This window comes from Schistocerca piceifrons, chromosome 11 (genome assembly GCF_021461385.2).
Source record: "Schistocerca piceifrons isolate TAMUIC-IGC-003096 chromosome 11, iqSchPice1.1, whole genome shotgun sequence".
NCBI lineage: Eukaryota > Metazoa > Arthropoda > Insecta > Orthoptera > Acrididae > Schistocerca > Schistocerca piceifrons.
Window position 1 is genome coordinate 4271119 of NC_060148.1, and position 121896 is coordinate 4393014.

Genomic DNA, 121896 nt, shown 5'->3' on the forward strand with positions numbered 1-121896 from the left:
CAGTCTCTGACTGCACTTTACCTTATCCTTCATTAATACCGTGCTCTTTATATCGCTCCGTGTGTTTCCCCCTGACGAAAGGCAAAGCACCCAACAAAACTTCTACAAGCTACATGCTTTATGTCAACTGCACTAAGATCACAAGTGCTGCCGATCTCTGCGATATAGCAGCTGTAGCACTGCATTAGAGTGATGGCCCTTTTGTTTCGTACTGAGTGTCAACTCAACAGAGAAAAAACATGAGTGAAGGAGCCACCCTTGATCTCTTCAACCCAATTTCAGCCTTGTTATTCCAATGTCCAGTTTATACCATAACTGCTGCACTTCATCAGCAAGCATGCACACCTAACGTAGCAACATTGCGTAGCTGAACGGTGAACATTTCCCCTCTCACATCCCTATTCCTCACGACCACCTTCTTCTTCCTCTTGCTCTTCCTGTTTTCCCCATGCTTCTAAGACTCTGAAGCTCGATGTAACATCGACAAATAATATATTGGCCAAATTTTTATGTGAATTATTTTTTACGTATGAAAGTAATTTTTCAGATAACAAGACGCTAAAGAAAGAAATTTTTTGACAATATTACGCAAAATTTCGGACATACTTGCAGGTTACATTAACATTACATATTTTCAGATCAAATCTTGCTAGAACACAATACCCGTGGTAAGACAGTAGTAGTGCTTACAGACAACACTGCAATTACGAAAAATCTTTCTAAATTTTAAGGATTCGACATTCACCCTGTTTTTCCCACTGCATCAACTTAAATGTAGAGTTCTATGTACTGACTTGACAGAAAATCCTTACTTCAAAGAGGTAGGAAGATCAAAACAAAATGTCCAGCCACTCTGTGACCAAAATGGTACTGAAACAGAGGATGACAGACTAAAGGCCGAAGTACTAAATGTCTTTTTCCAAAGCTGTTTCTCAGAGAAAGACTGCATCATAGTTCCTTCTCTAGATTGTCCCACAGATGACAAATGGTAGATATCGAAATAGATGACAGAGGGATAGAAAAACAATTAAAATCGCTCAAAAGAGGAAAGGCTGCTGGACCTGACGGGATACCAGTTCGATTTTACACAGAGTACACCAAGGAACATGCCCCCCTTCTTGCAGCAGTGTACCGTAGGTCACTAGAAGAGCGTAGTGTTCCAAAAGATTGGAAAAAGCCACAGGTCATCCCCGTTTCCAAGAAGGGACGTCGAACAGATGTGCAGAACTATAGACCTGTATCTCTAACGTCGATCAGTTGTAGAATTTTGGGACACGTATTATGTTCGAGTATAATGACTTTTATGGAGACTAGAAATCTACGCTGTAGCATGGGTTTCGAAAAAAACTATCATGTCAAACCGAGCTCGCGCTATTCGTCCACGAGACTCAGAGATCCATAGACACGAGTTCCCAGGTAAATGCTGCGTTCCTTGATTTCCGCAAGGAGTTTGATATAGTTCCCCACAGACGTTAAATGAACAAAGTAAGAGCACATGGACTATCAGACCAATTGTGTGATTGGATTGAAGAGTTCCTAGATGACAGAACGCAGCATGTCATTCTCAATGAAGAGAAGTCTTCCGAAGTAAGAGTGATTTCCGTTGTGCCGCAGGGGAGTGTTGTAGGACCGTTGCTGTTCACAGTATATGTAAGTGGCCTTGTGGATAACATCGGGAGTTCACTGAGGCTTTTTGCGGATGATGCTGTAGTATATTGAGAGATTGTAACAATGGAAAATTGTACTGAAATGCAGGAGGATCTGTAACGAATTGAGGCATCGTGCAGGGAATAGCAACTGAACCTCAATGTAGGCATGTGTAATGTGCTGCGAATACATAGAAAGAAAGATCCTCCATCATTTAGCTACAATATAACAGATCAGCAACTGGAAGCAGTTAATTCCATAAATTATCTGGAAGTAGGCATTAGGAGTGATTTAAAATAGAATGACCATATAGAATTAATCGTCGGTAAAGCAGATGCCAGACTGAGATTCCTTGAAAGAATCCTAAGGAATTGCAGTCCGAAAACAAAGTAAGTAGGTTACAGTACGATTGTTCGCCAACTGCTCGAATACTGCTCACCGATGTGGGATCCATACCAGATAGGCTTGACAGAAGAGAGAGAGAAGATCCGACAGAAAGCAGCACACTTCTTTACAGGATCATTCAGTAATCGCGAAAGCGTTACGGAGATGATAGATAAACTCCATTGGAAGACTCTGCAAGAGAGACGCTCAGTAGCTCGGTACGGACTTTTTCTGAAGTTTTGAGAACATACTTTCACTGAGGAGTCAAGCAGTATATTGCTCCCTCCCATGTGTATCTCGCGAAGAGATGATGAGGATAAAATCAGAGAGATTAGAGCCCTCACAGAGGCATACCGATATTCCTTCTTTCCACGAACAATACGAGACTGGAATAGAAGGGAGAACCTATAGGTGTACTCAAGGTACCCTCCGTCAGGTGGCTTGCGGGGTATGGAGGTAGATGTTGATGTAGATGTAACAGTCAAGATTGTTTCTAAGCAGAAACATTTTCCAAAACTTTATTGAAAATAAAGGCTATTGTGACTTTCCTTCATAGCTCTAAACTAGCCGGTGACAAACTGTGCAACGTTCAAAAAAGAGCTAACAAAAAAGAAGCGAGACTGATGCAAGAGGTGCTGATTTGATGGAACAGCTCATGCCACATGCTCAAAAGAATTTTGGAAGTACGAAGTGAGCTTGGCATTGTGAGCAATGAAAGTTCAAAAGCACTGCCCTCACAGCAGAAAATTACCTAGCTATACAAAAGATAATAGATCTTTTTGAACCTTTTGAAATAGCAGCAACAACAATCTCGGGGGAGTCATACATCACTGCTTCTTTAATTTTACCTCTTATATGAGGTGTCGCTGCAAAATTTTCGGACTTGTAAAGCAACTTGACAAGTAATGAAGGAAAAAGTGTTCTGGATTCCTTGATTAGGCAGTGAAAGAGTGAAATCATTTAACACATTGACTGTTAATATGCTGGTGACGTTATTAGACCGTAGGCTTAAAAACTTGTTTCAGGTCATTTCAAGAGGCAGAGAACGCTGCACAAGTACTTCAGAACGAGTATGCTATCATTGCATCAACTACAAGATACCTGTAACAGAAGCATCCATGGCCAGTGTTAATACGTCCACTGATACGTCTAACAGTTTGAAAGTGGATGATGTACTTTTTTTCCAATTAGGAACAGTGTTACATCGATGTCACTACACTAGTCAGTGATTTGATAATTGAACTAAATCAATATTTTGAAAACCTTGTTAGACAAGCGTGCCTGTGTGTTGATGACAAAGCTATCTGAAAAATGTTCTGTGGACATGTTTCCCAAACTATTCTCTTCAGTTAATATACAGTGTAGTCTACATGTTGCCTAATTAAAACAGAATATTTGTAGTTCATAAAAGAGCAGTGAGGCAATTGTAAAGAATATGGCACAGATGGTCATGTACAGAAGGCTTTGTGCAGCATAATACACTGCCAGAAAACAAAATCCGACACTCTCAAGGAGTGTGTTCAGACACACAGCGTATAAGATGCGCATACTGAGGGGCTGTAGTGTTAGAGATTCTTGAAGCTCAGTAGGGCTATTTGAGGACCCTAGGTTCTGACTAAGCATGCAATAAATGTGTCGAGTTTAGAGGTGAAAAGTGTTTGAAACATTCATTCTGGCGTACAACCGTACCTCACCAAAGAGGGCATACTCTTGCTGAACAGCTACAGCCAGCAGGAAGATGGATGGACAGATTGCTACACATGTTGGACACAATGTATTGGTAATGCGTCGCTGCTTTCATCAGTGGGCTGTGGAACATTTCCACGTCTGTAGACCATGTTCTGGACTTTGACTTAGTACAGATGAATGTCAATGTCGACCCATTGTGTGAAGAGTGGTGGCCAGCCGAACATCATGAAGGATCGAAATCAGGGCTCATGTTGCATTTGCTGTATCGTCAGGGATAATTGGGAACCATCAGCTTGCAGCAGGATTAAGGTCACATGCATCTTTGGCCAGGATACCACAGCCTCCATGACACCACTAACCATGGCTACCAGCACTCTGGTGTCGTTAAAGTGTTGACTGTAGAGTGGAATGGAGCTGTTGTCTTCAGTGATTAGAGAGTAGGTTCTGTCTACATGCACGCGATGGACATACTTCTGCTGTACACCTGATGAACTGCCTATTCTAGAGTGCATTCACCTATGACACATACGTCTCATTCCAGAGTTGATGGTAGTGGTGGGAAAGAGGCAATCACTTAAGTTAGTGGTCATATCTGGTGTTTCTGCAAGATAAAGTAACCAGTGCCCAATACATTGCACAGCCACAGACAATTTCTTTGACAGGAAGGTGATGTGCTTTTTTAGCAGGATAATGTATGGGTGCTTTGATGCAATGTGCTCTTCGTCATGTGCATCAACTGCCCTCATCTCTAGTCAATTGCAATAACTTACTCATTCTCCAGAGCCTGGAAGAACCATTGCCAGATTACAACAAAAGGCAAAAGATGCTCAGCACAGTTTATCACAGGACATCGCTTGGCACCTTTATGATAGTTTGGACTCAAGAGTACACGTCTGTGCAATCACCAGGTAGGGGTACAGTACACCATTTGATCAAAAGTATCTGGGCACCCCCAAAAACATACGATTTTTATATTAGGTGCATTGTGCTGCCAACTACTGCCAGGTACTCCATATCAGCGACCTCAGTAGTCATTAGACATCATGAGAGAGCAGAATGGGGCTCTCTGTAGAACTCATGGACTTCGAACGTGGTCAGGCGATTGGGTGTCACCAGTGTCATATGTCTGTACGCGAGATTTCCACACTCCGAAGCATCCCTAGGTCCTCTGTTTCCAATGTGATAGTGAAATGGAAACGTGAAGGGACACGTACAGTACAAAAGCGTACAGGCAGACCTCGTCTGTTGACTGACAGAGACTGCCGACAGTTGAAGAGGGTCGTGATGTGTAATAGGCAGACATCTATCCAGACCATCACACAGGAATTACAAACTGCATCAGGATCCACTGCAAGTACTATGACAGTTAAGTAGGAGGTGAGAAAACTTGGGTTTCATGGCCTAGCGGCTGCTCATAAGCCACACATTAAACGGGCAAATGCCAAATGACGCCTTGCTTGGTGTAAGGAGCATAAACATTGGACGACTGAACAGTGAAAAAATGTTGAGTGGAGTGACAAATCACGGTACACAATGGGGCGATCTGATGGCAGGGTGTGGGTATGGCGAATGCCCAGTGAACATCATCTGCCAGCGTGTGTAGTGCCAACAGCAAATTTTGGAGGCGGTGGTGTAGTGGTGTGGTCATGTTTTTCAAAGAGGGGGCTTGCACTCCTTGTTATATTGCGTGGCACTATCACAGCACTGGCCTATACTGATGTTTTAAGCACCTTCTTGCTTCCCACTGTTGAAGATCAATTCTGGGATGGCAATTGCATCTTTCAACACAATAAAGTAACTGTTCATAAGCACGACCTGTGACGGAGTGCTTACATGACGATAACAGCCCTGTAATGGACTGGCCTGCATAGACTCCTGACGTGAATCCTATAGACACTTTTCGGATGTGTTGGAAAGCCGCCTTTGTGCCAGACCTCATCCACCAACATCTATACCTCTTCTCAGTGGAGCAGTCCATGAAGAATAAGCTGCCATTCCCCAAGAAGCCTTCCAGCACCTGACTGAACGTATGACTGCGAGAGTAGAAGCTCTCATCAAGGCTACGAGTGGGCCAACACCATACTGAATTCCAGCATTGCCGATTGAGGGCGCCAGGTGTCCGGATACTTTTGATCACATAGTGTATGTATTGATGCGACTGTTTGGGCACATTTTACTGTGATATTTGTGTTTTATTCGGTCAGAAGTTGTTGTCATATACTGCTACAGTGATGAATTATCTATCATCTCACTTATCATTAAAAAGACCTTGTCACTGAGGGTGCCGCAGTCTTGTTCCAGCACCGTATTTTGACAACGTACACACTATGTGTTACTGGCATAAGCTGTCGCCAGCACACCGATCGGCAAAGAGTTTGCAAGAAGATCGATAATAGGCGATGAATCAAGCGCACTTATCAGAAGAGAGGGGAAAAACAGACTCGCCAGCAACGCCTCCTCCCATCAGTATTTAGATCGCCGCCGCGCCCAGTCAGTCACAGACGGTCAACCAAGTCAGTCAGTCACAGTCGCCTCAGTTACTAGCTCAGTCACTATCCTGGTTCGCGTCTGCCATTTTCATTACCATTTATAGTGGGACTTCTACTACACCAACAGTGAGGCTAATGTGGATTATTACAGAAGAGCTTGAACCACAACAACTTGGTTAAAGATAAGTAGCTTCTTGTTCTTATGAATAAAGAACCTTGTTAAAATATGTGTGCAGTTGTGTTATAGAAAGAGGACACCAGCTACCAAGCAACATCCTCTCCTTGCTTCCCATGGTACAAGACTCTACAGTGGCAAATATGACACAAAAATATGTATTCATGTAAAACGCGTCTAAACATAAATATACGTAGATACCGCAAGAAAAAGACTTTCTAACTTCTAAGATAAATAAGTATATGTTTGTTGTGGATTATAGACACACCAACAAATTTGTTTTCCAGCCAAAAATCTGGATTTTCTCTGCCCTCGTTATACGTTAGGGGAACACTCACTTCACTCAGTGTGATCAGATGACAGGAGACGTAGATATCGGCTGGAAATACGTACAACTGTAAGCAGTAATTCATTAATGTAAAAATTGTGTTGCATACTATTTTCTGATGAACCAGCATCGTGTATAAAAGCAAAACTGTGTAGTTCCAGAATAAATCCACTGAAGATTCCTTAAAAGGCGAAACTGTAGTGGAGTATAGGCAAATAATGATTGCAGCAAGAAAAATACGTTTCAATTTATAAATCGGATATCTCAGTCCTATGGCTCCTAATAAAGAAATTATTGCACTAGACAGATGAATGTGAAACCAACGATGAGTGTACCTGGTGAAGCAGTCAAAATACTCTTTAATAAGCAACTGAAATCAGTTATGAAAAAAATGTGAAATGTCTATAACATGTGGAAGTAGCTGAAATGGAACTAAATCTTCGAGGCTATATTGTAACTGAAAGTATTTAATAACCTGTTATGTGCCTGTTAAGTGTTGTTCTGTTTTCTATGATTGTACATTTCCCCTGATATATATATATATATATATATATATATATATATATATATATATATATATATATATATATATATATATATATATGTCTTGATTTAATATTGCAGGGTAAATACTGTCAGGAGACATGTATTACAGCTGTCTGAAGGATTTTTCTCTGATGCGAGAACTTACTTCAGTATTCTGCATGAAATACATTATAGATTCGTCCGCTGCAAGATTATGGTACATTAACGAGACAGTGTGTTCGCGCTTTGTAGCTCATAGTAGTTACTATAGATGATGTGATGTATGTCAGCTCAAGGAAGTTGTTCGTCCTGATAGTAGGATACGGAAAAGGTAATATTGATGCAATTTTTTTTAGGTAACAATAGTTATTTTTTTGGCCTTCCTTGCAAACTTGTAATCGGTAGCATTAATTTTGCACCCAAGTGATTTCGAACAGCATGTGGTCTTCGAATTCGCGTAAGCAGAGATGAGGTTGACTATGTGAACTAGGCGGATTTTCGTAGAGATTAAGAATTCATTTATTCGTGTACAGAATGAAGTTAGCTGTAATGCGTTTACAGTAAGGCATTGCTTTCATAAATAGTTTTGGTTTCATAAAACAGACAATAATAGTAAATGTTATGTAATGGACTCCCTTGAATTTTTGTAGTTTGTGCAGTGTGTGTACGTGTTATACATAAAAATATTCGTCATGCCGTATCCAGTGTTTAATATGGGTTTTCTGAATTTACAATTTACTCATCTGTAATGAAAAAAGTGTTAAATATGGCACGAAGAAAAACATTGGCTAGACTACAGATTAGTCTGTTACTACTATTACTACCACGAATGTTTCTGGGTGCGGTGTTGCTTGATTTGGGGGGGGGGGGGGGGGGGGGGCAGGAGGCGGCAGTGTCACACTGTAGCTCACATGCTGAAAGCTCTGCATCATTATTTGCAGACTGTATTGAAGCAGCTGACACATGATGGCATTGTATAATTGGATACAGTTTGCAACGATGCATCTGTATTCTCTCGTAATTCAGAAGCAGTTTGACAAATCACCCATGTGTGCTAGGTTTTGTTTCAGTATGGTTACTTGCAGTGAGAACTTTGTTGAAATTCGTAGTTATTCAGGTAGTATAAAAATGGTACATATTCTACAGGTAGGCTACAGTCTACTCGAATCCCTTTTCGCCTGATATAATCTCACTCTACTACGATTCACAACTCTTGTGGGAACCAAATGTCCCTGCTATGTTCTGCTATTGATATAGTAACATATGAGGTAACAGATTGGAAAGTGCAAATGTAAGTAGGTCCTACGTGAAGTTAAGCAGGAATTGTAATGTAACAAGAATTGAGGAAACAAATATGTTAAATATTTGGAATTAATCAAAAAGGTATTTCCTAATTTTGCCAATATTTAGTTAGCAGGATCTGTGTCTCAGAATGATATTAGTAAATTTCACCCTTTTGTCATTGTTTGATATCCATAGATCAATTGCCGTTGCCCCTATTGGTCAATGTAGCTGTTCACTGTAGACCTCGATGTAATGGTGTTGGTAGAAATACTTATTGAAATTGGTTGGTAAATGGCTCATTTGTTGGAGCTGAGACATTGACAGATTGCAGGTGATACCAGCTGCTAGCATTGTGTTGCTGGTATGAGGCTGTTATGTGATTGTCTGCAGCCAGTTTGTTGTTATCTGGGGAAGAGTTACAGTGCGTTTAAAATGAGTTGCAGCTTTTAACAGTTCAGTACAGAGTGAGTGGAGGGAGGCACATTTGCCAGCATGTGCGGGGCACATCGACAGGTGACGACAGTATATTGTCAGGCCTTCTCAGTGTGGAACCTGGCAGACTCGCTTGACTGTGTGAACAGCAAACCGATGGATCTGCGATTTTTCTAAAATTACTTTAAAGAAACTATTCTGTAACAAAAAACTGATTCTCGCATATCTTGTAGTTTAATTCGTCGGCTTCATGGTGAACCCCCTATCATTTTGTTGGTGGCATAATTATTGTGATATATCCATAGTAGGTAAACTCCTGAGAGAAATCCTTAGTTTGCAGCGAAAAATAGGTGCCGCAATGAAATTTTTTTTTGTGTGTGTGTGTTAAGTTGCGTGTTGCTACGTATTAAATGTTGACAATATATTGAATTATGTCTTAAATTTTGAAGGGAAGCTGTCTGGAAATGCAATGTATGTAAAGTACTCAGTCACGAACTCGGGGTGTCGGTGGAAAAAAGTAGAATGAAATATTCACAAATTCCTCGTATCTCATAAATAGTTTGAGATATCGAAACAAGATTTTGGCAAATGACAGCACGCAAAGATGAGTGTTTTGCCATATGATTAATATGCGAAACATCCATATCTACCACGATATTAAAGCGACTACAGGTTTTTCGGTGATTGATAGCTGGTGAAACAAGAACTGCTGTGGTTTTTGCAACAGTATAGCTGAAGAGGTTACTGTTTATTTTTATACTGAGGATGGGCTGTTTCATTAACTATTGACCTGAGGCGCACTCAGTTGTTAGTTTAATAATCCACTACCTCAGGATACTGTCAAAATTTCAAATGCATTTGAAAGTTAGTGACATGAATATTTCTACACTCTGGTATGTTTTGACAAAAGAAGCAGATTTTAACAGGGCAAAAAGGGAAGTTACATATTCCTCGAAGCTTGCCACAGTCCTTCATGAATCAGTGTTCCCTCAACTACCTTCTTGGTATGACTCACATATCAAGACCAGTCCCGTTGTGTAACATTTGCAGAGGCTTCTTTTGTCAGCATTTCAATCTCAGTGAGCGTACCCTTCCTGTTCCTTTTTGCCAGTGTACTTTTCACCTACGCCCATATACTCTGTCGGATTTAAATGGGCACGATACGGAGGGTGCCCGATTAAACTACGCCCTTCACGTTTAGCCAGTTCATCGACACTGGGTATGCATCGCAACAGTGTGTTATGGCATTCTGTCCATTACTATTTTCAAATTCTGAGGAATGTTTTACAGCACAATGTTTCCTAGCTGGTGAACAGTGACCCTGGACGACACTTTTATTGCGAATCTCTTATTCAGATGTACTGCACTGTTGCTGTTAATACAACACGAATACAAAACATATATATGATGCTAGTATCTGTTCCCAAAAGAACAGTTACCGTTGATGACCTTGCAGCTTTGCTAGAATGAAATGATAATTAAATGGACACCCTAGCTGCAAAGAGGTGTTCATATACTTCATTGGGGACATGTTGAAAAATGTGTGCCCCGACCGGAACTCGAACCCGGGATCTCCCGCTTACATGGCAGACGCTGTATCCACCTGAGCCGCCGAGGGCACAGAGGATAGTGCACCTGCAGGGGCTTATCCCTTGCACGCCCCCATGAGACCCACATTCCCAACATGTCCACACCAGTGGGTCTGCCATGTAAGCGGGAGATCCCGAGTTCGAGTCCCGGTCGGGGCACACATTTTTCAACATGTCCCCAATGAAATATATCAATGTCTCTTTGCAGCTAGGGTGTCCATTTATCAATCATTTAAATACAAAACACTTCTTCAGAATACATGACTACAGAACATTTCAGTGCCATAAAATAAGACTTAACAAGAGCTGACACTGATGCATCTACTGTGTAATGCCATGCGCTACTTTTTACTTATGCTTTGGCAACAGCGGCACTTTACCAGCCGGACTGCTGTCGCCACGGCAGGGAAAGCCGCCTCACCATTGGTGTTACCTGGACAACGGTGTCGTGTCCCCCTCTGGTCAGCCAAATGTTTAGCTGCAACTAATTTTAAATGCACTATAGTGCAGGATATGGTATAACATTCCTTGTCCACCGTTACGTCTACTTGTTAGACGATTTAAATTTTTGGTGATTGTAGTAAATTGTGCTATTGGAGATAGGGAACGGGGGTTGGATTTATGGTGATTGTGCCAAAGTGTAGCAGATATGTTGCGAAGTTCTCGATTCGAGAATTATAGTCGAATATGTGATGTGCTGGTACTGCGAACGGCCGAAAGTAAGGGGAAACTACAGCCGTAATTTTTCCCGAGGACATGAGCTTTACTGTATGATTAAATGATGATGGCGTCCTCTTGGGTAAAATATTCCGGAGGTAAAATAGTCCCCCATTCGGATCTCCGGGCGGGGACTACTCTAGAGGACGTCGTTATCAGGAGAAAGAAAACTGGCATTCTACGGATCGGAGCGTGGAATGTCAGATCCCTTAATCGGGCAGGTAGGTTAGAAAATTTAAAAAGGGAAATGGATAGGTTAAAGTTAGATATAGTGGGAATTAGTGAAGTTCAGTGGCAGGAGGAACAAGCCTGCTGGTCAGATGACTACAGGGTTATAAATGCAAAATCAAATAGGGGTAATGCAGGAGTAGCTTTAATAATGAATTTAAAAAAAACTAGGAGTGCGGGTAAGCTACTACAAACAGCATAGTGAACGCATTATTGTGGCCAAGATAGACACGAAGCCCACGCCTACTACAGTAGTACAAGTTTATATGCCAACTTGCTCTGCAGATGATGAAGAAATAGATGAAATGTATGAAGAGATAAAAGAAATTATTCAGGTAGTGAAGGGAGACGAAAATTTAATAGTCATGGGTGACTGGAATTCGTCAGTAGGAAAAGGTAGAGAAGGAAACATAGTGGGTGAATATGGATTGGGGCTAAGAAATGAAAGAGGAAGCCGCCTTGTAGAGTTTTGCACAGAGCATAACTTAATCATAGCTAACACTTGGTTCAAGAATCATAAAAGAAGGTTGTATACCTGGAAGAATCCTGGAGATACTAAAAGGTATCAGATAGATTATATAATGGTAAGACAGAGATTTAGGAACCAGGTATTAAATTGTAAGACATTTCCAGGGGCAGATGTGGATTCTGACCACAATCTATTGGTTATGAACTGCAGATTGAAACTGAAGAAACTGCAAAAAGGTGGGAATTTAAGGAGATGGGACCTGGATAAACTGAAAGAACCAGAGGTTGTAGAGAGTTTCAGGGAGAGCATAAGGGAACAATTGACAGGAATGGGGGAAAGAAATACAGTAGAAGAAGAATGGGTAGTTCTGAGGGATGAAGTAGTGAAGGCAGCAGACGATCAAGTAGGTAAAAAGACGAGGGCTAATAGAAATCCTTGGGTAACAGAAGAAATATTGAATTTAATTGATGAAAGGAGAAAATATAAAAATGCAGTAAATGAAGCAGGCAAAAAGGAATACAAACGTCTCAAAAATGAGATCGACAGGAAGTGCAAAATGGCTAAGCAGGGATGGCTAGAGGACAAATGTAAGGATGTAGAGGCTTGTCTCACTAGGGGTAAGATAGATACTGCCTACAGGAAAATTAGAGACCTTTGGAGAGAAGAGAACCACGTGTATGAATATCAAGAGCTCAGATGGCAACCCAGTTCTAAGCAAAGAAGGGAAGGCAGAAAGGTGGAAGGAGTATATAGAGGGTTTATACAAGGGTGATGTACTTGAGGACAATATTATGGAAATGGAAGAGGATGTAGATGAAGACGAAATGGGAGATAAGATACTGCGTGAAGAGTTTGACAGAGCACTGAAAGACCTGAGTCGAAACAAGGCCCCGGGAGTAGACAACATTCCATTAGAACTACTGATGGCCGTGGGAGAGTCAGTCATGACAAAACTCTACCATCTGGTGAGCAAGATGTATGAGACAGGCGAAATACCCTCAGACTTCAAGAAGAATATAATAATTCCAATCCCAAAGAAAGCAAGTGTTGACAGATGTGAAAATTACCGAACAATCAGTTTAATAAGTCACAGCTGCAAAATACTAACGCGAATTCTTTACAGACGATTGGAAAAATTGGTAGAAGCAGACCTCGGGGAAGATCAGTTTGGATTCCGTAGAAATGTTGGAACACGTGAGGCAATACTAACCTTACGACTTATCTTAGAAGAAAGATTAAGAAAAGGCAAACCTACGTTTCTAGCATTTGCAGACTTAGAGAAAGCTTTTGACAATGTTTCAAATTCTGAAGGTGGCAGGGGTAAAATACAGGGAGCGAAAGGCTATTCACAATTTGTACAGAAACCAGATAGCAGTTATGAGTCGAGTGGCATGAAAGGGAAGCAGTGGTTGGGAAAGGAGTGAGACAGGGTTGTAGCCTCTCCCCGATGTTATTCAATCTGTATATTGAGCAAGCAGTAAAGGAAACAAAAGAAAAATTCGGAGTAGGTATTAAAATCCATGGAGAAGAAGTAAAAACTTTGAGGTTTGCCGATGACATTGTAATTCTGTCAGAGACAGCAAAGGACTTGGAAGAGCAGTTGAACGGAATGGACAGTGTCTTGAAAGGAGGATATAAGATGAACATCAACAAAAGCAAAATGAGGATAATGGAATGTAGTCAAATTAAGTCGGGTGATGGTGAGGGAATTAGATTAGGAAATGAGACACTTAAAGTAGTAAAGGAGTTTTGCTATTTGGGGAGTAAAATAACTGATGATGGTCGAAGTAGAGAGGATATAAAATGTAGACTGGCAATGGCAAGGAAATCGTTTCTGAAGAAGAGAAATTTGTTAACATCGAGTATAGATTTAAGTGTCAGGAAGTCGTTTCTGAAAGTATTTGTAAGGAGTGTAGCCATGTATGGAAGTGAAACATGGACGATAACTAGTTTGGACAAGAAGAGAATAGAAGCTTTCGAAATGTGGTGCTACAGAAGAATGCTGAAGATAAGGTGGGTAGATCACATAACTAATGAGGAGGTATTGAATAGGATTGGGGAGAAGAGAAGTTTGTGGCACAACTTGACTAGAAGAAGGGATCGGTTGGTAGGACATGTTTTGAGGCATCAAGGGATCACAAATTTAGCATTGGAGGGCAGCGTGGAGGGTAAAAATCGTAGAGGGAGACCAAATGATGAATACACTAAGCAGATTCAGAGGGATGTAGGTTGCAGTAGGTACTGGGAGATGAAGAAGCTTGCACAGGATAGAGTAGCATGGAGAGCTGCATCAAACCAGTCTCAGGACTGATGCCACAACAACAACAACAACATGTGATGTGTGTCAGTTCAGCAAGTGTTATCCCATAGCTATGGCAGTCTGTGATGATGTAAAATCTGCTGCATTAACTGCTGGAGCGAGATGTATGTCTTCAGATCCATAGACTGGTTTGATGCAACTCTCCGTGCTAGTCTATCCTAACATCCCATATCCTGTGTCAGCTAACACCAAACAAATGTTTAAATGTAACAAGCACTTCACCAATATCGTACATCTGAAAGGACGTAAGGCTGCTACTGGCCAGTAATGTAATTTACGTACATCGAGGCCTAAGAGAAAGACAGGCTGTGGCGCATACATTTTGTACAGTGCAATTCTAGTTTGTATTTACGTGCCTAGTTAAGAGTTAACAGATGAAGAATTGCAGTTTGTCTGCTGAGTTGCGTGAGCAGGTGAGCTCGGGCCTACCTTGATTTTGTGATGTTGCTGTTTTCTGTTTTTATTTTCTGTAGAGCTTCACTTCAAATGAAAACAATGGTCTTCTGTGACTGGGCAATTGTGCTTGACTACTAGTTTGTTTTGTGGTTTTATTTTATTTCCACCATATTTGCAAATCAAACATTAATCATCTTGCAAAAAATTGAAGTTAATTTTGTCTGTCTGCTAAAGAAATTCGGATTTTATTAATCAAGTAAAATGAACTGTTCTTTAGTGTGAATCTAGAAATAAGAATGTCCATGTCAGGCTGAATGGATTTTTAGTGTGGTTTATAAAATTGATGCTTTCAGTGTTCTGTGACGTCTCATTTGTTTTTATGGAAATACGGAAGCGTCCGATCCCGCCCATCTGCTTTGACCCATGACGTCACAAATATGGCGGAAACAAAAACAAACACACACACTTTCCACAAGAAGCCTAATGACACTAATGGGACAAGCGCGGGAAATGGGGTGTTTCGGGTGGGGCAAACTAAATATAAACAAATTTAGACGCATTGCGTAGCTACAACGTGTAAGTGAAGACAGCCATGCATGAATACCCTTCCACCTCCCCAGGGGTCGTAACCCCTGCAACCCATAGAAGATAGATGCTTCAGTAGCTGATTAGTGTTTTTTGTCTTTTTTAAAAAAAAAAAAAATCTCACGGGATAGAACGAACAGATCAGAAAGATAAATATAATAAACTAAAACAGAAATTGGAGGAAACGGATAATTAAAATAAGTAATAAGTGTTTTTAAATTAAAAAAAAAAAGTCTCAAGAGATAGAACGAACAGATCAGAAAAGTAAATAAAATAAGATAAAACAGAACTGGAGACAGCCACACTCAAACCAAACTCCGCGCCGTCATGACGTCACACACGACAACACCCTTACGTCACAGGTCAAAGCCGACGCGTCGGATCGGACGCTTCTGTCGACACGTTTTTATTGTGCATTGTAAGACCGTGTAATACTAAACATATGAACATATGTTAGTGTCCATTTGAGGATGAGTAAACAGTTGAATGTGATCAGAAGTGCAAAACTACGTATATTTTTTCTTCAAATTTGTTGACAGCTTTAGCAGAATAAATGGTTCTTTTACTGACCTGCTTTCTGTGAAAAACAATGTTTTTCTCTGACAAGACACTTCCACACCTATCTGGCACCTTCTCTAGGCTTCATGCTATTTCTAGGGTTGTTTTTGTATTATATTTGCCGAATAGTGTTTGTTGGTTATTTATAGATTGGCAGTGGTTTATCACATGACTTAGTATTCTTCTCCAGAAATAAATTTAAATTGCCAGTTGTGCAGTTTCTTGGCTTCGCAGATCCTTACCAGTATTTTTTATAAATTTTGAAATTGTTGTGAAATAACTTGTCTAGTTCTGGTGCATATAAATAATTGTATTTTATTATTTTTGCAAGAAATTTGTGATCTTTCTTAGTGTATTTGTTGTATTGATGCTGTGAATATGTAAACCCGATTCAAAATATTACACTGTTGCCAACTGAAATCATATGGATCGATATTAAACTTACAGTGCATGTTATGACATTATAGTTGTGACAATTTATGGTAAATACATGGAAGACAAACCCAAGTGTTAGATGCAGTAAGTCGGGAGCCCCAAACATATTTTTTATAAAAGGAATAATGCTCGAAAATTAGAATTCTGTCTGCTGTGGCAACATAGTGAACAGCTGGTATGTAAATATCATCTGCAGACATTAGCACTCTTCCAAGAGGTTAGGATCTCATTTCATTTGTTGATGTGAGCATTTAAAGTAATTAATCTTTAGTTTAACAGCAGCTATTTCACACAAATAATCCACAACTTAGCCAGTGGCTGGTCTCAGTTTATATGGCTCACTTTTTTGGCTAAAAATTAACTTTATTTATCCACCCAACATCTCTGAAGATTGTGGGATAGGCCTACGTTATTGGTTTGCAAATATTGCAGATTGCCCCCGTTCCCCTGTTCACATGCCCACACACACAGTTCTGTCCTGCTGTTCTTGTTCCAGAAGCTGTGAAAGTGTACCTACTGGCCACTGTTGTCTAACATTTTTTTTCAGTAATAAAATGGGAACATATTGAAGTCAAATGACGTACAGTAGAGCGTCGATTATCCGAAGTAATTGGGGGACGTGGGTGTTCGCAAAACTGGTTTGTTCGGATAATCGAACTGTACATGTTTATTTGCCAATAGCACTGTACAGTAAATTTATTCATAAAAACAGGAATCGCTTTTAGTATTACAAAGTAACATACGAAGGCAGCTTCAGTAGGAATATATAGTATGTGGCACAGTTTATTGAACAAAATTATATACATATTACATATGCATCTTGCATGAACAATGCACACTGTATACAAAATTAACGTTTAAAAAAATCGCATATTTTGGTCTGTCTAAGCAAGCCTACACGCTTACGAGCAGCTAAGTCATGTACTTTTTTCATTACAGATATCTGAAACTGGTCACTTTCATCTCGGACTTCAAACCATCGCAAGGCAGTATCTAAACAAGTGAATGCCTCAGAAGCTGTTGATATACTTTCATCTTCACTTTCTGGAGCACTGATTGACGAGATGCTGGTGGCGTCATCTTTATCAGTGACGACATTTACAATCTCGCTGTCCTGCATGATTTGGTGTCCTGGATCCGCATCATCGATATTCATCCATTCATGAACGTCTTCATCACATTCGTGGCAATCTATTTCTTTTAGCATACCAAGAATTTCGGACATATCATTCTGTTCGTCATTTTCAATCGTACCTTGTGAATTTTCTTCTGTGTCCAAAATTTTATTCCAGGTTTTCTTCAAATTCTCTTCCTTTACACTATTCCATGCTTCGCTGATCGTGTAGGACGCGTCTTTCACATCAATATTCTTATGATTTCTTAAGAGACTCTCTTCTCCATCCTATTCTCTTTCTAAACAATAACTTACGCAACAATTCTTTCCTGTAATATCGTTTGAAAGTCTCAATAACTCCTTGATCCATGGGCTGTAATAAGGAGGTTACGTTAGGTGGAAGAAATATTACCTTTATGAACTCATCTTTTTCGTTTAAAATGTCACATGACGGATGAGCTGGTGCAGTGTCAAGGAGAAGTAGTGTTTTCTCCGTCTTCCCATTCTTTAGCTGATGAGCTTTTACAGAGAGTATGAAAACGTCCAGAAACCACTTCATAAAAACCGTACTATCCATCCAGGCACTCTTTTGTGAGGTGTACACAACAGGCAAGGCTGACATATTAACGTGCTCGAAACAACGCGGTTTTTTACTTTTACCAATGACGAACATAGGCAGTCGGTGACTACCAGTAGCATTAGCAAAAGCCAAAGCTGTAATACGGTCCTTGCTTGTTTTGGGACCAGGTGCTGCTAATTCATGACGTGAAACAAGAGTTTTTCTCGGTAAAGCTTTCCAGTTAAGTCCAGTTTCGTCAGCATTGTGAACCTTTTCGAGAGCATAAATCTTCTTCCCTTAATACGTCCCTTAGTTTGACTTTGAAAGAATCAGCAGACAGTTTTTCTCCCTGTATTGTAAGCTCACGAATGCCGTGTCTTGACTTGAAGCGTTTTAACCAGCCTGTGCTCGCTTTAAAATTCGAAGGCCCTCCAAGTTTTTCGTCGAACTGCATTGCCTTCTCACACAGACTGGAACCTGAGATAGGTTCTCCTTCCGATCTCTTTTGTGTAAACCACACATCATCTAGATCTGTGTTAGTGGCGAGCTTCATAGTTTTACGGCTTGTTGATCCATCAGAATCGAGCATAGCTATAAAATTTGCTATGCTCGTCTTTTGTTTTTTTTATATCCATAATTGTCGACTTCCCCACCTTGTACTCATTGGATAAAGTGGTTGCAGATTCACCTTCTTCTAACCTTTTAATAATCTCGTACTTGTCCCTCATAGAATGGACAACACGTTTACGTTTAAGCATTTTGTATCGTCAAGTTCACTTCTTCACGCAGCAGCACACGAGTGGTCGTAACAGAGAACAGAAGGTGACCGTTTGCACCGTGAGAAGCTCTTCTCCGGGGCCCGCCACCCTTCAAACTGCGCGGAGCGGCACGCCTGCGTTCACACTGCCGGCCGGGCCGAGCCGAGCCTGGCCGGGCCGCCGCCCGCTTTGATATCAAACACATCGTTTTGAATTGCGGTGTTCACACTGGCGGCCGGGCCGCGCCGACACGGCGTACGCCTCCCGGAGCCGAGCCGGCGACATCTCGAATGTTTAATATTGCCGGCGCGAGCCGACCGCAGGCGCGAGCCTGTGGCGCAGCACTTCTGCTCCTGCAGTACACGCATCACACGTCTCCCTTCTGCTTTCATCACAAGTGTGACTGCACACGTCTTTTATTTTAAGATGTTACCTCACATTTCACAATCAGTGAGGAAAAATTACGTTTATTATAATGATACATGAGAAATTACTTTTATTTCATTTATTTAATCTACCGTATTTACATTCAAATTTGTGTCCTGTTTCGAAATTTTGTCTTGAATGTTCTGCAGCACATACTAAAATGTATTATGATTCATTCTGTAATATGAATAAAATTTTTCAGGATAGTTTTTAAGTTCTTCATGTAAACAAAAAAAATTCTCCTAAATGTCTGTCGCTATTTATGGGATGAATCCATAACCTCCTAGTTCTTCTGTACTTCAAAACTCGACGAGTTACAGCAGATTCAAAACAATACGAATAAAAGAGTGAAGACATTGTTCTACACGACAGCACAGACTAGCTAAAGGCGAGCAGCTGTTGGCTGCAGCTGCGTTTTCTACTGACTTGCTTGTCAGCTGTCGACGGGTGGGGATTTTTTAAAATTTATTTATTTGGCCTCCGGCAGCTGACATCCATTTAGCCAAAGAGTGGTGATTACCTTGACAGTGCAGCGCAGCCCGCTAAGGAAGAAAAAAAAACAATGAAGAACAATGAAACGCACATCTGTGTCGATGTACAGTAGTTTCATTAACTCTCCATTATTTTTTCTGTCAAAGTAGACAATGAGACTACAGAATTGCGCTCCAGTTTCTGCAGTAAACGTATCACAAATCTCCAGTTTGTTTTTGTGATTAGTTTTACACCACTGATCACTAGTAATTAGTTTTTTTCTGTCCTGCATTATATGACTACATTAAACCAAGCTGTAACCGCTCGAACTCCGTGGCTTGCGGACGCGGCACTGACGCCACTGAATATCTCGCATTCCTTGTGACCAGAGACAGATATCAGTGTCATTATCATTTCAAAAACTTTTTGGTACTTTTAGCTACATTTCATTCGCAACAATGTATGGTCTAAAACGGATCTAACAGTAAGCTACCCGCTACATAACTTTTTCACTACAAGATTTGTAAATCAAGTGCACAACGTTGACAAATAGCATCATTTCACAATGACTGTTAAGAAATATGAAAAGATAAATGATTCAATACGAAGCTAAGATGTTACACTAGCACGTGTACAAAAATAAGATTTTTTAGCCGCATACTTTCTTCAAAATCGGTTGGGAAGCGTTACGAAACTAAGAAATCAGGCGAAACGAAAAGTAGACTTTTTCTTTTTTCACGACGTAAGTAACGCTTTTAAGGAAAAAATGAGTTCATAAAACGATGTGGCGCAGTCTTATATACCGCTAAGTATTTTTAGAACATGAAAATCGGAGAAGTGGATTTTCCCCCATTTCGCCGTCCCGGCTCGGCGCGGCGCGCAATGTGAATGCACTACTCGTCGGCCTGAGCTGGCTAGGCACGAGCCGAGCCAGCACGCGTCAGCCCGGCCCGGCCCGGCAGGCAGTGTGAACGCAGTGCTGACTGGCCGGTCAGCAGCGCCTTGTGAAGGCCCCGTTAGAAGCAGCGGTGGCGCAGTGCGGCGACTACTGTGGGAAACTTGGGTTTTGAGTGAGGGGGATGATGGAGAGTGACAGGTGCGAGCGAGTACACGGTCCGGTTAAGCGGTCGTTCGGTTGACCGACGTTCTGATAATCGACGCTCTACTGTACTTCATAATTGCTCCATGAAAACCGTGACAAAGCTTGTGTTTCGAAGTACAGCCTCCAGGGAGAAGTGGTAGAAGGAAGTTGGGATAACAATGTACAACCAAGTTGATCTTTTGTGGCACAAGAAAACTTACACCACAGAAAGTGGGAGTTTCCACTTGCAACTGCAGTATGCCAGTAGCTGTCTCAACACTTGTGTTGCATGTGAATCCAGCTTTACTGTCAAGAACCCAGGCACTGTTAACAGTGTTATAGGGTGAATGTGTGAAAGTTGCAATGTTGTTCCTATTGCCTACTGATGCATAGTTTTTTTTATACATACTACTATGTGTGTACGCATATTGTTGTTTGACACAATTACATTAAATATCTAATGATTATGAAAATCTGCCGATAGCAGAGGAACTAGTAGCAGTTATTTTTGTTGCTTAGTGCTCCATTTCTGCCCATTTGAGGACAAAAATCTGCTAAGTCACCACATAGAAGAATATAATGATACTTTGAGGTGTAAATCTTCAGTTATTAGCCACCCACCTCCCTTTTCGGTAGTTCTGCAAAAATAATTAACACAGCGGCAGGCTGGAAGGGAAAAGTAGGCAACTTCATCTGTGAACTAGTGGTCTGCTACACAGAGAAATTTTACATTTTCTGAATAGTTTTCTGAGAATATTTGAAGTTCTAAACTTTCTTTCATGTTTTTCAGCTTTTGGGAGAAAGCACAAAATTATAGTATTTTGTGTATATGGAAGAGGAATAGTTTTGTGCTCTAATGCTAAAGTGACTTTGTTCAGTAAAACGCACATGGACCCAAAAAGATGAAGTAATTTTTGACCTAAATTTTCAGGGATATTAAAATCTAAACACCGCAGTAGTAGAAAAATGACTAACTTTGGAAACAGTGCTTAATTAACCAGTCCTAAAATGAGAATATTGATTCCTCAGCCCACTGCATATCCGTGCTGTGGGGACAGTGAAGACATCTAATTGCAGCACACGCAGTCATTTATACAGCCATTGTTCCCTGGGCACTGGGAGGAGACAAAATTCCGTTAGAACTATTGATAGCCTTGGGAGAGCCAACCATGACCAAACTCTTCCATGTGGTGGGCAAGATGTACGAGACAGACGAAATACCCTCAGACTTCAAGAAAACTATAATAATTCAAATTCTAAAGAAAGCAGGTGCTGAAAGGTTTGAAAAGTAATGAATTATCAGTTTAATAAGTCACAGTTGGAAAATACTAACACGAATTCTTTACAGACAAATGGAAAAACTGGTAGACGCTGACCTAGGCGAAGATCAGTTTGGATTCCGTAGAAATGTAGGAACATGTGAGGCAATACTGACCCCACGACTTACTGTAGAAGCTAGGTTAAGGGAAGGCAAACCTATGTCTATAGCATTTGCAGACTTAGAGGAAGCTTTTGGCAATGCTGACTGGAATACTCTCTTTAAAATTTTGAAGGTGGCAAGGGTAAAATACAAGGAGCAAAAGGTATGAAAGGGAAGCAGTGGTTGAGAAGGGAGTCAGATAGGCTTGTAGCCTATCCCCAACGTTATTCAGTCTGTACATTAGGAAAGCAGTAAAGGAACAAAAAAATTGGAGTAGGAATGAAAATCCAGGGAAAGAAATAAAAACCTTGAGGTTTGCCAATGACATTGTAATTCTGTCAGGGACAGCAAAGGACTTGGAAGAGCAGTTGAACGGAATGGACAGAGGCTTGAAAGCAAAATGAGGATAATGGAATGTAGTTCAATTAAATCAGTTGATACTGAGGGAATTAGATTAGGAAATGATTTGGGCAGTAAAATAACTGATGTTTGAAGTAGAGAGGATTTAAAATGTTGACTGGTGATAGCAAGGAAAGCGTTTCTGAAGAATCGAAATTTGTTAACGAGTTTAGATTTGTCAGCAACTGCTCTCTGAAAGTATTTGTATGGACTGTAGCCATGTATGGATGTGAAACATTGACGATAAACAGTTTAGACAAGAAGAGAAAGCAGCTTTCGAAATGTTATGCTACAGAAGAATGTTGAAGATTACATGATTAGATCACATAACTAATGAGGTGGTACTGAATAGAATTGGCGAGAAGAGGAATTTGTGGCACAAATTGACTAGAAGAAGGGATAAGTTGGTAGAACATTCTGAGGCATCAAGGGATCACCAATTTAGTACTGAAGGGAAGCATGGAGGGTAAAAATTGTAGAGGGAGACAGTGACAAATACATTAAGCAGATTGAGAATAATGTAGGTTGTAGTAATTACTCAGAGATGGGGAGGCTTGCACAGGATAGTGTAGCATGGAGAGCTGCATCAGACCAATCTTTGGACTGAAGAAAACAACAATGGGATGTAACAACTGACAGCAGTTTCAATTATGATAATATGGTAATTTAGGGATCTTAATGTATCAATTAATGAAGTATGTGATCTGGTGCATAAAATTCTGGCCTAAAGAAATGACAGATTGCAGTTTTATAAGCCCCGAGGCAATGTCTGCAAGTGAAGATGCAGCTATTTCTGAGATAGAATATCTTGTGAATTAACGAGTCTAACAGAATATGGAAAACATTATTTAGAAGTTGAACCACTAGTCCTTATACCTAATGTTATCACCGTGCCCAGGAATACGTTAGTTTGTTTTTCTTATGTTGTGTATTAGAATTTTCATCTTGGTTTAACTGAGGTCTCAGTAAAGCCACGACCAGTATTAGAATAAGCACATTGAAAATATTATCTTGAACAATGAATCAGAGGTAAATTATTTGATGTTTTGGAGAATCCGAACACCTCCCACATATATACTATTTAGAGAAAGTACAAAATTTGAGAAATACCCAAATGAGGAAAAAATCCAGATATTCTCAGGAGCTGAAGTCATAACAGATTGAATTGTTCCAGCTTGTTAGCCGGCCGCTGTGGCCAAGCGGTTCAATACGCTTCAGTCCGAAACCACGCTGCTGCTACGGTCGCAGGTTCGAATCCTGCCTCGGGCACGGATGTGTGTGATGTCCTTAGGTTAGTTAGCTTTAAGTAGTTCTATGTTGTAGGGGACTGATGACCTCAGAAGTTAAGTCCCATAGTGCTGAGAGACATATGAACCATATTTGTTGCAGTTTACTATCTCTCACTGGTTTTCCTAAGGCTGCCAGTAATTCAGAGGGGACGTCATCTACTCCAGTGCACTTACTTCAGCCTAGGTCTTCCAGTGCTCTGTGAAATTCTTGAGGTATCAAGGTTCCTCCTTCATGCTTACTTACTTCCTCTTTTGGGTTAACAATATTATCTTGTAGTTTTGTCTCCTGACATATACTGTGTATATATGCCCTGCACTGACCAGTCTTCCCCTCTTTGGCCGGTAATGGTTTGCCATCTGAGCTATTAATATTTATACAGATGCTTCTCTGTTCACAATTTTGGGATCTTTAAGATTTCTGTAGGTGTAATTTATCATTTCCCTAGACAAGCATGTTTCTACACAATTGCATCTGTCCTCTAGCCATTCCTTCTTAGTTGTTTTGCATTTTCTATCTTTTTTCCCCTTTCATGTGCTTTATTTCTGTGTTTTTCCTTTCGTGAATTAAATTCAGTACCCCCTGTGTTCAGTTATCCACTGTGTACTGCAAACACAAACCAGGTAGTCTCTGGCGCAGGCTCCTTTCTGTCTGTGGAGGTCATTCCCACTTTTTGCAGGCAATGTTTCTTCACATCTCCCTGTTTGCTACTGGTCTATACAAATACAATTTGTCACAGTCTACTGTAGTACATCGCATCACTTTGGTTACACGAGTATTGAGAGGTTTTACTGGGTCCGAGGTACAAGAGGACATTTTATTGACTTTATGTTCACTTTGTTAGAACAATTTATGTGCTTGCTGGTTGAGAATATGGCTCTCTTAAATATGTTGGTTGTGCTCCTTTTATAATATTCGGGATATATCAGTCGAATCTGATACAATTAAATTACCTGTAACTGTTAAAATTTCATTCCATTCTGAGTTGTTATTCAAGATTGACAGACCGGATGTTAAGTTTTACTACCGACTAGTTTGTGTGAGGTGAGATACAGTATTCTCCTCTCCAGTACCAGTTAGGCGTAGAGCTTTGTAGACATCTCAAGTATGTTGTATAGTTCGTTGTTGAGCTGTGTGTGTTTGACAGGAATCAAAATATTCTACAGGGACTTGTCTTATATCTAATATAATTTACTTGTATTGTGCAGTTTATTTGTAATGCAAATTGTATTATAAATGGAATTCATGCATGTGTGGTTTGAATAATTTACCAAGATGGAAAACTTTGGGAGATGTAACAATAGTGAAAGCATATACGGAGGCCGGTCGTGGGAGACCTCCTAATATCGTGTCGGACCTTTTGCCGAGCACAGTTGTAGCAACTCGAAGTGGCGTTGTCTCGACAAGTTGTTCAAAGTCCCCTGTGGAAATATTGAACCGTGCTGCCTCTATTGCTGTCCATTATTGTGAAAGTGTTTTTGTTGCTGGATTGTGCACGAACTGACCTCTCGATTAGATTCCATAAATCTCTGATGGGATTCCTACTGGACAGTTTGAATGGTCAAATTATTTCCTCGGATTGTCCATAACAATTGTAGCCTGATGACGTGATGCATTGTCATCCATAAAAATTCCACCATTGTTTGGGACTGTGAACAGGGTTACCACAAGTTCTGGAAATCAGGGAATTTCAAATGTCAGGAAAATGAGTTAAATCTGAAAAAAAATGGAAAATTTAGTTTTTTTCTCAGTAGATGAAATGATTTGTTTACTGAGATATCAAGCATTGTCACTGGCTGGGTGCCACTTCCCTTCTCCCAAGTTCTTACGGCTTCTCCCCTTCTTATCGCTCCCCTTGGCTTGCAATCAGTGCAGGCAGGGAAGCGTGAGGAGTGCTTCGTTTGGATCTGATTCTCAGAGACTGTTGACGCGGCAGCCAGAGATGGCGGTCGTGCGTGCACGACTTGTCTGAATGTGTGTGTGCTCTCGTTCCTGACAAAGTATATAGTCAAAAATTTAGTTGAGAGAGTGGGGTTGTCTTTTCTACTCGCCTCTCTGCAGCTCGGCAATCGTCTTTACGGTGAGTTCCCCCTATCCTCATTAGTACTGATTCTGAGTATTTGTGCAAGTTCTGCTGCACGGGTTGATCACTGCAGTCTCACTTCAACACGGTGTCTGTGACGTGTGAATAGTTGGTCACACGGGTGGACTTTGACGACGGGCCAAAACTGCAGGCCGTTTCTGCGGGTATCTCTAACGGATCGGGGCTGCCGCTCTGAAGCCCACCGTTTCCCCGTAATGTGCGAGCCCTGGCTGTCGGATCTGGTCTCACCGAACTACGCACAGGCTGGGTCTGTTCGTGTGTGGCATAATGTGGTGGATTTTCGCGGTTCATCCGTGGACCTAGAACTGCGGTGCTCCTCGGCAGGCCGGAGGCCGCGGGCGGTGGAGTTCGGGAATTGAGGCTCTCTCACCCCGAGTGCATTGTACAGTGCAGTGTTTCGTAGATATTTTATTTATTATAGTACATTTTGGCACCTCAAAAGTAGTTTAAATATTAGAAAATATGGATGGTAAGAAAAAGAAAATGTGGCAGTGACTGGAAGTTTGTATGCTATTTACTCATTTATTTCTCGAAAAAATCGCACAATCCCTGTAAAATAAGACATAACAGTGTGTAATAACTGACAATTGTTGGTTTACACAACTCTTCCCCATGTTACACACTTCTTTAGACACGTGAGGTTCTTTCTGAAATCAGTGAAGGTATTTTAAATCTATCTTGCAATTCCGAGGAAATGCGTATTTTTCTCACCAAATGTATTTCATGTTATTGAAATAAAATAAGTGGTCTTAATGAAACACACATACCATTTGGCTTGCTTTCTGCATCTAAAAGTAGTTCATTACAAAAGATTTTTATGTTAGTACTTAAGATTTTTGCAGGAGACATACAGAAGTCCTTAAACTTTTTGTCAACTTAGGTCTTTACTTACCATTGAGATCTCAGAATTTGTCAGGGGTAAATGCTAAAACTTGTGTGGAAGTCGGGGAAATATCAGGGAATTTCACTTGCGGCAACTCTGAAGTCCACAAATGGCTGCAATGATCTAAGTAGCCAAACATGAGTATTTTTAATGATCGGTTTCCATCTTATGAAAATACAGCCCACACCACTATGCAGCCACCACCAGGTTGCTCGGGTCCACGGCTTTGTGGGGTGTGTGCCACATTCGAAACCTACCATCAGCTTTTACCAACAGAAAGCTGGACCCATCTGACCAGGCTAGTCCGCCAGTCTAGGGTCCAACCGATACGGTCACAAGCCCAGCAGAAGTGCTGCAGGTGATGTCACGCTGTCAGCAAAGGAACTCGTGAGTACATAATTAGCATTTGCGTGCATACTGGTAGCATCACAAGCTTTTCTGAAGCCAATATCTGACAGTCCTTGCTGGAAACGGAAAGTTCCTGTAATTGTTGTGCCCTGCTCATTCGACTTTATAGCATCAAACTTTATTTCGTTCCGGATCCGAACACTAGGCTATATTTTGGATTCAGTGTTACTGCCTGACCTTTTGGCAAGTTGTAAGCACGTTTTCCACAGTAGTCGTGGTTGCTGAAACATTATTCGTGATAAATAATTGTAGGTAATCTTGAAGACAATTTTTAATAGGCCTACTTACTGTGGGGTAGAAGGGATACGGTAGTTTTCTTGTTATATTATATTTGGTCATTATTACAGTAGCCTACATTTAACATTACCTGATTTTTGTAATCTTTTTCGTTTGTTATCTGAGAGAGGTATTCCAGTTGTTCACTTGTGACATGCAAAAAGTTTGAAGACGTGACAAGAAGTACTAATACGACTTGCACTTTTTGCATGTCACAAGTAAACAACTGCTTAAGACTTTCATTCATCTCCCATAATACAGGTAAGTTAAATCGTTAGCATTATGCACTTCCAATACAAAACAAATGCTATACACTATATTTTTTTATTTACGTTACTTTCATTGCAATATGTCCAGTAAACGAATTTTAAAGGAGATAAATGCAAGTAACAAATAATTTTTACAGCCACTGTATCAAATTTTCCTGTGCTGTATGTAGTTGGCTACTACGAGTACATTATAGCTGTAAAGAAAGTCATTTAATGAATGATTTCGCCATATTGCCTTTGTCTTGTGTTTTTGATTCGGTGAGCGTGTACTCCACTATTCCACTACTGGCCATTCAAAAGTTCCGCGCGCAGTTTGGCAGAAACATGGCCGCCGTATCGTCCGGTTGGCCACTCTCTCCCTATAGAGACAGGCTCTCTAGCTCTGACTACCCCTCCACATTCAAAGTCTGTCAATTCCCATTGTATACAGTAATAAGACAATCAAATCATAGAAAGTTGACTGTGTACTGCATTAATAACACTCACTATTCGCAGTCTTTCTTCTTTCTTTCTCTACCGCCTTTATCCTGAATTGTGCGCAGGGTCGGCAGGGTTAAGTACGGATTTGGCACGGTTAAGGGGTGGCCGGATGCCCGCCCCCCCATCCCCTGCCGCCACCCCGTACCGCCCGGGACGGAATTAGTGGACCCCTGCTGTCTGGTTCTAGTGTAAATCGTGAAATAGTGTGAATGTTTCAAATGTCTGTGGGTCGTGTAACTGAGGTGGGACGTGGGGACTGGCCCGCTATTCACCTAGGAGGATGTGGAAAACCGCCTAAAAACCACATCCGGGCTGGCCGGCACACCGGCCGTGGTCATTAATCTGCAAGGCGGAGTCAATCCGGGGCCGGCGTGCCTACTCGAGCCCGGGAAGCAGCGAGTTAGCGCTCTCTGCTATCCTGGCGGGTAACACTCACTATTCGCAGTATGCCGACTAAATTTGAATGAGTGAACTGGACAGAAAGCTGCTACTGTTGTCTGCTCACTTCCGTTAAATAGCAGCCGTTTATGTGCTGTTGGCGGCTTAGTATTTACTTCATTACAGTGGTATTCATTGAAGTAAGTATGTACCTGTATCAGTAAACGGTCCTTTCCACAATACGTTGTTTCTGGTTGAGAAGGTTTACAGTGAACACTGCTACTTGCCGTGCAGCTAACAGAACTTTCCAGTCCCTGACTCTAGATATTTGGGTAATTTGTGTGAAGAGTGACGAGGCACGTATCTGGTGTTCGTCCGAACCGGTAGGTATTCCAAATTGCTTGCTTTGTGTGTGATGGGAGTGTGTCTGAGGTCTTTCTGCACAGTACATAACTGCACTGTGAACATTAGAAACAGGCACAGCCTCCGTGGAAATTGTCTTGCACTGTGATTTCGACCATCATTGTTAAGCAGAAACTTACTGTCAGTGGTACAGCATTATGGAGTAAACGTGATGGGAACAGAGATGTATCTAAGTTTGGAACAGCCTGTACAAAAGTGCTTGGTAAGGTTGTGCAGACTCCAGATCAGTGTAGACCTGCAATGCTGACCCATAAAATAGACTTGCTTAGCTCACAAGGAATGTTTCTGATTCTTAATTTCTTGACATATTGATTTACACGAAATACGATAAGCTGTTAATGTAACATTTATTTTCCGTGTCGACCCATTACGAATGGATGTGAAGAATGCTGTACGAGAGCCAGACAGTTAAGTTTCTACTCGGCGAATGAGTGTATGTTCTATGACAGGCCGTTCTTAAAGAATCTTTTCAAAAGATTTATAGGTGGATGTCATTACAGGATACTAAGGCCTGTGAGTTATGCCTACAGTCACACTGGAGACACCGTAACATTAGTCCTAGCAACCTCCACAACATTTTAAATTTGCTACGAACCCCATTACGACCGTCAGAGTTGCAATACTTTAGTTGCTCAATGTCATTTTGAGATTAACTGTTGACAGTGCATGCCCTGTGTCAAAAGTAAAACTAATGCATCAACACATCTGCAACTGTCAGTTTATTACTGGGTCCATTGCTTGCCACCATGTTGAAGTAATCGTGTCTTTTTTGGCCAGTCGTTTGAATTTTCACTGTTTTTGGCCGAGCTATTTTCTTTGTGTCAGTTTTATTTGCTTTGCTGTTTCCATTTCTTGTTTAATAACGTTCTGAACTGCTTGTGCCTTAAGCCGGAGAGTTATAAATGTTGAATATGGGGTGTACATTTACCTTTCTTGTACAACTGGAGGATTTTTAGATTTGTGGTGACAGTGGACTTTACAGTGGATTGTCATCTAGCTCCAGAATCATCAGGACCTGTGTAATTTGCTTTGTGACTTTAATTTTACTCGTACGAAGAATATCATATGTGGTGCAGGTAAAATTGAAGTGTAATCATCGTAAATAAAGTCGGTGGCTGTACCGAGTAGTGTGAAGTGACTGTATCGGAAGTTGGGCAGCTTTTAATGTGTCTTTTTCTTTTCCCATTCTAATTTCAGGTGCCAGAGTGTGGCAGAGAGGAAAGGGAACTCGATCGGTGCGGTGTCGGAGCTCCTCGTGTGGGGCACAGGTGCCGATGTTAGTGCTGTGTACCGGAGGCGGTAAAATAGAGGCACACGGTGTAATACTGGCTGCCAGAAACCCTGTTGTCACAGCTGTGCTGGTGTGGCATGACACAGCAGAAACTGCCAGTGACTGTGTCCACATACTGGACATAGAGACCACCGTTGTGAACCACCTTGTCCGTTACGTGTCTGTGGTACAACTATTGGCAGCTGCAGACAAATATGACCCCCATCTCCTAAAGGAGCCTCGTAAAGACAGGTTGGTACAGGAACTGACACTGGAGGAGTTAAGATTGAAACAAACCTTCAGTTTGATAAAGAAATCAAACGGCATAATCCTGGCACATTGGATCAGTGAACACAGCTGTCTGTTAAAAATTTACAGCGATTGGCAGAAATTTTATTTCCACCCGATTTCGTCTCGGTAAATATGAAATGCCAACTACCTTTAGTGCATCATAATATTTGAGGGCTTAGAAGTAAAATTAATGAACTACTTATGTGCATTTATGAATTAGTCATCAAACCCAGTTTTTTATTTATTTGTTCATTTTCTGTCCATATAACAGTTTTCGGACATTGTCAAGAAAATTTAGATTACATTACACATATACAGTAAAATATTTACATTCTTTCATAACAACATATCGATCAGACACATGTCTGTACACATTATTTTTCAAAAGGGCGTGACAAGTAGATTCTTCTATAGTGTAACACAATTTAGCTTATATTTATAATAGTACAGTACACATAATACAGTGTATAATCACATTCTTTCATACCACTGATAGATCGGATACATTTTCCATATACACTGTTTTCCAAGATGGCACTACAACTTAGTCCTCTATCGAGTAAAAACACTTCATAATTGCTTCAGTCTACTCTTTAGCGTATTTAGATTTACTTTCTTGAGTTCACAGGGTAGTACATTGTAGAAAATTGCTCCCATTCTGTGTGGGCTGTGGTCAGTTGCCCTTTTTTTGGTCACAATTCTATGAAAATTTTCCCTTTCCTGTGTATCATAGTTGTGTACATTACTGTTTCTCATATTAAATTCGGGATTTTGTTTCACGAACATGACTGACTGCAGTATATACATATAGTACACCGTAAGAATTTTATATTTTCTAAAGATGTCTCTACAAGGCTCTCTCTTCTTTACCTTGGCTACCATTCTTACTTCCTTTTTTGTAATCTAAAAAGTCTATCTATATGGACTGCTGATGCCCCACCCCATATCTCAATACCATACTGAAGGTGCGGATGAATTAACCCAAAATATATTTGCCTTAAGGTATCATGGTCCAAGAAGGCTGAGACCCGTTTCAGTAGATACGTTTCTACTGATTTTCTTGCAAATATTATCTACATGGTCTTTCCATGATAAGTGTTCATCAACAACGATGCCCAAAAATTTATGTGAATTTGCATATGCAAGACCCAATGGGGATGTAAATACAATATCAGTTATGGCAGCATTATAACTGTGGATGAACTTCATTATTACTGTTTTGTCTTTATTTACAAGAAGCTCTTTTGCTGTAAGGTATGTGGACAGAGTATTGAAACTGATCTCGCTACTGTTAGCTGCAGACTGCATATCACTGCCCCAGCTGATAAAGGATACGGCATCGGCATAGCTTACAATCGTGCAATTTTGGGGTTCAAATAATTTATTTACATATACGAGGACCAGAAAAGGCCCTCGTATGCTTCCTCGAGGCACGCCACATTGAAGTGAAGTGTCCCGAAGTTTGATTTGGTTGTTGGGAGCTGATCATTATTTTGATAAGTTAGCTTTACACACTGTTGCCTGTCTTTCATATAGGAGGTAAGTAGTTTCAAGGCTAGTCCTCTCAACCCGTACTCTTCTAGTTTACACAGAAGAACGGTATGATTCACAGTATCAAAGGCTTTACTCATATTTAGGAAAGTGCCTATCGCCTTGTTGATATAATCTGCCTCTCTGAACATCGTGTGACCACTGGTATAGATATGTTAAACCTTACAGAATTTAAGTTAGCCTCCTACTTCTGTAGACAAAAGATGGAGAAAGGGGGAGTTGCCACATTTGTTAAAAAGTTTTAAATTTAAGAATATTGATGTTAATAAATTTTGCTTAGAGCAGCACTTAGAAGCATGTGCAACAGAGATAGAATTTCATAATATGTCCTTTATAATAGTAGCCATATACAGAGTACCTTCATGGAATTCAACCTGTTTATAGATGGTCTTAAAGATTTATTATCTCATCTAAAATTGAAAAGCAAAGAACTTGTGGTTGCTGGTGATTTTAATATAGGTGTTCTGAAAAACACTGTCAGTGAACAGTTACCGAAATCAGTTACATTGTAATTCATTTTAATTTCTACTGTAAATTTCCCAACTAGGGTATACAAATGTTCTAAGACTGCCATTGATAATATATTTATAGACAATTCTAGCCAACTAAGCCACATTACAAAACCTGTAGTAAATGGGATATCTGACCATGACATACTACATATAACATTAAATTTTGAAAATTGTCAGGGTAAAACATCTATCAGAACTGAGTACAGAAGGCCAATAAAACAGTCAAAAACTGAGAAATTTAAGAGATTGCTCAAAGAAATTAATTTGATGGATGGGAAATACAAAACATTCATTAATAAAGTTAGCACCTTATTTGAAAATTTTCTCCTGAAGGTAACTCAAATTAAGCAGAAGTCTACTGTGGATCACACAAGGATAAAGATATGAGAGACAAAAAGCAAACTCTGATACGTAGGGACATCTTTGATACTAGCATTATAGCTTATTACAAAAATTACTGCAAAATACTGAAGGTTATCCCGAAATCTAAACACCTGCATTATGAGAAGAAGATAAATATATCCAGCAATAAAATAAAAACAATATGGGATATATTTAAGTCAGAGACAGGTAGAACCAGAAATGAGGAGGAACAAATAGCCCTAAAAACAAATGAAACTCTGGTAACAAACGCATGTTGTGTTGCAAACCATCTATACAAGTATTTTGTCTCTGTTACTGATAGCATGGGGTTGTCAGGTTCAGTAAATAATGCAAAGGAATACGAGACCAGTGCACACAAGCAATCTCAGTAAAATGGAATTGACACTTACTTCACCCAAAGAAATAGAATCCATCAGAAAGTCTTTGAAATCAGAGCATTCTAGTGGTTATGATAACATATTAACAAAGTTAATAAGTGCATTCATGTGAGCTTAGTCGTATCTTAAGTTATTTGTGTAATCAATCACTTATCACAGGAACATTCCAGAATGGCTTAAATATGCTGAAGTTATACCTCTCCACAAGAAAGTGGACAAAGAAATGCCGTCAAATGACTGACTGATCTCACTTTTGCCAGCTTTTTCAAAAGACTTTGAAAAGGTTATGTTAAAGTGTCTACTTAAGCACCTTAGAGAAAATAACACACTGTCAGCCACAGTTTGGGTTTCTTAAGGGTTCTGATATTGAGAAAGCTATTTACACTTACAACAAAAATGTCCTTAGTTCATTGGACAACAAATTAGAGGCAACTGGCATATTCTGTGACCTGTCAAAGGCATTTGACTGTGTGAATCGCAGCATTCTCTTAAGTAAATTAAAATATTATGGCGTCACTGGTAGTGCTGCAAAGTGGTTTCAGTCATATCTTACTAATAGAAAACAAAGGGTGTCATTACTTCAGCAGTAGGCAATCAGACATCATCTGACTGGTAAGAAATTACATGTGGTGTTCTGCAAGGTTCCATACTAGGTCCACTACTGTTCTTGTGTATATCAATGACCTGTCATCTGTTACATTACCAGATGCCAAGTTTGTCTTATTTGCAGATGATACAAACATTGCAATAAATAGTAAATCAAATATAAATTTAGAAAGGGCAGCTAATCAAAATTTTACTGACGTTAATAAGTGGTTCATAGCCAGTTCACTGTCATTAAACTTCGAAAAGACCCCCTATATGCAGTTAAGAACTTGCAAGAGATTTCCTTCTGGTGTGTGTGTAAAATATGACGACATGGAAATAGAAGTTGAGAGTGTGAAATTCTTGGGATTACAACTTGATAATAAATTCAGTTGGTAGCAACATACTAACGAACTGCTAAAGCGCCTAAACAAGTCTGTGTTTGCAATGTGAATGATGTCAGACATAAGAGTTATAAATATAAAAAATTGGCATATTTTGCTTATTTTCGCTCCATTATGTCATATGTTATCAAATTCTGGGGTAACTCCACAAACAGAGAAAAAATTTTTAGAGTACAGGAGTGTATAATAAGAGTAATTAGTTGTGTAAATACAAGAGCATCATGTTGAAACCTATTCAAAGAATTGGGCATATTAACCACAGCTTCTCAGTATATTTATACCTTAATGAAGTTTGTTGTAAATAATATATCACTTTTTCCAACCAACTGCTCAGTTCACAGCATAAATACGATGAATAAGAACAATATACACAAAGATTTAAAATCACTTACTCTTGCCCAGAAAGGAGTCCAGTATTCAGCAACGCGTATTTTCAGTAAGTTACCAGCAACCATAAAGAGTTTAGTTTCAGACAAGGCACCACGTAAACATAATTTAAAAGAACTTTTGGTGGCCAACTCCTCCTCATCTACCCACAAGTTTCTCAACAAGTGCAGTAGACCATTTTAATGAAAATCTATTATACTTTAATTTTGGACAATACTTGTTTGTAGTAGCCAAGTAACTATCTACTGTGTGAATGATGGATGTATGGAAAGCAGATGTAAGTCTTAAGTCTGTAAATAGTGGAAGTTTAATTTTAAATCTTGTACATAATCTGACTGTTCTTAACTGAGGATCACTGAAATGAATAATTTATTTAAATTTTTGACTGTACGTATTAAACCTGCAAATATGAGAAGTTTAAATTTAATTCATGTACATAACTTTACTGTTTATTGACTGAGGATCATTAAAATTAATGAAACTCAAGTTTTTCTAATTACACTTTTGTAATGTGTTTATCTGACATGTTCCACACCCAGGAGGATTCCCTCTTTTATGGGTCTACGGAATGAACAATTAATGTAATCTGATCTGATCTCGCAGGACTCTCTGGATGCGTGGAGGATGAAAGACTGGTCAGAAGGGGTGGCTAGCTGCCCACAGATTGTGGCAGAGGTGTTACAGTTAGTGGAAACAAAAATCAGGTTAGCATAAAGTTCTACTTTCCTGTCTCCTTGTAAGTAGCACCTCTCTAACACTTCTGTTAAGTAATAGTTTGATACAAGATTGAGGCTTCCTTCCATCGATATTTTACTAATGTAAATCTCACACGTCTCGCACGATCCATAAATTCCCTCTATAATGGACCTCTTTCTCTGGGGGACAAATATTAATTATTATCAGTAGTAGTATATTAAGCTACAAATTATAATTTTAAACCTTTGTGGTCTCCCTGGTGTGCCTAGTCAACCACAAGTCCCCGTCAAGGTGTTCACTCTAACAGAGTACATACAGGGTTGAAGACATGGAGAAAGATACGTATCATCACAATTTGAATTTAGAGTAATATAACTTTCTTACCTTTATTGGTCGGTGTTGCACGTCGTCCAGTGACGAATCTCGCCATCCGCTGTTTGTCAAATCAATTTGAGGTCCAGGGTGTGTATTCTGCTACGTAAGAACTGACACATAGTTAAACTTCCAACTTTTATTTTATAAATGCTGATCGTGACGATATTCAATAATTTTCAGTGTAACAGCTTTTCCAATACATCATTTTGTTCCCTCTATCCTTGACATTCTCAAAGTAAGTGTATTAAGACGTCTCGACACCAACTACCCATTGTCTCTACACCTGTCAACCACCGGCTCCCGTTCAGAGCTTACAAACTGTGCAGTACTGCCAGCCTCAGTTGTATATCGATATTTTACACATTGCACGTATACATATATGAAAAACATAGTATGAAAAATTAAGAGTTTATAATATAGTTCTGTGGCAATATACCTTATTATTGTCCTCATATTAACAGTTTTGTCACTGGACTCGCATTCGGGAAGACGACGGTTCAATCCCATGTCCGGCCATCCTGATTTAGGTTTTCTGTGATTTCCCTAAATCACTCCAGGTAAATGCTGTAATGGTTCCTCTAAAAGGGCACGGCTGACTTCCTTCCCCATCCTTCCTTAATCCGATAAGACCGATGACCTCGCTGTCTGGTCTCCTTCCCCCCCCAAAAAAAACAACAACAGTTTTGTAACAAAATATTATTTCACTTTATGTTTACATAATCAAAGTACACTTGCTCCTTCAAGTTGATTGACAGCACCACACATCTCGCCAGCCGGTGGTATCGGTAGTTTCAGTAGTCCGTTACGTTACACCTCGTGGAGCTCGCCACTCTTTAGCGGGTTCGTGCTTGGTTACCAGTGGGCCCCAGCCTTTGCAGCATCTTTTCCCTTCCATTCTGCATGTCTGTCCTCTTGTTGTTCCTTGTCCCCTCCTTTGGGGAACATGTCTGGGGTGTTTATGAGAATGTTCCTCATTGTCCGTACCTGACATAAGCGCAGTCTCACCACTGTTTTTCGTTCCCTTTTCCTTTCTTCGTTCACCTTCTATCCTTCCTCCGCTTCAGTGTTTGAGGCTCCGCTTTTTCTTCTTCCTCCCTGTGCAATCCTGAAGTCTGACACGTAACAGGTGATCGCATAATGTGTAATTCCAAATCCTGGGTTGACTGGTGGGGTTCACATGTAGCAGGGTGTATACGACCCGGGAGATCCGGGCTAAACCCGGGAAATTTTTCATCTGGGAAAAACCCGGGAATTTTTTGTTCTTTCAGTTTTCAGTTAAATTTTTGTAATTTTGGCTGGTATGAATCGATACTCTAACAAAGGATATTGCTGTATCCCGCTACTCCAGAATAATACTGCAACAATAAACGTGAATGAGAAAAAAAGGGAAATGAAACATAAATTGCAAAGGAAACGTGCCATATACAACAAAACACAGTGCTCATATGAGCGTTTGCCAACAGCAAAATGTGTCAAAGGCTTTAGGAAGTTTATGCAATGCTTCATAACAAATTGCCTCCGACGAGGTGACGTCACGACTGTTTACATTAGATTCGTTTTAGCAGTTAAGAGTGGGCTCCGTGCGCACCTGCAGTTGAGTGGCGTACGAGTAGCACCTTCTCCCGTTTCTGGCTACAGAAATGTGGCTGTCAGCTGTGTAAGCAGTTGCAGCGAGCAGCTAGATGCTACTGGCAAAAATTTTACTGCCGCGCCCAACCTGCCAGATTCACGCACGCGCAGCGGGCCCAGCTCTGTGGGAGGGAGGGGGTGGGGGACGCCAAATTCATATTGTGGAGGAGAACAACTTGTTTCACAAAGCGCCTAGCATCCAGCACACGTTGGTCTATCGATTTACTCGTTTGATTTTGAAGCGCATCCCTGTCGGTTTTTGAATACTCTGTAAGTTGATTTCTGACTGAATCGTATGCCGCGTGGGGTAGCCTTGCGGTCTCAGGCGATATGTCGAGGTTTGCACGGAAAACGCGTGGTACGAACACGTAATTACACCTAACCCAAGAATAATCGGGGATAACTAAACTGGTGATTCTGGTAGGCTTAGTGAAGTTCACCGGCGAATAAGTTTTGACAATGACAGGAATAGTTCCAGAATTAGTGATGACAAGATTGTTTGTTAGAACGAGGGAGGAGAAGAAACGGGGACACCACACAAATTAGGAAAGAATATGGCAATTCCAAATTCGTATAAAAATCTCTTACTACTACTTTTCGATCTCGCGCTCGAGAAACTGGAGCGTATAAATGAAATACGAAACTATTTTTTGCTTGTCGTAGGCGTAATAGGCATTTTATGTCGGTCTTCGTGAATTATATTCTGCGTATTTTATGTCGGTCTTCGTGAATTATATTCTGCGTATTTTATGTCGGTCTTCGTGAATTATATTCTGCTGTGTTATAAAAATTACCATTTGTGCCAAAACAGTCTTGTTTGTTTGGTGTGTGTTACAATTTCTGCAGTGTTAGAAAGGCCTATTTTGTTTTACGTAGCAGACTGTGACAAAAGAGATGTAATCAGATCGAGAAACCACACCAGTCTCGGGTACTATTTGTGTTAACAGGTTACGCAATATTAGACGACGATATTTTGATTTTTCATGTAGCAAAGCGTTTGACGAACTTTGATGGGGTAATAGATTCTGTCACACAAAGGAAAGCACGGCGTGTAAAGCTGTAGCAAGATTAGAGAGGAAAAAATGCTAGGAGCTCCCACACTCCTTTCAGGCTCCACGCACACCTATTCCCATTTGGATCTCTCCTCCTGCACGGCCCAGCTTGCCCGTCATCACGAGTGGTCCATTCGCTCTGACAGGTACTCGAACAACACATTTCTCGTGTGCTACCCATTTGCTGACTCCTACCCCACCTACGCGCACACCCAAATGGCAGCTTTCTGAGGCCAACTGGAGACTTTATTCCTCGCTGGCGACATTCGACAAACCACATTTCTCCAGTTGTGATGACCAGGTAGAATATTGTGCAAACGTTATCCTTACCACTGCAGAATGTTCCATTCCTCACACTTTTTCTTTACTGCTCCGTGTCCCAGTGCCTCAGTGGACTGAGGCATGTCGCATTGTAATTCGTGCGCGAAGACGTGCTCTCCTCATTTTTAACCTTTTAAGTGGGCATGACAGATATATCTGTCCGTACTCTGCTATTGCACAGTGGGTTCGACAGATACATCGGTCCACTGCGTTCTGTGGCTAGTAGCTAGTGGGCATGACGAGTTATTGGCTTGCTGTTGTCACCGTGGTATTAGTTGAGCTTCGTCCACTAGATGGCAGCTCTTGTCATGCAACGCAGCGTGTTCTAGGCTAGTTATAACATTGTCCACCCGAGCACCCGTCGAGAAAATGCGTCCTGTGAAGCAGCCGCAAAAGCGTGCCTTTTTCGCCAGTGTTTACCGCAGCGTTAGTGAGTGATCTTTTGCAATGGTGGAAAGAAGTCGTTTATCAGATTCTAGTGAAAGTACTTCAATTCAGAAATATCTGACGACGAGACACTATTGCAGCAGACAGTACGTAGTGAATTTGTGCGTGCTACTTCAGTTTGTATTCAATATTTGTTCAGTGGTAATAGTGGTGCAGTTGTGCCTCTAAAACAAAACGATGTGATGAGTTGTTCTATGTGTTTTGTGGATGATGCTTTGTGCACAATGATAGCTGAACAGACAGACTTGTATGCAGAACAGTTCATAGCTTCTCATCCCAATATTGGCAGAATACTACACGCGATGAGGTAAAAACATTTATGGGAATGCTTGCAGTTCAAGGAATTCTTCACAAACCAGACCACAAAATGTACTTTTCAAAGAGGGAATCAGTTGACACACCTTTCTTCAGGAAAGTGATGAGTTAAAAGTGGTTTCATATTCTATTGAAATTCCTCCACTTTGCTGACAATACCTCATATGATCCACTAGGCACTATCAGCAGAAAAGTATTCAAAATTCACCCCAATATGGAGCATCTCTGGCGTAAATTCAGATCAGTTTACATGCCAGAAAGGAACTTAGCCGTTGGCGAATCGTTGATGCTCTGGAATGGACGGCTCGGATGGAAGCAATATATTCCTTCAAAGAGTAGCAGATTTGGCATCAAATTGTACGAACTCTGTAAAAGCATTTCTGGGTATTGTACTGGTTGTTACCTATCTCGTTTCTAGATAACTGAATGATGTGGAATCTTATGCGGTATATTGTGGTAGGACCACATTCGCACCACGTGTTTGTAATTGATAATAATACGAGTAGTTCCAGCACAATTTCAGCAAGGCTTATTTATTAGTAGCTGCTGAAAGATTACACACTGCAGATCTCGTTTGTCTAGGGGTTTTGTCTGCAAAACATTACTCTAACAAGCATGGCCTGGGTTTTCTTCTTGTTTGAAATAAACACTACCAGATTCGAATTACTTTCGGCTAAAATAATATTTATTCGTACTCTTTGTTTAGTAACTACAATATTTTCACTTCGAACATTGATACCCTAAAAATGCATTATACTGTACTGGTCACGTAAACACGTCCATCGCCCGCCAATACCAACAAAGAAGTGCCGGGCAAGCCAACATGTGCCCGGAAGTTGCAGACATTCCTGCATTCCAGATTCTTTGGTCTTCTGACCTTAATAAACTCCAAAGACACACATAAATAAATACATATAAATATACAACATTTAACATCACAAACAAATCCATTATTTATCATAAAAGAAAATATTAATAAATAAATAAATTAAACTCATTGTATGGTAACATAATGAAGTTATCTTAACTCTCTACTGTGGGCATCGTACTTTTTGCATGAGATAAACTTTATCTCTGACAGTTAATTACATTACAATAGCCCACCAGGACTTACAAGTGTACCTTGGTCCACTTGTCAGTCCGATACAGAAATTGCATCATTGTCTTGTATACAACTTTTTATCACAACTGTAGTAAACTGATTATTCTTTCATCAACCCTTGACTTCCTCCTTTGTCTCACAACATATATTACATACATACATATGTCAATTTGTTGCCCAGAAATTTACTATAAAATAATACTAAAGTTAAAACATTTTCTCATATTAGAACAAACATAGTACCAACTCCTATATCATCAGTGAGGTTGCAAAAGTATTTCAATTCAACAACACTATTCTCTCATGAGCCTTGTAAATTATGTGATATCAAAATTAAGAGACAAAATAAGCCAACAAATTATCTGTGTTGTGTTATAAACAGAGCTGAATAAAAACAGTTATGGTGAGCACGATGTAAAACAAAAGCACACTTGCATATACAAGAAAATATATTCTATTAACTATACAATTTTTTTAAGCATTATGGTCTATTTAAGTGAATGAACAAGATTTCAAAATTTATGAGATTTGCTATTCTCAAACTGTGAGGGTTGGTGACATGTCTTGTCTCCTAGCGTCAGTAAAATAAAATCCCTTATTTATCAAGTTTACATATTTTTCAATTCATTAAATACTGTAAAAATTACTTTAAAAAACACATAGGAATCATGAAATCTAATCTTTTTTTTTTTTACTTCCAGTAAAATTCTTTCCAGCTAAAGGCATGTTTTTTAGGCTCAGTTTGCTCTTTTCTCAATATACGGCTTCAAAGAAACAACATTCCTAAGACCAAACAGCTTTCTTGACTTGGGATATACTAATCGGTACGCATTTGGATGGGGGTTCTCAATAATCTCAAATGGCCCAATGTAAATGTCAAAGAACTTCCTGAGTTCTGCTGTTAGTAACTTTGATCGTTCGTGGGATTTCACTAAGACATGGTCACCTACTCTGAATGTGGTAGCCTTTATTTTCCTATTATGTCTGTTTTTCCTAGCTGCACCTAGTTTCTTCATGGTTTTCTTTACAATCTCTTCACGTTCTTTCATTGATATTAAGCTACATTGTGGAAAGTCTATTAATTCAGAAATAAGATTTGCTGGTCTGAGATGAAACATAATTTCATATGGTGAAAACCCAGTAGAGCTATGCTGCAAGCTGTTCATGATATCCTCGAAGTTGTTTACATGGTTGGACCAACTAGGGTGTTTGTGACTACAATACGTCCTACAAAGTCTCCCTATTTCTCTCATGTACCTTTCTGCAGGGTTTGAAGATGGGTTGTACACGGGTATCAAGATATGTTTTGTGTTAGTTTTTTCCATGAATGCTTTCCAGTTTTTTGAAAGAAATTGTGAACCATTATCCGATAGTATAGCTTTAGGTTTCCCTACACTCTTGAAGTAATCTCTCTCAATTTTTGTAATGATCTCTTTACTTGTAGCTTTTCGCACAGAATAAAGTTTAATTAGTTTGGAAAATACATCAACCATGACGAATATAAAACAATGGCCACCTTTGCTTTTAGGTAAAGGTCCATAAAAGTCTACAGCTACTAAATCTAATGGCTTATCTGGAATGATGTTCTGCATTTCTCCCTGACATGTTCTGTTGCTTACTTTTACTCTTTGACATTTGTCACATGTTGATATTTCATTCCTCACCTTCTTTACCATGTTATAAAAGTAGATATTTTCTTGTAACTTTTTTACACATTTCTGTATTCCACAGTGACCATAACTCTCATGGGTGTACTTTATTAATTTGTCTGCCTCACACTCTGGCCAACATAGCTTCCAATTGTCAGAGCCCACATCTGTTCTTCTAAAGAGTGTTCCCTTAAAGACCTTATAGTACTTGTCAAGTTTATCATACCCTCTTTTGCCTAAACAGTCCTTAACCAATTTCCAATTAGGATCGTTATTCTGTCCCCTCCTGATGTTATTGCAAAGTGTCTTTATGAGCTTTTCATCTTGGATTCCCTTCATGTATCTTATTTTAAATTCCTTTTCTTCCTCTTGATCAAACATTTCCTGATCTCCTCCTACTGGTAACCTGGATAAAGCATCAGCTACTGCATTTTCTGATCCCTTAATATACACAATTTCATAATCAAACTGTTGCATGAACATTGCCCACCTGGTTAATCTACTGTGATATAGTCTACACTCCTGCAAGTAACTTAAAGCTTTGTGGTCTGAATAGACTTTTATCTTGTGTCCTAACAGGTATGTTTTAAATTTTGTAAACGCCCAGTGTACTGCGAGTAATTCTTTTTCTGTGACAGTGTATGTTCTCTCATGTTTAAGTAACATTCTGATGGCAAATGCAATGGTGCAATGAAGATTTTTTCCATTCACAACTTTCTCCTGAAATAGTTCTGCTCCTAGTCCATAATCACTACTGTCAGTGTGAAGACAAAATGGCAAACTAAAATCTGGTCTGTTAAAAGACTGTTCTTACAAAGTTCATTCTTAATTTTATCGAATGCTTTCTGGCACTCTTCAGACCAATTCCATGGAGTATTTTTTCTAAGTAAGTTGCTTAAACATGTTACATTAAGGCATTGTCCATTTACATATTTTTGATAGAATCCACAGAGTCCATAGAAAGACTTTAATTGTTTCCGGTTTCTAGGTGATGGAAAGTTTACGATAGATTTTATTTTCTCCGGATCTGCACTTATCCCTTCCTTAGTAATGACATGACCTAAAAATTTGAGTTCTGACACACCAAATTTACATTTTTTTCAGTTTTAATGTCATACCACCTCTTCTGAGTTTCTCACACACCTTTTTCAATAACTTCACATGATCCTCCCAACTTTGATTTGAAACTAATATATCGTCTACATAAATTGTTAATTCTGACACAACTTCTTGGCCAAGAACATAGTCTAGTGCCCTTATAAATTCGGCGACTGACGAGTTTAATCCGAAAGGCACTACACAATACTGGTAACATCTCCCATTGTATAAGAAAGCAGTGTACTTTCTAGAACTAATTGCAAGAGGTACTGGATGAAAACCTGATGTTAGGTCAAGGCTTGACATAATTTGGATATTTTTAAATTTATATAACAACTCATCGATGTTCTCTGGGTGGTCAGTTTCTCTGTATAAACATTTGTTTAACTGTCTGGAATCTAGTACTAATCTGACTTGTCCATTAGGTTTATTTACAGTGACTAAGGGATTATTATAAGGGCTTATACTCCTCTCAATGATTTCACACACTTCCATCTTTTGCAATTCTTTCTCCACTGCTACCCTTTTCGAGATTGGAATACTGTATGGTTTTGTAAAGAAAGGTTCATGTGGCTTCAACTGTAAAGTACATTGGTATCCAATTACTTTACCTGGTATATTGCTAAATACATCACTATGTTCCCACAAACATAATTTCAAATCTTGTTTTTGGTTCTCAGTTAGTTCTCTAGCCTCGGCTACTTTTTCATTTACCAACTTTTCAAACTCTATCTCGTCTGTATCAAAATCTGTGAGATGGCTTTCAATGTACTTACCTTCTTTTGTAACTTCAATACTGTTCACAGTCTTATTCATACAAAACACATTTGATTGAAGAAGTTTCGTAGTGATGACTTCACCACTTGGTAGAGTCATCATTAATTTCTGTCCTGCCCAATCAAATGCTGCACTTACTTTTGTTATCCAAGACATGCCTAGGATAAAATCCTCTGTGAGATCAGGAATGACGAGACACCCATGTGACCATGATACTCCTTCAATTTCAAAAGTAATAAAAGCCTGACTCCTGATTGATTTACTGTACTTCCCGGTAGCACCTCTTATTTTAATTCCTACCACAGGTAACTCGACATAATCCTTATTAGTTTTCAGTTTTTTACTTAATGATTCTGATATCCCAGATACTTGACTTCCTGTGTCCACTAAACACTTTCCTTCCCATGATCCTATCTGCACATCAATAAACGGACTGCTTACATCAAAGTCAAATTTTTTGTTAATATTCTCATGTAATAAGTCATCTTCAATTTCACTGAATCCATATCCCTTTCCAGTATCCTTACCTGTATCATTACTACCAGAGTTATATGCTGTTATTACCGTAATTGCATTTTCTTTGGCCTGATTACTATTCCTGAATATTTCATTGATCCAACTACATTCATTTGTGCTATTGTGTGTCTCTCCTTTATATTTCTCTCTTAACATTTGTGCAATGTGATACTTAATTCTATGCCACCAGTCTGGATACAAAGTTTCACATATATCAAGTGTTACCTTTCTGAAATTTTCATCATCCTTAATGGCACTACTGTTAATCCATAAGTTAAACAAAAATTGCTCACTATCTGACATTTCATCATTTACTCCCCTAATGCTGTTAAGATTACCTGCTGTCAATTCCTTCTCATTTTTCTTCCATGTATTAAGATCAAATAACTCATTGGCTGAAATTCTGGCATCCTTATCATTGAAATTGTCAACTGTGTTCATGTGTACCTCGCTAATTTCATTACTATCCTCTTTTATATTAGTAATCCCTAAAGCTTCCAACTCCTCACTTACACCAATAAAACATCTATCTTCACTACTGTCCTCAATCTCCTTTTCTTCCCAATCAACATCACAAAAATTATCATCTTTATCCTCTGCACTCTTACCTTCAGTATGCAGATACACATTTAAATCATCCTTACTAGGTGCTCTTTTCATTCCTAGTCCACCAGACTCTTTCATAAGTTCTCTAATTCCTAATACACTTTGATCATTTGAACAACTATTTTCCAGCAAGGTGCTCCTCTCAGCCCACTCATAGAATGAATCTAAGTTTAATTCTTCACAGTTTTCTAAGCAATCAGTGTCTTTAAATAACTTACCTTTTGTTTCTGGTTTATTTGTATGACATATATTATTTGTAACAGACACTACATTAATGGAATAACACTTCTCTTTAAAATAATTACTCATTATGTATCTTTCTGTTTAGTTAGACATTTTGGGTTGGCCCTTTCCATTTGTGTATAAGTAGCTCCTACCTTGCGGACCGCCAATGGAGCCTCATTCAGTTCTTTAACTCCTGTTCAGTTCTCCCCATACCATTATGACTATTCCACTCCTTTGGTTTATTTCCAAAGTGTCTGTTACCAAATTGGTTATGATTATTTCCATACTGACCTTTGTAATTGAAATTGTGTCCTTGTGATCCCTTGAAGTTGTACTGGTGATTTCTCTGATGAGAATCACTACTTCCAAAATTGTGTGTTTCCTTTTTATCATGTTGTATGTTTCCCCAATTTGTATGCCCTGTCTTTTGAAAATGGTTTTGACTATGGTGTGGTGGTTTACCCGTTTTCTCAATAATTCTGTCTAGTTTGTCAACATATTTCAAAAACTGATCTATTGCGTCATCTGGACCATAAGCTAACTCCCACTGTAGTTCACATGGTAGCCTCCTTTCGAGTGCATCAATTTGAGTGAGTTCATCAAAAGGTTTGCTTAGGTGAGTGAGTTTCCTTAACTGATTTCTGCAAAATTGCTTCATGCTACCAAATTCACGTTTATAAACAGGTCCATTCAAGAATTCGCTTTTTATTCTTGCTTGTTCTGTCTCTGACCAGAATTTACTTAAGAACCTCTCCTCGAACTCTGCAAAAGACATTCCCTCCGTACAATAATGATTAGTCCATGACAATGCTTCACCTTTTAGAAATCTTTTCACAAATTTAATTTTCAAATTATCATTCATATTTGGAAAAAAGTTATCTTTGCAATGCTGCAGGAAATCTACCGGATGCATACTGCTCTCATCTGAAAAGTTTACTGGAATATTGTACCACAAAGTGCCTATATTGTTCGGGAAACTATTGGTGACCATATTGCTACTAACACTTTCCAGTTTCTTAGTGATGTCATTAATACTACTTTCTAAACTCTTGACTTCATTTTTATTTATCTGATTATTTACCTCTATTTTTCAGTAATAATTCCTATCTTTTGTTCAAATTTGCTTTCTACTTTAACAATTTTATCGTCTACAAGAGAAATATGATCAGATACTGTTTCTTCTACATGTTTGATATCTGAATGCACAACTTTAAACGCATTATGGATTTTCTCTCTACCTGTACTAACTTCAGTTTTCAGATTTTCTACTCTTGCATCTACATTTTTAACTTTTCTCCCGACATAATTGACCTTACCCGTGATCTTAACCATATTACAACTCAAACTGGAAATTTTTGCTTCTACTTTATGAAACTGATCGTCATTTTTCTTTTCATATTCTTTGAACTGTTTTTCAAATTTATCACTCATGAGCTTAAGAGTCTGGTCTAACTGAGCAGCGTTGTTTTGCTCCATTTGATCCAAACGAATCTCATTAGCATCGAGTCTGTCTTTAATATTTCCTAACCACTGTCTGTTTTGTCTGTTAGTGTCATCAATTGCCTTAAATTTTCCCTCCATATAATTCATTATTTTTGGTAGCATGTCTTTAACTTCATTCTGTCTTTCTGTATGAGTTTCAACTCTGTCTACAGGATTCGGACTATTACTGTTGCATTCACTTTCGTATGATAAATTTACATCTGTACTAGCGTTGGCGACACCGTCGTCAATACTTTCCTCTTTTACAATAGTCATCTTTTTACACAGGAATAAACAAAACACAACAAATTTATCTTTTCTAAAGGATACTAAACTATCTTACTCACAGTTTACTGGTTTTCTTATCTTATAACGTCTTCTTTGTTGATTGGTGCGTGATGGAATTCACAACACAAACACTACACTTATATGAATATTGCTTTTTTGTTGCACAACACTTTACACTTTTTTCTTCTTTCATGACTTATTGCGCCGTTATTATTGCTCCAGTAACTGCATTCCGATGTCTTGAAGGTACCAGCATACGACTTCCTTTGTCTTCAAGGTATCAGCATACGACTTCCTTGAACATTTTCATCCAGGATGTACGAATTCTGTTGTTTTCTTTGCAATCTCGGTGGTAGTTTATTTCGGTAACATTTTCAATAATCCCGGACGACGCCACCATATTGTACTGGTTGTTACCTATCTCGTTTCTTGATAACTGAATGATGTGGAATCTTACGCGGTATATTGTGGTAGACCCACATTCGCACCACGTGTTTGTAATTGATAATAATACGAGTAGTTCCAGCACAATTTCAGCAAGGCTTATTTATTAGTAGCTGCTGAAACATTACACACTGCAGATCTCGTTTGTCTAGGGGTTTTGTCTGCAAAACATTACTCTAACAAGCATGGCCTGGGTTTTCTTCTTGTTTGAAATAAACACTACCGGATTCGAATTACTTTTGGCTAAAATAATATTTATTCGTACTCTTTGTTTAGTAACTACAATATTTTCACGTCAAACATTGATACCCTAAAAATGCATTATACTGTACTGGTCACGTAAACATGTCCATCGCCCGCCAATACCGACAAAGAAGTGCCGGGCAAGCCAACATGTGCCCGGAAGTTGCAGACATTCCTGCATTCCAGATTCTTTGGTCTTCTGACCTTAATAAACTCCAAAGACACACATAAATAAATACATATAAATATACAACATTTAACAATCACAAACAAATCCATTATTTATCATAAAAGAAAATATTCATAAATAAATAAATTAAACTCATTGTATGGTAACATAATGAAGTTACCTTAACTCTCTACTGTGGGCATCGTACTTTTCGCATGAGATAAACTTTATCTCTGACAGTTAATTACATTACAGTATGTATGGGACTTTATTGTTTACACTGGAAAGGACACTAATTGTGGTAGCCACTATCCAGACGAAAAAATAACCTCTTGAATTGTTTTGGAGCTTCCACACGATCTACTCGGGAAAGGCCACTGTATTTGTCTCGACAACTCGTACACCAGTACAGATTTGGTGGACAAACTAACCAGCAATAACACTGATGTTGTGGGCACAATGCAGTGAGACAGGAAGGGGTTCCCTGACTTTGTAAAAAAGGAAAAACTGAAGAAAGGGGAGTACATAACAGGGTACAAAGGCAAGCAGATGGTAATGAAATGGAAAGACAGCTGACGTTGTTATGATCAGCACCTTCCACGACTATACGTTTGTAAATGTAAACTCGAAGAAGGGAATCGCTCAAAAGTCACAATTTGTCGTTGACTACAACAAGAATATGGGGGGCGTGGATAGGTGCAATTCTCAGTTACAAAGCTACCAGATGGCCAGAAGCAGGCTGAAAAAATACTATCAGAAGCTCTTCCGCCACTTGTTGGACACTGCGTGCTACAATGCATACCTTCTGTACAAGAAGCACAGTGGCGAACAAAGTAGAATGAGCTTCGTGATTAGTCTCGGTGAACACTATACCGTATCTTCACCACATCGAGGGACATTAGTAGGACACCCACCTCGAACACCAAAAGCAACACGCCTTACAGCCAGGCATTTTCCGGACCTTCTGCCACCCACAATGAAGAAAAGACCAACAAGGGCGTTTGTGGTGTGTACGAGAAAAGGCCTTCGCAAAGAGACTTCATACTGATGCGCAGAATGCGAAGTTTCCTTGTCTGCATCACCTTGTTTTAAAATGTTTCACACTGAAAACGATATGTAATATTGTGAAAATACTGTTCTGTTAACTTCTGCAATTTATTTTATTCATTTCCACCCAATATCAATTTAAATTCGACAGTGAAAACGCGAAGGAAAACGTGAGAACAGTGCTCAGCACCACTGCGAACTGGCGCGCTGGTGTATATTACCCACTGTGGGAGAGGCGCGTGTGCACGCGCAAACTACCCACTTGAGAGGTTAACTGTCATCCTACGATGGCAAACTGCATTCATTATATACAAATGCACGCACAGTATTGTCGCGTTCTTCAGAATAGCAGAAAAGATAGCAGTGTTTCATTCACTAGTTCTTTTAACATTTCCACCCCCCTCCTACCACCCGCTCCTGTCGTGTAAGCCAACCTCTCTGGGACCGAGATCCGTTTCCCAATTTCTGACATGACAGTAGCAGACAGTGTCATCATGGACCCTATTGCTGTCTCCGGCACCTCGGGCCGCCATTTTGTGGAAATTTTGAGCTCTTCCCTTTCGTCACCCTGTCTTTCTCCATCGGAAACGAGCAGAGGCGGCAGCTCGAGTGATACCCTTCTCTCCTCAGAATCGTGAGTGTTAAAATGCCGCCTTACTCTGTGAGAGCTAGATAATTCTCCCACTTCGTCCCGATCCTCTGCCCGAGGACCAGACACTGTTAACATTCAGATGTGGGAGCAGCTTTCTGTTGCGGCAAGTACTTTCTGCTTAGTACGTACAACTGCATCTGGGCAGATGGCACGTTTCCCAGTCACCGGTGTGAAGGCACTATCGTACCCATACCAGAGACCGGTGAGGACAAACGCTGTCCTTCTAGCTACTGCCCCATTTCTTTCACCAGCTGTATTTGCGAGGTGACGAAACGTACGTTTCGTGCGCGGATGGTACAGTGGCTCGAGTCTCGCAATTTACCAACCTCTCACCGTGTGGATTTTGAGTGCGTTGTTCTGCAGTTGACTGTCTCATCACTTTGTCCACCCGTGTCGTGAATGATATACTGTGCAAATCCGAGACACCGGTTTGGAGAAGGCGTAAGACACCTGCCGGAGCGCTGGTATCCTCCATTCACTCTACAAATGGGGCTTCTGTGCTCGCGTGCCACATTTCCTTCAGGAATTTTTAAGACAGTTTTCGAGGTACGTGTGGGTTTTGCCTTGTCAGACACCTTTACTCAGGAAAACGTTATGCCTCAGGGGTCTGATCTGAGCCTCTCTCTCTTTGCTGTTTCCCATTACCCCTATTGTGAGCTGTCTCCCACTGGGTGTCTGTCGCAGTTCTCCATGGACTTTTCTTCTCGAGCAGCGTCTCGTGCGACATCTCGTTGGTCTCGACTTGTGGAGTGTCGATAATGTCTTTCGCTTTTCCGCTGAAAAACCGGTTCGTATAAATTTCTGACAGCGCAATTGGTTTCTTCCTCCGTCTTTACGTCTCGGGCCTGTCGCTCTTCCGTTCATCGGAACTATGAAATTCCCGGGGCTCGAGCTAGATAGGAAACCTCGTGGGACCTGCTGCGTGCCTTACCTGGGCCCTCAGTGCCCTCGATGGTACTTCCCGAGGAACGGATCGAACTGCCCTCCTCCATTTGTACAGCTTCCTTGTCCGTTCGAAACTAGACTGAAAATGTCTCATTTATGCATCTGCATGTCTGTTCATCTTAAGTCGTCTCAATACAATCCGCCATTGTGGCGTCCGTTTGTCCACTGGCATCTTTTACACTAGTCCAGGTGAGAGTCTGTAAGCTGCCAAACTACTGCCGTGACTTCCTCCTCGGCAGATAGGCGTGCCGTTTGTCTGCCATTCGTAGCGACCTGTCCTTTGCTGCCTTCTTTGGTGACTCCTTTGATCGCCAGTATGGGGCACGTCCCTCTTCTGTTACCTCCTGGAGTTCACTTTTGACTCTTGCTCCGGCAACTTAACTACACGCTACCCGCAACTTTCCCGGTGGGTGTAAACCGTTAACCACCTCGGCTTCGTGGGGTGGCTCGTGTTCGTTCGCTTCCTAAAGGTACTACTCCGGCCTTGCTCTTTCACCTCCAGGTTCACGGCCTTTGCGAGTAACTTCTCAATAGTACCTTTGCGTACACTGATGGCTCTGACTGGTGTCGGATGTGCCTTCGTCATTGGCACAGACGTTTCTCAGTATCAGTGTCTGAAACACTGCCCTGTATATACAGCAGAGCTCTTTGCCCTGTTTCGGGCCACGCAGTACATCTAAAGACGAGCTTTTCAATTGCGTCTTTTGCTCCGACACTCTGCCCTTCGGAGCCTCAGTGTGCCGTACACCGTCCGTCCCTCGTCGTAACGGGTCGGGGAAAGCTGTCGCTCGCTCGGTCTCGGTGGAGCCACGGCGGTGTCTGTGGGTTTCCGGTCGTGTCGGTCTGACGGGAAACGAGGCTGCTGACGACGCTGCTGCAGTCGTCGTACCTCGGCCCGCCAGTTCTTACGTTCCCTCAGATGTCTGTGTTGCCGTGTCGCGGCAGGTGACGTCACTTCAACGTCACCACTGGTCTCCCCTTCGTGGGGACGAGCTCTAGGAAATTAAGCCTCTGGCAGCAGCTCGAGGCCCTCTTGCTGTGAGGTCATCATTTTAGCTAGGTTGTGTATCGAGCACGGTGTTTTTAGCCATCGCTGTTTAAGTGGTACTTACACACCACTGTGCTTTCGATGCCCTCAACCTTTGACGGTCCGCTATTTCCTGACGGAATGCCCTTTTTTAACCACTTTCGTTCCAATTTATTTTTACCACCTGAGTTATCGGCTGTTTCAGCGAACGACGCGTGGGCTGTAGATTGCTTTTTACTTCTTATCTGTCATAGCAATTTGATGAGGGATGTTTAATCTTTAGTTCAAGACCTCTGTTTCTCTATGGTTCATTTCATTTTATGGACCTTTCTCCAAGTACATGTTTTTAGTTCTTTTTTTTCTATTGCTTAGGCTTAATGTGTAGTTGCTTATAACTCTCTCTCTCTCTCTCTCTCTCTCTCTCTCTCTCTCTCTCTCTCTCTCTCTCACCCCCCCCCCCCCACCCCCACCCCTCCGTGTTCTCCGCTTCTGACATGGGCGCATATGGCCCTTGTTGTTTTTGCACCCTAAAACAACACATTTTCAGTAAGGAAACACTTTATCAGCATTTCTCTGCTTTGAAGATACAGTGAAACTTTCATATCCTTTTGCTGTATTTTAGAAGGCAGTCCTGTGATCTACAGTCAGTTATGGAGACAGTTTAATATAGATATGGGATATAAATTGTGCTTCCAGGAGAGAGAGAGTCCTACCTACCAGGTTCTTTGTAAATTATAGATGGACAGGTACCATTAGGTACTGAGGAGTGCTCTTGCTCTTTCTAGGTCACTAATTGGGACACCATCCTTATTGTTACCCGTATTGTTGTCTACTCAGGAAGAGTGGTCAGCATAAACTGAAGCTGCTGATAATAGGAAAGTATGCTGAGTGTAGAGCTTTAAAAAATATAACTACTCCTGCACAGCCTGTTACATATGTCCACCAAAAATCTGCTTAGGTGCACAAAAATATTTTTAAGAAGTGGTTTCTTGAAGATTTTGTTCCAGAGACCAAAAGATACCTGAAGGAAAAAGTGCTCGCCTTCCAACACAGTCTTAAGCCTTAACGCTGGATCACACCCTGATGAGGAAGAATTACAGTGTGGCCGTATTTGTGCATTGTTCTTACCCCCTGAAATAATGAGCTTAATACAGCCTATGGATGGAGACATTTTACGACACTTGGAAAAAGAGGCATTGATGTTGTTTGCTTCAGACACTTCTACAATCAACAGGTGAAGGAACCATCAAAGAAATAAAAAAAAAGTATATTAAAAGACATAATTTATTGATAGCCAAATCATGGCCTGAAATAAAGGAGACACTAAAATTCTTGGTGCCAGATTTTACGGAATGAAATAGATTCCTCCAGTACTGGTGGTGGTGGTGGTGGTGGTGGTGGTGGTGGTCGTCTGTCATGGGAAGAACTGATGAAAGTGTGCTGGATGTGAAAATGCAAATACAAGCGTTGTTTCAGAATGGATGAACATTTCTAAATGACTGATCTTGCAGTTGAAATGATTAGTGGCTCCAGTGCAGACACTGACAAGGAAATGCCTGAAGAAATTGTACCACTGATCACTCACACCAAGGATTTGGCAACGCTAGATGCTACATTGTTATATCATACAGCAGGTGGAAGCTTCTCCAACTGACACGGTGCTTCTTAGATGATGGCGCAACATTGCCGGTAAGAAGAGGTTCTATTTTAAAATAAAGGACTATGGATAGTTTCTTTAAAATGTAACTTGGAAATCCATGCCCATATATGTACATGACAGATATGTACTTATACACCACCGCCCATTAAAATTGCTACACCAAGAAGAAATGCAGATGATAAAAGGGTATTCATTGGACAAATATATCATACTAGAACTGACATGTGATCACATTTTCACGCAATTTGGGTGCATAGATCCTGAGAAATCGGTACCCAGAACAACCACCTCTGGCCGTAATAAAGGCCTCGATAGGCCTGGGTATTGAGTCAAACAGAGCTCGGATGGCGTGTACAGGTACAGCTGCCCGTGCAGCTTCAACACGATACCACAGTTCATCAAGAGTACTGACAGGCATATTGTGACGAGCCAGTTGCTCGGCCACCATTGACCAAGCGTTTTCAATTGGTGAGAGATCTGGAGAATGTGCTCGACAGGGCAGCAGTTGAACATTTTCTGTATCCAGAAAGGCCCGTACAGGACCTGCAACGTGCTGTCACGCATTATCCTGCTGAAATGTAGGGTTTCACAGGGATCGAATGAAGGGTAGAGCCACGGGTCATAACACATCTGAAATGTAATGTCCACTGTTCAAAGTGCCGTCAATGCAGACAAGAGATGAGACATGTAACCAATGGCACCCCATACCATCACGCAGGATGATACGCCAGTATGACGATGACGAATACATGCTTCCAATGTGCGTTCACCGTGATGTCACCAAACACGGATGTGACCATCATGATGCTGTAAACAGAATGTGGATTCATCCGAAAAATGACGTTTTGCCATTCGTGCACCCACATTCGTCGTCGAGTACACCATCACAGGCGCTCCTGCCTGTGATGCAGTGTCAAGGGTAAACCGCAGCCGTGGTCTCCGAGCTGATAGTCCGTGCTGCTGCAAACATCGTCGAACTGTTCGTGCAGATGGTTGTCGTCTTGCAAACATTCTAATCTGTTGACTCAGGGATCGAGACATGGCTGCACAATCCATTACAGCCGTGCGGATAAGATGCCTGTCATCTTGACTGCTAGTGATACGAGGCCGTTGGGATCCAGCACGGCGTTCTGTGCTACCCTCCTGAACCCACCGATTCCATATTCTGCCAACAGTCATCGGATCTCGACCAACGTGAGCAGCAATGTCCGATACGATAAACCGCAATCGCTATTAGCTACAATCTGACCTTTATCAAAATCGGAAACATGATGCTACGCATTTCTCCTCCTTACACGAGGCATCACGACAATGTTTGAGGAGGCAACGCCGGTCAGCTGCTGTTTGTGTATGAGAAATCGATTGGGAACTTTCCTCACGTCAGCACGTTGTAGGTGTCGCCACCGGTGCCAACCTTGTGTGAATGCTCTGAAAAGCTAATCATTTGCATATCACAGCATCTTCTTCCTGTTGGGTAAATTTCACGTCTCTAGCACGTCATCTTTGTGGTGTAGCAATTTTAATGGCCAGTAGTGTATTTTATTTATTTTTAACAATTATTGTTCTCGTTAAACATTTATTCATGATTTACCCGTTGTATTTAGTGGAATTTCCATACTATCTGAGATTTTTGTAATTCAAGGTAGGCTAAGCCCCAATTAGCTCAAATTATTTGGGCTCTACTGTAGCCTTAATCTGACTGCTATGGGTGGTAATTTATCTTGCACATTCATTGTTTTTTCATTTCTGTATATTAACTGAATGTAGCAATTAAAATGGTTTAACATTTTTCATAGAAAACATTGTATAAAAGTTCACTGTGTTTGTGGCTAAGATTTAATTTTGGTTAATGTTAGCCCAAATTAGTAGTGGTCTATAAAGGTTATAAAGGTTACAAAGGTTTGGCTATTTAAAGAATGCCTCCATATAAAATCAACCTGAGAGAATGACTTGTTCCCTTTCACAATTCCTGTTGCTTTATGCAGGCTGGTTACCTTTGATGTCTGTAGTTAGAAGATTGCCCAGTACAATCGGATACACCAAATGGTACACTGATTCTCTTCATTTTTCAGCCTTTTCAAGAAATAGTTTGAAAGTTTCATGAGGAGCAGTATTAGCACAAGTAGAGAAGGTGGCAGCCGACAAGCCTGACATTTTTTATTTTTTTCTGAGCTTTCATGAATGTCTTGCATTACTACGATTCACATTTCTTTGGAAAGGAACAAACATGGTACTTACAATCATTGTGGTATGTTGGGGGGAGATGTACGAATATTTGTTTATCTATACATTATATAGTCAGGTATAACTTCACTGCGATATGCTCAAGGGTGTATTGAGAGAGAAACGATAATTTTGTCACAATGCCTTTTTAGATCTTGATTGTACCTTTCCACATATGTACCTTGACGACGACAGTGTCATTGTTATTAGTATTATTTTTACACCCTACTTTGGGGTATATAAAGTCAGTCACTTTTTAATGTTCTGTGCCATTCTATTAGCCCAGTATTGTTTCATTCTTTCTGATCTTGCTTTACTTTCTTCTTCAGAGATTTGGATTGATTGTTTTGGTTTTTATTTTGACTTGGAACTTCTTTCTTGTGTTTGATTACTTTTTTGCAATTTGTGATTTAGATGTCTTTTAAGACCTCCTTCATTTCCTTAAACCAATTTGGTTGTTTTTTTTTCCTGCAGTAGTAGTCAAAAAAATTCTATTTTAATCTGTTTGGTTTCATTGTGAGGATGTGTCCATAAACATTGATTTCTTCTTCTTCTTCTTCTTCTTCTTTTTTTTAATTGTGTGAGACTTCTCCCTTTCTTTGATCTCCAGACTTTCAGCTGGGCATGGTTAGTGTTGGACAATGTTTGGCTCCACAAAGGGCTTTTCATTTGATTATTGTATTGTAATGTCTTACATTTGGATTCCATGAGAGAGATTAAACCTTTGAAAGTTAGCACAATGGTGATATAAAAAAAAAAATTAAATCTGCACTCCGAATTTAAGTTACACTTCCTTTTTATTGCCTTTGTTGCAGTATTGCGTAACACACAAAACATCACTTCACAATACAAAACATACTTGAAAACATCTTCCTCACTGTTAAAGTTCACATTTTATAAGCTGACTATGTTATGCGTCTTTCCCGCATGACGTTAAAGACTTGACTTTTTCAAGGACCGACTCTAACTAACAATCACTTATGCGCCCAAAAATCAGAGTTACAAGTACGTCAAAGATCATAACAACAAAAGAAAGAATATACATAAGAATAATATCATTGCAATATAAACATATCGATGAATCAAAGTACCTCTACATTAATCAAATCAAATCTGAATGTTGTCTCCGAAATATGTTAACTACTTTACAGAAACACAGTAAAATATTGCTGGTATAGAGAGGTTCCAGTGAGCTGCCGTAATGGCTACGTAATTAAAGTACCATTACAGGTCGTAGACATACTGAGAGGAATTTGTCCCATGTAACGTGGGCCTGTCATACAAAAATAAACCGATATAAAATCCTGGTATACCTCAAAACAAGTGCCAGCAAATTACTCAACTATTTACTCCCTCCATGTTCCTTCTCCTCATAATATTGGTCTCCCTTCTGCTTGTCAGACAACTGCCTTCAACTTTGTTCACAAGTTCTTTGACCTTTGCAATAGTAGTTTGTGTTCACACTGTACGTCCGGTGATTGGCTGGCAGAGGAGTGCAGAACTTTATTGAAAGCACTGTCGTCGTCCTCATTTCCTCATTCGTTCTTACGTAGTTGAAAGTTCAGACAGCTGTCTCCATCCACAGCGATCTTTAGCCTTTCTTAATATGGTGTGAAGAGGCAGGCTGGCAATCTTCTCTTAATCCAACCATGTGTTTGCTGCTCTCCGACTTCGTTTTCTGCCCTCAATTTTTCCCTTTGCGATGGTCTTCTCTAAATTATCCCCTTTCCCTCTCGAGACATGCCCGAGGAACTGAAGGTATCTTTGGCTGACACGAAAAGATAACCTTCTTGTGATTTTAAGTTACTCTGTTATTGAAATATTTGTTCTTTTTGTGTCCACGGTACACGTGGCATCCTCCACCGACACCACGTCTTGAAAGCATCGGTGCGGCTCTTACCGTTACCATTCACGGTTCAGATCTCGCATCCGTATAAGAATACAGGATGCTTCTAACGGGTGCATCTTCATTGTCTCCGATATTGCCCGATTTTGCATACCTTAGTGACTTTGACCATTGCGGCTCAGCCGAGAATAATTTGTCGTCTTATCTCTTTATCACATTTTCCTGTGATATTGATCAGAGAGCCTAGATATACATAATCACTATCTCCAGATTCCTTAAGCACCCTGTAAGCTGGTTTTGATGGATGCCTTGGCAATTTATAACCATTAGTTTGGTTTTTTTCATGTTTATCTCTAGGCCAAAGTTTAGACTAATATCTTCTACTCTTGAGAACAGGTTTGATTGATTGATTGATTTCTTTATTAATCCATGTAACAATTTACATTGTGTGGATTTCGTCAGCAAAATCATATACAATACAATATACCTACAATTATACACATAAAATTAGTATTTACACACATTTTTGAGGTATCTTAAATTAGTTTTATATCCTTGTGTAATTTGTAATTTTCTTATAGTACTGTACAATTTTTGATTACATATCATAATTATTTCCTCATGTATTACAATGCAGGCTACTTTAATTACACTACATGTTTTAATTCAGATAGTCCGTTACTGCGTAATAACTTTTATTTAATAAAAAAAATTTTAGTTTTGTTTTGAACTGTCCGATTGTGTCAATATCTCTTATTTTTTGGGGTAATTTATTATATAATTTAACAGCATTGTACAACAAGCTCTGCTGAGTTTTAACTTTATTTTTCCTCTCTAGATGCAGATTGAATTGGTTTCTAGTTTCATAGCTGTGTACTAATGAATTTTTCATATAGCAGTCAATATTTTTTTTTACATACATAACACTTTGAAAAATGTATTCACAGGGGACAGTTAGGATTTCCAGCTTTTGGAAATGTTCAAGGCAGTGAGCCCTACTGCCACTCTTGGTTATTATACGAATTGCTCTTTTTTGTAATTTGAAAACTATTTGAATATTTTTACTGTTGACTCCCCAAAATATTATTCCATAGGTAATAACAGAGTGGATATAAGAAAAATATACAGATCTGACACATGTAGTATCACAAACTGCAGTCAGAATTCTCAGAGCATAGCATGCTGTAGCGATTCTGTTACTAAGTATTTTAATATGTTCTTCCCACTTTAACTGACTGTCAACATGCATACCAAGAAATTTTGTGTAGTCTACACATTCTATAGTTTCATTGTTTAACTTAAAGTTGTTAAAGTGTGGTTTTTTGCAGACATAGAAGTTAACAGCATTTGTTTTTTTGAGATTTAGTGTTAGTTTATTATTGGATGCCCACTCACGTACACTGTTTAGTGTTTGTTCGGCTTTTTCTTTTAGTGCATCTGGTGATTTGTCACTGATTAGAACATTTGAGTCATCTGCAAACAATATTGTTTGTCCATGCTTGATGCTCTGTGGGAAGTCGTTTATGTAAATGAGGAATAGTACTGGGCCAAGGACACTACCCTGTGGGACGCCTATATTTACATAATTTGGGTCTGAAGTATACTTTACAATATAGTTTGAGCAACTTGAAATATGTGAGATTTCAGTTATCTGTCTTCTATTTTTTAGATATGACTGGAACCACTTTTTCACAAGTCCCCTAATTCCAAGTTCATCTAACTTATTTAACAATATGTTGTGGTCTACTGTATCAAACGCTTTAGTTAGATCAAGAAATATACCTGTTGTGTGGTTCCCTTTATCTAATGCTTCTAGAATGTGTTTTGTGAGGTGTGCTGTTGCTGATTCTGTGCTTTTCCCTGATCGAAATCCAAACTGGTCAACAGACAGTAAGTTGTATTTATTTAAATAATTGATTAGCCTATCTTTCATAATAGTTTCTAATATTTTTGCAAAGCATGATAGTAGAGAAATTGGCCTATAATTTTCAATTATTCCTGCATGACCTTTTTTGAAGAGAGGTAGTAATTTCGCATATTTTAAATAGTCTGGAAAGTAGCCCTGCTTGAAAGATTGATTTATAATATCAACTAAAAGTGGAAGTAGGCTCTTGATACAGTCCTTAATTATAAAAATGGGGACTTCATCCAGACCAGCTGAGTTTTTGTTTTTCAGTTTGCTGACTGCTTGATAGACTTCTTCCTGTGTTGTAGGGAATAACACCATTGAGTGTGATACACCATTATTTGACTTTTTGACCTGAGGGGCTGCTAGAAAATTTTCCTGTAATTTTATTCCTATGCTACTAAAATAATCATTTATATAGTTTGCCAAATATATTGGGTCTTTTATTAAAGTCCCTTCCTCTTTGATTTTCAAGTTTGACAGATTCGTTTTCCTGGTACCAGTTTCCTGCTTCACAATCTTCCATACTGCCTTATTTTTGTTTTCAGCAGAGTGCACTATTTTGGAGTTATGAGCTCTCTTTGCTGCAAACAATATTTTCCTATATGTTTTCCTATATCTTTTATAAAAGAGTGAGAAAGCAGGATTAGTTTGGCTGTGTTTAATGGAGCTCAGGTACTTTAGTGTTTCAGATGATTTTTTGATTCCTTTTGTGACCCACTTGCTTTTTCCTGCTGTTGGTAATGGACATAATACTTTAGGAAATGTTTCTTCAAAATTTAATTTAAACAATGTCATGAAATTTTTGAATTTTTCATTTGCATCTACCTCTGAGTATACTGAGTCCCATGTTTGTCCTGCTATCTGTTTGGCAAACTCATGTCTATTTTTTTTAGAAAAAATTCGTCTGTAAATATGCATTTTCTTTGTTTCTTTTGGAGCCACTTTTATATTAATGATTTGAGCTGAGTGATCAGATAATCCTAGCTCTGCTACCACCACCTCACAGTTTTCTTTGCCTAAATCTGTTAATACCTGATCAACAGCTGTCTTTGAGTATTTAGTTATTCTGGTTGCACTGTTAACCATTGGAACTAAATTGAAACTTTGAGCAAGACTTTGTAATGAGTCCCATGTAGAGTCAGGATTCAGTTTATCCACATTTAGGTCTCCACATATGAGAATGTGGTTCTTTGGAGTGGATATCTTGTCAAGAACATGATTAAGTTTGGAGAAGAAGATATTGAAGTCTCCACTAGGAGATCTGTATATACATAAGATAATCAAATTCCTACACCTGTATTGGTCCCTGATTTCAACTGCTGCCAGTTCAAAATGTTGCTCTTCACTGATTACACATAAATCGCTTCTGGTCTTATACTGATAATTTTGTTTTACATAAATACAACACCCTCCACACTTCATAGAAGTCCTACAGTATGCACACGCTAAATTATAAGACTGCAAGACTAACTGATTAATTTCAGCCTCATTGCACCAATGCTCAGTGAGACAAACAACTGAGCACTCTGTAGACTCCAGCTCCACTTCTAGCTGTTTGGTCTTATTTGCTAGGGAACATATATTTTGGTGAACAACTGTTAAGTAATTTTTTCCACCGCTATTTGCATTCCCACTTTTTTTCGTTTTAATGTCGTTCTGTTTTGGTTCAACTGCTTCCTTATTACGATTACACTCACGTTTTTTGTTTGCATATGTTATTCTTGGATAGTCACCCCCTGCAGACCGTATTAGTTTCCCTTATTTTTTATAATTCTACATAAATCCAGGAGCATTTTACTGAAAGTCATTGCACCTAGTCTGTTTAGGTGCAGGCCATCCCTACCCAGACATTTGTCGTCGAGAAATTTATTTGGGTCAACAAACACAACACCAAGTTCGTCGCACTGTTCCCTAATGCCGGTGTTTATTTTGTTTGTATACGCGTTACTCACCGATCTTCTTTGTAGAATTCCGTTGATAACAATTCTGGAGCTTGTAAACAAACCTTTGGCTGACCGAATTACATTACGAATATCATTTATGATTTCTTCTTGTCTGCTGTTTCTAATAGAGTTTGTCCCTACGTGAATTATCACGCCTTTAAAATTTGTGTTGGAATCATTGTTGTTTTGGTTGGATTTTTCCGTGTTCCTAATGTTGTTGAAATGTTTCACAATCTGCTGTGGTCGGATTCCAGGGCGAACATCGACTTTACAGTTCGGAACCACTACATTTTTTAACATGGAATCGCCGATAACAAAGAAATCACTTTTGTCGATCTGTTTTGCTGGATTTCTTTCACATTTATCTTTTTTCTTATACGTCACAGTTTTCCACTTATATTTGCTTACAGATTTACCGCACGAATCGTTTTCCGCCACTGTTTTCACTGGGATTTGCATATGCGAGTTTACACAGGTTTGTTTACTTCCCAATAACGGAGTTTGCACGCGCGAGTTTATTGAATTTCCACATGTTTCGCTTTCTGCCATTGTTTTTGCGGGAATATGCACATGTAAGTTTTCAAGGTTTTGTTTTTTGCTCGCGAACGGAGTTTGCACAAAAGAGTCCTCACATTTGTTTGTTTTGTTCTGTAATGGGTTTCCACATACGCAGCTTGCCGATTCACTTTTTAGCTTTACGTTTTCTTCTTTCAGAGACTGAATCTCTTTTTTGAGAGTTCCGATATCACTTTGTAACACTTTAATTATTTCTTCTTTTGACTTTATGGTACTTACAAGTTCTGATGTTTCCCACTGCAAACAGTCGGTGCATGTCCACGGAACTTCGTCACTAATGAATTTCAGGTTCACTTTTGCGCACTTCTCATGAAGCCAAAAATTGCACTTTACGCATAAGATTCCTTTTATCACACGTTTTCTGCATTGCTTACATGTAGAACCGCTGATTTTTTCCTTTTTTGTAGAGACAGACGTGTCGTTACACTTTTCATTCGGCGCCATCTTCTTCCTTACTTCCTTCTATGACTGACTGTAGTATCATCTGCGAAGCATAAATTGTCGATTTTCCTGCCACCGATAGAAATACCACCGTCCCAGCCATCCAGCACTTTCCTGATTACACACTCTGCATAGATATTGTAGAGCTGAGGTTACAGTACACAACCTCGTCTGACGCCATTTGTTACGTCGAAAAATTCCGAGTATTCGCCGTCTACTTTTATGGTTTCAGTATGGCTATTACAAAGATCTTTTAGTAAGGATACCAGGTGTTTTGGAACCACAGACTGGCTGAGCACATGCCACAACTTGTCCCACATGACACAATCAAAGGCCTTTTTATAATCTAGGAAGCAGATGTAGGCAGGGACACAGAACTCGTAACAATTTTCAATTATCTGCCTTAAATTAAAGACTGCCTCTCGAGTACATTTACCTGACAAGAAATCTGCTTGTTCTCCAGAAATCTGAGACTGCAGAAAATTTTTTAGGTTTTGATTTAATGCTACGGTACTATACTTGGAGCTGTCCCTAACTGATTCGTATTTGTGCAGAGGAGTTAGGACAGATGTAGTCCAGTCTCAAGGCCATTCACCCGTTTTCCACACCTTATTACATATTAAGTGTAGGGCATGCATGCCTTCCTCTCCCACCGCAGTCATCATTTCTCTGGAAGTACCATCTATACCTGGGGATTTGTTGTGTTTTAGGTGCTTGATGGCATTTTAGGTTTGACTGTATAGAATATCAGGTTCTTTATTTGATTCCGTACAAATGTTCTCTTCTTCGATGTTGTTTCCGTTGCAATATAGTGTTTCACAGTGTTGTTTCCATCTAGCTGTTGCTAATTCCTTGTCACTAACAGTAGTGCCATCTATATTTTCTACCATCCACGTGCGTGACTTGAACTCTCGGGTGATGCTGTTTATCTTCTTGAATAGGTCATGCGTTTCATTTAATTTTTGATGTTGTTCTACGTCATCACAAATACTGGTGAGATACTGTGTCTCGTCAGTTTGGCAGCTGCGCTGTATTTTGCGGCAAAGTTCTTTGTATGCTTATTCATATTCAGCGGTTTGTATGCCACATTCTAGTGTGCTCCGTTCTCCAATGAGCAGTAGAGTATTGTTCGAAATCCAGGGATTCTTTGCTTGAGGGGTCTTTGTAACCTGTTCAGGGAGAGATGAACTGATGATTTCTTTCATTTTGTCCCATATTTTGGGAGCTATTGCTCTGTTAGTTTTTGGAATTTGGGTCTTATTCTTTCTCAATTCTTTGAGACTAGTTTTATATGTGAGATGAATCTGCCTTACTCTTTTCTTTTTGGTCACTTTCAGTTTTATCTTCATTTTCATATACAGCATGATATGGTCACTGCCAAAGTCTGCTCCAGTATAGGTCTTGCAAACTAGTGCTGTAGAGTAGCAATAATTAACATTTGAAGTCATTTTAAAAAGTACTACACCACATTCTCCTCCCCAAAAATGTCAGAGAAATCTGTCAGCATGGCTTTCACATTTGACCTGACGTGACAAGCTCTTTTTGATCTCGGAGAAAATTTCCCAATCCACTGTGAAGATTGAATATCCACATCATAACTGTAGACCTATGGATAAATGATGGCGTCCTCTTGGGTAAAATATTCCGGAGGTAAAATAGTCTCCCATTCGGATCTCCGGGCGGGGACTACTCAAAAGGACGTCGTTATCAGGAAAAAGAAAACTGGCATTCTACGGATCGGAGTGTGGATTGTCAGATCCCTTAACCGGGCAGGTAGATTAGAAAATTTGTAAAGGGAAGTGGATAGGTTAAAGTTAGATATAGTGGGAATTAGTGAAGTTAGGTGGCAGGAGGAACAAGACTTTTGGTCAGGTGAATACAGGGTTATAAATACAAAATCAATTAGGGGTAATGCAGGAGTAGGTTTAATAATGAATACGAAAATAGGAATGCGGGTATGCTACTACAAACAGCATAGTGAACGCATTATTGTGGCCAAGATACACACGAAGCCCACACCTACTACAGTAGTACAAGTTTATATGCCAACTAGCTCTGCAGATGATGAAGAAACCAATGAAATGTATGATGAGATAAAAGAAATTATTCAGGTAGTGAAGGGAGACGAAAATTTAATAGTCATGGGTGACTGGAATTCAAGCATAGGAAAAGGGAGAGAAGGAAACATAGTAGGTGAATATGGATTGGGGCTAAGAATTGAAAGAGGAAGCCGCCTTGTAGAATTTTGCACTGAGCATAACTTAATCATAGCTAACACTTGGTTCAAGAATCATAAAAGAAGGTTGTATACCTGGAAGAATCCTGCAGATACTAAAAGGTATCAGATAGATTATATAATGGTAAGACAGAGATTTAGGAACCAGGTTTTAAATTGTAAGACATTTCCAGGGGCAGATGTGGATTCTGACCACAATCTATTGGTTATGAACTGTAGATTAAAACTGAAGAAATAGCAAAAAGGTGGGAATTTAAGGAGATGGGACCTGGATAAACTGAAAGAACCGGAGGTCGTGCAGAGTTTCAGGGAGAGCATAAGGGAACAATTGACAGGAATGGGGGAAAGAAGTACAGTAGAAGAAGAATGGGTAGCTCTGAGGGATGAAGTAGTGAAGGCAGCGGAGGATCAACTAGGTAAAAAGACGAGGGCTGGTAGAAATCCTTGGTTAACAGAAGAAATATTGGATTTAACTGAGGAAAGGAGAAAATATAAAAATGCAGTAAATCAAGCAGGGAAAAAGGAATACAGACGTCTCAAAAATGAGATCGACAGGAAGTGCAAAATGGCTAAGCAGGGATGGCTAGAGGACAAATGTAAGGATATAGAGGCTTATCTCACTAGGGGTAAGATAGATACTACCTACAGGAAAATTAAAAAGACCTTCGGAGAAAAGAGAATCACTTGTATGAATATTAAGAGCTCAAATGGAAATCCAGTTCTAAGCAAAGAAGGGAAAGCAGAAAGGCGGAAGGAGTATATAGAGGGTCTATACAAGGGCGATGTACTTGAGGACAATATTATGGAAATGGAAGAGGATGTAGATGAAGACGAAATGGGAGATAAGATACTGCGTGAAGAGTTTGACAGAGCACTGAAAGACCTGAGTCGAAACAAGGCCCCGGGAGTAGACAACATTCCATTAGAACTACTGATGGCCATGGGAGAGTCAGTCATGACAAAACTCTACCATCTGGTGAGCAAGATGTATGAGACAGGCGAAATACCCTCAGACTTCAAGAAGAATATAATAATTCCAATCCCAAAGAAAGCAAGTGTTGACAGATGTGAAAATTACCGAACAATCAGTTTAATAAGTCACAGCTGCAAAATACTAACGCGAATTCCTTACAGACGATTGGAAAAACTGGTAGAAGCGGACCTCGGGGAAGATCAGTTTGGATTCCATAGAAATGTTGGAACACGTGAGGCAATACTAACCTTACGACTTATCTTAGAAGAAAGATTAAGAAAAGGCAAACCTACGTTTCTAGCATTTGCAGACTTAGAGAAAGATTTTGACAATGTTTCAAATTCTGAAGGTGGCAGGGGTAAAATACAGGGAGCGAAAGGCTATTCACAATTTGTACAGAAACCAGATAGCAGTTATGAGTCGAGTGGCATGAAAGGGAAGCAGTGGTTGGGAAAGGAGTGAGACAGGGTTGTAGCCTCTCCTCAATGTTATTCAATCTGCATATTGAGCAAGCAGTAAAGGAAACAAAAGAAAAATTCGGAGTAGGTATTAAAATTCATGGAGAAGAAGTAAAAACTTTGAGGTTTGCCGATGACATTGTAATTCTGTCAGAGACGGCAAAGGACTTGGAAGAGCAGTTGAACGGAATGAACAGTGTCTTGAAAGGAGGATATAAGATGAACATCAACAAAAGCAAAACGAGGATAATGGAATGTAGTCAAATTAAGTCGGATGATGCTGAGGGAATTGGATTAGGAAATGAGACACTTAAAGTAGTAAAGGAGTTTTGCTATTTAGGGAGTAAAATAACTGATGATGGTCGAAGTAGAGAGGATATAAAATGTAGACTGGCAATGGCAAGGAAATCGTTCCTGAAGAAGAGAAATATGTTAACATCGAGTATAGATTTAAGTGTTAGGAAGTCGTTTCTGAAAGTATTTGTACAGAGTGTAGCCATGTATGGAAGTGAAATGCGGACGATAAATAGTTTGGACAAGAAGAGAATAGAAGCTTTCGAAATGTGGTGCTACAGAAGAATGCTGAAGATTAGATGGGTAGATCATATGACTAATGAGGAGGTATTGAATAGGATTGGTGAGAAGAGGAGTTTGTGGCACAACTTGACTAGAAGAAGGGATCGGTTGGTAGGACATGTTCTGAGGCATCAAGGGATCACCAATTTAGTATTGGAGGGCAGCGTGGAGGATAAAAATCGTAGAGGGAGACCAAGAGATGAATACACTAAGCAGATTCAGAAGGATGTGGGTTGCAGTAAGTACTGGGAGATGAAGAAGCTTGCACAGGATAGAGTAGCATGGAGAGCTGCATCAAACCAGTATCAGGACTGAAGACGACAACAACAACAACAACAACAACAACTGTAGACCCATGTCTCATCACTAGTTATGATTATCTTAAAGAACATCGTGTACTCATTTGCATGATCCAAAAGCTCTTCACAGATTGCGAGGCGAAGGTCTTTGTGGTCTTGGCTCACGAGCCATGTAAAAACGAACTTGGTGGCAACACGATGCATTCAAAGATGCTGTCAGAATTTCATGACATGATCCAACTGCAAGCCTCACACATACAAATACTGTCATAATGAGCATACTACATCGACATGACTTGACAGAAGCTTCATGTGTAAACAAGTGTAATAGGTGTAAACAAATCTGTGATCATTTCAATAACGTGACACTAATAAATTTAAGCACTTTCAAAAGGGATCGTTATACAAAACATGGGCAGCACTTTAATTGCTCTGGTAAATTAGCTTTATGCCAGGCTATTGAAGTTGTCATTGATAAAACTGCTAAAAACAATCCAGTCTTGAATATAAATGTCTCCATCAGGGAAACTTGTAGTGATGACCAAGACCGGCCTATTAAACTGCAACCACCACCATTAACTACAAAGTCAGATGATTGTAACTCTGTGCTAAAATCGAAAGTTAAAGATTGGGATTATCTGTCCTTCTTTCATATAAACATACAGTCAGTGAGAAATAAACTTCATGAACTTGAACTGATATTATAAGACTTGCATTGTGATATTCTGTGCCTAAATGAGCACTGGCTTAAAGAACATGAATCCAAGATGTATACTCCTGTTGGTTTACAATTTTTAACTGGCTATTTTAGATCAGCTATGGAAAATGGAAGAGTGTCAATACTAATGAAAAGTGAACTTAACCATACAGTTAAGATAATAGATCTCAAGCACTTAGTCCACGAAGGAGAAATTGAAATTGCTGCCATTCACTTCCCTGAAAATGAAAATGCAAGATTGTTGTAGTATCCATGTACTGTGCCCCCAAGACTGGTGCCAAAGTTTTTGTTCAGCATGTAGATAATCTCTTAATGTACTTAGTTAGATATAAGAACCATAAAATTTTAATATTTGGTGACATCAGTACTGATGTGTTGGTGCAAAATCCTAAAAGTAGATTGCTCCTAGATACCCTCAAGTCATACAGTTATGCTTGCCTTAACTATGAGCCTACCAGGCAGAATGCCTGCCTAGAGAATGTGATATCAAACATTTGCAAAGATGATGTAATCTTAAATGTTATTAAACCAATGCTCTCTGACCATGATGGAATTTTCCTAAAATTAATCGCATTCAAATAAGAACAGGCTCAACAAATAGAACCCAGGACAGTGAGGCAGTTAAACCCATCAAATATAACAAATCTCACACAAAGACTTAATGACCATGGACTGGTGTAATGCTGTCATGGAAAATGAGTCATTAAGTGTTGCTTTTGATTATTTCTTAGACACCATTACTGCTATCTTAAATGAATATTGCCCCCTCATCATTAAACACAATAGACTAAATGCATGGAGAAAACAGAAAAGAAAAGTAACTGACTGGTATACACCTCACTTAAATAACTTAAGGATTCTGTTAAGAATTTACTATGATAAATCTTGCTTGAATAACGAGTATAGACATTCATATGCCAATTTAAAAAAGCTGTACAGAAAAGAAATCATTTCTGCAAAGAAAAAAGCTAACTATATTTATCAGTCCAGCAACAAATATAAAGCAGCATGGAAAATAGTTAAAGTAGAAACAGGGCTAATTGCAGAAAATTTACCTGTTCCTCTAAGTGCAGTTGAACTGAATAATAGTTTCATAAATTCTGGAGAATTAGCTATGACAGATGAAAGTAATTTAGATGATAGTGAGGACAGACTTCCCAAATTGCAGGAAACAGAGTTGACATGAGACTTGCCAAAATTTGAATGGAGAACCATTTATGCTAAGGATATACTGGCTGTAGTCAGATCACTAAACAATTCCAAAACTGATGACATCCATGGTTTTACTAATTTTACCATAAAGAAAATAAGACACTATATGCATTCCACTGTCTTACTTAATCAATAGGATGTTTACAGAGGGAACATTTCCAGACTACCTTAAACTGACAATTGTATTGCCCATATACAAAAAGGGAGACAGAAATTCACACCAAAATTACAGACCTATAGCGATAGTACCAATACTATCTAAAATTATTGAAAAATTAATGAAAGACCAATTAAACAATTTTTTTGAGTGTCACAACTTTCTCTATAAGGCTTGGTACAGATTCTGAACTGGGCTATCAACAATAAAAGCAGTCCAGGAAGTTGTCTTACCCATACCTATACAACTTTAGTTGATTTAACCAAGGCATTTAACACTGTGTCACATAGCATTTTAATTAAGAAACTAGAAAAATATGGAATAACTGAAACAGAACTATTACTGCTGAAATTATATTTGACAAACAGAAACCAAATGGTCTATATAAATTCAAACAACAAATCTGACCTTCTCAAGGTAAAATATGGAGTCCCACAAGGATCTGTACTGGAACCTTTCTTATTCACTGTGGATGTGAATAACGTGCCCAACACATTACCATATAAATCTGTCATGTATGCTGATGACACAACTTTTATCACGTCACATAATGATGTGAATGTTGTCAAACAAATGAAGAAATCCATGATGGAAAAGGCAGCTCACTGGTTCCATGAAAATAGGCTGTCGTTAAACAAAAATAAAACTGAACAAATCCTCTTTTACATTAGAGATATTAATGATGGACCCAATGAACTCAGACATTCAGTAAAATTGCTAGGCATTTATCTTGATACCAAATTGTGCTGGAATACCCACACAGAAAAGCTGTGCAGTAAGTTGGCAAGAGTTCTATATCTCCTTAGGAAACTGAAGGATTGTGTCAGTAAGGAGTGCATACTTATGGCATACCATGCCTATTTTCATACTCATCTGCATTATGGAATACTTCTTTGGGGAAACTCTGCTGGGGCAAAAGATGTTTTCCTCTGGCAGAAGAAAGCCGTTAGATGTATTTTTGGTGTGAGCAATTTAACTTCCTGCAGACAGTACTTCATTGAGCACAAAATTCTTACAGTTCCCAGTCTATACATACTTAAAGCACTTATGCATGCCAAATAGAAAACCCACATTTATGAAAGCAGGTCAGATGTGCACTCATATGAAACCAGAAATAGGAACTTATTAGACATTCCTTGGACACGTTTGAGTAGAATCCAAAATAATTTTTTACATGCTGGCAAAACATTTTACAACAATACATCACATGGAAGGAGGGAATTGCATGAGAATAGATTTAAAATGGTGGTAGGGACATGGTTGAAAGAGAGCATTCTATAGCATAAGTAAATTCCTACATAATGAAAAAATGATTCTCTATTATTATAAATGCGATTGTGATCAAAGAAACTGTAATTTATGTCATACAACCATACTGACCTTTTGTATAATCATATACCATATGTTAACTTTTGTGTAATCATTTGTACCACAATCTGTAAAACTATGTAACTACTGACCTAATGTATAATCATTTGTGTAACCATCTGATGATGCCTATACAACACAACAGTTGTCTACAGGCAAATAAATAAATAAAAATAAAAAAATAGATAAAATAAACTGAAATGTTACATTCTTCTGCAATCTCTATCACAGTCATTCATTGATTGGCACGCAGAGTTTCGCCGAGGTTCCTGACACGAATGCTGTCACTAGGTGTTGAAGGCCTCCTTAACGTGGCTCATCTCTATCTTCCATCCGGCCATCTTTAAACTGTGTGAACCATTTGTAACACCGAGTATGGCTTAAGCACTCATCATTATAGGCTTCCTGCATTATTTGTTGTGTTTTTGTAAAGGTTTGCTCAAGTTTCAAAATTTAATGCAGGCACAATGCTCTTCTAACTCTGCCATCTCAAAATTCACAAAGAGAGACACAATGTTCTACTCAATAAAGCACGAAAAAAGAAACTAACCAGGTATACCATGACAAAACTTCCAACACTTAGATTTTTAAACACAGGCATGTTCAGGGATGCCAATCGCATTTTGCTCCAACAAACCATAGCTGCGAAATTACAAATGTTCTGGAATTTTTGAACAGATCTCGTATTTGCCATGATAGACTGGTTTTCAAAATGTATAAAACTATATCCTTTGAAGAATGCAGCCAGCAAGAAAATAGTTACTAAATCACAAAGGGCTGATTTAATGCTGTAGGCATACAAAAAGATATTTTTCTCATAATGGAAGGCAATTTACATAAAAAATAGGTAAAGAATTTTTTGAAGGCTACAACATAAAAAACCATTTGTACTTATCAAGCTGTAATCCAACTGAGTGATAAATGAGAGAAATAAGTTTGTGTAGAATATACAGCAGCAAGGATCATTCAGATGGGTTAGAATGTATCAGTAGTTTTGTTAAATAGTTCACTATGTGAACTTTTGTACAACAAGAAACCTGCTTACCTCATTAGTGAACTGCTTGAACTCCCTGCATGCAAAAGCAGGTGTCACTGAGAGATGATATTGTAAGAGAAACTATGAAACATTGTTACAGGAGAAAGCAGGGACTTGACAGGAAAGTAAAAACCACACGGTTTAAAATTGGAGATTTAGTTCTAGCAAGGACAGTAAATAGTGAGATTAAGATTTTTTTTTATATTTACATAGGGCCTTTCAAAATTTTTGAATACCCCCACCCTAATGCTACTGGATCATTTACGTCAAATCAAAGAAACTTCATGGGCTCAGAAATGTACACAATGGAAACCATACAGGAATTCAGACTAGGCTGATACTATTTTCTCACCAATTTGTTTATTCAGACATTATACCAATTTGAAATTGGTCTCATTCTGCTGGTATCGACGATATTTCAAGCGAGCTGTCGAAGGCTCGCTGTAGTGAAGTGACCGAAGTTTTGTCGCACATCTGCAACACATCCGTGCAACGAGGAGTGTTTCCAGACAGAATGAAATACTCTGTTGTCAGGCCCCGGTACAAAGCAGGGGATACTACAAATGTGTCAAACTATTGCCCTGTCTGTCTATTAACAACATTTTCAAAAGTCCTAGAAAAAGCTCTGTACAACAGGATTGTGGCACACCTTGGTGACCTGAACATCATTAACAGTCTGCAGTTTGGTTTTCAAAAGGAAGTTTCAATAGATAACACAATTTTCTCATTCACAAATGGTGTTCTAGAGTCTATAAACAGCAAGAGGCTGCCAATCGGTGTCTTATGCGACTATCGAAGGCGTTAGACTGTGTAGATCACCAGATACTCTTCAAGAAGGCCTGTCATTACGGAATTACAGGACCTGTAGGGAACTGGTTAAAATCGTACCTCGAAAATAGGAAACAGAAGATTATTCTAGATGTTTCAGAGAGTGTATCACAATATATAGTGGGCTCTGAGTGTGGAATTGTGCAGCAGGGAGTGCCACAGGGATCAATGCTTGGGCCCTCGCTGTTCCTCATATATGTTAATGACCTGCCTTTATCCATCAATAAGCAGTGTAAATTTACAATGTTCGCTGATGATATGAGCATTGTGGTGGATAATGTGTCAACTACTGACTTAGAATCCGAGGTCAATGATATCCTTAAAGAAGTTCTGGGTTGGTTTAGTATTAACTCCCTTTCAATAAACCTGAAAAAAACCAATTTTATCCAGTTCCAGACAACCCACAAAAACCCAAAAGAAATAGTTATAACACAGAATAATCAGATGATAAAGCAAGTGTACTTATCAAAATTCCTAGGCGTACACGTGGACAGTAGGCTGAACTGGGAACATCACGTTCTACAAACACTAAAACGGCTGACGTCGGCAACATTTGCTTTACGAATTTTGTCACGCTTCGATGACATTACCATCTCAAAGTCAGCTTACTTTGGCTATTTTCTTCTGGGGCAATACACCTGCCACAAAGAAAATCCTCACAGCACAAAAAAGAGCAATAAGAATCATTTGTGGTGTACCCCCACGAACCTCATGTCGAAATCTTTTTAAACGACTTGAAATACTGACAGCAACATCTCAGTACATATATTCACTGATGTGCTTCATAATAAATAACCCCACTCTGTATGAAACGAATTGCCTACATCGTGAACATAACATCAGAAGAAAAGAGGATTTCCACTGTGAGTTAAAGAAATTGACACTTATTCAGAAAGGGGTAAAGTACGCTGGAACGAAAATTTTCAATTCCCTACCCGACAGCATCAAAAGTATAAGGAGTAGTACATCAGTATTTAAACGTAGCTTGAAAAACTATTTACTTGAGACCTCACTTTATTCACTAGAGGAATTCTTTCAGAGAAATAAGTAAAACCCAGATTGGAAAGATGTTTTTAAATTTTTTGACACTGTTTACTGTTAAACTAATGTAATAATGCCCTAATGTAAAAATTCCTGTTTTCCTCATTTCCATTTTTGGGACACTTTTAAACCCAAAGTGGGAAGTTTCGATTACTGTTCAAGGTTAAAATAGATGCAATAATGCCCTAAATATGAAACTGCTATCTTCACATTTATGTTGACTAGTTTTTAAGCTAATAAGTATGACTTTTGTGCACTGTTATTAATACTATAACAATGTCTTTATTCTATGTATTTTATTATGTACATTGACACGTTCCACATCTGAGTGACTTGCTCACATGTACAGATCTATGGAACAAGTATATAAATAAATAAATAAATAAATAAAAAAATCAGGCACATATGATAATTACATACACTCTGTAGAGAAAGAAAATAGTACTTTCAGGGAGATGCACACTCTTTATGGATTGTGTGTGGCAAGAGCAGGACTCTAGCCATGTGACATTGTCTTCAACATAAACACAGTTTCTAATGTCACATTCCTCTATGCTTTTCTATACACAAACAGTACACATTGCGCACAAAACTTGCAATATGATTTACATACACTTATTTTTATCATTCACTTGTTGTTGTTGTTGTGGTCTTCAGTCCTGAGACTGGTTTGATGCAGCTCTCCATGCTACTCTATCCTGTGCAACCTTCTTCATCTCCCAGTACTTACTGCAACCTACATCCTTCTGAGTCTGCTTAGTGTATTCATCTCTTGGTCTCCCTCTATGATTTTTACCCCCCACGCTGCCCTCCAATGCTAAATTTGTGATTCCTTGATGCCTCAAAACATGTCCTACCAACCGATCCATTCTTCTCATCAAGTTGTGCCAAAAACTCCTCTTCTCCCCAATTCTATTCAATACCTCCTCATTAGTTATGTGATCTACCCATCTAATCTTCAGCATTCTTCTGTAGCACCACATTTCGAAAGCTTCTATTCTCTTCTTGTCCAAGCTAGTTATCGTCCATGTTTCACTTCCATACATGGCTACACTCCATACAAATACTTTCAGAAACGACTTCCTGACATTTAAATCTATACTCAATGTTAACAAATTTCTCTTTTTCAGAAACGATTTCCTTGCCATTGCCAGTCTACATTTTATATCCTCTCTACTTCGACCATCATCAGTTATTTTACTCCCTAAATAGCAAAACTCCTTTACTACTTTAAGTGTCTCATTTCCTAATCTAATTCCCTCAGCATCACCCTATTTAATTTGACTACATTCCATTCTCCTCGTTTTGCTTTTGTTGATGTTCATCTTATATCCTCCTTTCAAGACACTATCCATTCCGTTCAACTGCTCTTCCAAGTCCTTTGCTGTCTCTGACAGAATTACAATGTCATCGGCGAACCTCAAGGTTTTTATTTCTTCTCCATGAATTTTAATACCTACTCCGAATTTTTCTTTTGTTTCCTTTACTGCTTGCTCAATATACAGATTGAATAACATCGGGGAGAGGCTACAACCCTGTCTCACTCCTTTCCCAACCACTGCTTCCCTTTCATGCCCCTCGACTCTTGTAACTGCCATCTGGTTTCTGTACAAATTGTAAATAGCCTTTCGCTCCCTGTATTTTACCCCTGCCACCTTCAGAATTTGAAAAGGAGTATTCCAGTTAACATTGTCAAAAGCTCTAAGTCTAAGTCTACAAATGCTAGAAACGTAGCTTTGCCTTTTCTTAATCTTTCTTCTAAGATAAGTGTAAGGTTAGTATTGCCTCACGTGTTCCAACATTTCTACGGAATCCAAACTGATCTTCCCCGAGGTCCGCTTCTACCAGTTTTTCCATTCGTCTGTAAAGAATTCGCGTTAGTATTTTGCAGCTGTGACTTATTAAACTGATAGTTCGGTAATTTTCACGTCTGTCAACACCTGCTTTCTTTGGGATTGGAATTATTATATTCTTCTTGAAGTCTGAGGGTATTTCGCCGTTCTCATACATCTTGCTCACCAGATGGTAGAGTTTTGTCATGACTGGTTCTCCCAAGGCCGTCAGTAGTTCTAGTGGAATGTTGTCTACTCCCGGGGCCTTGTTTCGACTCAGGTCTTTCAGTGCTCTGTCAAACTCTTCACGCAGTATCTTATCTCCCATTTCGTCTTCATCTACATCCTCTTCCATTTCCATAATATTGTCCTCAAGTACATCGCCCTTGTATAAACCCTCTATATACTCCTTCCACCTTTCTGCCTTCCCTTCTTTGCTTAGAACTGGGGTTTCATCTGAGCTCTTGATATTCATACAAGTGGTTCTCTTCTCTCCAAAGGTCTCTTTAATTTTCCTGTAGGCAGTATCTATCTCACCCCTAGTGAGGCAAGCCTCTACAACCTTACATTTGTCCTCTAGCCATCCCTGCTTAGCCATTTTGCACTTCCTGTCGATCTCATTTTTGAGACGTTTGTATTCCTTTTTGCCTTCTTCATTTACTGCATTTTTATATTTTCTCCTTTCATAAATTAAATTCAATGTTTCTTCTGTTACCCAAGGATTTCTATTAGCCCTCGTCTTTTTACCTACTTGATCGTCTGCTGCCTTCACTACTTCATCCCTCAGAGCTACCCATTCTTCTTCTACTGTATTTCTTTCCCCCATTCTTGTCAATTGGTCCCTTATGGTCTCCCTGAAACTCTCTACAACCTCTATCATTCACATACCTATTTGAAACTCCTAATGGTCATTTTGCACCTATACTGTCAGCCTATTATTGCACCAAACTGTGTGTTCCTGTTGGATGTAAACTGCTGGTATGCTGCTTGTGTCAAGAATGAAAACAATTCCTGATGTATTTCCCTTTAGACATAAGAAAACTTACAATAAATCATTTATACTTACCTATCTGAGTGTCTGGTAAACAATTTGCAACATCTATTGGTCACGTGCTTATATAAATTTACACTGGTCACTTTGTTTATTGTCAGTCAATTTATTACAAGCATGGCTGTACAGATTCAACACTGCGTAATCCTTACATTGTCTGTATGAAACAACACTTGCCACTTTGCTTACTGTTAGTCAATTTATTACACCTGTGGCACACACACACACACACACTCTGGAAGGGGGGATGGGAGAGGACAATGATTAATGAAGGTTGGGGCCAGGAGTGTTATGGGAATCTACAATGTATTACAGGGAAAATTCCCACCTGCGAAATTCGGAAAAGCTGGTGTCGGTGGGAAGGATCCGTATGGCACAGACGGTGAATCAGTCATCGAAATGAAGGATATCGTGTTTGGCAGCACGCTCAGCAACAGGGTGGTCCACTCGTTTCTCGGCCACAGTTTATCGGTGGCCGTTCGTGCGGACAGACAGCTTGTCGGTTGTCGTGCCCACATAGAATGCAGCACAGTGGTTGCAGCTTAGCTTGGACCACATGACTGAGAGACTCTGAAAAAACTCAAACGAGCAATTTAGAACCGGAGAAGAGGAATGTTGACCGAGGGCGTACACATTCTCCGTGACGACGCTTGCCCACACATCGCTCGGCAAACCGTTGCTCTCCTGCAACAGTTTCAGTTCAACATACTCACCCACCAACCCTATAGTCCTGACTTGGCGCGCAGCGACTATCACCTGTTCCCTAGGTTAAAAGAACATTTTGCTGGAAAGCCATTGAGCTCCAACGACAAGGTGAAAGAAGAGGTTCATAACTTTCTGAACAGCATGGCGGTCGGCGAGCTGGTATGACTTTGGCATACAAAAACTGCCACAGCGTCTACAAAACTGCATTGACAGAAATGGTCATTATGTTGAAAAATAGGTAAATGTTCAAGCTGTAAACTGCTGTAAACCATTGTAGAAATAAACAGGTCTATATACTTATAAAAGAATAGAACTTACTTTTGGGATTACCCTTGTACCTGTTATGCAATACTTTTATACATTAAAAGATTACTTAGATGAAACAGAGTAGGGGTTTGATAAAAAAAATGTTATACAAATAAATACTGACAATGATTATAAAACATTCCACATAAACCTTCACACTGTGTTTTGATTTCTTCTTTTTTCCTTTTCTAGAAAAACTTATCCCAATGCATAGCACAATACTAACAACTCTTCCTCTTTCTGAGCTCAACATCTCACATTACAGAGGGATGCTGACTGAGTTATATATATATATATATATATATATATATATATATATATATATATATATATATATATATATACACACACACACACACACACACACACAGATATATCTGTGTGTGTGTGTGTGTGTGTGTGTGTGTGTGTGTGTGTGTGTGTGTTTAGTGAAGTGTTGTGAAACAATGTGTGTATAGTGTGTGGAGTGAGTGATAGTGAACTGTGCTTTCTGTTTGTTCATAAATTAAAGACACTTTGTTTGTGATAGAATCAAATATACTGTAAATACATTCAAAGTTTGTGCATAAGTTTACCAACACAGTGGCCAACGAGTTGACATATGGGGGGGCTGCAGCAGAGGACACACATCTAATATTGATCATTTAGATAATGGAAACTCCTGGTGAGTATCAACAATGCAGGAAAAGATCATTGCTACGTACCGTAAAGAAGATACGTCAAGTTGCAAACAGGTACGATTAAAAGACACGTATAGCTTTCGGCCACAGCCTTCTTCAGTAAACACACACACAAATGTACAGCCAAAAGCTACATGTGAGTGTCTTTTAATCGTGCCTGTCTGCAACTTGACGTGTGTTCTGAATGGTAAGCTCATATTGGCAATTTACTTTGAGAAGATCATGCAAAACTTTGTTAAGAATACCCACATTTGCTGCAGCACCAGGATAAAGTTTTAAATATTGTACATATTGCTACTGAAGCTTTTGTGTTTATGTTTATGAAAGCGCAACACTTATAGGAATTACATTTCCAAGATATTTCTAAAAAAATGAAGTTCAACTGTAAATTCTCGTGACGGCTGACGGTGCCACGGAGGACATTTTACGTCAGGTCGGTCGAACGGCGAGAATCGTTCGCCGTGATGTAACACCGTCAATCTCGGGCAGTAGGGAATCAAATTCGGGTACTTCAGCCACTGGCTTCTGTTTTGTCCAGTTGGTGCTCTCGTCACCCCGTGTTTCGCCCTCCGTGTACCGCATAGCTTATCGACCTCAATTTTCTACATACGACGAGTCTCTGGAGGTATGGGACACGTGAGAGAAACTTCTGCGACAGCACTTCAAAGCTTTTGGGATTACCGATTCTATTTCATAACCTGCCTCGTTCCTTTCGAGGATACGGCTGAGGACGAATCTGGATGTATCGAGTCCTGTGTCAACTCGCCCCTCTGCAGGATATGTCTTCTTTAACGTTTGACCAAATGTGTGAACATCTTTCAGAATAGTAATGTACCGTATTTACTCAAATCTAAGCTGCACTTTTTTTCCCTGCTTTTGTAATCCAAAAAACCGCCTGCGGCTTAGAATCGAGTGCAAAGCAAGCGAAAGTTCTGAAAAATGTTGGTACGCGCCGCCACAACTAACTTCTGCCATCGAATATATGTAGCGCTACACAGGCATGCTTTGTAGGCACAAAGATAAATACTGGCGCCAAAACCTCTGCGTCAGTAAATAAATTTTTAAAAAAAGGTGGAAGACGAGCTTTTTTTCTCCGCCCGAGTTTTGACGACTGCATTTTCATACATTATCCAACGAAGTAAATGTAAATTCCATATTGTTCATCTTTGAATGTAGCAGAATTTTGATGTACTACAAAATCCAACCGGCAAGACTGTTCGGGTTGTTTGTCAATATGGCCAACTCTACGTTCTGAATTTTTTCCTACCTGTGAGAAGAGATGGTTGCTAATAGGAACCTGATGAAATGTGAATCACCTGCAGTATTCTCTTCACCATAAGACTAATACGAACATAAACATTTTGCCATGTATTCTTTCGTGTTTGCTGCTATCTCATTTAAATCCTGTCTACCTAATAAACTACGAAACTAGAGTGAGACAACAGCAAAGGAGTAAGAATATACGTATCGTGTCGTGTTTATATTCGTATTATTCTTATGCCTAATAGTGATACAGTTAGGAATGAAGCAAGGCAACTGACTAGATTTTTAAATCTAGGATGACTAACTTCAGTGCGGAATTTGATGTACTAAAGAGGTGTCTGCAAAGATTTTCAAATGGAGAAAAATTTTCGCCTAACTCTCGTTCAGAACGTTCTATCATACACAGTCTATTATTTGGTTCTTGTTGATCATTATCAAAGTAAGCAGCAGTGTAAGTAACAACAAATAGCAGTCTGTTGCCATTGTTTCACTAATGAGACGATTCCTCTCTTTTTTTAATTGTAAGTGGCGGTAGCGCGCACAAAAGCAAGCCATGCCGCGAGCGGCGACAGGCCATAAACCCGCACTATCAGAATGTGACACACAATGCATGACACTGTACAGTAATGCATTTTCAGCTTAGAGTGACATAAACACCTATAACAAAGAGAATGGCACTTATCAGATCAAAGCAAAATAAGCAATCGATTCAAACCAGACGAAGCACGTGAAAAAGGAAGGGTACCCGTATAAATACGGACGGAGCGTCTGAGGCATAGCAATGGCTACCTGGTAAAGCTTAAGTGCTAAGTTTACGACTCGAACCAAACTACTGTAGCTGTATCGTCGTTCATTCGACCTAAATTGTCTCATATTACAATGGACCAACTTTGTTTCGATTTGGATGTGTGGCCTAAAACTTTTGTCTACCCTTGAATTTCGAGTCTCAAATTTCAGGTGCGGCTTAGATTCGAGTAAATAGACACACCCACAGTACTGCATCCCTGGTCGAGTTTTACTGTCGTAGGAAGCAACTGCTTCAATCCTGAACTCCACAGATTGTTATCATCGCACTTTGTGTCCGGTGTGCAAAATGAGTCGTGCGGTGTTCAAATGGTGAGACGTGCTATCATTTGCTTAGCTCTGGAGTGTGAGGTTTGAAGGTGTACCCTCCAGTGGTGAAAATCCATCCCCGAATTGCTCTTCGACAGTGGGAAGCGAGAAGGTGCTTGAAACATAAGTGTAGGCCTGTGCTGTGATAGCGCCACACAATACGAAGGGTGCACGTCGCCTCCATGGAAAACACGACCACACCGTAACACCACCGCCTCCGAGTTTTACTGTCGGCACTACACACGCTGGCAGATGACGTTCATCGGGCATTCGCCGTACTCACACCCTGCTATCTGATCGCCACATTGTGCATCGTGATTCGTCACTCCACACAACATTTTTCCACTGTTCAATCCTCCAATGTTTACGCTCCTTACACCGACCGAGGCATCGTTTGGCATTTACAGGTGTGATGTGTGGCTTAGGAACAACTGCTCGACCTTGAAATCCAAGTTTCCTCACCTCCCGCCTAACTGTCATTGTACTTGCATTGGATTCTGATACAGTTTGTAATTCCTGTGTGGCAGTGTGGATAGTTGTCTGCCTATTACACATCACGACCTTCTTCAACTGTCGACCGTCTCTGTCAGTCGACAGACGAGGTCGGCCTCTACGCTTTTGTTCTGTACGTGCCCCTTCACGTTTCCACTTTACTACCTGACCACATTCGAAGCCTGTGAGGTCCACGGAGCGCCCCATTCCGCTCTCTCACGATGTGTAATGTCTACTCTGGTCGCTGATATGGAGTACCTGGCAGTAGGCGGCAGCATAAGTCTCCTAATACGTAAAACATATATTTTTGGCAGTGTCTGGATACTTTTGATCACATAGTGTAGGTAGGCCTAATTACGTGCATCACACAATATTTGTTGTTACACAGGAAACCTAAACCTAATGAAAATTAAACTTGTATAAGGATACATTACCTAAAAGATGTTAGTTATGTCATGTAAAATGAAATTTTTTCAGTTAGTTTGCAGATAAAAGCTGAGTGTTACAATGTTGGTGCATAGCTACAGTACCTAATTCATGGGTCTCTGAGCTTCTTGCACTGTATGTAGTTACGAGTAGCATGTGCTCAGTTCTATTGATGTGCAATATATTTTATATATAGCAAAACAAGGATAATGGAATGTAGTCGAATTAAGTCGGGTGATGCTGAGGGAATTAGATTAGGAAACGAGACACTTAAAATAGTAAAGGAGTTTTGCTATTTGGGGACCAAAGTAACTGATGATGGTCGAAGTAGAGAGGATATAAAATGTAGACTGGCAATGGCAAGGAAAGCGTTCCTGAGGAAGAGAAATTTGTTAACATCGAGTTTAGATTTAAGTGTCAGGAAGTCGTTTCTGAAAGTATTTGTATGGAGTGTAGCTGTGTATGGAAGTGAAACATGGACGATAAATAGTTTGGACAAGAAGAGAATGGAAGCTTGTGAAATGTGGGGCTACAGAAGAATGCTGAAGATTAGATGGTAGATCACATAACTAATGAGGAGGTATTGAATAGAACTGGAGAGAAGAGAAATTTGTGGCACAACTTGACTAGAAGAAGGGATCGGTTGGTAGGACATGTTCTGAGGCATCAAGGGATCACCAATTTATTACTGGAGGGCAGGGTGTAGGGTAAAAATCGTAGAGGGAGACCAACAGATGAATACACTGAGCAGATTCAGAAGGATGTAGGTTGCAGTAGGTACTGGGAGATGATGAAGCTTGCACAGGATAGAGTAGCGTGGAGAGCTGCATCAAACCAGTCTCTGGACTGAAGACCACAACAAAAACGTATTTTATATTATAATATATAGTTATAATGTATAGTTTTGAAGTTTTTATATTGCTTAAATAAGGAAGTTTGTAACTAAATTGACTGATAGTACTGTTTCTGTTTACAAGAATCATTTCACTCCAGACCAGTTTGAAACCAGCAGAGCTGGTGGACTGGTAAAACGCAAACCAAATGCTGTGCCAACCATTTTTGGTGATCACAAGCCACCAGTGTTACATAAAGGTCCTACTCACAGGAAACCTGTTGGCCTACTAGAGAAATGTACTGTAGTGTAACTGGAAAATAAGGTTCCCTGCTTCAACAGATTTCTACATGTGGTATGCTGTCACTTGCTGCTGAATTATCACACTTTGGAAATCTTGTGTGACTGCTAACAGTTCACATTTATTGTTTTCATCAGTAGGACACACAGAATTTCCCTTCAGAGCACTATTCTTGCCAACAGTGGACTTACTTGTAACGCAGAAGTTGTCGTAGGATCTACTTTGTCAATTGAGTACAATAAGCAAATACTTTTTAAAAGTTGTTCTAAATATGTAGCTTAGAGTTTCTTCTTTAGAAATTATATATCATACTCCCATTCTAACCATCAGTTGTGTACAGAAGCAGACTCAAACATTTCATTTATAACAGCTGTATATTTTTCAAACTGACATGTCCGGGGTCTGTTGACGGTGGGAACAAAATACTTAGTCACAAGGTAATTTAGCGAACAGGACCACATCTCTGAAATCCTCTGCTATACCCTCAGGGCAGGACAGATAGTTTAATTTGTGGAAAGGGGCCAAAATGAATGGCTGTCAGTTGCACTCAAACATAGTACTTTATTCATTTGACAATATTACAAGAGTAAAGAAAACATTAAAAACAGACCAAGCCAAACATTTATTTTAGAAGTTAATTCCTGACTAAATGCGCGATTCAATCCCCTCAGGGGAAAGACAACTTTAATTTAAAACTAACTGAAGGCCAATAACTTAAAACTCAAAACAGGAATTTGAATTTAAAAGGCAGAAGGCCTTATCTTAAAGCATTTCTTAAAATCAGGCTGAATGCCCAAACAATGTCACGCCTTAATGGCAAACAACTTTAACTTAAAATGGGCGAGGAGCCATACAGAAACAAAGAACATGGACAAATAAGAAAAGACAGTACATCAAACTGCACTCAGAAGTTACCAAGGGCTGGCATGGAATTCAAACACTGACGCTCGCTTAGGGGAGATAGGCAGTCGGCCCAACAATTCTCAATCTGACGGCAACCCAACCGACAGACAGTCAATGGACCAAGTGTTAGGATAACTTCCACTCCACCTGACCAGCACACGACGAGGAGTTCAATGGAACAACGCAGAAGGTATCGGCGCCCACAACGAATTACACATTCAGCTGTCAAACTACACGCCATGCTGGACAGCCACAACACGACGAGGAAAATGCACTGCCCGAATTTACGTCTACGGCCAGGGCAGGTAACCGGAACGTTAACTGCCACAATGCAGAAGATTCCGCTGGTGCACTTCGATTCAAAATAATAGAGTTAAGTTAAACTCCACAGAAGGATGGGCTAGAATTTCGCCAACTCGAAAACACACACTGTTGCTCACGGGAAGGTCCTAACAGCCCACAATGAAGTTCAAGCGACACAATGTGAACAGTTGGGGCTGGCTGGTAAATTAAGTAAAGACTCAACTTTCGTGTCCGGGATCGGTGAGCCACGGCCCTCGTAGCAATTGGAGCAGCCCCTCACACTTTGGACACCGCCAGCGGCCCCGGCCGAACCACGCGCCACGGAGACTTCCTCGACGTTCCACGCCAACCGACCGACTCCCGCACGTGGCCCAGTCAGAAACTGTAAGCGCGGGGCCAAAGATATTACGAGGGTGCGAATATCGGTACACGCTGCTGCTGCCACTTTGTGGAGAGAGGGGATAACGCCACAATCTCAATAACATCGGGAGACTAATCACAGAATAGCGACCAAGGTTTAATGCAAAGCATAACACGAGCCAGAAACGGCTCAATCTCTTACATACACAGTTCACTTGTATTGGTATCTGATGGAAATAAAAACCAATGTCTTTTCTCATACCTTTCGGCTACATCATTTCTACTGCTTGCCATTGGACACTGTGTATACCGTATTCTAATTTGCAGTTAAACATTATACCTATCTGAGAAAATAGATACTTTGATTTCTTACCACAGCCGTTTAAAGTTTACTTCAAAGTCAGTGGCTTTTCTGTACCATTTATGTTTTTAAAACTCTGCATACAGGGCTTTGGATTTGTTGGCAATATGTGGTACAACAGGTGCTAATACGTCTAATGTTGTGGTTAGGTTTGGTCGTGATTATTTAATCTTTTATTGTAAGTAATATTTATTTGCACTTAAACATAACTAGCACTACTTCCCACATCGGTAAGTACCACTGGTCCCACAGCTCTTGTGATTCAAGTATTCGAGCCTCACGTGTTCCACTGCTATTGAAGTGTTGCACGGTAAAGCTGTGCTACATTCTATTGCAGTCAGATTTCTGTGGTGCCTAGCAAAGATCGTACAGATTTTTGGAAACACTATGGTATTGTTTGCTGGGAATTAAATATAATTGGTCACCAATTTCAGTTTAGTATATGGCATTACTTTCCATTACAACGTAGTAAGAGGACACCTGGAATATTACCACTCAGATTTTCATAATTTGCTTCTGTCCTTCGAAACTAAGTTTTGGCACCTTATGAACCTTCAAGTCGTATACCACAGTCTACTGAGAATCAATTACTGGCTACTTAAAAACATATTATAGTATTAAGTACTTTTTATTTTTGAAGATTGCAATATTGCAGATTTATGTTCCAGATGTTGGACAGCCCTCAAATGTGCCCAATGACATCAGTCCTGCAGAGAACTTGGACACAACAGAAGATGAAGTCACCATCCTGAAGAACCCAGTACAACAGCTTCAGGCTGGAATTGAAGCTTTACAGAGAAAACTCGTCCTCTCTCAGAAAAGGGAGAGAGGAGTGTGTTCAGAAAAAGACAACCTCCTCACCAGTGTGCATGGTTTATTCGGTGCAGAACAGTTTGCAGTGTGAACAAAGGGGACATGTAAGGGTAGCAAATGGTCAGTGGAAACACTGCAGAAAGGGCTAAAAAATAGACCACCTTGTGGTAGTATGGGGTACAAAGTCCTGCTGGAAAATAAATTTCCATTTCCTTCAGACAGAACCCTGAGAAGTTCACTACTGAATGTGAAATTTAAACCTGGTGTGCTGAAGGAGCTAATGAGTTCCCTGAAAGTAGAGCTTGCCCTCATGTTACCAGTGGAGAAACATCGTGCTCCCACGATGGATGAAGTTAGTATCGCTCCATCATTCGAATACGATTGAAGCAATGGCTGCTTCATTGGTAATGATATGACACACCTCCATCAAATCTTGCCCTTGCAACTACTATAGCTTCTCATGTATTAGTTTTTATCCTGGGTGGTATCACCTCAAGATGGAAACAAATCATAGGTTACCATTGCCTCAGATGTTAGGTCACATAGTGCTTAGAGCCATTTTACCATTACACGTGACCATCTTTTTTCCAGTTCTCATGTCAAAGACATCATTATAAACATTATTAGAGAATCTCGGGCACTCAAACAATGTTCACTGCATGGTGTCAGATACGGCAGGGCAAAATTGAGCTGAATGGCAAGAATTTGGAATTGTTGTCGAAAGGTTTTCAAAATTAGTTTCTACCAGTATCCTTTTTTTTTGAACTGTTGAATTGGAAGATCCCTGATATCTTGTGGTATGGCATTAAAAAATTTTATGGACTTGTAACTATAAAAAAAACACAAAAGTGCTTCTTATACAAGTCCATCAAAATTTTTAATGCCATACCCCAACATATCAGGGATCTTCCAATTCAACAATTCAAAAAAAAAGTAAAAGAATTTCTTCTTGAGCTCAGCATTTATGAAACTGATGAATTTTTAAGGGAGGCAAAGAATAGGGTATGACTACACTTTGTTATCAGTTTTTATGTGCTTCTATATATGAGTAAGTCTGTAATTGGCTAAATTTACTATGCAATATCAATTTGTACCAGAAGTTTCTCTGTTTTGTATTTGTGTGAAGGTACCATAATTATTTGTGTAATATTTATATTGTGTAATATTTTTCTTGTTTTTGTAATTATTTGTGTAACATTTATACTGTGTACTATTGACTTTTGTAATGCCTCAGATGATCTCTGAGGTCTCTACAACAATAAAAATCAATCAATGATAATAGGAAACTAATTTTCCTCGCAGATACACCACACATTTTGAAAAATATGAGGAACCACTTATTCAATGGGCAATGAGTCTTCCTTTGACAAAATGTTGTCGAGGAACGTGGTCTGCCTCGTAATGAGGTACAAATAAATCGTGTAGAACAGTTGCTTGAGGTGGACAGTGGTTTAAGTCTTTAACTGGCACCACAACTGCGTGAGAAGCGTTTGATTCCAAACCATTACGAGAAAATGAAAGTTGGCTCGCCTACTGCCCTAATTAACAGCCAGACTGCAGCAGCCAGTGAGTATGCTGTCAAGACAGAGAGACTGCAGCAAAATACTTTAACCACAGCACGGTTTCTAAAGCACGTTCGTGAGTGGTTGTGCCTCGTAACATGCAGAGCTCTAAGTATGATTCCGAGTCGTTCTGATGAACAAACATGCGGTGAGGCTCTCAGTCATCTTAAGGACACTCTGTGTTTATATCAAAACTTGAAAATTGGGCTGAAGGGTTCCTGGTGTAGTTTTGACAAAAATGGCTCTGAGCACTATGGGACTTAACTTCTGAGGTCACCAGTCACCTAGAACTTAGAACTACTTAAACCTAACTAACCTAAGGACATCACACACATCCACGCCCGAGGCAGGATTCGAACCTGCGACCGTAGCGGTCGCGCGGTTCCAGACCCCAGCGCCTAGAACCGCTCGGCCACCCCGGCTGGTGTAGTTTTGATAGCTGGAGGTATTTTGGAATCGCAGGACACATTCCTGAATGAGAAGAAATTTAAATTTCTGCTGACAAGTAGATTCATGTAAGATGGCATAGAAAATCTGTTTTCAATTGTCCGCTACAAACATCCAGTACCAACACCACGAGAATAGAAATCAGCACTGAGGGTTATTACTCTTTCTCAGTTCTTTAATACTGCCACTGATAATTATGAAAATGAAGGCAGTAGTTTGCAGGCAGAACTACTGGGGGAATCTGTAAGTGAAGACGATGATAAGTGTGCTGAGGAAGTTGGTGAGCCACTTTGTGACATGGTGTGTGACGAAGAGCAGCAGTCTCAATACTGTTTGTGTGGTCACACTGTCAGGCAGGATATGAAGTGTCATGCACTTTGCAAATTTTGCGAGGAGCACCTAATGGCGTGCAAAGAAAATCTCTGTACATGTGTGAACGTGCTTTTACATCAGAAGTCCTTCACAGATACCTCACTTATTGAGCCATCAAGTGAGGTTTTCAGTGTGTTGCAAAAGGCAGAGATGTGTTTGAGAAGCAACAAGAAGAAATTACTCACAGGTGAATTGTTGCTCTGTGATGTAGCCACTGCCGTGCCTGCATCAGTGAAGGAGAAAGTAGTTTTCCCAGCCTGCCACAGTGTACAGGAGAAAATAATTCAGTTTCCTGGCAACAAGAATTCATCTGGTGCCAAGGGAGGGAAATAAAAGATATCGGGGTGTAGTGACACAAGGCAGTAGAAGCAGGCCATGACAAAGTTATTGCAGAAACTGTGAGTTCCAAAATCACTCTTTAGTAAATGATTTGAAAAATTGATATTTAAACTTCTTTTGCTTGCCTTATTCTTTTCAAATGGTCTCATTTTTGTTTTAATTACAGTGATTTTTATAAATTGTTGTTCTATGTTTCTTTCTGAGTCTTGAGTGTATAATATTTGAAGGCATTGTATAATATTTGCAATCTCGTATAATATTTGCAAGTAAACTATGTCCCTCTCCAGAGTTCAGAATGATGCATATATAAATAAAAACTTCATCCATCGACGTGTGTGTATTTTACTTCTGTGCTTTGCCACCACCTTTGTTTCTTCCTTGTGCTTCATTCATGTCGTTTATTTTTTTCTCTGGATTTTAATAGCTTTTTATACGTACGATGTACCTACATTTTATATAATATTGTAGAGAGGAAAAACAGCATACATTTTTCCATGAAGAACATTAGCTTGTACTCTATACCCTTTTCTAGCTCAGAATGAAATAGCACATATGCAAAATCTGCTAAAGAATACTTGTTTCCAAACAAGGTAAAATGTAAAGGTCATTTCAAGTAAATGTCATGTACAGTTTGTATTGTAACTGCTGTTTTTATTTATCTTCATAATCTAGCAATTTATGTAGAAAACCATGAAAATCGAATGGAAATGCAGTCAACTGGGGTAACTTGGCAACACTTTAGACCATTTTTTGAAAATACTGCCCACAAAATATGTTACTTGTTGCAACACGTGTTGTAGTTAAAGTTACTGAGTGCTTTTGATAGTAAAAATATAAACAAACTGACCTTTTGCTGTAATATTTTAATATTTATTCTGATAAAGCTACAGTGCCATTTTGGCTAAGTTTAGGTCAGTTGTGGACAACACATTATTTTACTTACATAAAATGCTCTGGGTAATTTTAAGTCATTCCCAGAGTACATCAGTGGTTAATAAGAAGCCTAAATAAATTGTTCTATTTCAGTAATGCAGGTTTACATTGAAATTTAAAGATATCTATATAGGCCTGTTATTAACAGTTATTAAGCTAATGGGGTATAAATGTAAAATAACACATTCCTTCAGGATGTTTTTAATGACACGTATTACAAATAATAGTGCACACATTGTCTTCAAAGTAGAACAACACTTTCAGTAATACCATGTAGTAAATACATTCCGTCAAACATTTTCAGATATTGAGTGTAGATGTTCACTGCTATTATGGACCACGCCCCTTTCTGTTAACAGGTATTGGGCGAGATTCAGCTTTTCTATTAATACACAGTCTTTACAGTACAACACTCCATCTTAGCTTTCAAGCCAAAACCTATTTCTTTTTTCCTTTCGTGGTCCTGCAATTGCAACTTATTTTAAATGAGATATACTTGCCTTAAATATCTGCTGCAGTGACTTCTGCAGCTTATGATTTACCTTCATACAGTCTAATGACAAATCATTTATTTGGAAGCTATATTCAAAGATAGGCCTAAATGAAAATTTAACGAACAAATCTATCAGCAAGCCTAGAACCATGTTCCCTTATTGGTAGTGACAGAAATGACGTTTATAAGTTCCTTGTGAGACTGCTGTTTACACCTAATTCAGCTAATTTCATGCTACTATCAGCAGCATCTCCAGGCTCATTATTTCAATTTCAATGTCTGAAGACCGCAGCTAGAGTTTTTATATATTTTCTTGGTTTTGGGTTTATCTTGGTCCCAATGGGAAAGATTGCAGGAACTCGACTTAACCATTCAGTTAATTTTATTCTTTTCTGGCCTTTTGTCTTCTTTTACATTTCTGTTACTTGCTTTCCAATCCATTTGAACAATTTGAACAGCAAAGAAAAGTCAGAAGAGGTAATAGGATGGTTAAATAATAATTTAATAACAAAATAGAAGTCTTAGAGACAAAACTGCTTCTGCTAGCAGATAAAACAAAAAATAGTGAGTGGGACCGTACAAAGTTATAATGACTCGTAAAAAATTTGACCTGACTGACTGTAAAGTATGGTTTAAACGTATATTTGGGGTGCTCACAACAATAAATTGTACTTTCTTCAACACAATAAAAAAGTAAAAAAAAAAAACATTTAGGCACGATGCAAGTACAACCTTACATTCAGTAAACATTAACGTTTACTGGGAGACTATTATTTCTGGTGCAACGTTGACGAAGATCTGTAGTATAGTAATAAAGAGTAGACTTGTTACCATTTCTACAGCCTACGTTTGATGATACGACTAATTTTATTAGAACAAATTTCAAAAATATTGTATTCTCTGGTACTTTCGTAACCATTCTCCTAATGCCATGAAGAAGAATATGCAGAAAATATTTTGTGAGGTAGACCTGACAAAAATATAAAGCATGCGTAATCATAAAGGCACGTTTATCGATTCTACTTACTATATATGAATGCAATGCTTTATTTCCTATAACAAAAGAGACATTTGGCGAATTTTCGTACTGCGGAGTAGCAGGAACAAGAAGTAAGTTGATATAGAGCTTTAAATTAGCGATTGATTTTACCCTGCACTTGCGACCTAATATTGGTTCCCTTTTGTCCTGACTATTGGGTAGGATCAATTTAACGCTAATTACGAAAACAGGTGTTGAAACACGATACCGTATCACGAACTGTGAAATCTGCTTTCGCTATTAATAAAGAATAGCAGGCAAAAAACTGTTATGGTCGCCACAACAAATGCATTTCGACTCATTTAGTTTTAATTTGTTGAAATTTTTTGTAGAAAAATATCCGACATGTTCCGTTTGAAGCCACTGATCAGTTCTAGCACTGCATTAGAGAGCTAAGTGTACTTTAATAATTTTTTTTTTTTTTTTTATCCTTTATTGAATTTCAATTCCCCCCGAAGGGGGCGGGCTGGCAGCAGCTTAGGACGCCGCTCTGCAGCCTACAGGTTTTCTGACAAAGAGCAGGAGAATAAATAATAATAAAAAACAGGCGATAAAATCGGGGACTCATTGAGTAACAAGGTGAAAAGAAAATGGGGAAATGAAAACAAACAACAGAGGGATGATGAAGCGAATAAAAATACATACGGAGCAGACAAGGGAAACAATAGACAATTAAAAAAACACGGCGACAGTCTGGATTCTGTTCGCAAAGTATATAAAACGCACACCCAGCGACAGCATGGTTTCTGTTCGCAACACAACACTGAATAGTCACTAGAACACAGCACGAAAAAGTCGGCAAAGGTGACACCACAGTCGAGAGCAGGTGGGGGGAAACTGAACAGGAGATGGGAAAACAAAAAGGGGGGGAAAGGAGAGTAAAAGCGAAGGGGGGGGGGGGAACCGGGAAAGGAGCTGATGGAGGATGAGGACCCATAAGAGGGGTGGGGGGCAGACGCGACAGGGAGGGGGGTAGACAGAGGAGGGGAATACAAAAGGACTGGGGGGGAGAAGGGAGGTAGGGAGAGGTGTAGTGGGGAGGAAACAGGACGGAAGGGGGGGGGAAGAGGGAGCCCAGGGAAAGGACAGAGGAAAGGAGGGGGAGGGAGGATCAGAGTTGATAGGAAGGATAAATGGAGGGAGAGAGGGCATCATCCGGGAGGGGGAGTTGACGGAAGCCATCTTGGGAAAGGAGATGGAGGGTGTAGAGATGGAGGGTAGGGGGGACACAACGGTGAAGACGGGGCAGGGGGCGAGGATGGGAGAGGAGAGGAGCAACCAGGGGGTGAGGGGGTTCAAGACGGCGGGAGGTGTAGAGGATGCGGATATGTTCGAGGAAGAGGAGCAGATGGGGGAAAGGAATGAGATCATAGAGGAGCCGCGTGGGGGACGGGAGGCGGATACGGAAGGCGAGGCGGAGTGCATGACGCTCAAGGATCTGGAGGGACTGATAGAATTTGGGGGGGGGGCAGATATCCAGGCAGGACTGGCATAACAGAGGATGGGACGGATTAAGGATTTGTAGGTGTGGAGGATGGTAGAGGGGTGCAACCCCCATGTCCGGCCAGAGAGGAGTTTGAGGAGGCGGAGGCGGTTGTGGGCTTTGGATTGGATGGATCGGAGATGAGGGATCCAGGTGAGGTGACGGTCAATGGTGAGGCCAAGGTAGGTGAGGGTGGGGGGGAGACGGACAGGACGTGCGCAGACAGTAAGGGAGAAATCCAGGAGCCGGAAGGAGCGAGTGGTACGACCTACGATGATTGCCTGGGTCTTGGAAGGATTGAGTTTCAGGAGCCATTGGTTACACCATGCAGCAAAAAGGTCAAGGTGATTCTGGAGAAGGCGTTGGGACCGTTGGAGGGTAGGAGCGAGGGCGAGGAATGCGGTGTCATCAGCATATTGCAAGAGGTGCACTGGAGGGGGGGGTTGGGGCATATCTGCTGTGTACAGGAGGTAGAGGAGAGGGGAGAGGACAGAGCCCTGGGGCACACCGGCAGAGGGGTAGAAGGTGCGGGAATTGGCATGATGGATGGTAACGTAGGAGGGGCGGCGGGAGAGGAAGGAGGCCACCAGACAGATGTAGTTGATAGGAAGGGCGTAGGTTTGGAGTTTAAACAGGAGACCGGGATGCCAGACACGGTCGTAGGCCTTTTCAAGGTCAAGTGAGACAAAAATGGCGGAGCGACGGGAGTTAAGCTGGAGGGAGAGGAGATGAGTGAGGCGGAGGAGTTGGTCATCAGCAGAGAAGGAAGGTCGAAAGCCACATTGGGTGTTTGGGAGGAGGTGGTTTTGGTGGAGGTGGAGATGGATGCGCCGGGAAAGGATGGATTCCAAGAGCTTGCTGAACACCGACGTGAGACAGATAGGACGATAGGAAGAGGCATCAGATGGAGGCTTATTGGGTTTGGAGAACATCAGGATACGGGAGGTTTTCCACAGGTCGGGATAGAAGCCAGTGGCAAGGATGACATTGTAGAGGGCGGCAAGGAGGGAAAGGAAGGAGGGAGGGCAGTGTTTGAGGTGGCGGTAGGTAACGCAGTCGTGGCCGGGAGCAGTGTTGCGTTTAGTGCGGAGTGTGAGGCTGATGTCCTGTGTAGTGATGGGAGTGTTAAGTGCAGATGGTGGGGTGTGGCCCAAGTACTGGAAGCTAGGAGCAAGGAGAGGAACAGAGGTATTCGTACGGTCCATGACATCAGGGAAGAGGGAATAATCAAAGTGGGGATCATCTGGGATGGAAAAAACATCAGAGAGGTGGGAGGCAAAGTGGTTGGCCTTACTGAGGTTGTCAGGAAAGGGACGGTCATTAAGGAGGAGAGGGTACTGGGGGGTGGGGCGGTTCCCAGTAAGGCGGTGGAAAGCAGACCAATACTTGGAAGAGTGGATGGGGGGCGTGGTGTTGAGGTGTGTACATGTCTGGCGCCAGGCTCGGCGTTTCTTCGCAACAAGCAGGTTGCGGATGTGTCGCTGTAATTGCCGGTGGCGGGTAAGTGTATCCCGGTCACGAGTGCGGAGAAAAGAGCGGTAGAGGCGGCGGGACTCCCAAAGGAGAAGGACGGCCTGTGGAGGCAGGGCGGGGCGGTGAGGGTGGACGGCTTTGGTGAGGATATGGGTGGCGACGGCGTCAGACAAGGTCTGGTGCAGGAAGGCAGCAGTGCGAGAGATGTCATCAGGAGACTGGAGGGTAAGGTCGTGGCTGTCAACCTGGGTGTGAATGGAATCCCGGTAGGCATCCCAGTTGGCACGGGAGTAATCATGGACAAGTTTAGGAGGGACGTCAGGGCGAGGAGCGTGGCGGGGATGGCGACCGTTAGAGATAGTGAGGAGGACAGGAGCATGGTCACTGCCAATGAGGTCAAGGACATCCGCGGTGATGCGCCCAAGGAGGTTGGGAGAGGCAAGGACTACATCAGGAGTGGTGTTGGATTCGGGCCGGGTGTGCTGGGGCAGGGGAACCAGGTCTCCCTGGAGAGTGGTGAGAAACTGATGCCACCGCCGGAGGTCGGCAGGATCGCGGCTGTGGATATTGAGTTCGGCGGCAATCACGTAGGTGGAGAAGGTGCGGTCAATGTGGGCCAGGAAATCATACGGGATGGGGCTGCGAGGGCGGACATAAACGGTGGCACAGGTGATGGTAAGGGCGGGGAAGAAGAGGCTGAGGGTCAGATGCTCGGCAGGATTGTTAAGGAGAGGTTGGGGCCGGACAGGGAGGTGCTTGAGGTGGCCTATAGCAACTCCGCCACGTGCCAGAGGGTACGGGTTATCGGTACGATGTAGGGTGTAAGGGGCAGTGGAGACGGAGATACGGGGCTGAAGGAAGGTTTCATTGAGGACGAAGGCATCCACGCGGTGCTGACGTAGGGTGTGGAGGAAGAGGAGTTTGTGGGTGGGCAGGGAGCGAATGTTGTGGTACAGGATACGGTACGGTTGTTGTACCATGGGAGTGGAGAGTTAGACGAGGGTGGTGAGGGGGGTGAAGGTGAAGTGGGCCTGGTTGTGGGAGTAAGTGGCATAGGTGGTAAAATGGAAGATGGAACGGGCAGCGAGGGCGATTTGGGAAAGAGTGTGGGAGCGCTGGAAGGGGTGGATGTTTTGGAGCACAATGGTGGTGAAACGGATGATGTCCTCAGCAGTAGGGGGAGGGCGGAGCGAGTTGTTGGGGTGGATGGGGTCATCAACAGGACGGACAGGGACGGTGAGCTCAGGGGTTACTGGTGGAGGTTTCGCTTTACACTTCGAGGAGTAGGTAGGATGTGGTTCATTACAAGTGTTGCAGGAGGGGGGAGAGGTGAGGTTGGGGCAATGCTTGAGGAAGTGGGAGGCTTTGCAGTGGGGACAAGTAGGGGGGTTCTTGCAGGCAGAGGTAACGTGGTCATTGTAGGTGAGACAGCGTTGGCAGCGGTAGGATTGGACAGGGGAACGGGAGGGGTCCACCTTATGGCGCTGATTGTAGATGAACTTTAATAAACACGGGCCACGGCTAAATACTCTGCAGCAATCAATGAATCAGCAGGCGGCCATACTTTCCCCATACAGAGATTCATGCGCTGCAGCTCGCGCCTACCATCTGTCCGTGGCAGTCCGTACTACTCGAGTCCGGCTACTCTCCACTGCGCCCACCTGCTGCTCTCTCGCGTCACTCTTGTACACTACGTGCAGCCTCCTCCATACACCTCCTGCCGTCTTCTGCTTGCTTGGATTTCCAAAGTATCCATTTTGTTTCCCATTTTTCATTAGAGTTGTCCATTTTCTCTTTAATTTGCTATATGATACACTTATTTCAATTCGTTTAAATTTCACAACTTATACACGTATCTTTAGGATAGTTGCCAAAAGTGCTCTGTGAATAATTTGTCACACTTTACAATTGTCTTTGTTTTTAATTCTGTTTTCTTTTCAAGGATTTCGATTCTGTATAATATTGACATGCACCCACAATTACATCTCTTTTTATGCGTTGTTGTAAGGATGTTATGTTGTAACGTTAATAAATAACTAAATTACACAAAAAAGCGCGACCTTCTGGCGCATAAGTTTTGAAAGTCGGGATGGCATTCGCACTAACCTGGAAAAAAAAATAATAAAGCACATATTCTTGGCATCTAAGCATCACTTTTCTCCATAATTCGAGAGTTCCACTGGGTAAGACGAAACGTGGGAAGAATTTTTACGTGAAGCACCCTGCTTTGGTTGACGTCGCTGCGCTGTTTACATCTAGTCCACATAAACCTGGAGTACAGTCGAAGTAAGACCCCAAAACATCAAGTTCGAAAGTATGCTTGAAATTCGACACAAAAAACTAAACTAAAAAAAGTGTGTAATCAAGCACTGATATCGACCAAGGAAGTTCTCGGCTACACTCCTAAGTACGGCAATTCCACTACTGTAACTAATGTCACCCCGTGCGATACATATGACGCTCGAGAACCTCCATCGTCATTATACTAACGTTTAAATTAAACTAGCAGGCTCCGATACAATCATCAGAGCCTTCCAAAAATATGCCGACACATCAATCGGCGACGAGCATACAAGTTACCATATGTATAGCACACCTTACCAAGAAAATTTGTGGGTATGAAGTATATTGTTCACAGATAATAAAAATACATGGGCGCTTATTGCTATTTTGTTAGCAAACTACGAATAAGCAAGTGATATACCTGCAAAAATGAATGTTAATTTGAACGTTTTCGTGTTGAACTTGTCAATGCGAAGTGAAATATGCAGCGCTTCAATACTGTAGAGTTGTTCGGCGTTGCCAACAGATGTCAGCTGAAGACGCTGCCTCAGATAATACGGCGATCCTTTCAGAGACGTATCCTATCGCCGTCTACGGTTCGCGATTGGCCGAAAACGAGTTGCATTGGCGGCGTACGGTTTTAGGTTCGTTTAAGCAGTCACCGGCGGTTCCACGCACATGCGCAGAGCTGAGGTGAAATTTACAGAATGCTATTCCTTGGCAAATTACGGACTGGCAGCACACGTTTTTTTTTTTTTTTTTACCATTGTAGCTCTTCACATGGCTTTATATTGATACCTATAGAGGGGGATTCAATATACATTCACATTCTGGGAGGCAAATACACTACTGGCCATTAAAATTAGTACACCAAGAAGAAATGCAGATGATGAACGAGTATTCATTGAACAAATATATTATACTAGATCTGACATGTGATTACATTTTGAAGCAATTTGGGTGCACACATTCTGAGAAATCAGTACCCAGAACAACCACCTTTGGGCGTAATAACGGCCTCGATACGCCTGGGCATTCACTCCTTCCCTTCTCTTCCCTTCCCATCACTTCCCTTTCCTTTTCACCCGGCCCCTCCCTCCACCCTCTACACCAGGCTTCACTCCCCCTTCCTCCCACCCCGCCGATCGTGGCATCTCTGCTCTACCCTCTCGCTCTCCCACTCCCCTTCCTCCTCCTCCTCTCTTGGCAGGTCACCGGACTCGCACACGCTCAGTGAAAATTCGCGCGCCGGGGATCATCGCCGTCAGTGTTTCGTGTGTGTGCCTTCGTTTGTGTGTAGTGTTGTTCGCCGCCACGCCTCCACCGTTCACGTGCCGTCGCCATCATCCATGTTCTGTGCATCGTGTCGCCCAGTGTTAGTGATGTTTCTCGTCCAGCCTGAACGGCTCCATGTTTTTTTCGATTTTTAGTGTCTACATTTTTTGCCCACCGTTTTTACTGTCTACTCTGTGCCACCTTTATGTACTACTTGTTGTAACACTCAAGGCTGAAGAGCGGCGTATTGTGCTGCTGCCAGCCCGCCTTTGTATAAGGTGTTAAAATCACAATAAAGAAAAAAAAAATCATATGACGATTGAGTCCATTTTGTAAATATTTCTATTCTTCATATACAAGATATGACTGTAAGAGTTACTGTTAAGTAAATTATAAGTTCATCAAGCAAATTTAGGAAAACTAAAATTTCAAATGGGGGATAGCTAGTGTTAATATGCATATCTTACAATTCAATTATGGAGTAGTCTACATACTAATGCAATGAGTTTGTTGAGGCGATGAATCCATAAACAATAAACACATTCCAAGTACAGGGAACCTTGGCTAAATAGTGTTATACTGCTGAAGGCTAAACAGAATAAATAAAAAAGTACATGAAACCTTTCACTCCATTTGCATAACTTTCTGGATTAAAATTATCTTTCTCAGATGAATAATACTGAATTCAATTTGTGTTAATCACCAAAATTTTAATTAATTCTGGGATAAGCATTATAGCGCTTGGATCAATCATAATTCCTTCCTTTTGACAAAGTGGTAGCATGTTATAATAATAGTACTTCTATGGATTAGTACACACAGTAACAGAACACTGCTGTTGTAAATGAGAGCAGTAACGGTTGCACCAGCTCTACATCCACAAAGGTGCTATCCAGCATAAATATTTTGTGATATGTACCTAAGACAAAGAGTTACAAAAAAGGACTCTGGGTTAAGTAGGTATAATCTTGCGTAGGAAGGACCTCATGTCAGGACACGATACAAGAAAACATAAAAAAGGTATTTACTTTCACAATTACCTTTTATTTTCCATGTACCATTAAGATTAATCAAATATGTGTAATGAGATATCTGATCACAATACCATTACTTCAGACAAACAAAAATTTATGAATAAACGCAAGTGGCAGAACAGCCTGGCAAGACATTTTAAGAGCAGTAACTGAAATTTATAGAGGTAGTGAGTAAGCAGCATGGATTGTGAACTTCTCAGTACTGTACTGCATAGTCCAAAATAAAATAACTGTGATTGTACAATTGAGAGATAGCAGAATCCAAAAACTGAATCTTACTATTCTGCAAGTGGCACCAGTTGCACACATATTGCAGTAAACTATACATTAAATCATGATCTCAGGTTCAGATATCACTATGAGTGATTGACACTTACAATGAAAATCAAATTATGTGCATTTTGTGTACTTAGGTAGAACTTACAAAAATTGTTTGTGTAAACATTTTGAAATCCCACTTGTGAAATGTGCACAACAATATTTTAGAGTCATTGACGAATCTAGAAAATGGAAAAAGGAAACTGAGCAGGCGAGAGAAAGAGAGAGAGAGAGAGAGTGGAGGATGCTGGGACATAGTAGAGACAGGCTAGTGAGCTGCTAGTTGCAGCATCTGCAGGCTATGCTGGGGCTGTGGGGGAAGTGGAGTAAAGTAGAGAAGGGAAAAACATATTGCCAGTGTGCCGGTGGGGTAGAAGGTTGTGTAGGGCCAGAGAATCTCAGTGGGAGCAGGGAAGGTTAAGATGAGGGCGGTGGTGTCGGTGGAAAGAATCCAGCCAGTGAAGAAGTCACTGAATTCGAGCATATCGTGTCGGGTGGCATGCTCGGCAAATGGGTGATCCAGCTGTCTCTCGGCCAGTTTGGCATTGGCCATTCATTTGGAGACACAACTTGGCAGTGGACATGACCGTGTAGTGTGACAGAAAGTGGCTGCAGATAACTGGGTAGATCACATGACTGCTTTCACATTTGCCCCTGCCTTCCATGCGATGGGAGACGTCAGGGACAGGACTGGAGTGTGTTGTGATGTGGGTCAGGTTTTGCGTCTATTACAGGATAAGCCCCATGGGACAATTATGTAGTCACTTCTGTGTGACCTCTTCAGTAGCACACCATTCTGAAGTCATAAAGTGGAAAATCTTAATCAGTTCAGGATGGTGTTTGCTCGAAAATGTACACACCGCCACAATTTTGGTCTCACTTTTCATATGTTGTCTTCAAGGTCCAATTGTTGGATGATGACCAATTTCTTTACGTCATATGAAATAAATATACTACTCAGTATAGACTATAATTATTAACAATAATTTGGTCTGTAAAAAGTGTAGTGATCTAGGACTTTGGAATAGTATGTGGAATCATTTTACGCATCCGCGTTGGAACTAATCCATTTACAGGTACGAGCGCAATACTGAACATCGTGGAAGATTACACAATTTTCATAACTAATCAGTTAATGAAGTAAACCACCGTATACATAAAAACTGGAGTAACGGAAGTACAGCACTCGGAGATGAAATATAATAAGCACAGAGTCAAAATTTGCAATGTAAAATGTGTCTACTTCTGAAATTTAATGATGATTATCTTTTAAGTTAATTTTTTCCACAAAATTTTAACTATGTTAATGAAAAGTAGGAATGCTACCAAATCTATTTATTAGCTCAATTAGCTCAAAATATTTTCACTGCTATTTACTTTAGTAAAATTTTTAATCAGACATAAACTTTAATTAACACAGTTTTAAACAAAACTAATTGTATTTTTGCTGTCAGACGCTGAGACTACAACTGTAACAATGAAACCTGAACTAAATAACAAATGGGCAGATTTATGCCTACATCACATACAAATATTACTGAAAATCAGAACCAAAAGCCACCCAGAGACAGAAAGAAGAGAAAAATTTATTGGTAGTATTTGGGGTGTAATTAGAGCAGGTGGTGGATCCCAGCTCGATATGCTGCAGTATGCCAGGACCATCCCCCATGATATGTACAGTTGTAGCTTATCTTCACTGAGCCGGTGTTTATTAACACATAATGTAGCCTTCTTGTTTACACCTAACGGAATACTAAGAATACCAATTTTATTTTTTAATGACCTGACATTTATATATAACAGTAATTGTGAGTCATCGCCACAAAGGGGTAAAAGTGGATTCTCAGACAGCAGCACATCATTGTCTCCACTTTATACACAGTCTTCTGTTATAAAGACATTGCATACAAACAGCAGCAGCTAGCTCCTCGACTGCATTGAATCCAGATGCTCCCAGCAAAGTAATTTGCTCAGAAACACCCATAAAAAGATCACTGTTTCCTTCTTGTTCTGGCAGACTCTCATACAATGACTTCTTTGTTTTCATCCGAATTCTGTGTATATGTTTTTTGCAATGTCCTACTAATATAATTGAACATTTGTAAAACTGTCCTGTGAAAGGACTGTAATTGTTTCCTTTTTCATGGATTTCTCTACAGATTTGTAGCAGTAACAATAAAAATGAAAACATGACCAAAGAAAGTAATATTTAAAGTTTTAGTCATTGCATGGAAGATAAACAAACAGTGATATACTGAAGTCATGTACCAGTTAGATGTCCTCAACTATTTATCTTCAAATAAAATAGATTATGTACAATGTATGTGGTTAAATGACAGTATGACATTCTTTTTTTATTTTTTATTTATTTATTTATTTTTTTTTTTTTTTTTACAATACGTACAATGCATGTCGTGCACTCATAAGATAGTTGTTTGTTAACCTGTATGTGCTTTCTGAATTTACCTTGCAGTTCATTTTTATAACAAAAAGTGCACTAAATATGGCATGAACATAGACATCATGCTGCTCTGCAGATCAATATGTTACATCTAGCTCAAAATAGCTTGGCAGCCACACTGCCCCAGGTGTGACTACCTTTTTGTTACGAGGGGGTGACCATCTAAGTATGCAGTAATCTGCTGAGCAGTGTGCTTAGTACACTATCAGCAGTTGCATTAATTGTTAATGGAGTGACTTTTCTTATTAGCCACTTCAGTCAGTTATATTATTAGTCATACTGGGATGAGATGTCCTTGAGATCTTTTGCAGACTCACTAAGTGTAGCTTAGGAGTTCTGCTTTTGAGCAGGCCTCATTCATTGAACTGAATCTCCCCTGCCAGATAGTGGTCACACGCAATGAAACCCCCACCACTTCCACTGTACCCACCCGTACAATACTATCTGCACAGGTATGGGACAATACTTTACTCTTAGCACACTGCTTTCACACTTCAGTTTGGCCACAAGTGACTCAACTGTCACCTAGCCACCCTAACCTAATCCTCTGGTTACACTACAGATCAGTCATCACAACAAAACACGTATTCAGTCTTGTTAATGCCAGTGTTCATTTAGGGTGATAATGTTTACACAACCTGAAAATTAATTTGCATAAGAATAAAGCGTCTGAAATGTAGGGTTACAGAAGAATGGTAAGGATTGTGTGGGTATACTGGATAACTAAATAGGTGGCACTGAATAAAACTGGTAAGAAGAGAAATTAATGGCACAACTAAAAAACTGTTGCTCACTAGAAAGTGGTGCATCAACGTGGAGATCTGCCTTGACAGTTATTCACAATGCAAGACACTCCACCAATTGTTGATTCTCTGCAAGCCTTCCTGCACTTCGCTGCAATCTTCCAGATTCTCAGCCTCCATACAGACAAATAGCCTCGCATAACTACTAAAGCTCCAGTTATGCAGTATTTCATTCTTTTGCAATTTACAAGGAATTTCCATATTTTTTTTTACCTTTTTGACTTAAGCAGTATATTATCCACCTTCATTTGGATTGTAAGGGAATGAAAATCCATCATTCTGACAGAAACAGCTGTGTCACATATGGCAGCTGGAGAAAATCAGGAAAGGAAAGCAGATAAATGGAAATAAATAATAGCCACGAAATCAAACTCACTATACTTCAGTCACGACTAAAAGCTTTTTTATATATACATATAGTTTGGGAATAATTCTCAAACATAATGATGAACAGAAACTGTCATGACTTCCAATTAAGAAGAAAACTTCTACTGTGAAAACACTTTGTGTAGTGTAAGCCAACTTTTGGTCAAAAAATCTGTCAACTGAATATCAGTTTCAAGTTTATGCACTGAACAAATTTCCTCTCTGTTTATTTTCTTTACTTATCACTAATTCACTTTGAGGCAATATTCTGCTGCCTGCTACTCAGCCACTGATCTGATGTGAAAAGCCTTGAGGAAGATTGTGTCCATCTCGATGGAGACCACAAAGTAAGAGGTAAGCTCTGTCTGTTGGTAGAATCCTGATAGTCTGTCCTTACTCCTGTGGTCAATGGTACATTAAACACTAATCTTAACACAATGGAAAATCCATTACATAATAGTGACAATGTTATGAAAAGGGTAGTTGCTACTCACCACATAGCAGAGATACTGAATATATGTTGTCTAATTGTGATGAATGCCTGTTTGGCTGAAAGCTTTGTTTGACAGTCTGTTTGTTGTGCCTAACTGTGAATCAGCATCTGGACTTATAGTGAGTAGCACCTATCCTTTTTTATAATATTGTCAAACAAACTTCCTTTTTTATTGCTGTGATATGACAAAGCAATCCAGGTACTGTCAGAGTGACTACTTTAAACCAGGCAATTGCTTTTGTTGTTATAACCAGTGCTTGATTTGTGATGGTATACCATACTGATACCTCTGATAAAAAACCTTTAAAATAATGTTTTAAAGACATTAATGAGAAACAATTGGTGGTAGGTCACAGTTACTGGTTGTTGTTGTTGTTGTTGTTGTGGTCTTCAGTCCTGAGACTGGTTTGATGCAGCTCTCCATGCTAATTTATCCTGTGCAAGCTTCTTCATCTCCCAGTACCTACTGCAACCTACATCCTTCTGAATCTGCTTACTGTATTCATCTCTTGGTCTCCCTCTACGATTTTCACCCTCCACGCTGCCCTCCAATGCTAAATTTGTGATCCCTTGACGCCTCAAAACATGTCCTACCAACCGATCCCTTCTTCTAGTCAAGTTGTGCCACAAACTTCTCTTCTCCCCAATCCTATTCAATACCTTCTCAATTAGTTACGTGATCTACCCACCTTATCTTCAGCATTCTTCTGTAGCACCACATTTCGAAAGCTTCTATTCAATTCTTGTCCAAACTAGTTATCGTCCATGTTTCACTTCCATACATGGCTACACTCCATACAAATACTTTCAGAAACGACTTCCTGACACTTAAATCTATACTCGATGTTAACAAATTTCTCTTCTTCAGAAACGATTTCCTTGCCATTGCCAGTCTACATTTTATATCCTCTCTACTTCGACCATCATCAGTTATTTTACTCCCTAAATAGCAAAACTCCTTTACTACTTTAAGTGTCTCATTTCCTAATCTAATTCCCTCAGCATCACCCGATTTAATTTGACTACATTCCATTATCCTCGTTTTGCTTTTGTTGATGTTCATCTTATATCCTCCTTTCAAGACACTGTCCATTCCGTTCAACTGCTCTTCCAAGTCCTTTGCTGTCTCTGACAGAATTACAATGTCATCGGCAAACCTCAAAGTTTTTACTTCTTCTCCATGGATTTTAATACCTACTCCGAATTTTTCTTTTGTTTCCTTTACGGCTTGCTCAATATACAGATTGAATAACATCGGGGAGAGGCTACAACCCTGTCTCACTCCTTTCCCAACCACTGCTTCCCTTTCATGCCCCTCGACTCTTGTAACTGCCATCTGGTTTCTGTACAAATTGTAAATAGCCTTTCGCTCCCTGTATTTTACCCCTGCCACCTTTAGAATTTGAAAGAGAGTATTCCAGTTAACATTGTCAAAAGCTTTCTCTAAGTCTACAAATGCTAGAAACGTAGGTTTGCCTTTTCTTAATCTTTCTTCTAAGATAAGTTGTAAGGTTAGTATTGCCTCACGTGTTCCAACATTTCTACGGAATCCAAACTGATCTTCCCCAAGGTCCGCTTCTACCATTTTTTCCATTCGTCTGTAAGGAATTCGCGTTAGTAATTTGCAGCTGTGACTTATTAAACTGATAGTTCGGTAATTTTCACACCTGTCAACACCTGCTTTCTTTGGGATTGGAATGACTATATTCTTCCTGAAGTCTGAGGGTATTTCGCCTGTCTCCTACATCTTGCTCACCAGATGGTAGAGTTTTGTCATGACTGGCTCTCCCAAGGCCATCAGTAGTTCTAATGGAATGTTGTCTACTCCCAGGGCCTTGTTTCGACTCAGGTCTATCAGTGCTCTGTCAAACTCTTCACGCAGTATCTTATCTCCCATTTCGTCTTCGTCTACATCCTCTTCCATTTCCATAATATTGTCCTCAAGTACATCGCCCTTGTATAGGCCCTCTATATACTCCTTCCACCTTTCTGCTTTCCCTTCTTTGCTTAGAACTGGGTTTCCATCAAAGCTCTTGATATTCATGCAAGTGGTTCTCCTTTCTCCAAAGGTCACTTTAATTTTCCTGTAGGCAGTATCTATCTTACCCCTAGTGAGACAAGCCTCTACATCCTTACATTTGTCCTCTGGCCATCCCTGCTTAGCCATTTTGCACTTCCTGTTGATCTCATTTTTGAGACGTTTGTATTCCTTTTTGCCCGCTTCATTCACTGCATTTTTATATTTTCTCCTTTCATCAATTAAATTCAAGATTTCTTCTGTTACCCAAGGATTTCTATTAGCTCTCATCTTTTTACCTACTTGATCGTCTGCTGCCTTCACTCCTTCATCCCTCAGAGCTACCCATTCTCCTTCTACTGTAATTCTTTCCCCCATTCCTGTCAATTGTTCCCTTATGCTCTCCCTGAAACTCTCTACAACCTCTGGTTCTTTCAGTTTATCCAGGTCCCATCTCCTTAAATTCCCACCTTTTCGCAGTTTCTTCAGTTTCAATCTGCAGTTCATAACCAATAGATTGTGGTCAGAATCCACATCTGCCCCTGGAAATGTCTTACAATTTAAAACCTGGTTCCTAAATCTCTGTCTTACCATTATATAATCTCTCTGATACCTTTTAGTATCTCCAGGTATACAACCTTCATTTATGATTCTTGAACCAAGTGTTAGCTATGATTAAGTTATGCTCTGTGCAAAATTCTACCAGGCGGCTTCCTCTTTCATTTCTTACCCCCAATCCATATTCACCTACTATGTTTCCTTCTCTCCCTTTTCCTACTGATGAATTCCAGTCACCCATGACTATTAAATTTTCGTCTCCCTTCACTACCTGAATAATTTCTTTTATCTCGTCATACATTTCATCAATTTCTTCATCATCTGCAGAGCTAGTTGGCATATAAACTTGTACTACTGTAGTAGGCGTGGGCTTCGTGTGTATCTTGGCCACAATAATGCGTTCACTATGCTGTTTGTAGTAGCTTACCCGCACTCCTATTTTTTTATTCATTATTAAACCTACTCCTGCATTACCCCTATTTGATTTTGTATTTATAACCCTGTAATCACCTGACCAAAAGTCTTGTTCCTCCTGCCACCAAACTTCACTAATTCCCATTATATCTAACTTTAACCTGTCCATTTCCCTTTTTAAATTTTCTAACCTACCTGCCCGATTAAGGGATCTGACATTCCACGCTCCGATCCATAGAACGCCAGTTTTCTTTCTCCTGATAATGACGTCTCCTTGAGTAGTCCCCGCCCGGAGATCCGAATGGGGGACTATTTTACCTCCGGAATATTTTACCCAAGAGGACGCCATCATCATTTAATCATACAGTAAAGCTGCATGCCCTCGGGAAAAATTACGGCTGTAGTTTCCCCTTGCTTTCAGCCGTTTGCAGTACCAGCACAGCAAGGCCGTTTTGGTTAATGTTACAAGGCCAGATCAGTCAATCATCCAGATTGTTGCCCCTGCAACTACTGAAAAGGCTGCTGCCCCTCTTCAGGAACCACATGTTTGTCTGGCCTCTCAACAAATACCCCTCCGTTGTGGTCGCACCTACGGTACGGCCATCTGTATCGCTGAGGCACGCAAGCCTCCCCACCGACGGCAAGGTCCATGGTTCATTGGGGGGTACCACTACTTTTCCACAAATCAAGCACTGGTCATAACAGCTGCTACTTCTGCTTGTTCTATTTCTTCAAGATCATGTCATATCCAAAACGACAAACCAAACAAAATATGTAGAAGAAGTTAGTGCTCATTTTCAGAGCCCATTATGTACTCTCACAGACTGATCAATCTGAAGTTACAAGCAGAGGAGAGGTGACATGTGGAAAGAATCAAAGGAAAAGAACTGAACACATGACAAATAAGAAGCTGTGTATCATTGGCTGAGTGTGTTACAACTGGCTTTTTATACTTTATTCTAAGCATATACACACTGAATCTTCGCTGAGGTTTCTCAGACAGATGAATATTCAGTATCTCTTCATTCCATTCACATTGCTGGAAGACTGGTTCAGTAACATCTGACTGCAAACCCAGTACTTCATGGAATATTTCCTCACAATAAGAGAGAAATGTAGGTTCAAGTCGCAGTCCGGCAGAAATTTTCGTCACTAATAGGTATTACATGTGTACCTAGTACTGCTGATGTCTAACAGTTCACAGTAATAGAATAAATGTTGAGCAACTGAATATATTATAACAAAACATTCAACATTCCATGCAGACCCAGTCACAAAATATTTTAATTTCATATTTTTCACAGCTTTACTTTTGAGGAAATGTAAGCAACTCAGTCAAAAAATATTACCCTTGGACCTATAATCATTAGTGGATGGACCAATAAACTATTCTCAAAAGTGTGTGCACTCCCCCCCCCTTCCAAGACATACACACACAGGATGTAACATTATGCAATGATTCTGTAATTACTTTCCCTGGGTGGGGATGGGAGAAGGGATTGTGAACACACACTCATATAAAATGAGACAAAACAACATATGTAAAAGACATAACTCCTTTTGCAATAAACAAATTTATTTTACTGCAGTTGTTTTTAACATGTCATACTAAAACATCACATTCATTGCAACAGTAACTCCAACACAAGAGGTACAAGTGTCATCCATTTCAATAAACATTACATGATAGTGGGTTTTCACAGGGGAATGTAAACTGTTTCATTTTCTTAAAGTGTATCTGTGATACTACTATTGACAGTGCCCTAACATTAATATATTAACAGACACATTAATTTGGCACAGATGGTAAAATATAAAATAGTGATGTTTGGTATACACCATGGCCTATCCTTAGTAACCATCCCAAAAAAATATAGGGTGGTGGCAGAAGAGGTTCAGTTGTACAATCCTGTAGTTCTGGTGTGGTACTGGATTTGTGATGTGTTTCTGAAAATAAATCAAAGGTATACTGAATGAATTATCAAATACTTTGTGATAGAACCTGGCACTATAGAAAAGATCAATAGTAAGTAGAATATCGTCACAACAGGCCAAATTAGAAAAGTATTAAACATGTACTGATTAGTAACATGAATTCTGTGTGTACAGTACACCACCCTGTCGCCAATGAGGTACAAATCAACATCCAATGAAGTACTTATGAGTAAAATATTCTACATCTGAACAAATATTAAGTTGTCAAATGCTGAAGCACATATCCAGCTAATCTGGTCACATATTGCATCAAATTGTAAGTGAGAAGCTGGAGATAGACGCTAGTGTTTAACAACTGCCATTTTGTGGGTGCATCTTCAAGACATTAAGCATTCTCACAGCACTTCACAATATACACATTACTAATGTGGCATGAGAAACAAACAATCACAATTTCAAAAGAATAGTGATTTCTTCCACCCACTGGCAATAATGACATCACTGCAAAACAACTATTCACCCAACTATTCACACACAAAATACTCAAAATTTAATAAAAAATTACAAAAATGAAAACTATTTCTGTTGTAAATTTCACAGGGCCTATATATCTCAAATGAAGACCTCAATACCAGTAATCCACACAGAACTCAAAAACTCAACACAATTTTCACTTGAGCTACACAACTCCAACAAAGCCCTCAATACCACGAACCAACCACTCTAAAACATGGTGTTTCAAATTTCACTTCACCCACATAGTTCAGACAAAGCCCTAGATACAACACTTTCACTTACTCTACGTAAAGCAAAGTTCTCAGTACAAAAGACCGAACGATGCTCATATGACTAATATCAGAAATGTATCCTAAACAATGATGGTACATCAGTACCCATGATACCTACCAATAACAATCCAACAATTATCGAACACTAACAAGGCTTCTACCAGTTTTTCCATTCGCCTGCAAAGAATTCGCATTAGTATTTTGCAGCCGTGACATTTTAAACTGATAGTTCAGTAATTTTCACGTCTGTCAATGCCTGCTTTCTTTGGAATTGGAATTATTATATTATTCTTGAAGTCTGAGGGTATTTCGCCTGTCTCATAAATCTTGCTCACCAGATGGTAGAGTTTTGTCAGGACTGGCTCTCCCAAGGCTGTCAGTAGTTCTAATGGAATGTTGTCTACTCCCGGGGCCTTGTTTCGACTTAGGTGAAACATGGACGATAAATAGTTTAGACAAGAAGAGAATAGAAGCTTTAGAAATGTGGTGCTACAGAAGAATGCTGATGATTAGATGGGTAGATCACGTAACTAACGAGGAGGATTGAATACAATAGGGGAGAAGAGAAATTTGTGGCACAACTTGACTAGAAGAAGGGATCGGTTGGTAGGACATGTTCTGAGGCATCAACGGATCACCAATTTAATATTGGAGGGCAGCGTGGAGGGTAAAAATCGTAGAGGCAGACCAAGAGATGAATTCACTAAGCAGATTCAGAAGGATGAAGGCTGCAGTACGTACTGGGAGATGAAGAAGCTTGCAGAGGATAGGGTAACATGGAGAGCTGCATCAAACCAGTCTCAGGACTGAAGAAAACAACAACAACAACTACAACAACAACAAGGAAATCCCGAAAATTCATGAAGACTTTCCACCACCACCAATTTTGATATATGCAAACAACTATACCCATTGCAACAACCTTTGAGCTACTCATAAATATTTATATCTTCTTCACAACAGAAGAAAAAAGAAAAATATTAAATCTCCGACCACAACAAACACACGACACTAATATTTCCAAACATTAAAATGAAACCATCAGCTAAAATATGCAATTTCAAAGTAACTCACCAGAAAGCCAGCACAAATTCTTTCAGTACCAACATGAAACATTCAATTCATGTCAAACTAATCACTAACAAACATGCAGCTCAACAGAGAGCCTCCAAATACTACAACACACAATCTACATACCCAAAGACTCAAAAACATCAAGGCTCACTGTGACATCACATGTCAAAGCAGATGAGTGTAGCGTCAGCACCTGACCTTGTGTGAATTAACTCATGTTAGCATCAGGTACAAAATAGTGATGAGGCAATGATTGCCAATTGGCAAAAAAAAAAAAAAAAAAAAAAAAAAAAAAAAAAAAAAAAAAAGGCCAGGGCTAAATTATCAAGAATGAAACTTAATTACTGTTGGAACATTTGCTCAGAGTTTGCATGTTTTTGGTTCAACCCAAGAAGGCCAGTACTGCCTGCTTTGCACTTAATGAGATCTTTCTCACTGTACTGGCCCACAAACAGAATACTTTTATTCAATCTATCCTACAGCATTTTCTTTCCAAGCAGCACAGCTAGATCTAAAAATTGTCCATTTTAAAATTGAAAATCTAATACTTACATCCTAAACCATTTACTCCATAGTGGTACTTATGATTAATAATGAAGAGTGAATTTACTAGACATTAATTCGATTTGCGAATTTTCTGAGTGTCAGGTGAGACATTCATATGAATCCTTGCCTGCTATTTCAGCATCTTGTTTTGCAAATGCAAATTACGCATTGTATGTCCAGTTTTGTTGCATTTTTTCCTGTTTTAAGTGAGCTTCATCACTATATACTTCAGTGAGATAGAGAATTTTGGTTTTTGTTAGTCTAGCTCCTCAAAGAATAAATCATAAAGCTAGCAAGTTTTCTTTCTTTTGTTTGGGCCTATCAACAACTCAGTACTTCTGTTTCTCAGTGAGTGGCCTCCTGTAATCCAAAAGTGTTTGTTTTGGTTAAAACATGCATATGAGCTTCTTTGAGCAGAATTTCACTAGAAATATTTTTTGCCATAATAGATGTCCTCGAAATATGAACTGTTATTCATAAAAACAGAAAAAATAAGCTGTTTGAGAGCATGCTAACTACCCTTTCCAGCCATAGGTTTTTAACAACTTTTATTTTTATTGCATTTATATCCCTTTTCTCGCAAAAAGTGGGTATTGTTCAGTCTTACCATTTTAAGTTATTTCTTTAGACTGCTGTTACAAATTTTACACACAAATAATACATATTGCTAAAGATAAAACAGGAACAATGAATTTATATGTGCTACATGTATAGCTAAAGAAAATATTATAAGAAAATGACAAGTAAATAATATTACACCTTGGGGTTTTTCTCAGGTTCCAGCCTTAGCTGGGGCTAATCTTTTCCTTTCCAGTATGGTAGCCAAAATGGTCTGCCATGGTGTCTCACAGATGACTCAGTCTTTGGTGTCTTTTATCTTCTTCGAAGTTGCTAATATGATTCATTTCTTCCTGCTGTGCCAGCTACCCTTTGTGGTGCATTACTTCACCAGTTATCACTGTTTCGACAATCTTGGCTGATCGAGGTGATCTGATTTTATCCTCTCAGGTAGCCCCCATCATTCATGTTGTGCAGTTGGCCAACGCCACCTTTATGCCTTAGATATCAGAGTGACCATTGTGGATGTCCACCTGGGGTGTCAGTGTCTCTCGTGTTGTTGAGAGTGATCTTTAATTTGGGATGCTGTTGTGACACCCATTTTTGCGCACTGACCTCCATTGATCACGATTCTGCTCGTGCTCGCCAATGGTGGCCTGATCAGTACGTGGCAAGCCTCCTTCAGTAGGGGCCAGGCTGCTTCCAACTCAGCAGATCGTTTGCTCCTCGCAATGAAATTGTATACGATTACCAATGAAGTACGTCGAATCCACGTTCACACATAGTAACTTCATTAACGAACTGGAAATAAGTAATTTAAAAGAGGTGTCTTATTTTAACTACGATTTGACAGAAATTTATAAAAGACTGTTCCCACACTAAAACATGGGAAGTAACATCATTCACAGAAGTTACTCCATCGACTTCAACTGCTGAGTATTGTCTCAATAATGTCAGAAGAATAATGGAAGGGTACATGCATGCAATTAACTTATACCAAATGGAAGGGCTAAAACCGTTTTGAGTAGGTAACTGGAGTTGCATTCAGTAGATGTTGACGTAGCTACCTTGCTGTTTATAGATAAGCAATGCCCTTATAGAAATTCAAGTTCTGCTGATAGCGTATAGCTGGCTCATACAGTTGAAAATGATTAGCACCAAATTTCAGAAAGTGCGAGAATTTGTTTGGAGACTGCTAAGGGATACACTATCAAGTAGAGTATGTGTGGTGTTTATAATGCGAAAGGTGAACGTTGAATACTTCCAGGATCTGTCCCACCTACACGTCTCATCTTTATTCCATGAGGAAGCCGTTTTGCTAGAAAGTCTGAAGTTGGCAGCAGTGTAAGTTGAGATGCTCTCCACGTTGCTGCGCTGGAGTTGTGGAGTGTTTACCAGGGCAGTACCGGTACAGCCCTTTATAAAGCTGGTTCCCGCGGGGCGTGACCACGAATGTGTACCACGCTTTTGTGCCACGACAGGAGGGAAACCATCAGTTGTGGGGCGTGGACAGTTCACACGGTGTTCAAGTGTCAACGAGAGCGTAATTCAGTTGTCGCGCGAAGCCGGCCGTGAACGAGCTCCTTATCGAGAGCTGTGCTGTGCTGAGTTCGGTTTTTGCTACCGTTTTGACACAGAGAATGAACCGGTTGGTGGAACCCCAAGAAAAACGGAATAAAAGACGATGGTGGGTCAGAAACTGGACACTTCAAAGAACATCGAGGGCACATAATTTGGTTGACATGGAACTAAGAAACCATTATCCTGAAGATTTCAACATCTTATTACGAATGTCTCATGCGCAGTTTGACTACCTTTTGGAACGCGTTTCACGTCTGATTTCAAAATCAGATACTAATATGAGACAAGCAGTAAAAGCAAAAATTAAACTTCAAGTAACTTTACGCTATTTAGCCACAGGGGACTAAAAAAGTCTAGAATATTTATATCGTGTTCCAAAGTACACAAGTACTAAATTTACACCTGAAACCTACGAAGCGGTCCACAAGGCACTTACGGAATACATACAGGTAGTTACAATAACATATAGTATGCAACTTTTTCTTTTATTATTTATTTGAATTTTCAACATAGTAATGTACGAGTATTCTAGGTGTAAGTATTTAAGGAATAGAAAGAAACAATAATACGAAAATGGTTGATGAGCACAATAATATTGACCATTTAAAATATTACCAGCATAGAAAAAAGTAATCGTTTGAGTAATAAAATAAGATCGATCTATAAATTTGTAAATAAATAGTCATCTGAGAAATCAGCTCTCATATTTGATTCTCTCTCACTTGGTAGTGTTGATTTTGTTATTGTAGGGGATGATGCGTTTCCGCTAAAGACTTATCTGATGAAACCTTACAGTCGGCGCAACATGTTTCGATAGGAAAGGATCTACAACTATCGAGTTTCAAAGGCTCGAAGAGTTGTAGAAAATACTTTTGGCATACATGTGAGTAAATTTAGAGTATTTGAAAAACCAATATCTTTAAAAATACAGTCGGTGGACAAAGTAGTACTATCCTGCTGGTCGTTGCACAACTGGCTGCGGAAAACGAATCCCGCCTACATCTCACGAGGTTTAATTGACTTCGAGGATGAAAACCATCGTATTTTCCCTGGATCGTGGTGTCAAGAGGAAATTACTGGCCTACAGAACCTTCTGCAAACGGTTAACATACATCCACATCGACAGGCACAACGAATTCGGGATAAGTACTGTGATTACTTTAATAATGAAGGTGCTGTGCCCTGGCAAAATGTACTACTCGGCGACGTTCCAAATACAGAACCGTAGAGCACATCAGTGTCAATATTGTGCTCAGTTATTTAGTACATGGTTGTCTTCAATTAGTATGTGTCACAAAGTAATTGCATTGCTAGATATATTTTATCATAAGAATGTATTGTTACAGTGCTAGCTATTGTTGTATTAAAAGAAGCTGGTACAGTTCCTATGATACGCCTACTACTCTGTATAATCATTGTAAAAACTGTTGTAATAATGTAAATGTAAGGAACAATTTTGAAAATGTATAAAATTTCAAATACGGAAACAAACTTTTATTTCACATACCAGATTTGATAGTGTGGCTCGCTGCTGAACGAATGGGCGAATGAAAGAATTCATCTTGTTAAACCAGAAGATTTTTGGTTTATAAACCTCGTCAGTGCCAGCTCCAGACCATTCGCTTTCGATTCTTTTCTTCAGTTCCTGACAATTTGAACTCCTCAAGTTTTTAAATTTCGCAATTACTTCTTTCGCTCTGACTCCTGGAATTTGGAGCGCATCACTAATTCTTTTGGCAGCAGCCATTCTCGCATCTCGGTCTCTGTATTCTTCTCTGTTTACATCATACAAGACCTGCTCAGTAGCGTAAAGTTCCAGAAATTCTAAAGTTTCACCGTCTTGCAACTTGATCACACGACCTTTAATGGCACTAGTTGCCATCTTGTTGTCCGTAGCACTAGATGTTGTAATCTGACACTGCCGAAGACGAGGCTAACTCACAACTGAAAAACACGTTTGATATGAAGCGTGAGCCCCCACGCCTGCCCGTGACGTCACCGTCAAACTCACGTCTCTTCGTTCACACGGGTAGTGTTCCGCACGACAGCATATCTCACTCCAGCGTGTCACGCCCGGTGGGAACCCGGCTTAAAGGGAAGTATGGCCACCCTATTCTGCTGCGTTTGCTGCCATCCGCAGTTGCCTGAAATCACATCTCGTGACATTAGCAGCCATTGTGGGCCCAAGCGTTGTGTGTGAAGCACGGTAAGTGCTGTGTATTTTCAAAGTTTTACGTAGAATGATGCCTCAGTGCTGTGCTATCGTCTTTTCGTTTCGAGGCAGAAAGGGAGGAAAACTGTACAGAATTCCTTCTGAAGGGAGTGATGCAACGAGAAGGAGAATATGGCTGATGAAAATCAGTGGAGCCAACTGGCTGCCCACAAGAAACTCTCGCTTGTGCGTGGAAAGTAGTTTTTATTCATTAGTGCAAATCATCTCCTGGTTTGAGAATAGCTGTGTAACAAACTTGCTCTATCTTGACTCACTACGTGATCAGATTTGCTGCGTCATTACACGTGGTCAGCCTCAAGCCGGTCAAGTTTTTTTTAAAAGGAGCATTGTTTGCAAGTCTATTTTTTTTGGACAAACCATACTGAAAGCTATACATTTATAGTAAATCTGTAATGTACTGACTGCTATAAAGGCATACTTTTTGCAACACAAAAGATGTAATAGGTAAACATTGTTTTTCGTTCCGTAGTTTGTAGGTCCAACTGTTGAAGACGGAAAGTGCAGTATTTGGATGTTTTAATGTATGTTGTTGTGTCCCCCAAAAATAATCTATTATGGCTATCTGAACATTAAAGATCAATAACAATGCCTCATTTTCAGTAAATTTTGTGAAAATAACTATTGTGATATTGACGTGCCTCTTTAAAGTAAATATTACTTGCATTTAATAGTGTAGGACAACGGTTTCGACTAACATTGAAATAAACGAAAAAAATAGCATAGTTGAATTCCAAAGTCAGTCATAACAGTACAGTATATTTATAATTACTTCTTTTAACACAGCATCTTGTATAATCAGCAGTCTCAGATGCAAATACTACACTATGTGATCAAAAGTATCTGGACACATGCCTGAAAATGACTTACAAGTTCGTTGCGCCCTCCATCGGTAATGCTGGAATTCAGTATGGTGTTGGGCCACCCTTAGCATTGATGACAGCTTCCACTCTCGCAGGCATATTTTCGATCAGCTGCTGGAAGGTTTCTTGGGAATGGCAGCCCATTCTTCACGGAGTGCTGCACTGAGGAGAGGTATCGATGTCGGTCGGTGACTCCTGGCACGAAGTCGGCATTCCAAAACATCCCAAAGGTGTTCTGTAGGAGTCAGGTTAGGACTCTGTGCAGGCCAGTCCATTACAGGGATGTTATTGTCATGTAACCACAGGCCGTGCATTATGAACAGGTGCTCGATCGTGTTGAAAGATGCAATCACCATCCCCGAATTGTTCAACAGTGGGAAGCAAAAAGGTGCTTAGAACGTCAATGTAGACCTGTGCTGTGATAGGACCACGCAAAACGACAAGGGGTGCAAGCCCCCTACATCAAAAACACGACCCCATCGTAACACCACCACATCCGAATTTTACTCTTGGCACTACACACACTGGCAGATGACGTTCACCGGGCATTTGCCATACTCACACCCTGCTATCGGATCGCCACATTCTGCACCGTGATTCGTCAATCCACACTAAATTTTTCCACTGTTCAATCATCCAATGTTTATGATCCTTACAGCAAGGGAGGCGTCGTGTGGCATTTACAGGCGTGATGTGTGGCTTATGAACAGCTGCTCAACCATGAAATCCAAGTTTTCTCACCTCCCGCCTAACTGTCACAGTACTTGCAGTGGATTCTGATGCGGTTTGTGATTCCTGTGTGACGGTGTGGATAGATGTCAGCCTATTACACATCACGACCCTCTTCAACTGTCGGCGGTCTCTGTCAGTCAACAGACGAGGTCGGCCTGTACGCTTTTGTGCTGTACGTGTCCCTTCACGTTACCACTTTGCTATCAAATCGGAAGCAGTGGACCTAGGGATGTTTAGGAGTGTGGAAATATCACGTACAGTCATATGACACAAGTGACACCCAGTCACCCGACCACGTTCAAAGCCTGTGAGTTCATCGGAGTGCCCCATTCCCCTCCCTCACGATGTCTAATGACTACTGAGGTCGCTGATATGGAGTTCCTGTCAGTAGGCGGCAGCACAATTCACCTAATACGAAAAACGTATGTTTCTCGGGGTGTCCCGATGCTTTTGATCACATAGTGTAGGTAGGCCTAGATTACGCGCATCACACAATATTTGTTGATACACAGGAAACCTAAACCTAATGAAAATTAAGCTTGTATAAAGATACATTACCTGAAAGATGTTAGTTATGTGATGTAAAATGAAATTTTTTCAGTAAGTTTGCTGGTAAAAGCTGAGTGTTACAATGTTCGTGTATAGCTACAGTACCTAATTCATAGGTTTCTGAGCTTCTTGCACTGTATGTAGTTATAAGTAGCATGTGTTCAGTTCTATTGATATTGCATATATTTTATATATAGCAAAACGAAGACAATGGAATGTAGTCGAGTTAACTCGGGTGATGTTGAGGGAATTATATTAGGAAATGAGATGCTTCAAGTAGTAAAGGAGTTTTGCTATTTGGGGAGCAAAATAACTGACTATGGTCGAAGTAGAGAGGATATAAAATGTAGACTGGCAATGGCAAGGAAAGCGTTTCTGAACAAGAGAAATTTGTTAACATCAAGTATAGATTTAAGTGTTAGGAAGTCTTTTGTGAAAGTATTTGTATGGAGTGTAGCCATGTATGGAAGTGAAACGTGGACGATAAATGGTTTACACAAGAAGAGGATAGAAGCTTTCGAAATCTGGTGCTACAGAAGAATGCTGAAGATTAGATGGGTAGATCACATAACTAATGAGGAGGTATTGAATGGAATTGGAGAGAAGAGAAATTTGTGGCACAACTTGACTAGAAGAAGAGATCGGTTGGTAGGGTGTATTCAGAGGCATCAAGGGATCGCCAGTTTAGTATTGGAGGGCAGCGTGGAGGGTAAAAATCGTAGAGTGAGACCAAGAGATGAATACACTGAGCAGATTCAGAAGGATGTAGGCTGCAGTAGGTGCTGGGAGATGAAGAAGCTTGCACAGGGTAGAGTAGCATGGAGAGCTGCATCAAACCAGTCTCTGGACTGAAGACCACAACAAAAACATATTTTATATTATAATATATAGTTATAATGTATAGTTTTGAAATTTTTTATATCACTTAAATAAGGAAGTTTGTAACTAAATTGACTGATAGCACTGTTTCTGTTTACCAGAATCACTTCGCTCCAGACCAGTTTGAAACCAGCAGAGCTGATGGAGTGGAAAAACGCAAACCAAATGCTGTGCCAACCATTTTTGGTGATCACAAGCCACCAGTGGTACATAAAGGTCCTGCTGAGAGGAAACCTGTTGGCCTACTAGAGAAACATACTGGAATGAAACTGGAAAATAAGGTTCCCTGCTTCAACACTATTCTTGCCAACAATGGACTTACTTGTAACGCAGAAGTTGTCGCGGGATCTACTTTGTAAATTGAGTACAATAAGCAAATACATTTTAAAAGTTGTTCTAAATATGTAGCTTAGACTTTCTTCTTTAGAAATTATATATCGTACTCTCATTCTAAGCATCAGTTGTGTACAGAAGCAGACTCAAACATTTCATTTATAACAGCTGTATATTTTTCAAACTGACTTGTCCAGGCTCTGTTGATGGTGGGAACAAAATACTTTGTCACACGGTAATTTAGAGAATGGACAACATCTCTGAAATCCTCTGCTATACCCTCAGGGCAGGACAGATAGTTTAATTTGTGGAAAAGGGGCCAAAATGAATGGCTATCAGTTGCAATCAAACATAGTACTTTACTGATTTGACAAACATTACAAGAAAAAAGAAAACATTAAATACAGACCAAGCCAAACATTTATTTTAGAACTTAATTCCTCACTAAATGAGCCATTCAATTCCCTCAAGGGAAAACAAGTTTAATTTAAAACTGACTGAAAGCCAATAACTTAAAACCAAAAACAGGAATTTGAATTTCAAAGGCAGAAGGCCTTATCTTAAAGCATTTCTTAAAATCAGGCTGAAGGCCCAAACAACGTCACGCCTTAAGGGTAAACAACTTTAACTTAAAATGGGCTAGAAGCCATACAGAAACAAAGAACAAGGACAAATAAGAAAAGACAGTACATCAAACTGCACTCAGAAATTTTCCAGGGGCTGGCATGGAATTCAAACACTAACGCTTGCTTAGGGGAGATAGGCAGTCGGCCCAACAATTCTCAATCTGACGGCAACCCAACCGATAGACAGTCAATGGACCAAGTGTTAGGATAACTTCCACTCCACCTGACCAGCACACGACGAGGAGTTCAATGGAACAACGCAGAAGGTATCGGCGCCCACAACGAATTACACATTCAGCTGTCAAACTACACGCCATGCTGGACAGCCACAACACGACGAGGAAAATGCACTGCCCGAATTTACGTCTACGGCCAGGGCAGGTAACCGGAACGTTAACTGCCACAATGCAGAAGATTCCGCTGGTGCACTTCGATTCAAAATAATAGAGTTAAGTTAAACTCCACAGAAGGATGGGCTAGAATTTCGCCAACTCGAAAACACACACTGTTGCTCACGGGAAGGTCCCAACAGCCCACAATGAAATTCAAGCGACACAATGTGAACATTTGTGGCTGGCTGGTAAATTAAGTAAAGACTCAAATTTCGTGTCCGGGATCGGTGAGCCACGGCCCTCGTAGCAATTGGAGCAGCCCCTCACACTGTGGACACCGCCAGCGGCCCCAGCCGAACCACGCGCCACGGAGACTTCCTCGACGTTCCTTGCCAACCGACCAACTCCCCCACGTGGCCCAGTCGGAAACTGTAAGCGCGGGGCCAAAGATATTACGAGGGTACGAATATCGGTACACGCTGCTGCTGCAACTTTGCGGAGAGAGGGGATAAAACCACAGTCTCAATAACAGCGGGAGACTAATCACAGAATAGCGACCAAGGTTTAACGCAAAGCATAACACGAGCCAGAAACGGCTCAGTCTCTTACATAAACAGTTCACTTGTATTGGTATCTGATGGAAATAAAAACCAATGTCTTTTCTCATACCTTTTAGCTACATCGTTTCTACTGCTTGCCATTGGACACTGTGTATACCGTATTCTAATTTGCAGTTAATCATTATACCTATCTGAGAAAATAGATACTTTGATTTCTTACCACAGCCGTTTAAAGTTTACTTCAAAGTCAGTGGCTTTTCTGTACCATTTATGTTTTTAAAACTCTGCATACAGGGCTTTGGATTTGTTGGCAATATGTGGTACAACAGGTGCTAATACGTTTAATGTTGTGGTTAGGTTTGGTTGTGATTATTTAATCTTTTATTGTAAGTAATATTTATTTGCACTTAAACATAACTCGCACTACTGCCTACATCGCTAAGTACCACTGGTCTCACAGCTCTTGTAATTCCACTGCTATTGAAGTGTTGCACGGTGAAGCTGTGCTACATTCTATTGCAGTCAGATTTCTGTGGTGCCTAGCAAAGATTGTACAGATTTTTGGAAACACTATGGTATTGTTTGCTGGGAATTAAATATAATTGGTCACCAATTTCAGTTTAGTATATGGCATTACTTTCCATTACAACGTAGTAAGAGGACACCTGGAATATTACCACTCAGATTTTCATAATTTGCTTCTGTCCTTCGAAACTAAGTTTTGGCACCTTATGAACCTTCAAGTCGTATACCACAGCCTACTGAGAATCAATTACTGCCTACTTAAAAACATATTATAATATTAAATGCTTTTTATTTTTGAAGATTGCAATATTGCAGATTTATGTTCCAGATGTTGGACAGCCTTCAAATGTGCCCAATGACATCAGTCCTGCAGAGAACTTGGACACAACAGAAGATGAAGTCAGCATCCTGAAGAACCTAGTACAACAGCTTCAGGCTGGAGTTGAAGCTTTGAAGAGAAAACTCATCCTCTCTCAGAAAAAAAAGAGGAGTGTGTTTAGAAAAAGACAACCTCCTCGCCAGTGTGCATGGTTTATTCGGTGCAGAACAGTTTGCAGTATGAACAAAGGGGACATGTAAGGGTAGCAAATGGTCAGTGGAAACACTGCAGAAAGGGCTAAAAAATAGACCACCTAGTGGTAGTATGGGGTACAAAGTCCTGCTGGAAAATAAATTTCCATTTCCTTCAGACAGAACCCTGAGAAGTTCACTACTGAATGTAAAATTTAGTCCTGGTGTGCTGAAGGAGCTAATGAGTTCCCTGAAAGTCGAGCTTGCCCTCATGTTACCGGTGGAGAAGCATCGTGCTCCCACGATGGATGAAGTTAGTATCACTCCATCATTCGAATACGATTGAGGCAATGGCTGCTTCATTGGTAATGATATGGCACACCTCCATCAAATCTTGCCCTTGCAACTACTATAGCTTCTCATGTGTTAGTTTTTATGCTGGATGGTACCACCTCAAGATGGAAACAAATCATAGGTTACCATTGCCTCAGATGTTAGGTCACATAGTGCTTAGAGCCATTTTACCATTACACGTGGCCATCTTTTTTCCAGTTCTCATGTCAAAGACATCATTATAAACATTATTAGAGAATCTCGGGCACTCGAACAATGTTCACTGCATGGTGTCAGATACGGCAGGGCAAAATTGAGCTGAATGGCAAGAATTTGGAATTGTTGTCAAAAGGTTTTCAAAATTAGTTTCTACCAGTATCCTTTTTTTTTGAACTGTTGAATTGGAAGATCCCTGATATCTTGTGGTATGGCATTAAAAAATTTTATGGACTTGTAACTATAAAAAAAACACAAAAGTGCTTCTTATACAAGTCCATCAAAATTTTTAATGCCATACCCCAACATATCAGGGATCTTCCAATTCAACAATTCAAAAAAAAAAAGTAAAAGAATTTCTTCTTGAGCTCAGCATTTATGAAACTGATGAATTTTTAAGGGAGGCAAAGAATAGGGTATGACTACACTTTGTGATCAGTTTTTATGTGCTTCTATATATGAGTAAGTCTGTAATTGGCTAAATTTACTATGCAATATCAATTTGTACCAGAAGTTTCTCTGTTTTGTATTTGTGTGAAGGTACCATAATTATTTGTGTAATATTTATATTGTGTAATATTTTTCTTGTTTTTGTAATTATTTGTGTAACATTTATACTGTGTACTATTGACTTTTGTAATGCCTCAGATGACCTCTGAGGTCTCTACAACAATAAAAATCAATCAATGATAATAGGAAACTAATTTTCCTCGCAGATACACCACACATTTTGAAAAATATGAGGAACCACTTATTCAATGGGCAATGAGTCTTCCTTTGACAAAATGTTGTCGAGGAATGTGATCTGCCTCGTAATGAGGTACAAATAAATCGTGTAGAACAGTTGCTTGAGGTGGACAGTGGTTTAAGTCTTTAACTGGCACCACAACTGTGTGAGAAGCGTTTGATTCCAAACCATTACGAGAAAATGAAAGTTGGCTCGCCTACTGCCCTAATTAACAGCCAGACTGCAGCAGCCAGTGAGTATGCTGTCAAGACAGAGAAACTGCAGCAAAATACTTTAACCACAGCACGGTTTCTAAAGCACGTTCGTGAGTGGTTGTGCCTCGTAACATACAGAGCTCTAAGTATGATACCGAGTCGTTCTGATGAACAAACATGCGGTGAGGCTCTCTGTCATCTTAAGGACACTCTGTGTTTATTTCAAAACTTGAAAATTGGGCTGAAGGATGCCTGGTGTAGTTTTGACAAAAATGGCTCTGAGCACTATGGGACTTAACCTCTGAGGTCATCAGTCACCTAGAACTTAGAACTACTTAAACCTAACTAAGGACATCACACACATCCACGCCCGAGGCAGGATTCGAACCTGCGACCGTAGCGGTCGCGCGGTTCCAGACCCCAGGACCTAGAACTGCTCGGCCACCCCGGCTGGTGTAGTTTTGACAGCTGGAGGTATTTTGGAGTTGCAGGACACATTCCTGAATGAGAAGAAATTTAAATTTCTGC

The 121896-nt window shown here is 40.1% G+C and overlaps 1 protein-coding gene across 2 annotated transcripts; it reads left to right on the forward strand.

The window, feature by feature from the left end:
* The first annotated feature begins 7400 nt into the window (after positions 1–7400).
* LOC124720507 lies at positions 7401–119758 on the forward strand. 2 transcript variants are annotated; one of them, XM_047245865.1, is made up of 3 exons: positions 7401–7568; positions 30184–30508; positions 119696–119758. In XM_047245865.1, the coding sequence occupies exons 1-3, from the start codon at positions 7517–7519 to the stop codon at positions 119724–119726; spliced, it is 408 nt and encodes a 135-aa protein (XP_047101821.1). In that variant the 5' UTR covers positions 7401–7516; the 3' UTR covers positions 119727–119758. The 2 variants fall into 2 exon arrangements, with proteins under 2 accessions (XP_047101821.1, XP_047101820.1); XM_047245864.1 differs by lacking the exon at positions 119696–119758 and adding an exon at positions 35287–35381.
* Positions 119759–121896: the final 2138 nt, after the last annotated feature.

Bases quoted from the DNA above. Each gene is read 5' to 3' on its own strand.
- LOC124720507 (XM_047245864.1), top strand. From the start codon at position 7,517: ATGTATGTCAGCTCAAGGAAGTTGTTCGTCCTGATAGTAGGATACGGA. The intron at 7,569-30,183 runs GTAATATTGATG...TTCTAATTTCAG, and splicing joins GATAGTAGGATACGGAAAAG to GTGCCAGAGTGTGGCAGAGA. The intron at 30,509-35,286 runs GTTGGTACAGGA...TTCCACACCCAG, and splicing joins AAGGAGCCTCGTAAAGACAG to GAGGATTCCCTCTTTTATGG.